The 134,774-nt window shown below is 39.2% G+C and overlaps 3 protein-coding genes across 12 annotated transcripts in view; 1 reads left to right on the forward strand and 2 right to left on the reverse strand.

Annotated features, from left to right (window-relative positions):
- Positions 1 to 2,040, forward strand: part of LOC139754062 (uncharacterized) — a 14,421-nt gene extending 12,381 nt beyond the window's left edge. For both annotated transcript variants that reach the window (XM_071671096.1, XM_071671097.1), the window contains 2 exons: positions 1 to 143; positions 567 to 2,040. The exon at positions 1 to 143 is cut by the window's left edge and continues 49 nt beyond it. In XM_071671096.1, the coding sequence (XP_071527197.1) occupies positions 1 to 143; positions 567 to 938 (515 nt within the window). In that variant the 3' untranslated portion in view covers positions 939 to 2,040. The remainder of the gene's footprint in view (positions 144 to 566) is intronic.
- Positions 2,041 to 7,990: 5,950 nt separating this feature from the next.
- Neos (nuclear receptor coactivator protein neosin) lies at positions 7,991 to 51,860 on the reverse strand. 4 transcript variants are annotated; one of them, XM_071671099.1, is made up of 10 exons: positions 51,721 to 51,857; positions 45,031 to 45,209; positions 34,492 to 34,581; positions 34,070 to 34,215; positions 30,963 to 31,073; positions 29,763 to 29,901; positions 22,131 to 22,310; positions 19,897 to 20,096; positions 17,420 to 17,668; positions 7,991 to 10,927 (listed from the first exon to the last, which is right to left on the reverse strand). In XM_071671099.1, the coding sequence occupies exons 2-10, from the start codon at positions 45,171 to 45,173 to the stop codon at positions 10,326 to 10,328; spliced, it is 1,860 nt and encodes a 619-aa protein (XP_071527200.1). In that variant the 5' UTR covers positions 45,174 to 45,209; positions 51,721 to 51,857; the 3' UTR covers positions 7,991 to 10,325. The 4 variants fall into 4 exon arrangements, with proteins under 4 accessions (XP_071527200.1, XP_071527199.1, XP_071527202.1 ...); XM_071671098.1 differs by having other exon boundaries at positions 22,131 to 22,397; positions 45,031 to 45,207; positions 51,721 to 51,739; XM_071671101.1 differs by lacking the exon at positions 45,031 to 45,209 and having other exon boundaries at positions 51,721 to 51,860.
- Positions 51,861 to 54,812: 2,952 nt separating this feature from the next.
- On the reverse strand, positions 54,813 to 118,695 carry Lpin (phosphatidate phosphatase LPIN). 6 transcript variants are annotated; one of them, XR_011713822.1, is made up of 18 exons: positions 118,622 to 118,695; positions 113,753 to 113,891; positions 110,048 to 110,155; positions 96,283 to 96,922; positions 95,906 to 96,108; positions 95,365 to 95,537; positions 94,837 to 95,063; positions 91,349 to 91,540; positions 82,589 to 82,733; positions 82,174 to 82,405; positions 81,219 to 81,401; positions 80,456 to 80,692; positions 78,005 to 78,281; positions 75,788 to 76,014; positions 73,674 to 73,777; positions 69,613 to 70,016; positions 66,206 to 66,403; positions 54,813 to 58,544 (listed from the first exon to the last, which is right to left on the reverse strand). XR_011713822.1 is itself a non-coding variant. In XM_071671108.1 (17 exons), the coding sequence occupies exons 3-16, from the start codon at positions 110,120 to 110,122 to the stop codon at positions 66,247 to 66,249; spliced, it is 3,030 nt and encodes a 1,009-aa protein (XP_071527209.1). In that variant the 5' UTR covers positions 110,123 to 110,155; positions 113,753 to 113,891; positions 118,622 to 118,695; the 3' UTR covers positions 54,813 to 58,544; positions 66,206 to 66,246. The 6 variants fall into 6 exon arrangements, 3 of the variants coding, with proteins under 3 accessions (XP_071527209.1, XP_071527208.1, XP_071527206.1); XM_071671108.1 differs by lacking the exon at positions 69,613 to 70,016 and having other exon boundaries at positions 95,365 to 95,495; XM_071671107.1 differs by lacking the exon at positions 69,613 to 70,016.
- Between the last annotated feature and the right edge of the window lie 16,079 nt (positions 118,696 to 134,774).

The raw sequence follows: 134,774 nt of genomic DNA on the forward strand, positions 1-134,774 counted from the left end.
TCCTGGGTTCCTTTAACCCATTCTTCCCGCTGGAGGAACCGCTGCTCAGGAACCTGCTGGAGATGCTGCCAGAGGATGCCCACATCCGCGCCACGGGACGGCTCCACCTCTCACTTACCAGGGCTTCCACACTCACGAACGAGGTACTCATTCAACGATCCATGTATAAATATGCATATTATACTTAAAGGAAAACTAATACAACAATAACAGGAACTGATTCACACGAACAATCCCAAATATGAAACATACATATACACATAACCATGCGTTAATGCCCTTTCCTCCTTCCCTTCATCTTATGAAAAAATTATAGTCACACCGACACTAATTCTTAAAAACAAAAGCCTTTTGAATGTCTGCATTTGTTACAGACATTAAGTTCTAGTTATTACTGTTGCCCCTTCGGAATAATCCCTAACCGACCGTTACAATATACACTATAGCAATTTTCATTGATCCTATGGCTTACAGTATCAGCGGTCTGTAGCATGATTAACATTAAATAGGCTTGGTGCTGATGGTGAAGGGGTCGAGTAACTAACATTGGCATCTTTCCAACCCAGGTGGTGAGCGAGTACAAAACTCGTGACGAACTGCTGAGGGCAGTGCTCTGCTGCTGCTTCCTGCCCGGCATATCGGGTTTCTCACTTCCCACCTTCCAGGGACGCAGGTACATTGACGGAGGAATGAGCAACAACATGCCGCTCAAGAGCCCCACCACCCTCAGCATCAATGCTTTCGCCGGCGAGTTTGACATTTGTCCCGTCAATGATGGCAAAAACTACGGCCCTACCTCAGCCTTCAACCAGACGCTGGAGATGTCGCCGGACAACCTCCGGAAGTTCTTCCTTGCTCTAGTACCCCCAGAGCCAGAAGACCTCGATGTCTACTACGACCAGGGTTACGCCGACACCTTGAAGTACATCTCTTCTTAAGATGCTGACGGCTTTAAGCACCACCCTCATGTATCCTGGATGAAGCTTTGCGAAAGTTTTGATTTGACAGACACCAAGCATTAAAGCATAACTGTTGGTATAGAAAAAAGTATACATAAAATAACTATTAATATAATTGAATAAAATTGTCCCGATATAAAATTTGAGTCGTATGAAAATATAATTACTGCTTATTCTAATCTCAGGCTTGTCTGGTGGAACTGATCACACTAGCTGAAGTAAAGCAATGTAAAAAAAAGATACGTTCTTTTGCATATTTATTTATTCTTGCTTCCAATATACATCACTTATAAGTATTATAAAGAAGGATGCTTCCAATATACGTCACTTATAAGTATTATAAAGAAGGATGCTTCCAATATACGTCACTTATAAGTATTATAAAGAAGGATCATGTGTTTCGGGATCAGGACAACTCATTTTCAAGCCTTTGCCCGAGATACTACAGGATTTACAACTGTACGGAACATTTTTTTGGGGGGTAAAGTGTGATACATGTCTGACTGATGCTGTTTAAGTTCTAGTTTACATATCTATATATATATATATATATATATATATATATAATTCGCACATTACTAATATCGTCGGCACACTTTTGATACTTAACCATGAGAGATGGTCGCTTGATATAATAGCCACTTTTAGGACACTCCTTCATAGTTGGTTAATACTGTAACACTTACTAGTGTTTACGTGAAAGCCTATGTAATACAATCGCTCTGCACTAAGGGTGAAGTATCCATACATCAATGAATTTTAATCACTTACTAGCTGCATAATCAAACTATTATGAGTACCATCCAAAAAGTCACCCTCCACTTTGCCCTTACGTTTAATGTGCAAGATTGAGGATAGCGTAACTATTTGATGGGCAACATAAATATAGGGAATATGCCACAAACTACCTTCCACAATGTTGGGTTTCCCACTAAGGATTGCCAGAGCCACTTTGCATCACGTCATAAAATTCTTCCACCCTTTACAAGCGGCTTGCATGTGTCCTTTGCTGCTTTGCAAATCTGCTAAAAGATATCAAAACCATTATAGGTCTTGCCTTAAATAAAGTTCTTGGTTGCCATTCTTTGTATCCTTCAACCTTTGAGAAACTGCGTCCAAGTTTTCATTTTACAAATGCACTAATAGTTATAATGGCGTGGCAGTATAACCTCATCTTGGCGTTTCCGAGGCCATTATATAATATATATATATATATATATATATATATATATATATCTGGTGCATGCTTTGAAGAATTTGAAAGTGAGAAATACTTAAAAGAAACCATTTCAACACACCCTCTTCTGATCTCTCAGCCTTTCTTTTTACTTTCAAACGTCCACCCTTTTATCAATTACTAGATCACATGACATACGGAAAGAACGAGCAAGGAGAGGTCGACAGAGGATGTACAAGTAAGAATTGTAAGGGACAAGGAGACAAAGGTTACCGCATTGGAGATAAAAGGATGGACTGAAAAACGATTTCCAAGTGATCAGGGGAAGGGCATGCACAGGATAAAAGTGAAATAGAACGTTGCGATACAGTGCCTGACGTGCTATCAATGGATTGAACCAGGATGTGTGAAGTAGCCACGGCAAACCATGGAGAGGTCTGTGGGGCCTAGGTGTGGACTGGGGTCTGTGGTTCCTATGTAATGCACATGACTGATATAGAATGGATTTCTTCAAATTTGGCCCATCTTCGTCTGTTCTTAGCACTCTTGCTAATGCGGAAAATGCTGATCGAATACAGAGAAAATACTGGAGAAACATAAAGATTTGTATGTGGGCGTCATGGATCTGCATAAATGTACACTTGGGTTGAGAGGGTTATTTAGTGGAAGATGTTATGAATATATAGTGTAGGAGGAAAGTTACAAGCAGTGAATTCTTTATCAAGGAAATGTAAGCAAAAATACAGAGAAGTGAGAATCGTTTTAGGTGAAAGCAGGTCTGCAACACAGTAGTGTGACGTCACCGTGATGTTTCAAGTTCACTGACAGGGTGTTGAGGAAGGTGAATGTGAGGGTCTTGAAGACAGTGGCGAGTCTGCAGTCTGTTAGCAAGGTAAGGGGTTCTGTCCCTCTATGCTAATGACATAACTCTGGCTGGGAAGTTCCAAGGATACACTACTTCCAATAACAGTGAAATATGGACCCCCTTTTGCAACAACCTAGTTAAAATGAATTTTCACATGCAGTGTAACCTTACAGAGACAGAGTACAATAATACCTATATATTATATTCATTATATATATATATATTATATATATATATATATATATATATATATATATATATATATATATATATATATATATATATATATATATATATATATTATCCCCGGGGATAGTGGATTAAGAATACCTCCCACGTATTCCCTGCGTGTCGTAGAAGGCGACTAAAAGGGGAGGGAGCGGGGGGGCTGGAAATCCTCTCCTCTCATTTATTTTTTTTTTTTAATTTTCCAAAAGAAGGAACAGAGTGGGGCCAGGTGAGGATATTCCAAAAAAGGTCCAGTCCTCTGTTCTTAACGCTACCTCGCTAAAGCGGGAAATGGCTGTTAAAAAAAAAGAAATATATATATATATATATATATATATATATATATATATATATATATATATATATATATATATATTCATTCATATTTATTTTTTGTCGCTGTCTCCCGCATTAGCGAGGTAGCGCAAGGAAACAGACGAAAGAATGGCCCAACCCACCCACATACACATGTATATACATACACGTCCACACACGCAAATATATATACCTATACATCTCAACGTATACATATATATACACACACACACATATAGATATATACACATGTACATAATTCATACTGTCTGCCTTTATTCATTCCCATCGCGATATGAAATAACAACCCCCTCCCCCTTCATGTGTGCGAGGTAGCGCTAGGAAAAGACAATAATGCACCGAAACCACAGCTCCCTTTAAACATCCAGGCCCCACAGAACTTTCCTTGGTTTACCCCAGATGCTTCACATGCCCTGGTTCAATCCATTGACAGCACGTTGACCCCGGTATACCACATTGTTCCAATTCACTCTATTCCTTGCACGCCTTTCACTCTCCTGCATGTTCAGGCCCCAATCACTCAAAATCTTTTTCACTCCATCTTTCCACCTCCAATTTGGTCTCCCACTTCTCCTCGTTCCCTCCACTTCTGACACATATATCCTCACGGTAAATCTTTCCTCACTCATTCTCTCCATGTGACCAAACCATTTCAAAACATCATCTGCTCTCTCAACCACACACTTTTTATTACTACACATCTCTCTTACCCTTACATTACTTACTAGATCAAACCACCTCACACCACATATTGTCCTCAAACATCTCATTTTCAGCAAATCCACCCTCCTCCACATAACTCTATCCATAGCCCATGCCGCGCAACCATATAACATTGTTGTTACCACTATTCCTTTAAACATACCCATTTTTGCTTTCCGAGATAATGCTTTCGACTTCCACACATTCTTCAATGCTCCCAGAATTTTCGCCCCCTCCCCCATCCTATGATTCACTTCCGCTTCCATGGCTCCTTCCGCTGCCAAATCCACTCCTAGATATCTAAAACACTTCACTTCCTCCAGTTTTTCTCCATTCAAACTTACCTCCCAATTGACTTGTTCCTGAACCCTACTGTACCTAATAACCTTGCTCTTATTCACATTTACTCTCAACTTTCTTCTTTCACACACTTTACCAAACTCAAGTCACCAGCTTCTGCAGTTTCTCACATGAATCAGCCACCAGCGATGTATCATCAGCAAACAACAACTGACTCACTTCCCAAGCTCTCTCATCCACAACAGACTGCATACTTGCCCCTCTTTCCAAAACTCTTGCATTTACCTCCCTAACAACCCCATCCATAAAGAAATTCATCAACCACGGAGACATCACACACCCCTGCCGCAAACCTATATACATATATATATATATATATATATATATATATATATATATATATATATATATATATATATATATATATATATAAGGCATGTGTACGTGTAGGAAGAGAGGAAAGTGATTGGTTCTCAGTGAATGTAGGTTTGCGGCAGGGGTGTGTGATGTCTCCATAGTTGTTTAATTTGTTTATGGATGGGGTTGTTAGGGAGGTGAATGCAAGAGTTTTGGAAAGAGGGGCAAGTATGAAGTCTGTTGGGGATGAGAGAGCTTGGGAAGTGAGTCAGTTGTTGTTCGCTGATGATACAGTGCTGGTGGCTGATTCATGTGAGAAACTGCAGAAGCTGGTGACTGAGTTTGGTAAAGTGTGTGAAAGAAGAAAGTTGAGAGTAAATGTGAATAAGAGCAAGGTTATTAGGTACAGTAGGGTTGAGGGTCAAGTCAATTGGTAGGTGAGTTTGAATGGAGAAAAACTGGAGGAAGTGAAGTGTTTTAGATATCTGGGAGTGGATCTGGCAGCGGATGGAACCATGGAAGCGGAAGTGGATCATAGGGTGGGGGAGGGGGCGAAAATTCTGGGAGCCTTGAAGAATGTGTGGAAGTCGAGAACATTATCTCGGAAAGCAAAAATGAGTATGTTTGAAGGAATAGTGGTTCCAACAATGTTGTATGGTTGCGAGGCGTGGGCTATGGATAGAGTTGTGCGCAGGAGGATGGATGTGCTGGAAATGAGATGTTTGAGGACAATGTGTGGTGTGAGGTGGTTTGATCGAGTAAGTAACGTAAGGGTAAGAGAGATGTGTGGAAATAAAAAGAGCGTGGTTGAGAGAGCAGAAGAGAGTGTTTTGAAATGGTTTGGGTACATGGAGAGAATGAGTGAAGAAAGATTGACCAAGAGGATATATGTGTCGGAGGTGGAGGGAACGAGGAGAAGAGGGAGACCAAATTGGAGGTGGAAAGATGGAGTGAAAAAGATTTTGTGTGATCGGGGCCTGAACATGCAGGAGGGTGAAAGGAGGGCAAGGAATAGAGTGAATTGGAGCGATGTGGTATACCGGGGTTGACGTGCTGTCAGTGGATTGAATCGGGGCATGTGAAGCGTCTGGGGTAAACCATGGAAAGCTGTGTAGGTATGTATATTTTGCGTGTGTGGACGTATGTATATACATGTGTATGGGGGTGGGTTGAGCCATTTCTTTCGTCTGTTTCCTTGCGCTACCTCGCAAACGCGGGAGACAGCGACAAAGCAAAAAAAAAAATATATATATATATATAAATATATATATATATATATATATATATATATATATATATATAGGACAATCGCATGTTTACCAAATGGCGTCCTAGCTTCGTCTCTTCGATGTATATCAACTGACTTATATTTCTCGTGTCTCCCCTGATGATGTGATTATTGCACGAAAGTGCACTTGGGAACTTATCTTGTTTCATTTTCCCTGTGGACTCATGGGAATAAATGTTTATATGTATATATATATATATATATATATATATATATATATATATATATATATATATATATAGGACAATCGCATGTTTACCAAATGGCGTCCTAGCTTCGTCTCTTCGATGTATATCAACTGACTTATATTTCTCGTGTCTCCCCTGATGATGTGATTATTGCACGAAAGTGCACTTGGGAACTTATCTTGTTTCATTTTCCCTGTGGACTCATGGGAATAAATGTTTATATGTATATATATATATATATATATATATATATATATATATATATATATATATATATATATAGATATATATATATATTTTTTTTTTTGTCTTCGTCTCCCGCGCCTGCGAGGTAGCGCAAGGAAACAGACGAAAGAAATGGCCCAACCCACCCCCACACACGTCCACACATGCAAACATACACACCCACACATCCCAACGTACACACACATATACACAATTCACATTGTCTGCCCCTACTCACCCCCATCGCCACCCCGCCACACACGGAATAACATCCCCCTCCCCCCTCATGTGCGTGAGGCAGCGCCAGGAAAAGACAACAAAGGCCCCATTCGCTCACACTCAATCTCCAGCTGTCATGTAATAATGCCCGAAACCACAGCTCCCTTTCCACATCCAGGCCCCACACAACTTTCCATGGTTTACCCCAGACGCTTCACATGCCCTGATTCAATCCATTGACAGCACATCCACCCCGGTATACCACATCGATCCAATTCACTCTATTCCTTGCCCGCCTTTCACCCTCCTGCACGTTCAGGCCCCGATCACTCAAAATCTTTTTCACTCCATCTTTCCACCTCCAATACAGTCTCCCACTTCTCCTCGTTCCCTCCACCTCCGACACATATATCCTCTTGGTCAATCTCTCCTCACTCATTCTCTCCATGTGACCAAACCATTTCAATACGCCCTCTTCTGCTCTCTCAACCACACTCTGCCCATGCATTCCCTACTTGTCACTGAAGGTGACTAAAAGGGGTATGAGTAGGAGGCTGGAAATCCTTCCTTCCTGTATTACTTTTCAAAAGAAGGAACAGAGCATGGAGCCAAGCAAAGAAATTTCTCTCTCAGGCTCAGTTGTCTATTCTTGATAATACCTTGCTCACACGGGAAATGACAAGCATGTATGAATATATATCATTAAACTTCCATCACCATTTCCTGCATTAAAGCCAGGAAACAGGCAAAGACCCATCCACTTATATACACATATGTACACACACATATTTAAAAATATATTATACTTGATCACCATTTCCTATGTAAGCAAGGTAGTGCCAGGAAACAAAAGACCCATCCACTCATATACACATACATATCAACATATATATAAACATATATACATACATACAAACACATGTACATGTGTACAGATTCACACTTACTTACCTCCATCCTTTCCCGGTGCCACCCTGCCCCATAGGAAACAGCATTGCCACCTCCTGCATCAGCGAGGTAGCGCCAGAAACAGTAGAAAGGCCACATCCGCTCACACATTCTCTAGCTGTCATGTGTAATGCACCAAAACCACAGCTCCCTATCCACATCCAGAGAAAGTCTTGTAGGATAAAAAAAACTCCAATACACTGCAGCATGATCTTTATTATGAAGGGGGGACCATGATAACTTTGGGACAGGTATAGGTTGACGTCTGGGCAGCTGGTGTGACTATCAACCTAGTAAACAGCCCAGGACACACCAACTACCCACCAACCTAAATGACAGGCAGTAAACAGCCATCTGCCCTGAACAGAAAATTGCTAGTGGTCGCCGCTTTCTTTCCGGAAAAAAGCGTTCCGGTTAGTACAGATACATTAACACGAACTCGGCCCTGTAATGTATAGCTGCAACGTTGTGGCAAGACATATCTACTTTTTTCTTTTTACTTTCATCTAGTATCCAAATGAGACTACCAATGCTGAAGAAACTGCAAATATGACTAATAGCAATGGCTAGCCCTTAGTATATGCAAGGAAAAGGATGCAAAAACAAATCCAGTTGTACAAAATTCTAATTAAGATGCCAAATAGTTGATAGCACCAACAAACGAAAATAAAAATTCTCAAGGGGGAAATGAATTGTACTTTAGAAAGAAATCGGTTTCATTTTTCACACGTCATACTCTTAACCTGTCCAAAATACATAAAACCCTAAAACACAGGTTTTATCATTTTGGTTTGTAAAATGTGCAAGAGCGATTTTCTGCACAGAAACAGGTATTACCTGTAGCCTTTCCCATGCTTCAAAACTGTAAAGGGTGTGGAGTACAAAACACAGGCACACTAAAAGAAAAGCTAATATACCAATCGTACTTTTGTACAGGTCTTCGATTTCACTAAATAACAACTCTTAAAATTCTACGAATTACCACAGGCCCTTAAAATGAACCTCGAGTTCAAAAAGTTTAACAGGAACAATGAAGCACAGGAAAAAGGATTGCAGAAACTGTTCCCAGAACCCTGCCTATGAAGCAGGAGAAACGTCAATACTGCTAAATAATAGCCTGTCAAGCTGCAATAAACAGTTGTCAACCCGCACTATCAAAAAAAGGAAAATGCTCGGAAATTTCGCTCGATGATTGCTGGGATTTGTTGGTTAAAGGGATCAATGGATTGGGCTGTAAATAAAAAAATGTCCATTAAATAAGCATGAAAAGCTCAGCAAGTTGGAAAGTTTGGATACGCGTTCAAAAAAGTTCGCATAACAAGGTCACTGCTGACATGCTATTCCTTGAAACACTGCATAGCTAACGCTATGCATGAGCAGAATCTTGGGGAAATCAGGCTGAAAATCACAGAGACCAGGCACATGGAATATCTCTTGAATTAGGTGGACAAATTAACAAACTGCCACGAAGAAAAGAATTGGCAAAATGTCATACTTCCTTTGCGCTGGCAGCTGCACATAAAAACTTCCAAGAATCATACACTACTCAAAAACGTTTTTCTTCTCTCCACAAATCTGACTCACTGCAATATGTCCCTCAACCGTAGATATGAATTTTGTCGTTCAAACAGCTTCATGATTCAACGAACAAAGTTAACGTGAATTACAGTGCAGCAAATATCATACAACATAAATATCTATTACAAGCATGAAAATGAAAGCACGTTTCGTGTAATTCCATAATACATTTCACCACGTCTGATGATAGTTTTCACCCCGCAAACATTCCCCTTAAAATTCACAAAGTTTGAACTGAAAGCTACAAATCATGAACCGCATTTAAAATGACTATGTACTAATTACTGAAACACAATGTATATTCCTGCTTCATAATTTAAGTGAAGGTAACATTACCATACCTTCAAGACAAAATCAAAACATGTGGGGAACATAAAGAAATCTTTTAACCAAGAATATTACAAAGAATGGACAATACTTAGATAATAAAAAATGCAGAGCTGTAACTAACAATAGTACACACGTGGGTTCGTTCCAAACCAATTTTACTTTAAATTGCTCTTTACAATGAAATGGAAATTGTTGGAGTCATAGTTCTTGCAAAATTAGCTTCCTAAGTAGACTGTCTTACCATCAGTAACAATAATACACTATGGCTTTATCTACTAGAATACAAGCTCCTTCAATTACTTTATTCTCATGTGAATTTTTTGTAAAGGCAAATACTTATATCTACATAATGCCATGAAAGTTCAAACTACATTACACATCCAAATAATATTGTAATTCATATTTCTCTTGAAGTACCCCTCATGGATTTTTGAAATGAATTCTGAATACAGTCTCTTCTTGACAATAATTTCTAGGCACCATTCTTTAATAAAAAAAAAAAAGTTGCAGTACTACAGTTGGTACTGCTTTCTTCGGAAAACTAATTCAATCCATTTTCCTAACCATTCAATGACAAAACAGCCACCAAAAATATTTCAAACACTACACAGCGAGATTCTAAAACTCACTGTTTCCACGGATTGTAAGCAGCAAAAAGCGTACTCTGACCCTGATGGGCAGACTGTGTTGGATTTATAGATGAAGTGGCAGCCTTGTTGGCACCTGCAGGCCAAGCAGGTTGTGGCACCATGCTAGGAGCTGGCACCCCTGAGGGAGGTGGCACACCAGTGGGTGAAGGTACACCTGAAGGGGCTGGTACGCCAGTTGGTACTCCTCCACTAGTACGACCTTTCATCAAATTGAGTATCCTCTCCTGCAGCTCCGACTGCTTGTTTCCAGAACTCCCAACACTTCCCTGTGTCATCATTGGAGCAGCCACAGGGGTAGCTGGTACCTGTGTAGCCATGCCATATGCACTATACACCCCACTCTGTACACCAGGCACACCACCATAAACAGGATAGGCACCAGACACAGCAGCTGCTGCAGCAGCTGCAGCAGCTGCTGCTGGAGGCTGAGGAACCACACTGACAGTACCAGGAGCAGCAGTGACTGTGCCTGCTGTTGAAGTACTCTGACTCACAGGTGTGTCACCCCCCACCACACTGTTGGTACCATAATTATACCCAGGGTAGGTAACTGCCATAGGTCGGCTTGCAGTAGCTCCTGGAAAACAAGGTATTCAAAACCAAAATCAGTTCCAAGAATATTCAGACAAATGCCTGACTATCAAACACCTTAAATTACTAATAATATGGGCACCTAAAAGACTTACCATATCTTTACATATGGAAACTTACATGACAAAGGAAAATCTTGGTTACAGAAAATACTAAAAAGGCAGAATATTTAGTCAATATGCCAAAGACTCAAACCTAAAGTAAAATGCTTTACAAGATAATAAATATGGAAAAATGGAACATTTGTAATCAGCATTTCAGAAGTCGTAAAAAAAAGTAAGCATGTTAACGAGAGGGATAAAGGAAGGAGAAAACAAAAGCAATATCAATGCATACAACAAAGTCATGCAAATTTTCTTCTGAAAGTAAAAGATGCTCTAACAAAAGGCAATCTACCGTAACTCATTCGAAATGTGCAGACAGAGTTCACCATTCTATCAAATACACAAAAACAGATGCTCAACTGAATATTAACCTTAACTTTTATCCACTAGCAACACGATGCAGTTACAATCACTCCCCAAATAATGAGGTACAGTACTGGTATGATAAGGTAACAAACAGGTCAGCAACAAACTAATATTTATGCAAAACCTATCAGTTTCATGACCAGGAAATACAATTCTTGTTATATAACGACTTAATGCTTTTCTTGGTAAACTTATGCAACAGCGATCAGGTTAAAAACAGCATAAGACCACAACCAAATACTTCAAAGCACCTGTGTACCCCTTGTCACCTTCAGTAATATAACAGCTAACTACTGCTTATCATTAACTAGGATCTGCCAAGATAACACCCTCTAAAGCAAAGTGAACACTAAAAACCATTAACAACGATTGAATGCCCTGTACCACAGAGAATTAGCCTATTCATGGATATGATTTTTTTCAAAGTACATAACATTCTCCTGTGTAAGTGAGACTGTGCATGCATCCACTACCTAACTGACATGTATAATGGATACAGATTTGTAAAATCAACTAACAACGTTTGGTTAAACACTTTAAGCACAGAGAGGAAAAAAATGTATTGCCGTATATGAGTTTGTTTAATACTCCTTGGTGTCATCATTCACTGGTATGACTACACTCACCATTTAGTTTTTCCATTACAAAACACAGGCAACAAAGGCCCTAAGACAGGCCACTTCATTACCACTATGTATATATACTCTATGAGCCAGTTATCCATTTTACTGACCCACCCTAAGGTTGGATGCACAGCTGGGCTGTTTACCTAACAACCTCAATTTGTGTTTGATAGTATAATATACTTCAAAATTTAGACAAATTACGCAGTCAACCCAAAATCAAACATAAAACAAAAGAATAAATGGAAATCCTGGCTGCATTCTGAAACTCATATTTCATTGAGCTCTTCACTATTTCTGTGTTCCATTCTCAGTTATATCAAGATTATCAAAGCCTCTGATAATTTTGAATACCAGCATCAAATCAACTCTCAACCTTCTCTTTTCTAAGCTAAGTAAATCTAAGTAATTTTGTAGGCTCTCATAGACCATGTTTATCAGTCCGCATATCATCTTGAGTATGAGCTCACCTTTGTTAGTATATTTGACATTTTCCATGTTTTTTTAATCAAATACATTTATCAATGTTCCATTATTTGTTACAATGCACACATTCTCATTCACACAAAACATATATGATACATATGCAAGCTAGTGGAATTACAAATACTATTCTTGTAAATTTGTCATGTTTTTCCAATTCTTATTAGCCCAAAGATACAAAATCTACATGTACAGCACCCTAGCATGCAGTACCACAAACTAGCTGTCATGTTAAGCTCCTTAACTCAGTGGGTACTTACAATACAATTCCTTGCAAATTTCAAAGCTAACTAGAGGAAAAAAATCTTGGAACACATTCTATATTATGAGCTGCATTTCTTCTGTAATCAAACATATAGTGAAGATGAAGAATAACAACCATAACTGCTAAATGACATCAATGCTTGCTAAAATGTGACTGGTACAGAGCATTCTTAACCTCATTTAATTTAATTTCAAAGTCAGCATGATCTTTCCATGAGAAAAGACATAAAATCAGTCTGGTTCCCACCACCATTACACCTAAACTGAGAGAACAAGGGATGTAGACCAACAAACTCAGGCACGGAACTGATAGCCAAGGAAGCAAAGTAGGCTGATTTCACAACACCAAAGTCCATAATAAACAGCTGAATCACATCCACACTGGAAAGCAAACTGGATAAGCATTGTCTCTACTGTAACTATACCTGTTATCAATATTTCAAATTACCAAAAATGGAAGAACTGAAAAGTCCACATCATGCTGCTTGAAAAATTCAATACCATATAAAGTGCATTCCCTCTACAGCAAAATGTTCATAATAAATAACAGATGGGAAAACTGAAAAGGGGACTGGAAAATAGCACTTACAACTAAGAGGTGCTGCAAAAGAAATCTTAATATTAATTTCACCTGAGCTCTGTGTCAAAATGCTAAAAACCCATTCATGAGTGGTACATACATTAAAAAAATACATTAAAAGAGTACCCAAATCAATGGTACACCAAAAGATACTTTCATGCCCAAAATATATAAATGGGTACATTCCAAGGACATAACTGAGAAGGAAAAGGCGGAAAAAAACAATAAATCAAAATGAAATAAAAGAATCTACAGTCAAGGGACATAATACAAAGCTGTATCAAACACTATTTTGAGAACCACAAGGTTAAATACACCAGAAAAAGCCCAATGCAATCAATCTCCATCTGCTAAATACATTCTTAGCAGTACAAGTGATTACTCTAACAACTCTGCCTGTCTAGAATATGTTAAGAGACAACTTAAAGGGAAATGGATAGCTTGGATCATCTAAGGGACAACTACTCACCACCCAATCCTTTTTAAGTAGATTAATGACAATAAACTTGAACTAAATCTGCAAATGAAACTCCATCCAGAATTACAACAAATATCATTATTTGGAAACTGTCAAACCATCTGTGTGTGTATCAATGTACATCCTGGTTCTTGCTTCCAACTTTAGCTGAGGATTAACAAAATGGAAATCTACAAATCTTACAAAAGGCATAATTCAGCAATGCTGGTGAACTAGTGTCTGAAACATATGCTGGTTTCAACTTAAAAGAGTGCATTTAAAGATTACTTCACAAAGTATGATACACAATATTGATTTTGCAAAGCATATAATAAGAAAACATAACATCTTCACTGAACATACAACTGTGTTAGAACAAGTGACTTAAATTCATTTTCTGACTGAGCTATGCCCGATAAATTGCATAAATTCTTTTCTTACTTCAGTCACTTGTTAAGCAAAGCTACTAACACATTCCCAGAATAAAACACAAACAAATTGTATCATTAACTTTATCTCTAAATTCAAGCCAAAGGTTGGTAAAGAATGCAATACAACCAATACAATCAATACAGCTGGTGACAAAAAGTCAAAGCATCATAATCAAACTCTGAAAAAATACATTAGAAGCCCAGGGTGTAAAAAGTATTACCAAGAAAGTTCATGAAGCCCCTCCCTGACATCGGGTTTCCTTTTGGAATCTTGACATACTACAGATAGAGGCACAGGGAGAAACTTATATTTCAGTAGAGAAAAATAAGAATAAACAAATATGTTCATAGGTGTTCCAACCGAGAGTGCTATGTGCACAAACACTGTAGTCACACTAATGCATTATACTTAAGCTTGTATCTCGTGAGCTTAGTATAAAGAAATAAATAGTCATTGTGATTATACTTCGATATAGTTTGACAATTACTATCGAAAAAACTAGCACACGGAACATTATCATAATTATTGCTGTCATGATACAACTCTAGGATCCCCACATCCAATCATTCCTGCAACTTTCTGTGACTGCATAACACAGTACCAGGGACAGGATGGTCTTCTTTGAAGTGACTTATTTCCATGACACTATTGTACTCTTCTTTTGTCAATAAAGATGATACAGCTTCACCAAAGATGAGACCTCATTCACAGAATAACCCCAAGGAAGCAGAGTCTGACAACACTGCCTGATACATCTACATGCAAATCAAAGGAACAATTCAACCCCTTGAAAATGAGTGACATGTCCTCTTGCAGGAACCTGTACATGATGGTACTGCAAGATCATATAGGTGAGAGCATTAATTAGTGGAAAATAAAGAAAGGGAGGGGGATCTGATAATCTAACTATACTTCCTGCTTCTTCCTTCCTTTCATACATATTTGCCACCTCCCCATGAGTGAGGCAGATGATAGTAATGCAAGATTGTAACAAAGGGAGGGCATCAATTTGTGGAAAATAAAAAAGGGGGGGGATCTGATAATCTAACTACTTCCTGCTGCTACCTTCCTTTCATACATATTTGCCACCTCCTCATGGGTGAGGTAGTGTAAAAAACAGGTGACCAAACCTTAGAGGATAAAAGAACCTCATTTGGCTCTTTCAACTGTTCTTCCTTTTGGAAAGTGATGCAGTAGGGGGAAGATTTCCAGCCCCCTGCTACTGCCCCTCATAGTCATCTTTTATGGCAAGCAGGAAACATTCATATCTGGTATTCCACATGTGATTGGCTCACTTGAGGTTGCTGGCTTTTGCACTCACCCACCTTTAACTTTTTGGATTAATGGTAAACAAGTTCTAACAGTCCAACATCTGCCAAATTATGTTCACTGTTATAAAAGCCCTATAGCACATCACTAATTAGCATGGAAAGTCCAAACACAAATGCCAGGGTTGTAACTTCTCCCCTTCACATACGATGTGGGTATATAACATACCAAAATATTTCCCCCCAATCAGTGCTAATCATAATGGCTTGTGACTTAAAGACCCTCTTCATACTTACAAAAAGCACCTTCCACGATAAACTTTTCAAAAGCCAACAAAACACAGATCCCATGGTAATTGCTGCCAATTGTTAAAATACAGATCCCACTGTAGCAGTCATTACAGGTTACCTATTCCTTAACACTGAGGACAGTATGATAAAATTAATTCTACATGTAGAATTCAAATTCAGAAATCTTGAACATTTTGGGGACGAATTAAATCATGACCAAGGACCTAACAAAGTTTTAGCATTTCGGTGAACTGGGGCCACGCCTTCCAACTTCAGTGTTTACAATGAATGGGAGAAATCATATATCAAAATTCATTTTCACTTAAATCTTTACAGTACAAGAGTAAAAGCAAATATCATAACCCATTTTGATTTTGCTATGCTAGTTAAAAGCTAGATAAATACTCAAAGACTTGCATACATGAGTGTGACTACACCACCACTCAACTTGGACAAAAACCTGCAATGAAAATATTCTAAACAAGCTTCATATAATGTTTTGGTATTGTATAGTACAGAAATACCATCTTGGCCATCCCCATGATGGGAGTTTCCGCAAGAAGTGTCAGAGATACAAACAGTACAGAAATATCAATTTATATGGATACCACAGATATTTCTTGAAACCTCAGCTACAGTGTCCACCAATCTGACCAAGCACAATTAAAATCCAAACCAAAGAAGGTACTCAGAATTCAAGTGGAACAAAAACCAAGATAGTTATGAGTTATGTTCAATATGTAAACTTTTTCTCATGAACCTTTAGAACAAAATCTAATGATTACATAACCTAAAATCTGAAGATATACATATCCAATGTGATCCACATCCATATCAGAATTTGAGCAAAAGATTTGGAAAGTGTGAGACCTTACTAAGCCATGATAAAATAACTTCTGGATTTGGCTAGCTTCTGATTGAATTCTTGATTCATCTTCAAAAGCTAAAACAACCTTTGGGGATAAAGAGCCAAACATTCTTATCAAACCTAACAAAAGCCTTTAAATTACAAAGTACCTTGTGATGAAAAACGAAATTTCAGGCAAACGCATGTGTGGACCTGTGGATGAGTAATTCAGTTTCATCTCCAAGGTAAACTTTGGGTAAGATACTAATGTATCTTTGAAGCATGACCCTTCCCTTAACAAATCACCCATCATGTTACTCTTTCAATATGACTGGGAACTAATACTTGTTTCAATAAATATGACTGTAAGAAGGACATCAAAAATAAAAGTGGCTGCTTAACCTCACTTACTGGTAATACGATTTCATTTATCTTTTCAAGTGCTTTACACAAGAAAATAGTGCAACAAACATGAACAGTTAGCCACAAATTCATCAACTCTGGGTACTAAAAATTCATTCCCAAAGAACTGAGATACAAAAGATGAGACGACTGAAAACTTAGCCGAAAACCTTCAGAATAAATGTCATAATGGTGTAAATGTGGTTCGTGTAGGTAATGATAAAGAGGCCCGTCCAGGAGAGAATGGCCAAAGACATCCCATCTCGTCAGAAAACATCCCGAAACGGCAAAACAAATAATGCCGTTATCCAAAAAAACATATAAACCTTACGAGTACAGCATGAGAGTATGGTTATCTCACCTGCAGCAGTCTCTCGCTTCTGCTCAATCTGATCATCCACCAGCAAGCTTTGACGATCCTTCAGGTACTTGATCAACTTGTCCAGGTCACCCATGGAGACAGGACGCATCTCGAGTAAATCAAGGAGCAAATTGTGAATATCTCGGGGCACTACCTCACGCATATTTCGCTGACGGGCTTTCTTCACATAGTCTCCAAAATTTTGTTCAATTAAACGCATAGCATCATCAACTGGCATGTTGCGGTGTTCTGTACAAAATGAAAGAATCCATTATGCATAGCATCAAACCTGCCCCTTAATCAAATTTTTCCCCAAGAATAATGGGGGAAAAAATCTTGCGCTCGGAAAAGGTAACAGCACCATGTTATACTTACCCGATCTATACCCTGGTTCAACCAATACCTGCAAAAAAAACCAAACTTAGGAGGTAACAAATGCTGAAATAGGTCAGTCCACAAATATACTTGAAAGACTTCAAGATCTGGGTGCGGCTAAGTGGTCACAACCAGTTTCAAAGAGATCAATACAGATTTTCGTGAACTGAGCAAACCTTTGAGGTAACTATATATATATACATACATATATATATATATATATATATATATATATATATATGTAATTACTGAAGTAATGATGAGGGGCTTGGAATACAGTGAATGCATTGGGCATATTACTAAGAGATGGGAACATAATGATGTGCACATTAAGCCACATAACAGGCCATCCTGATGTAAGAGGGAGTTGTAAGACTGTAAAAGTGTTAAAATTCTGCCTGTCCATAGCTGGAGACAATTTAATTTTCCCCAAATAGGTAGTAATATTTCTGTGCTCTTAATATGGTAGAATACAACAAGAGAACAAATACTCATTCCACATATAGAGAATAGTTTGAAAATTTATTACTCTTTATGAGAGAATACTAGATTACTTTTACAACTGTAAGTTGCTTTGTCACAATAACAAGCTCTACAGTTTCTCAAACATTAGTGTTCATCACCACTCAGAACCATGGAATGCAATTTGCTTTGCACTACTACTTCAAACTACCTCAATCAAGACAGTTAATCTCCACTGCTCAAAATATATAAAATCTGACATCTGTGAGCCTACTGACTGAACTTTAAAAAGGAGATTCAAGTATTCTGAAAGACAAGTTAATGGCAAAAATGGTTTAGCTCTAAGACCAATGCTTTCTAATGTTTCACATTCATTTAGTACTGATGTTCAAATATCTGCTACATGAAGAAACCCTTGAAAGAAATCTGTTCTCTCTCTCCCACCCCAAATTATAAATTATAATACAATAAATGGTTTCCCAGGTTTAAGAGGCAAATCTTACTGAACTATGGGAATACAAAGATATCTTTGATCAGAAAACAGCAGTCTAATATTACAATTCTTTAGCAGTGCCTATCTTAATATGCTATACTCATTCCCACTTATTTGGGATAAATTAAGTGCACACAGCCTGAGATCTCAATTCACCCAACATAAATCGCACACTGTAACGCAACAAGCTAAGCTAAACAAAAGCTTCCTAATCTTAGCACTTAGTTTTCCACTTTACACAGATGTTGATTAATCTAGCAAGACTAACGTCTATTTGTACCTCTAACCGTCACACACAAAACAATATAAAATAATTTCCTAACATCTACTTCTAAAATTATTATAAATCCTACACACATCACTCAATGATCATGTTCATCTCCTTTGCAAGCTATTTGTTCTTCCTGTAACTTTAGCCAAACTCACAACGAACATCAATCAAACTTTTGCCATACATTATACATAAAGTAATTTCAAAAGGTTTTTAACCATCCATATTCCAAACAATTATTCATATATCTTTGACTTCATTCATTGTAACACTTTCCTTGTCACAACAAACACATAAGCTGCCCATCTCCACTGTTTTCAATTCTTATCTATCTCAGCTGGGTCACGATTGGAGGGATAGAACAATCCTGCCCCAATCAATTCTAAAACAGTATCCCTCCTCGCTTTTGCTGTAAATCTTTCACCAAAGTGCCACGTCTTTTCGATCAACCTATCATCTGGCTGTGTTACACATAAACATCCTTGAAAGAAAATAATTCCATGAGTATTTCTGCTGACTGCTTCATGGTACATATCCTCCTTGCATTTTCACTCTGAAATTTCACTACCATTTCCCTGGAATGAATCAGCCACAGCCTTTTTTTCATGAACCATTACCAGAATAGAATATAATGATTAGTCTAAAAACTGTCCCATTTAGTCTATCTCTCTTTATGAAAAATACTGTTGTTATATCACTAAAATACATCCTTTGCTATGTAACTGTACTCATTCATCTAAAAAAAAAAAAAAAAAAAAAAAAAAAAAAAAAAAAAAATCACTCATTTGCAAGTACTTAGTAGTGCAGCCCATTACTGTCAAATGGTTGAAGAAATCCTGTTAGCTTGTCCATAGTATCAATATAATCTAGTCATACCTTGTGGGGCACCATGAAGAATGTTCAAGGTGAGGGACCGGTGACCCTCATTTTCAGCTGTAACAAAGATGGCGTACAGACATCGTCGTTGGCTGAGGTCACTCAACACCTGTGAAGGTGGAATGTCGGGTGGTGGGAATAACAGATCCACCATCATATTGAGTGACTTCAGTCGAGCCTCAACATTCTCAGCGTAAGCCCTGACAACGTAATAATGAACTCTAAATTATGGAAGAAAAAAAAAGTGTACTTATGACAGCACAAAAATCTACTCATTTTAAGATAAAATTCAAACAACCTCTACTTCAAACATACTTAAACTAAACAGTCAGCACCTTCAAAGATACATATGAAGTTGTTTCCTGGAATCTGGCAGGTCTCATCTAGAATTACCAATACAAAACAGGCCACAGCTTTCCCAGGTTTTCCCTTTCTGTGCAGATCCCGGTGTAGTACAGTTGGTATCTCAAGTTCAGCAGTGGGGTTACTACGGTAATAATACACAATACCTTTATTTTCCAAATTCCAAGAATTTTTTCTTCCTATATGAAATGCATCAGCCCCCACTCCCTAAAAAGTAAGAATACTGAGAATTATCTATCTAACTATATCACTGATCCTAGGTTCCCTTTAGGAACTCTTTAAGGGGGGAGTGGCAGCCCCAGCAAAGCAGTCCCCATAACGGGTAAACTCCATTGCACTGAAGAATTATCTTCATGCATAACAAAATATGCGAACAAAAGATGCATGTACTAATATTCATTTACCTGATCTTTTCTTCGCATAACAAAATATGCAAACAAATGATGCATATACTAATATTCATTTACCTGATCTTTTCTAGAATAATGCTACACAGTAGTAAGCCTTCTTGTCAAAAACAAGTATTTGCAAAATTCATGCTTGCTTATGCATATACTTCACATCTTTCAATATTTCATTTTCACCTGAGACCTGATAACTACCTAATATTCTTTCTACTTTACCATCCACTCACCATAGTTTTATTATAATGCAACAAAACCACAGCTCCCTATCCACATCCAGGCCCTACATACCTTTCCATGGTTTACCCCAAATGCATCACTATCTATCTATATCACTGATGCCTGTTTGAACTGGAACAGAGTATCCAAACTAAAGAACTCTAGTGCCGCTTAAAATTCTTTCACTCCTCCATCCTCCCACATACAATTTGGTCTCCCACTTCACTTTGTTCCCTTCACTTCTGACACATATATCACCTTTGTCAACCTTTCCTCACTCATTCTCTCCATATATCCAAACCATTTCAACACACCCACTTCTGCTCTTTTATATACATCCCTCTTCTTAAACTAAGCATTTCCAATCACCTGACATCTTTCAGCATAAAATGCCTTAAGATGTTGACTGTTCTTATTCTAAACACGAAGTGCCCCATGTCCCCTAACAATGCCCTTAACTGCCACATCCATTCTCATATACAGATCATCCATCACTAATACCTTATCCCTTGCATAAAACTGCTGACATACTCACACAGCTCCTCCTAAAACACTTGCCTCTATTTCTTAGTCCTCTCATTTCCAGGTGCATAAGTATCAATAATCACCCACCTCTTGTAATACATTTTCATTTTTACCCACATCAGTATGGGGCTCATTTCCTTCCAATCTTTCAAACATTCTCACAACTCCTTCGCCAGCTGTGCTATACTACCCTTTCCTCAGCTCTTGCCCTGACACCAACTCCTGTCTTTACTCTTTAGACATTCCCAAACTAATCTTCCCTTTCCATTAAAGCTGTTTCACTCATAGATAGAACATCAAGGTTCCTCTGCTCAAACGTAATACCTATCTCTTCGTTCTCATCTTGGTTACATTCGCCTGCAATCAAGCATCACACTATTAAGGGAGGAGGGTGAGTACTCCTTCCTTAATATGGTTTTTATGTACTATGACTTTACTGTAAAGAAATTTTAAGAAATGCTACAGTAAATTTTCAAAGCACGTGCTGCTGCTAACACTGCTGAAATCTTTAAAAACAAGAAAACTCACAAGCACATTTCTCTTAGCAACACTGCTCAATCAGCATGTGATCTCAACTTGAAATCTATCCAATGTGCCTTATGAACTTTCAAAATCAATAATGCATAAGGTGACTTTTTAACCATTGCACTTTATTTGGAAATGTGCCTACTCAACTTTCAAAACTTAAAATCCCACATTCAATATAAACAAAGACTTTCTAACCTTTGCATTTTATTTGGAACGACTATTTCCACATCATTCGGTCTGTTGGGGTCCAGTGGATCTACTGGTTCAGTGTAGGCTGGGTATGCAGCAGGTGGTGGTGGTGCTGGAGGCCGTCCATCTACTTCTGGTCCAGGAGGGCGAGGGTACGGTTCTTCATATCTTGGTGGGTAGTATCCTCTGTAATAATCATCATACATCTCCTCATACTGACCACGACCTCGAGCTTCACGCTCACGTTCACGATTGGGATCAACACCTCCATGTCTATTGAAAACATGAAATAATATCTTAGAAAAAAAAAAATAAACAAAAAATCCTTACTTATACTGAGATACACCTCACATTTCATGATTTTCATACACAGAAGCATAATGAAATGTTCAGGACCGTTTTCAGATCAGACACTATGATCCCAACACCAAAGATGGAGGCGAGAGGAGATTTTTTAAAAAAACACCGAGGTGTCTAGAAAAGACATCAGAATAAGAATACTACAAGTTCCTGACCCATACAAGGATCATAGACCTGATGAAAGTTCACCACAGGTGTGGAAAATGAGTACAGAAACACTGGATGAAACTTCTGAAATACTGTTAAAAGATGTCACTATGGAAAAGCAGAATCACAAGGTAAGGTTAAAAGGTAAACAACATACCTATCTACAAGAAACAAAACCAAGAACAGGCCCTAAGCTTGACTGGTCTTGCCAACAAGAGTGGTCTTTTCTAAAAAAGATAATTAATGAGCAATGGATGAATTTCTAAATAGGAGAAATTACCATTGTGAGAGACAGCAAAGTTTTAAAAGGTTATGTGTAACATACGTCATAGATTTCCACAAGAGAGAGCCCTGTCTTAGACAAAAGGTAAGGTTGGGTGGATTGTTTGTATCTAGACTGCCAGAAAGCATATGACAATGTACCACTTGGAAAGATGATCAAGATCTTAAGCTGGATCACTCAGGAGGAATAATGGAGGAAACTTCTTCATTAGACAAAAGATTAATCTTAGCGGAAGGGAACAAGGATGCATGCTGGAGGAGCCTTCTCCAAACGGGTCGAGATGAACAGTGGACCATTCTGGGACCACTACACTTCCTGACCTGAGTAAATGATTTGCCTGAAGGTACAGAATCCTATCCAAGTATGTTTGCAGATAATACAGAAGTCATGAGGGAAGTAAAAAGAAAGAAGGATTACTTCAGCTTACAAGGGGACTTCAAAAGACTCCAAAGGTGATCAAATACATGACTGATGAAAGTCAGGATAGGGAAAAGCAAAAGAAGGCCTCAATATGATTGTTATCTAAAAGAAAATATGATTAAATATTCTTTGTATGAGAGGGGACTTGGGAATCACCAATGTCTCTAACCTGTCAACAAAGTATCACATCAGAATAGTAATGGAGACAAACTATCTGCTGGCAAATGTTACCATAGCTTCCAAGTATTCATACGAGTTAATTTTAGAAAGCTGTTCATATCCTACATCAGGTCAGAAATAAATTGTTTTGCAGGTTAGTCACCACACTTTAAGAAGCACAACGAGCAAAGAGAGGAGGTCCACAGGAGAGCAACAAAAATGGTATCAGAATTATGGGAGCTGAGTTACAAGAAAAAGTTTAGATTTCTAAAACACATCACTAACATGGACTGTTAAACATTCTTTAAGATGTGTAGGAACAGGTAACCATGACACAACATGAAATGATTAAGCAAGAAGCTAATTAAAAAAGGTAACGAAGTACTTCAAATGTAAAGAAAGGTGGATAAGATTCATACAAACAGCATACATATATCTAATAAAATGTAACAGTAGTGAATGTTCCAGAGATAAAACCCCACGAGTACAAAACCCCCTTCCCATACAATTCAAGATGGCAACAACAACAATAATATTTTTCATCATACTTAATCGCCGTCTTCCGCTTTAGCTAGGTAGCACAAGGAAACATGAAAGAATGGCCCAATACACCCACATACACATGTATATACATAAATGACCACACACACACATATAAATACCTATACATTTCAATGTATACACACATATACATACACAGATATACACATATACATATTCATACTTGCTGCCTTCATCCATTCCGTCCCCACCCCACCACACATGAAATAGCACCCCCCACGAGGTACCGCTAGGAAAAGACAACAAAGGCCACATTCGTTCACACTCAGTCTCTAGCTGTCATGTGTAATGCACTGAAACCATAGCTTCCTTTCCACATCTAGGCCCAACAAAACTTTCCATGGTTTACCCCAGATTCTTCACATGCCCTGGTTCAATCCACTGACAGCATGTCAACCCCGGTATACCACATTCCAATTCACTCTATTCCTTGCACTCCTTTCACCCTCCTGTATGTTCAGGCCCCGATTGCTCAAAATCTTTTTCATTCCATCCTTCCACCTCCAATTTGGTCACCGGCTTTTCCTCGTTCCTTCTACCTCTAACACATATATCCTCTGTCAATCTTTCCTCACTCATTTTCTCCATGTGACCAAACCATTTCAACACACCCTCTTCTGCTCTCTAAACCATACTCTTTTAATAACCACACATCTCTCTTACCCTTTAATCAATTACTCAATCAAACCACCTCACATGACATATTGTCCTCAAACATTTCATAATAATAATAACAACAACAACAACAACAACAATAATAATAATAATAATAATAATAATAATAATAATAATAATAATAATAATAATAATCATAATAACAATAATAATAAGTACTACTACTAATATTGGGAAACACAAACTGATAGATATCACACATACATCCTATATACAATCTTCTCTATTTAGGTAACTTTTTTCTATGCCAAGTTTAGGAGGAAGAAACTAGTTACAACAAGGTCTTGCATAATAGTGTCAACCAGTGCAATTCATGTCAAACAATTACATATACACTACCATCTCATATAAACATTCAAAAACACATAACACTTCATGACCTAAACTTCCACATGATGGATGTAGTTGGTTTCCAGTGCTGTGAGATCCCATCTCCAATAAGTGAGAATCCAAAGGCAGGAAGGTAAGATACATTCAGTCAAGGTTTATGATAATTTCTCTCATGCTTGTTTATGGTTTCCTGTACATTTCTTTCCTTAAACATTTTGCCTCTTTCTTCCTTCTTCTGATCTTGATTACATTCACACATACATTCAGACATCCCAGCCTTTAAGGTTATATATATTTTTTCATACATGCTTGCCATTTTCCGCATGATCAAGGTAGCTACAAGAACAGATCACATAAGAGGGAAAAATTCCACATTTGGCTCCTCGCACTGTTCCTTTTTTTTTGAAAAGTATTACAAGTTGGGAGGATTTCCAGCTGCATGTTCCCACCCCTTAGTCACCTTTTATGCCACGCATGGAATATGTAAGCAGTGTTCTTTCTCCCCTATCATTATGATAGGGGAGAAATGGCAGGAAAAGAGGATGCTGTTTCCTGTGGGGCAGGGTGGTGCTAGGAGTGGATGAGGGCAAGCAAGTATGAATATTTACATGTGTGTATATATATATATATATATATATATATATATATATATCTTTCTTTTCTTTCATACTATTCGCCATTTCCCGCATTAGCGAGGTAGCGTTGAGAACAGAGGACTGGGCCATTGAGGGAATATCCTCACCTGGGCCCCTTCTCTGTTCCCTCTTTTGGAAAATTAAAAAAAAAAAAAAAAAAAAAAAAAAAAAAAAAAAGTGAGAGGGGAGGATTTCCAGCCCCCCGCTCCCTCCCCTTTTAGTCGCCTTCTACGACACGCAGGGAATACGTGGGAAGTATTCTTTCTCCCCTATCCCCAGGGATTATATATATATATATATATATATATATATATATATATGGCGAGGTGGCGATGGGAATGAATAAAGGCAGACAGTGTGAATTGTGTGCATGGGTATATATGTATGTGTCTGTGTGTGTATGTATGTGTACATTGAGATGTATAGGTATGTATATTTGCGTGTGTGGACGTGTGTGTATATACATGTGTATGGGGGTGGGTTGGGCCATTTCTTTCGTCTGTTTCCTTGCACTACCTTGTAAACGCGGGAGACAGCGACAAAGCAAAATAAATAAATTATTCTTTATTTTTTTATTATACTTTGTCGCTGTCTCCCGCATTTGCGAGGTAGCGCAAGGAAACAGACGAAAGAAATGGCCCAACCCCCCCCCCATACACATGTATATACATACGTCCACACACGCAAATATACATACCTACACAGCTTTCCATGGTTTACCCCAGACGCTTCACATGCCCTGCTTCAATCCATTGACAGCACGTCAACCCCGGTATACCACATCGCTCCAATTCACTCTATTCCTTGCCCTCCTTTCACCCTCCTGCATGTTCAGGCCCCGATCACACAAAATCTTTTTCACTCCATCTTTCCACCTCCAATTTGGTCTCCCTCTTCTCCTCGTTCCCTCCACCTCCGACACATATATCCTCTTGGTCAATCTTTCCTCACTCATTCTCTCCATGTGCCCAAACCACTTCAAAACACCCTCTTCTGCTCTCTCAACCACGCTCTTTTTATTTCCACACATCTCTCTTACCCTTACGTTACTCACTCGATCAAACCACCTCACACCACACATTGTCCTCAAACATCTCATTTCCAGCACATCCATCCTCCCTGCGCACAACTCTATCCATAGCCCACGCCTCGCAACCATACAACATTGTTGGAACCACTATTCCTTCAAACATACCCATTTTTGCTTTCCGAGATAATGTTCTCGACTTCCACACATTCTTCAGTAGTTTTGATGCACAAGACCGGGTTATAGTAATGGGTGATTTGAATGCAAAGGTGAGTAATGTGGCAGTTGAGGGAACAATTGGTGTACATGGGGTGTTCAATGTTGTAAATGGAAATGGGGAAGAACTTGTAGATTTATGTGCTGAAAAAGGACTGGTGATTGGGAATACCTGGTTTAAAAAGAGAGATATACATAAGTATATGTATGTACAGAGCATCAGATTGGGGAAGAGCAGTGTGGTTTCAGAAGTGGTAGAGGACGTGTGGATCAGGTGTTTCCTTTGAAGAATGTATGTGAGAAATACTTAGAAAAGCAAATGGATGTGTATGTAGCATTTATGGATCTGGAGAAGGCATATGATAAGACTTGATAGAGATGCTCTGTGGAGGGTACTAAGAACATATGGTGTGGGAGGCAAGTTGTTAGAAGCAGTGAAAAGTATTTATTGAGGATGTAAGGCATGTGTACGTGTAGGAAGAGAAGAAAGTGACTGGTTCTCAGTGAACACAGGAAAAGACAACAAAGGCCCCATTCGTTTACAATCAGTCTCTAGCTTTTATGTGATAAATGCCCGAAACCACAGCTCCCTTTCCACATCCAGGCCCCACACAACTTTCCATGGTTTACCCCAGGCGCTTCACTTGCCCTGATTCAATCCATTGACAGCACGTCCACCCCGGTATACCACATCGATCCAGTTCACTCTATTCCTTGCCTGCCTCTCACCCTCCTGCATGTTCAGGCCCCGATCACTCAAAATCTTTTTCACTCCATCTTTCCACCTCCAATTTGGTCTCCCACTTCTCCTTGTTCCCTCCACCTCCGACACATATATCCTCTCGGTCAATCTTTCCTCACTCATTCTCTCCACGTGCCCAAACCACATCAAAACACCCTCTTCTGCTCTCTCAACCATGCTCTTTTCATTTACACACATCTCTCTTACCCTTACATTACTTACTCGATCAAACCACCTCATACCACATATTGTCCTCAAACATTTCATTTCCAGCACATCCACCCTCCTCCGCACAACTCTATCCATAGCCCACGCCTCGCAACCATACAACATTGTTGGAACCACTATTCCTTCAAACATACCCATTTTTGCTTTACGAGATAATGTTCTTGACTTCCAAACATTCTTCAAGGCTCCCAGGATTTTTGCCCCCTCCCCCACCCTATGATTCACTTCCGCTTCCATGGTTCCATCCGCTGCCAGATTCACTCCCAGATATCATTAAAACACTTTAATTCCTCCAGTTTTGCTCCATTCAAACTTACCTCCCAATTGACTTGACCCTCAACCCTACTGTACCTAATAACCTTGCTCTTATTCACATTTACTCTTAACTTTCTTCTTTCACACACTTTACCAAACTCAGTCACCAGATTCTGCAGTTTCTCACATGAATCAGCCACCAGCGCTGTATCATCAGCGAACAACAACTGACTCACTTCCCAAGCTCTCTCATCCCCAACAGACTGCATACTTGCCCCTCTTTCCAAAACTCTTGCATTCAACTCCCTAACAACCCCATTCATAAACAAATTAAACAATCATGGAGACATCACACACCCCTGCCGCAAACCTACATTCACTGAGAACCAATCACTTTCCTCTCTTCCTACACGTACACATGGCTTACATCCTCGATAAAAACTTTTCACTGCTTCTAACAACTTGCCTCCCACACCATATATTCTTAGTACCTTCCACAGAGCATCTCTATCAACTCTATCATATGCCTTCTCCAGATCCATAAATGCTACATACAAATCCATTTGCTTTTCTAAGTATTTCTCACATACATTCTTCAGAGCAAACACCTGATCCACACATCCTCTACCACTTCTGAAACCACACTGCTCTTCCCCAATCTGATGCTATGTACATGCCTTCACCCTCTCAATCAATACCCTCCCATATAATTTACCAGAAATACTCAACAAACATATACCTCTGCAATTTGAGCACTCACTCTTATCCCCTTTGCCTTTGTACAATGGCACTATATTTATTTATCTATTATTTATTTTGCTTTGTCGCTGTCTCCCGCATTAGCGAGGTAGCAAGACAGGTACTATGTTTGAGGAAAGGAACCTGGATGTTCTAGCTCTAGGTGCAACAAAGCTCAAGGGCAAGGGGGAGTAATGGGTTGGGGATATCTCAAGGGTTATGTCACCTGTTAGCGAGGGGGAATGTTGAGGAAAGGGGTAACAATCACTTTTACTGATGTTGTTCTTGTAGGAAAGTGTGAAAGCATGTAAGAAATTACCTCTGGTGAAGTGGGTAGAAATAAAAGTGGATTTAGAGAGGTAGACAATTATCAGTTTAAGCAGATGAGATATCATAGACCCAGATTCACTAACAACAAAGAAAAACCGAAAAAGTACCCAAACTAAAGTAAATGTACTTTCCAGAGTAATGGGTGACCAAAAGTTCCCTTGTGAAGATGATGTTATCACTGAGATAATTCTAAGTTCCCTAGTTTCTAAGTTCCCTAGTAAAGATGATATCACCAAAGAAATTCTAATTACCTACACCATAAATGTATGAAAGTGGAGGAAAATAAGCAAGAGCTAGCTGTATGTGCATCAATGAGAACATAACATACGCACTCCATCCAGATGACTTTCAAAAATTTTGCCACAATAGCAGGTTAAGCCAAAACATATCATCTGTTAGACAAACTCACCATAGTGCAACTGCTACAAACCTGACACTCAACATCATAGAGGACACAAAAGCTCTTGCATAGAACCTCAGCAAACAAACACAAATTCTAGTTTTTCATACTAAACAAAGGAGGAAATCTTACGGAAAATAATCATTATAAAAGTTATTTTCTGCTCCCCGTCCTGGTGTGGGAGTTCTTTCTCTGCTACCAGCACGACGTCCTCGTCTTGGTCCAGTAGGACCAGGTGTAGGACCACCCCCAAATTTGGCTGGTTTCACATCTGAAAAATAAAAATACAAATAAATAAAAAAGGTACAGCATTTTATATTACCCAAACTTTAAAGCTCTAAAGCACTAAAAAATCAGAATAATATAACTAATACTTGTGAATTAAGAATCATTAAAACTATGTTGCAACACAAAATATTTGCAAACCACTTGAGTTGCCTAGCATGATTGTGGACCTTGTACTAATATAACCACAACAATTCCTTTTGCCAAACTCGTCTTCTAACTTGCATTTCCACTTGCTCTCCATCTGTCCTTTCAGAAGTTTTCAACTGTATCTAAATTTTTTCCAACCTTCACAATGTGATGTAGACTAACACAGTCTCAATTGTATACAACCAATTTCAAGCTCTATTTATATACATCCAATTTCTAGCTACCATATACACTACAAAAACCAATCTACCATCAACTATCAAGCCTTACAGAATGCTCCATACTTATCATGACTGCTTTATGCACCTCGATTCAGCCCATCAATAGCAACCCCCCAAAAACACTTTCTATACATCCCACTGCTCAATTCTTTCTTTCCAACATATACCTCTCACCCTTCTAAATGTCAAGCCCAAAGCCTTCCTTATCCAATCCTTCCATTGCCTCCTTAGTTTCACCCATCTCCCCTTTCTTGAGAAACTCAGCTGGAAATCCTTCCACTCCTAATACCTTATCAATAATCATCCTGCAAAGGTATTTCACTAACTCTCACTATTCACAACCAACCCAGCATTACTCTCACTCCACAACCAACATCATTCCCTCCTTAATTTAAAAGATAATTCTCTTCTAACAGCTACTTACACATTTCATCTTTCTTTGTGTTCCATCTTATTTAATGTATCCCATGTACCATTCTACATCTCACTTTCTCCAAACTTTTGTAGTAACACAAATGAAATTAAAAAATACAAATACCTAATATTCCACCTGTCTTTAAAATCATAGACATTTTGTTGCTTATATCACTTTCTCTACAATATGTACACTGAGTAACTATCACTCATTCACTAGCAAATTACTTCAGTATATCTTACACAAAAACATTGACCTTACCAACTCTATGCCCATTTATGTATGCTGCACCACCAGAATTTAAGCAAGCTGCTGCTTCCTCCTCACTTGCAAACTGCACAAAACCAAATTTGTTTCTAGTGATAGTTACCCCTGTTGAAAAAAAAAAAACAAGAAATCAAACATTGCACAATAGTCACACATTAGAAAAACAAAGATGATGCATCATTCTGATATGACTATGGGAAAAAAAAATTTACTCAATATCACACACCCTTCATTTTCTAACCATAACTCCAAAACAAGATTTGAATTTAAGCACACACAATACATTCAATCAAACATCTGGCAATAAAGGGCACTGAAATCAAAAATGCAATTTATCACATTAGCTTCCAGTCACAGCAGCATTCAAGTTCTCCATGAGGCAGACTGCATACATTGGGGGAGCATAAGGAAATAATGCTAAAAGTTGTCAGTAAACGTGAATAAAAGCAATGTTATAAAGTTTAGCACAGATGTGAGAGGGAGAAATTAGTACAGGTGTGAGTATGGAGAAAACTTAAAAATGAACTGATTTAGATACTTAGGAACTGACATAGAAGCAAAGGCAAGAGTCATAGGGTGGGTATAGGCCTGGAAACACTGAGGAAGGTATGGAAGAAAGATCATTATCTGAGAGGGAAAAGATGCCCGAATATGCAGCAGCTCAAGGTTGGGTGTTGATATAAGCGAACGAGGCCATTTTTCATCTGTTCCTGGGGCTATCTCACTAAGATAACAAGGAAACATGTATAAAATATATATTTATTTATTTATTTTGCTTTGTCGCTGTCTCCCGCGTTTGCGAGGTAGCACAAGGAAACAGACAAAAGAAATGGCCCAACCCACCCCCATACACATGTATATACATACACGTCTCCACACACAAATATACATGACCATACAACTCAATGTACACATATATATACACACACAAACATATACATATATACACATGCACACAATTCACACTGCCTGCCTTTATTCATTCCCATCACCACCTCGCCACACATGGAATAACATCCCCCTCCCCCTCATGTGTGCGAGGTAGCGCTAGGAAAAGACAACAAAGGCCCCATTCGTTCACACTCAGTCTCTAGCTGTCATGCAATAATGCCCGAAACCACAGCTCCCTTTCCACATCCAGGCCCAACACAACTTTCCATGGTTCACCCCAGATGCTTCAAATGCCCTGATCCAATCCATTGACAGCACGTCAACCCCGGTATACCACATCGATCCAGTTCACTCTATTCCTTGCCCGCCTTTCACCCTCCTGCATGTTCAGGCCCCGATCACTCAAAATCTTTTTCACTCCATCTTTCCACCTCCAATTTGGTCTCCCACATCTCCTCGTTCCCTCCACCTCCGACACATATATCCTCTTGGTCAATCTTTCATCACTCATTCTCTCCATGTGCCCAAACCATTTCAAAACGCCCTCTTCAGCTCTCTCAACCATGCTCTTCTTATTTCCACACATCTCTCTTACCCTTACATTACTTACTCGATCAAACCACCTCACACCACACATTGTCCTTAAACATCTCATTTCCAGCACATCCACCCTCCTCCGCACAACTCTATCCATAGTCCACGCCTCGCAACCATACAACATTGTTGGAACCACTATTCCTTCAAACATACCCATTTTTGCTTTCCGAGATAATGTTCTCGACTTCCACACACTCTTCAAGGCTCCCAGGATTTTCGCCCCCTCCCCCACCCTATGATTCACTTCCGCTTCCATGGTTCCATCCGCTGCCAGATTCACTCCCAGATATCATTAAAACACTTTACTTCCTCCAGTTTTTCTCCATTCAAACTTACCTCCCAATTGACTTGACCCTCAACCCTACTGTACCTAATAACCTTGCTCTTGTTCACATTTACTCTTAACTTTCTTCTTTCACACACTTTACCAAACTCAGTCACCAGATTCTGCAGTTTCTCACATGAATCAGCCACCAGCGCTGTATCATCAGGTAACAACAACAAACTCACTTCCCAAGCTCTCTCAACCCCAACAGACTGCATACTTGCCCCTCTTTCCAAAACTCTTGCATTCAACTCCCTAACAACCCCATTCATAAACAAATTAAACAACCATGGAGACATCACACACCCCTGCCTCAAACCTACATTCACTGAGAACCAATCACTTTCCTCTCTTCCTACACGTACACATGCCTTACATCCTCGATAAAAACTTTTCACTGCTCCTAACAACTTGCCTCCCACACCATATATTCTTAGTACCTTCCACAGAGCATCTCTATCAACTCTATCATATGCCTTCTCCAGATCCATAAATGCTACATACAAAGCCATTTGCTTTTCTAAAAATGCTACATACAAATCCATTTGCTTTTCTAAGCATTTCTCACATACATTCTTCAAAGCAAACACCTGATCCACACATCCTCTACCACTTCTGAAACCACACTGCTCTTCCCCAATCTGATGCTCTGTACATGCCTTCACCCTCTCAATCAATACCCTCCCATATAATTTACCAGGAATACTCAACAAACTTATACCTCTGTAATTTGAGCACTCACTCTTATCCCCTTTGCCTTTATACAAAGGCACTATGCACGCATTCCGCCAATCCTCAGGCACCTCACCATGAATCATACATACATTAAATAACCTTACCAAGCAGTCAACAATACAGTCACCCCCTTTTTTAATAAATTCCACTGCAATACCATCCAAACCTGCTGCCTTGCTGGCTTTCATCTTACGCAAATCTTTTACTACCTCTTCTCTGTTTACCAAATCATTTTCCCTATACTTTTTCATATTCATTCACCATTTCCTGTGTTAGTAAGGAAGTGTTAAAAACAGAACTGAGCCCTAGAGGAGAAAATCCTCACTTGGCACCCTTCTCAGTTCCTTCTTTTGAAAAAGTAAAAACTGGAGGGTAGAATTTCCAGGCCCTGGGAGTGGACTTAGCAGCAGATGGAACCATTTTCACTTGAGGAACAGAGAAGGAGGCCAAGTGAGGATTTTTCCTCTTTGAATCAGTCCTCTGTTCTTAATGCTACCTCGCTAATGCCGGATATAGTGAATATGCATATAATAAAAAAAATCTTCATCCTTACCAACTACTCTGCCATACTGAGAAAAATATTCTCTAAGCATCTCCTGGTTCATGGATGTAGTGATGCTTCCAACAAAGATTCGAGCATTGACTGTCTTTGGATCGGATGTCACATCTGCAGCTCTTCGAGGGGAAGCATTACGTCCTCTGTGAATTTAGTAAAAAAGGTATGTAACCATTTCATGTGCCAAACAATCAAGAATTTCAATATGACAACTACCTAACTGCCATGCTACTAGTGTGAACAAAGGGTAACTTTGTGAATCAAAGGCAAGAACAAGTAACACAAGTTCATGAAAATAGTGTAAAAAATTACATCAATAGCTGTTAACCATTAAATCTGAGTGACAAATCCTTTAAAAAAATTCATTGAACACCACAAAAATATCAATAAACAAATACTTGAATTCCTTTAGAGCTCACCTGCTTCTACTTCTACTACGACTCCGACTGCGAGAGCGTCGACGCTCACGAGGCTTTCGGGACATCATTGTGGCTGTATTCAATGAGGATCTGAAAATTCTTAATATCAGTACATAAAACTTAACCGTGAGTGCTCTCAAAATAGTAATACTACACTTTGCTTCTACAGTTTCCTCAAAAGATAATAATCACTACATTTCTTATCAACTTATGGCATGCTACCTTTCCTTCAGTTATCAGTTAATAATCATACCTAAGCCCCCATCCATGCCCCTTAAAGAACTATGCACCATATTTATCAAATACCCTTTTTACTTTTTCTAAGAACCAAGCAGAAACAGGCAAATTGTCCCAATCATGGCCACCTTCGCTGCAAAGAAAAACTGAGAGAAAAAGAATGAGATACATAAAAGCTCCAAAAGCACTCGCAGACCTAACACAAAGGTAAAAAGGTTAAAGAGTGTGGGAAAAACAATAAATGGAGTTGTGAGGGAAAAACAATAGAAGTTGATTTCCATAAATTCACTTCAAGGATAGGAGGTGGTTTCATGACAGTCAAGTCCTGTTTGGCCAGTTTCCACAGTGAAACTACAGGAAGCAATAGCCATGTGCAAGCTACAGATCCAAGCCATGGTGGAATGGACACATGTAGACACCATAATGAGATATGGAGAAAGGTTCTTAAAGGCCTTGGAAGGAAGAAGAGTGGAAGGTGAAGTAATGACAACCCATAAATTTTCAAACAGACTGATGAGACAGTGAACAGTGCAGATACTGGGGTTCAGCAACATAACATGAAACTAAGTAAAATTATACTTGCATAAAAAGATGTAAAGAAGTACCTTTATAATATGAGTGGGACATGAATGAAATATAATGACCAATGACATAGTTAATGCAGACAGCATACATCAATATAAGAACCTATTTATGTATAATATACTACAAACATGTATAACAAATATGTTTAAATAATATGAAAGATTGAACCTGAAAAACTGCACTGGAAAGTCTTTCACACAATGGCTCTTTCTTACAGATCCTTGGGTAATGAAGTATCTTAGTGTATTGCACTACCTAAAACAAAATTACATCAAAACATCACTTGAAAGATCACATAGATATAAACAAAACTGAAATAATATCAATCTCTCAGCACATCAAGTATTGCAGGGTGGGTGACACAGATGTCTGATACTTCCGTCGGCAGTGCATTCTTTGTTGCATTCATTTTGAATTCTTGAAGAATGCTGTCAAACACCATGATAATGGAAATATTTTTTTTGCTGTTGAAGAGAAGTCAAATGCATTTAATATAACTGGAAATTCATTCGCCTGCAGTCGAACAACATACCCAAAGGGTTTAACTGCATGCCAAGTGCTGCATTCATACACTTAGGCACTCCACCACAGCTAAACAAAGGTAAAAACAAAGGATTTATTTTTCATTTCTTCTTTCCTTTTCCACACATAAAGTATATTCAATCAATACTTTATTAAAGTATCTTTAATCAGTAAGAAAACAATGCATTTATAAGATTTCTTAAATGTGCCATAAACTTAAAACACTTCACAATGGCAAGATAAAGATTAATAAAGAATTAATTTTCTTTATTTTTCATACTTCTACATGCATATCTTTGTGTTTCTACAGATTTTCCTTGTTTTTGTGCATACAGTGGTAGTCAAATTTGCCATCAGCAGCAGTTTAATAGTTAAGGCATTTGAAAGTTTCAGAATAAATAAATCTTTTCACTTGTGTAGGTTGGCATGTTAACAGAGTACAAGAATACCTCATGTTTTTCACTGCGTTGCTTTTATCCCTGCATATGAAGGGTGGGTGGACAGCTGTTTCTGGATCTGTAGCATTATCACCACATTATACAGTTGCAAAAATGGCTTAACATTCTTTGCCACTGCACTAGGCCCCATCATTCAAACCACTCAACATCTAATCTCCAGGATTCAAATATAAATAAAAGGCTTACATCTGCTGCAAGCTTGAGTAACCTATAATCACAGATCCTTCACCCCCAAACAAACATAACAACAACAAAACATATACACAATAAAATGACCCAAACTCTAAACATCTATCCTCCTAACTCAGTCTTAAATGCCACCCTACCACTAATATACCCACATGAAACCATACTCCCCAGACATATACTAGCTTTACTTTCATGTTAAACTTGTGTCATTACCCATCTTTATATTACAAACATCAATTAATCATATCTCATGACCCCTCATGACCAATATCATCTTCCATTATGAATATACTAAACATTTTCATCTAAACAGTCCTAAACACCAGACATAAACACATCACCACCACACTCAACAAATAGTCCTGCCTTCTGGATGTGGTTGGCTTTCTAAGCGCAGCAGGAGTTTCACAGAAAATGTTCCTAGGGTAAGAAAGCAAGGTAAAGCTAATAGGACACCAACAGCTTTAACTTATACTACTGATGAGAGACGTGGTGACAACCGTAAGATGTGTAAAATGTTTATATTCAAACAACAGAGTACAACTTCAAGGGTGGGTGGGTGCTCTGTCTTAGACCATGGTCCTTTTCAGTGCATTACGCATGACAACTATTAGAGACCGAATGTGAATCAATGTGGTTCTTTATTTGTGTTTTCCTGGCACTACCTCGCTGAAGCTGGGAGTAGCAATGCTGTTTCCTGTGGGGTAGGGTAATGCCAGGAATGGATGAAGGCAAGCAAGCATGAATATGTACATGTGTATATATGTCCGTGTACGAGTATGTATACGTATGTATGAGTGTGGGCGTTTAGGTTTATATGAGTGTATATGAGTAGATGGGCCATTCTTCGTCTGTTTCCCAGAGCTACCTTGCTGACACGGGAAACGGCAATCATAATAATAATATTTTTTTTTTTTTTCGCTTTGTCGCTGTCTCCCGCGTTTGCGAGGTAGTGCAAGGAAACAGACGAAAGAAATGGCCCAACCCACCCCCATACACATGTATATACATACACGTCCACACACACAAATATACATACCTACACAGCTTTCCATGGTTTACCCGAGACGCTTCACATGCCCTGATTCAATCCACTGACAGCACATCAACCCCGGTATACCACACTGATCCAATTCACTCCATTCCTTACCCTCCTTTCACCCTCCTCCAAGTTCAGGCCCCGGTCACACAAAATCTTTTTCACTCCATCTTTCCACCTCCAATTTGGTCTCCCACTTCTCCTCGTTCCCTCCACCTCCGACATATATATCCTCTTGGTCAATCTTTCCTCACTCATTCTCTCCATGTACCCAAACCATTTCAAAACACCCTCTTCTGCTCTCTCAACCACGCTCTTTTTATTTCCACAGCGCTACCTCGCAAACGCGGGAGACCGAAAAAAAAAATATATATATATATTCTTTCTTTCTTTCATACTATTCGCCATTTCCCGCATTAGCGAGGTAGCGTTGAGAACAGAGGACTGGGCCCTTGAGGGAATATCCTCACCTGGGCCCCTTCTCTGTTCCCTCTTTTGGAAAATTAAAAAAAAAAAGTGAGAGGGGAGGATTTCCAGCCCCCCGCTCCCTCCCCTTTTAGTCGCCTTCTACGACACGCAGGGAATACGTGGGAAGTATTCTTTCTCCCCTATCCCCAGGGATATATAATAATAATAGTAATAATAATAATAATAATAATAATAATAATAATAATAATAATTCCTATTCTTTCTGTGCTCACACTTCCCGCATTAGCGAGGTACCAGCTGGAACTGAACCTTCAATGAAAGATCCTGGCTCTGCTCCTTTTTAAGAAAATAATAATACACAACGGGATGATTTCCAACACCCACTCATGCCCTCTTACTTGCCTTCTAAGACAAGCAGGAGATTGGAGGGTAGAATTCTTTCTCCCCTATCCTCAGGTATATATAAATACATAAATTCATAAATATATAAAAAATATTAATAATAATAATAATAATAATAATAATAATAATAATAATAATAAGAAGAAGAAGAAAAAGAATAATAATAATAATAATAATAATAATAATAAAAACAATAATGATAAAAACTAATAAAATTCAAAATACATCAAAAATAATAATAGTAATAATAATAGTAATAATGATAATAATATTAATAATAATAACTATCATAATAATAACAATAATTTCTACAGCCATCCCCTCAATGGGAGTTCCTAAAGGGAATAACCATCAATTTGAGAAGTATATAGATAAAGAAAAACAGACAACTGCTTTTCCCGCCTTAGCGAGGTAGCATCAGAAATAAATGAAAATGACCTCATTGCTCACAATAGTAATAATAATAATAATAATAATAATAATAATAATAATAATAATATTATGTGCTTGCCTTCCCTGCCTTAGGGGGAGGCACTAACAATCTTAACATCAAAAACAACAATAACAAAAATAATGACAAAAATAATGACAATATTTTTTCATTCCTTTTCACTATTACCCACAGTAGCTAGGGTTGCACCAAGAGCAGATGAAATGCGGTCAAAATTGTTCACATCCACTTCCTAGATGTCGTACACAAGGCAACGAAACCAGAGACCCCTAACCACAGCAAAGCCTAACACACAATTCTATGGTTTCTCCTGACCACTTCATATGCCCTGGTTCAGCCAATTCACAGCATATCAAGACCCCTGCATACAACATACTTTCAATTTTCTCAATCACATGGCAGCATCTCATCCTCCAACATGTTCAAGCACTGACAACTTAATGACTCTTTCACTCTGTCATTCCATCTCCTCACTCTTTCCCAGACGAGCTCCAAACAGATGACTACACTAATGGAGCAGCCACCAAAAAACAGCATCATACATCAAGCAAGATATATGATGAGTGGAGGAGTGGTGGATGAAATTGAAAAAACCTAGCAAACAAGCTGTGCAGCAAGTACAACAAGCTGGCCCAGCTATCATGCAAAAATCTCATCACAGGTACCAGTAGGTAGGTAGGTAAATACTTTTGCTCCCTCACCTCACTCATACTCTCCATAAATCCTAACCATTTCAGCACTCCCTGTTCAATTCTCTCAATCAAACTCTGCTAACTACTACACCCATCTCTTACACTGTCTTTCCTTACAAAATCAATCCTCCTTACACCATATGTTCTCATGCACTTCAGTTTCAACACATATAATCTCTTCCACTGTTCTGCATTTAGGGCCTAAGACTCAAAACCATACAACCACAATCAGGACTATTATACCAATAAACATACCTATCTTTGCCTCAAAGACAGTGACCTCTCCTTTCATAAACTCAGGTCAATACACCCAGGACCTTTGCCCCCTTACCCACCACAAGGCTAACTACAGCTCCCATAATAATAATAATAATAATAATAATAATAATAATAATAATAATAATAATAATAATATATTGAATATATCAAAAGTTTACAAGTCAACAATGGATAGACTTTCTTGAAACTGACTTTCCTTTAATCATTAGCATTAGTGCAGCAAGGTAAAGTATTGTTCCCTTCCACTCCACCCCTCCAACCGACAAATACTGTTGTCTCCATTCTTCTCCTCCTCTTTAACATGAAACATCTTAACTAAGGGGATGAGCAAGTTGGCCAGGATTTACACCTTCTATACACCCTCCTATATTATCACTGTCATAAAATTTCAATTCACCTGTCTAACACTAAATTACACAAACCAGAAGAGTGAAGTACACTACCACTTCAACTTCTGACATTTTTGTCGCTGTCTCCCGCGTTTGCGAGGTAGCGCAAGGAAACAGACGAAAGAAATGGCCCAACCCACCCCCATACACATGCCTTGATTCAATCCACTGACAGCACGTCAACCCCGGTATACCACATCGCTCCAATTCACTCTATTCTTTGCCCTCCTTTCACCCTCCTGCATGTTCAGGCCCCGATCACACAAAATCTTTTTCACTCCATCTTTCCACCTCCAATTTGGTCTCCCTCTTCTCCTCGTTCCCTCCACCTCCGACACATATATCCTCTTGGTCAATCTTTCCTCACTCATTCTCTCCATGTGACCAAACCATTTCAAAACACCCTCTTCTGCTCTCTCAACCACGCTCTTTTTATTTCCACACATCTCTCTTACCCTTACGTTACTTACTCGATCAAACCACCTCACACCACACATTGTCCTCAAACATCTCATTTCCAGCACATCCATCCTCCTGCGCGCAACTCTATCCATAGTCCACGCCTCGCAACCATACAACATTGTTGGAACCACTATTCCTTCAAACATACCCATTTTTGCTTTCCGAGATAATGTTCTCGACTTCCACACATTCTTCAAGGCTCCCAGAATTTTCGCCCCCTCCCCCACCCTATGATCCACTTCCACTTCCATGGTTCCATCCGCTGCCAGATCCACTCCCAGATATCTAAAACACTTCACTTCCTCCAGTTTTTCTCCATTCAAACTCACCTCCCATGGGATTGACTTGACCCTCAACCCTACTGTACCTAATAACCTTGCTCTTATTCACATTTACTCTTAACTTTCTTCTTTCACACACTTTACCAAACTCAGTCACCAGCTTCTGCAGTTTCTCACATGAATCAGCCACCAGCGCTGTATCATCAGCGAACAACAACTGACTCACTTCCCAAGCTCTCTCATCCCCAACAGACTTCATACTTCCCCCTCTTTCCAAAACTCTTGCATTTACCTCCCTAACAACCCCATCCATAAACAAATTAAACAACCATGGAGACATCACACACCCCTGCCGCAAACCTACATTCACTGAGAACCAATCACTTTCCTCTCTTCCTACACGTACACATGCCTTACATCCTCGATAAAAACTTTTCACTGCTTCTAACAACTTTCCTCCCACACCATATATTCTTAATACCTTCCACAGAGCATCTCTATCAACTCTATCATATGCCTTCTCCAGATCCATAAATGCTACATACAAATCCATTTGCTTTTCTATATATATATATATATATATATATATATATATATATATATATATATATATCCTTTGTTATCCCTGGGGATAGGGGAGAAAGAATACTTCCCATGTATTCCCTGCGTGTCGTACAAGGCGACTAAAAGGGGAGGGAGCGGGGAGCTGGAAATCCTCCAGTCTCGTTTTTCATTTTCCAAAAGAAGGAACAGAGAAGAGAGAGGATATTCCCTCAAAGGCTCAGTCCTCTGTTCTTAACGCTACCTCGCTAATGCAAAAAATGACGAATAGTATAAAAAAAATATATATATCCTTTGTATCATCTTCAGGGTTGAAAAGAAAGCCAGATAACCTTCCTATGATATCCTGGTAAGACATTTGCACTTTTGTGAATTTCATATCACTCCATCAATCAAAGCCTCAACAACAGTATAAATGGGTCTTGTACATAAAATGTCTACCAATACAACAAAAGCTCAATATAGTTAATAAACTTGAAAAAGAAAAAGCAGCAAAGATGTTCACTGCTTACTCCAAGCCCAATTATGTTTCAGTGGAAAACTAAATACAAGAATAATCTGTTGATAAGGCACAATGAAGAGAAATCCAAAACCCCTATCAGTTAATGTGGTGGCTCTTAAAAGCATAACAGCAATTAACATAAATCTATGTTGCTTTGGGAGGGGAGGGGAAAGGGGGAACAAGTACTACTACTGATGTATCACAAAATTAGTTACAGTACATAGCTAGGGGTTTGGTCCTACACAACGTTAAACAGGACTTACATGTTGCAAAGCAGGTGATTTACACAAAAGCATAGTCTATCCCGGCTAACATGGTAATCAAAACATCCTGGATAAGCCAAAAATCAGCATAATGTTTTGTAATCTTGTGGTTAAAAATCATTATCTGGTACTCACCACACGTGTGTATTGATACTGTTCAGTCATCAAGAGTTCCAAAAGCTGCTAACTGTGTGGTATATGTACTCCCTCTCCAAGAATTTATCCCATTTGATTGTGAACAAGTTTTCCATATCTCTTAAAATCTTTAGTTCCATTGGTAAAGATTCTCCCATTACTGGCAAAAATGAGCAAATATTGAAATATAAAATATTTCATGGGTCTCAAACAACCACAACCATTTACATCCAACATGTCATACACATTTAAACCTTGGCAAAAAGCAAGTCATTCAAATCTTCAAATACCCACACGGGTTAAACCAAAGATATAGCAAACACCCTGTGCATCATATTTTCATTTCATTTAGCTCTGCTGAGCTTGGGAAACTGATTCCTCCAATACTGTATATCAATAACTGTCTTCCTGAGCTCCTAATATGTCCATTTACGACAACTGGCAGTAATCATCACCCAAGCCCCACAAAATCTTGCTCATTCATGGTGTGTAGCTAGTCAGAAACCAGATGAGAGTGTGTGCTACATCTTCATGCCACATAGACATTTCCGTAACTAGTTTAAAGGAATGTTCTGGGGGGTCAGTTAAGAGATATGGGTAACGTAAAGTATCTACAATATTCATGTCACTAGTGGGGAAGCCACAAATTCCTTTGAATCACAGTTGAAAAAATTAAGAATGTGCATAGTCCATTACCAATAATCACAAATCCTAAATATCTCGTAGGGTTCATGGTACAGGTTCACCATCGAATTTTTGGCAACTGATGGTTCGGCACCTCCTTTAGTCTGGACAAAACTACGTGAGAGAACTTGTAATTACCGCGGCCACCAGACTAGTTTACTGGGTGGCCACAGATGGTGTTGTGTGTAATGCGCGCTTATTTACATTCTTTACACTGCACTTTTTGGTGGTGATACCGCAATTCTGTGAGATTCTTAGCTTACTTTGCTTATCTTTAACACTAGCTATGGCTTCTAAGACATACGAGAGTGTCAGTCGGGGTGTCAAACATAAACACCAGTCCATAGCAATCTAACATAAAGTACAACTATTGAAAAAATGGACCGTGGTGTTTTGGTGCATAAGCTGTGTGATATCTACAGCTTTGGTTCAACTGTTTATGATATAAAGAAGCAAAGGGAGAAAATATTGAAATTCTATGCACACAGCGATTCCAAGAGGCAAATGCCGATTAGGAAAACTATGAAAGAAGGTAAGAGTACTGAGCACAATCGAGTGATGGATGGTTTCGGCAGTCGGAGTGATGGTGTGGACTTGTCAGGTAGCATGATAGTGGACCAGGGTAAATTGTTCCATAAAGAACTTAAATTACAACATGAGCGTGACTATAGTGAAGGATGGCTTCAAAGATTCAAGAAGCATCATGGAATTTCCATGAATAAAGTGTGCGGAGAAAAGCGGTCTGCAAACCATGAAGGAGCTGCTGAGTATGTGGACGAATTTGCAAAACTCATTGCTGAAAAGCACCTCAGTCCTGAGCAGGTGTATGATGCAGACAAAACTGCATTATTCTGGCGATGCACACCAAAGAAAACACTAACAACATAAGATGAAGAAGACCCCACAGGATTCAAACAATCTAAGGACAGACTTACCATCTTAGGGTGCTCAAACATTTAATTTAATCTAAATTTCTAGCAGGCCAAGGTATATACTTTAGACACATGGGAGATGTATAATTAGTGGGTTAGAGGTGTACTGATGAATTATTATTACATGACCACAGTTGGTCCAGCAAAATGGTTACTCTAGCAAGGCTTTGGAAACGAGACAGAAAATCGGTGGTGTACCAGTACCATATTTTAAGTTCAAACTACCTCAGGTATGCATCCTCTATCTTCTCTATTTCCATAAGTAACTGGGATTCCCAAAGTTGTTTTCCTCAATACCATCACTGTACTTATTTTCTTGTCAACACTTCCAGTATCTCTGGTTTCGTGATAAGCAAAGAAGTCCAATGTCAGGGAAATACTAAACTTCATTATGGGCTATAAATCTTCATTCTTAAGACCAAAAAGAACTGAATTTAACAAAGAAAAGCCAAAGAATCAGCATGTCCCATGCTCACTAGCTGTGACCAAACTGTTCCAAGCCAGTCACACATGAATTGGATCTAAAGTCAGTGCTAACAAAAAGCACAATGTGTGCAGATCATAAAAAAGGAAATACCAATATCTGATCATAATAAAAATACTGCTTCAAAGCGTAGATTACTTTTCCTTTAAATACCATATCATTCCATATTTTTTGCTTCAGCATCATTGAAGCATCCAATGATCTCGATGCCAATCGGTTAATGGCATATCATATATCATATATGCAAAGTTCAGATAAAACATTTTTCTGTAAACTGAACAACCCTACTCACATACAGCCCAAACCTTTGAAAATCTAATTTGGCGACATTATCAAAGCATTTTTATCTCATGGGCAATCATTTCATTAATCAGGACACTAATTCATAAGTCGTGGCCATAGGTAACAATACAATGAAACAAAGCAGAGCCAATTCAAACAGCAGTGTCGAGCATGATACAATATACACATAACGACAGGATAATACATTGATTTGTATGATACATTATGCAGGGTACTGATGAATAAATTTCTCACAAGCAGATTTGAACATTAATACAGACCTGTTGTCAAGCTGATTAGGTTGATTGTTCCAAAGTGGAGGGGCCTGTTGTGTGATGGATCTTAGAGACTGGGAAGTTCTCATGTGTGGGACACGCATTGGTCCCACACCTCTTGATCCAAAACTGTTGCCTACAATTTCCATCGATAAGTTTGAGAAGGCTAGTTGGTTGTTGATTCTCTTGAATACAAAGAGGATAAAATATTTTTATTTTATTCAGATAAAAGATATTTCACTGTTTACATATACGCTGGGTGTGAGCGAGATGAGTAGGTGCAATCAGTCTGCACATACTTAGCCGTGAGCATGGGATATGGTACAGTTTTGGTAGCACAAACTAATAGGAATAGATAATAAAACTGATAATATACCAGAGTAATATTTTCAATAACTATCAGTTGAAAAGTTTTAGGTTCGATACCGCAGAATACACTCCCTTAAAATATGACATCCAGATGAATGTTCAGGAAATGCTATTTCCAGCATACTAACTAATTTTAATCTTTGATATTCCTCAAATATGCTTCTCAAGTAACTCTTTCTTTTTACAATTTCACAAATCAAAATGACTTCTGCATACATACATGTATGAGCTTTTTGTAGCATTTGTATACTATCAGAGAACAAAAACTGAGGTAAATTCAATTGAAAACTGATATATCTAGCACTAAGGGACTCAGCAGAATCAAAACTAGTTGTACCTTCTACACACGAATAAACAATATCAACTGCAAATATCAGGACATCTAATCATCATAAAGTAGATCCCCTCCTAAGGCATAAATGAAGCATGAAGGTGCTTCTCAGGTGATCTTAACAAAATCCATGAGGTTTTCAAACTTCTTAATGTCATTAACAAAAGCCATGAGAAAAGTGAGCTACGTTTTCAAACTTCTAATGGTCGTTATCAAAAGCCATGAGAAAAGTGGGCTTTGTTTTCACATTTCTTTAAGGTAGCTATCTCATCAAACCAGTGGTCTATAGGGCACACTTACAATAATGAAGTTTAAGCAGAATGTAGAGAAAAAATAAAATATTTTCAAATTTACACAGTTTAACATTTTACAAGCACAGCCGAGTAACTGTGTGAGTGTGTGTGTGTGTGTGTTGGTAGCATGTGAGGTAGTGCCAGGAACAGGTGAAAGCCACATCCACTCACAACCATTCTCTGTTATGTGTACTGCACCAAAACCACAGCTACCTATTCATGCCAAGGTCCAAGAGACCTTTCCATGGTTTACCCTGGACTCTCCACATGCCCTGGTTAAATCCAGTAAAAGCAAAAGCGGGGTGGCAGCAGGAATGAATGAATGCAGCAAGTATGAATATATACATGTATATATATGTATATGTCTGTGTATGTATACATTGAAATGTATAGGTATGTATATGTGCGTGTGTGGGCATTTATGTATATTGTATGTGGGTCAGTTGGGACATTCTTTAGTCCGTTTCCTTGCGCTACCTCGCCAACGAGGGAGACGGTGATTAAGTATAATAAAATGGCGTCCTAGCTTCGTCTCTTTGATGTATATCAACTGACTTATATTTCTCTCGTGTCTCCCCTGATGATGCGATTATTACGAAAGTGCACTTGGGAACTTATCGTGTTTCATTTTCCCAGTGGACTCATATGAATATATATATATATATATATATATATATATATATATATATATATATATATATATATATATATATATCTTTTCTTTCAAACTATTCGCCATTTCCCGCATTAGCGAGGTAGCATTAAGAACAGAGGACTGGGCCTTTGAGGGAATACCCTCACCTGGCCCAATTCTCTGTTCCTTCTTTTGGAAAATTAAAAAAAAAAAAGAGGGGAGGATTTCCAGCCCCCCGCTCCCTCCCCTTTTAGTTGCCTTCTACGACACGCAGGGAATACGTGAGAAGTATTCTTTCTCCCCTATCCCCAGGAAAAAAAAAATAAAATATATATATATATATATATATATATATATATATATATATATATATAAATATATAATACATGTGTGCATGTGTGTGTTTGGTATGTGTGTGTATGTGTTTGGTATGTGTGTGTGTGTGTTTGGTATGTGTGTGTGTGTGTTTGGTATGTGTGTGTGTGTGTGGTATGTGTGTGTGTGTGTGTGTGTGTGTGTGTGTGTGTGTGTGTGTGTGTGTGTGTGTGTGTGTGTGTGTGTGTGCTGTTTCTGCAATTGAAGAATGCATATCTAGGAGCACCCAGCTGTGTTGGACCAAAGATGGTCCACATTCAACCAATGTTCCCATGTTTCAACCATCAAGGGACCTCGCCCAACACTGGTATTCCTGCCCCAATGGAGACAACCTTTCCCTGTTCCTATGCAGGGCACGGCCTCAAGCTGTTCCTGGCTACTGCACCAGACCATAGGTCATACCAAAACATTTTTCGCAACCTGGAGAAAAAGTTCTAGGTCATACCAAAACATTTTTCGCAACCTGGAGAAAAAGTTCTAATCACCCAATTGCTAATGCAAATCAGGGATATTAAACCACATCCTTTACCGCCAGTGTATATCAGCCCAAAGTGCCAAATGCCCAACCCCAAAAGGTGCTATCTCAACAGATGCTCCAATCACTATTATCAGTACTACCTCTGCTCCAACTACACTTAGTGGTAATACATCCAGTACACATCAGTCATCCATTAAAGGCTCCTCTCAGCACTAGACATGATGAAACCACTATGACAGTAAACCTAAAATCCCCTATCCCCAGCACAAAAGGCTGTCTCGCTCTTCACAAACAAACGCTACTCCCCCAAAGAAGCCAGTGACTACATAACCATACAGCAACTCAATGCCAATTTTGATGGTTGGAAATTAAAACTTAATCTGACATTTAGGAATGAGCAAACTCATTTTCTATATGTACAACTTTCACCATACTTTGAATCATTCAGTAAATAAGAGTGCTAAAAATTGTGTCCAGGAACTACCACTGTATCCCCTTCACTATCACAATAAAAAAAATCACAACATACAAAATCAATGAAGTAGCCATGCTATGTCCAACTTTTCCAAAAGATTTTTTGGCACAATTCTTTTTTTTAGATAGGGAAGGTGATTCGACGAACTGTACAGTTACCGAGTTATCAATAAAGATAAGCCGAGATCAACAGCACCCATATCAAGCAGGTACCTGAACTTACTGTCCTGTCCCATCACCACAATCTAACAGCTCCTGCAGTGCTCATGAAATTAGTCGTAGCCATCAAGCAAGACCACAAGTCAAGTGGCAGAAACATTTTGCGGTCACACACCAACTTTATGCAGTCTAAGGTTATATACCAAATCTATACAGTCTAATGTTTAGGATCCTAAACAAAAGCTGCTTGTGTGTGTGTGTGTGGGTGGGGGGGGGTTGCAAACAGCAATTCAGTTCGTTGTCTGCTTACATTTTGGGGATGCTGGTGGAGTGTTCAATCAATGCTATGGCCTGTGCTATTCTAAAAATTTGGATAAACCTCAGCTAATAAGTTGGTGTGAGAGTTTTCATTGGTTCTGTATTTTTTTCAATGCGTTTCTCTTTTACATAAATTCAATCCACATCTTCCCTGATCTTCATACTCCTTACTGTCACATTCAACACCAAATATTTAAAAAATAACCAAATCAAACTCTGCCTCTTTAGTTCTCATTTGTAAATGCACAACCAATGCAAAACAAAATCACACAATATTCAAACCTAAGAGTAATGCAGAGCTAAACCGAACAATTATCATCAGTGATAATCGGGAGTTTTAAAGGTCTGGGAAAAAATGTGCGTGTACATTGATGTAAAACTAAATGAAGCATATATATATATATATATATATATATATTTTTTTTTTTTTTTATACTTTGTCGCTGTCTCCCGCGTTTGCGAGGTAGCGCAAGGAAACAGACGAAAGAAATGGCCCAACCCCCCCCCATACACATGTACATACACACGTCCACACACGCAAATATACATACCTACACAGCCTTCCATGGTTTACCCCAGACGCTTCACATGCCTTGATTCAATCCACTGACAGCACGTCAACCCCTGTATACCACATCGCTCCAATTCACTCTATTCCTTGCCCTCCTTTCACCCTCCTGCATGTTCAGGCCCCGATCACACAAAATCCTTTTCACTCCATCTTTCCACCTCCAATTTGGTCTCCCTCTTCTCCTCGTTCCCTCCACCTCCGACACATATATCCTCTTGGTCAATCTTTCCTCACTCATTCTCTCCATGTGCCCAAACCATTTCAAAACACCCTCTTCTGCTCTCTCAACCACGCTCTTTTTATTTCCACACATCTCTCTTACCCTTACGTTACTTACTCGATCAAACCACCTCACACCACACATTGTCCTCAAACATCTCATTTCCAGCACATCCATCCTCCTGCGCACAACTCTATCCATAGCCCACGCCTCGCAACCATACAACATTGTTGGAACTACTATTCCTTCAAACATACCCATTTTTGCTTTCCGGGATAATGTTCTCGACTTCCACACATTTTTCAAGGCTCCCAAAATTTTCGCCCCCTCCCCCACCCTATGATCCACTTCCGCTTCCATGGTTCCATCCGCTGACAGATCCACTCCCAGATATCTAAAACACTTCACTTCCTCCAGCCTCTCACCATTCAAACTCACCTCCCAATTGACTTGACCCTCAACCCTACTGTACCTAATAACCTTGCTCTTATTGACATTTACTCTTAACTTTCTTCTTCCACACACTTTACCAAACTCCGTCACCAGCTTCTGCAGTTTCTCACATGAATCCGCTATATATATATATATATATATATATATATATATATATATATATATATATATATATATATACTACTTAGCAACAAAGATTTATCTTATTTTTCAATAATAGTTTCAGTATTACGACAAAAACATACCAGACACCAGCATGCTTTTAATGTGCCATCCATCAACAGCCCAAAAAGTGTAAACACACAGACAGTTGATGATGCCACATTCCAACCTACCTACATATAGCCATTGCAAGGGGTTCTCAGCAGTTCACCACAATAACGTTTAGTATATTTCTAGTGCAAATTTCAACTGCTAAGGATATTTGGGAAAGGCTTTTCATGCGTATCAATTTCTACAAGTGCATTACCTACTTTCCATTAATCCTCTCACTTTCCTTGGTCATTTCCCTGCCCACAGTGAAATTATCACAAAAACAATACTCCAAATCACAATGTGCAGCCTAGTTTCAAGTTACTACAAATACAGCATACTATCGCTGCAACATTAATGTTATTCAAAATGATTCAAGCGATACTCATGAAATTCATGTCAATAATATCCTGTTCACCTAAACCACACAACCAAGTTTGTCTTTGCCTACACCTTAATTAATGGGTCAACTCACAGATCAAGGTAATTATGCCCAAAAGTAAGGTGCTATGTCATACTCATTTGGCTACAATACAATTTGCGTTCTCCATGACCACTGAAAACAGCTTAAATACCAAACGACACAGAAATCCTGGCAGAAGGCAGAAATCGGCGAAATATATCGATAATCGTATGGTACATATAATCTACTACCAGATATATTAATAATGACAACATGCAGCTTTTCAGAATGTACTCTTGAAAATCTTATTGGGCGATCATGCAGAATTCACCTCTACAGAATTACCGATAGTTCGGTAGCAATTAGATACACTACTACTTGATTTTGTCGAGTTGCATAAACTAAGCAACTGACCAAGTTGTTAGATTTAACCTCGAAAACACCAAGTCTTTCTCAACAAAGGGTGGTAAACAAATATTTTCACAAAAACAGCCGTTGATACAGGTGTGCACTGTAGTCAGCACATAACACACAAACCTCGAAACAAATTCAAGAAAATAATTACGCAACATTCATACAGAGGAGCATTAAACTATAAATTTCAATAGTTGAGCAAGTCTTATATAGCAATAGAGACATGCATTCCAACAATCTTCAATTTCGGTGTTAAAGTATACCATAACAATGGTACATTCTTGGTAGGATCTACTGATTCAAGTTGGCCTCAGCAAATATCATTCCCAAACAAAGGACAAAGATATACTCTACAGGTTTCCCATATATTAATCTTACACATGCATCGTGAAGTATCACGAGTTTTTCTAGGTTAAACGTATCGATTTGTCACAAATTACTTGGCTTCCCGCCACCTGGCTGCCATTTTGTTTGCTACCAGATATATCCTTCCCTGTTCCCCCACCCGTTTCCTTTCTGCAACCTACCCTAAGCATACAGCCAACGACGACAGTGATTCATATCAAATCATAAAACTGCAACGTTGAAATACTACATGCAGCACGTGGGACTGAGTTGCCACTACATGCTATCGAGGTTCATCACACGCTGTCGCAACCTCTGCAACAGTTAAAACTTCCTACGAAACTGACCCAAGTAGCAGCTCCTTACGACTTGCTTCCGTCTTATTCTCCGACCACTTTATTCATCAAAGTCCCGCATCCATAAACCGAACATGTGTGAGCGCAATTCAACCCTATCCGGGTTGACAGCGCCTAAAATTCTCAAGATATCTCCCAACAGACGCCGGGTCCGCCCTCAACACCACCCGCCACCATTAGACAAAACGCTTAGATTCTCCCCGTCTGCTGGGAAACCTACACCTCAACAGCTCTCTGATAATTAAACCTACCTGTTGGCAACAAGAAGATATGTCCTTTAACGATGAGGTTCAATTAAAACAGAGTAAAATAATTTCCGATACACGTAAGCGGATACTGGGGTCAGCGACGCAATGCTACCGCGCAGCCACAACTGCGCACCCACGCGCCATAACTTGCTTACTTCTCCCAGTATTATCAACGATGTTATGATTTAATGCACTAGTAGCGATTGACACACCAGTTCGAATGAAAAGATTATTCTATAATAATGTCTTTTTGGATTTAGTTTAGCAGGAAACAGTTCATCTCAATAATATGTGTTGAGTGGAACTGTCTTGTCTTACGTGTATCTAGGAATAAAAAGACTGTGGGCATCAATCTTTTCGAAATACTTTCAAGTCTAAAAGATTATTGTATTTTGGTTGAAAAGACTATACATACATTAGATTTTTTTTTATCTTGGACACTTGTAAGAATGAATTTGTTGAAGACTCCTCAGACTAATGGGAGTTCCCCCCATTCTTCCCACCAAAAGTAGCAAGTACGTCAATTACAGAACGAAAAATCAAAAGTTAGTTTTATCAGCCTTATTCTATAGTTACAAATCTAACCTTCCTTATAGACGTTCAACTGCGTTAACTTCAGTCGCGTTTCAGTAAATACATGAAGATTTGGTATGACACGTAAAGGGTACCCATAGATGTTTACGCATTTTAGCAACTATGTATGCTCACCTTAACATTCTCTCACTTGTCATAAATAGACCCCAACATATCCTACTTATTGTACTTAAATAACGACTTCCAATTGGCAGTTTGAAATAGCTTATTCTTGTCTGGTCCAGTATTCGAAATCAAGGTATACGTATTGAGGGGGGAATGACCTCTCTAGATCTACACACTAGACTAACAGTGTTATCCAATGGAACCCAGAATGGATCCTGTTTAAGCTTCAAACAATTGATTACTCATATCAAACGTGTTTTCTACATACGAGAATTTAAAGGTTTACTTCATAAAAGAGGTGCAGCAAGTTAAAGATTGCTCCTGCAATCTTTAAATTCACTTCAAAAATTAGCGTTAGAACTTATTTATCGGGTTAGATTTTCCCCATTTTAGGAAATCGTGTAGAAAAAATCATACTTTTCAGAAGCTAATCGCCTAGTGGAATAGGAGGCTTAACATTTAAGTGACAGTGCATGATGTTGCGACCAAAGCTAGCAAGGTTTCCCATGAAAAGTAACTGTAGTTCACAAGCGAAACATTGAAGACAGTGGCAACAGCCTTCTTCACTGCCATTGTGAAAGATCTAAATTAATCATTCATTGTTGCCCAACTGAGCATTATTCTGAGGCTGGATTGATCAGATTCGTAGATTAACTGCCATATTTTTGCTTTATCATACTGACCATTTGGGATATGCCTAAGTGCATATACCCTACATATCAAGAAGTCATTCACCCATGAATTTTTTTTACCTTGCTCATATGATCTTTTGCTGGTCTTTATCGTCGCAAATTCCAATTGATTTTATAAAATACAAATCTAGTGTTACCAAGGAAAAACCACATTGCCATAAACTTTGCACATTCATATTTCATCTATGCGTCGTTTAGTATCACTTACCTGAAGAACGAGGACAATAATGATAATTTCGACAAAATAAGAAACATTCACTTGGGGAATTATGTAGTGAGGAATTGAAAAGTGGTTCGAGTTAGAGTGGAAGTCTTCGTTAACTTCATCAGAAGGAATGTTTGTAATTAATATCACATATGGTAATGTCTAGAGGTCACAACCCTACCAAAGCCAGAACATACTTAACCGAATCTGTGAAGTCGCTTATAACTTTTATTGGTTGCTACATAAATCTTTAATTTCACATTCAATACTTGCACGTCATATATTAGCACTATTCACCACAAATATTTAAGAATATCAAATGACACATTCAATTCACTTGTCAAATTAATGGAAAATTTGCCAAATCTAATGAACCCTCTAACAAATTGTTGGATTGACCTAAACTATTTCAAGGACTATACTTACCTCTTAACACTTATTATAACTCATCACCCCATGAAACAGTCAGCATGTCTGCTTCCCCTGGTAATTGCTTGTAAGCCTTCGGATCATTTCCATATAGTTATTAAAATTTCCATAGTTTGTAGAATTTGGTACACTATGTACACATTTCCCTCTTAAAAAGATGAACAAGTGATGTAAATGGGGCTAGGACTGGATGGGCAAAGATAGATTATCATATTTTTTTTTTTTTTTTTTTTTTTTTTTTTTTTTTTTTTTATACTTTGTCGCTGTCTCCCGCGTTTGCGAGGTAGCGCAAGGAAACAGACGAAAGAAATGGCCCAACCCCCCCCCCCATACACATGTACATACACACGTCCAGACACGCAAATATACATACCTACACAGCTTTCCATGGTTTACCCCAGACGCTTCACATGCCTTGCTTCAATCCACTGACAGCACGTCAACCCCTGTATACCACATGACTCCAATTCACTCTATTTCTTGCCCTCCTTTCACCCTCCTGCATGTTCAGGCCCCGATCACACAAAATCTTTTTCACTCCATCTTTCCACCTCCAATTTGGTCTCCCTCTTCTCCTCGTTCCCTCCACCTCCGACACATATATCCTCTTGGTCAATCTCTCCTCACTCATTCTCTCCATGTGCCCAAACCATTTCAAAACACCCTCTTCTGCTCTCTCGACCACGCTCTTTTTATTTCCACACATCTCTCTTACCCTTACGTTACTTACTCGATCAAACCACCTCACCCCACACATTGTCCTCAAACATCTCATTTCCAGCACATCCATCCTCCTTTTACATATTACATTACTTAAAAAAAAATTGTATTAATGTATGTTCACTATGCTGTATTTTGGACATTCTATTCACATTGTTGTGTAGAAGACCAAGAAATCTTCAGAAACATAACCCCATAATCCCACTGAACCCTGACAAAATGGGTTTCAGGGTCATGATTCTACTATTTTCTGGGTATACATGTCTTACATGAAGCAGTGATTGGGTGATAATTTTCCAAATGCAATTTTTCTTTCTAAAAACACTACAACTTTGGTCAAATGAAAGATATTTCTAAGTTTCACAATTTATTTATATGAGCGCATTATCACAAGATGGCAAATAAAATAAGCACATAGAGCAAAGACATTTTGTTTAGTCTTTTCTTCAAAGCACTGTCACTACACAATTACTTTTAATGTAACACGGACATGTGAGGATTTTAAAGTACTGAAATGCAAAAGTAGTGATGCTAAATAGTCTAAAGGAAAATGCAGTGAATGGAGCCAGAGGCATGACTATCTACAGTAGTATGAAATATTACTCTCTGAAATTAGAGGAAGTTGCATTTGTCTTTTCTGCCAATCTACAGCTGACACAACTATAGGATACCAAGTTCACTTATGGAGGAAGTAGTGTTCCTTTGTCACATGTCATTCTAGTTCATAAAAAACAGAACAACATGTATATTTGTAATCCTAACATTTACACCATTATCTATGGAGGCAATACCATGGCAGTTTCAATGATGCTAAATACATGATAGTGAGTTTCAAGAAAATGTCTCACATGCAGCCTCTCAACACAATGTGTTTGATGTTGTAAAAGACAATGCTTTCAAATGAAAAGATAAATGAACTAGCATCTGTCACTTTCACATAATTTTACCTTTCTGAATCCAATATACATACAGATATATATCAAACTTTTATCATCATTTTACTACAAAACTGTCTATCTTTAATTACAGAGATAGTCCAAGCCTGTAGATCTACTCACATGAGCTTGAAATATTATGCCATCACTAAGCACAGGTAAAGCATAATACTGCTATACTTTTGGTGATGTGGAACAAGGAACGTTACACTGAACACTTGAGTGGGATGACCAATCTATGCAAATAATCATACTATGAAATGAAAGAAATGTGCAGATAAAAAAAATCATACATTAATAAGAAATAAAATGCATTTACACACTTTCAACATTTGAGTATTAGTTCCCTTACAGGATTCATATGAATGAAAATAAAAGAATGTCACAAGTCTGACACTCCTAAATAAGTTATTTCTGTGGCATTATAAAGACAATTACAAAACATTCATCTCATAACTGCCTCACTTATACAATTAGGTAAAACTTATGAGTATAAATGCCATTCATTTAAATACACATTTATAATGAAAATTTCAGAGAAATGCAGACATCCCTCTGTTTTAACATCCCATGTAATAAATAGTAAGGAACCCAAAGATACTTCTACTTACAAGTTCCACTTCTGGTAGTGCTGACAGAGAAAGAAAGACACCTGGTCTTTAGAGCATGCATGGATGAAATCTCGAAGGTTTTATCAACAAAAGCCATAAAGTACTAACTAGCATAACTTAACCTAATGCCTGATACAAGCAAAAACTTTTGTATAAAAGATGCACACAAAAACATATGCAAAAAAAATTCCACAATGAAAAGAATCAAAGATACCACTTGTGGAGTTGGTCTGGGTACAGCACACATTCAATGTATGTTTAAATTACGAATTTCCTGGGCTATTCAAAACTATTTCAGGAAGAACATGAATGAACAGTTTTGGGAAAAATGTTAACAGCATAAAAAAAATATTTCCAAGCTCACTATAAATTATCACATATCATGGAGACCATTTCTGGCAAAGTTTAGAAATTAATCAAACTCTATTCATGTCACTTAAGTAACATTTCTCAAGGACCAATGTACCATTTGAATTTCTGATTATGGCACAAACTAAACATTCATTATAATACATCTCTTTCATCCTCACTTTTGAACAGACCAGTACAATTTCCATCTTTCCATGCGGGCAACTTTTAGAAAATAACTGAATACTGCACACATCATGAAATTCCCATCTTCAGTTAAGGGTAATTATTCTCTATAAATGAAGGTATTCTCAAGTCAAATACTTAAACTTTACATAACACTAACATTTCTGTTCTTTTAATATATATGAAATTTGGAAAAAATGCTTATCATGACATTTATGTAAACATTTATGATTAATCAAAAAGTTGCACAAATGATGAAATTAATTCTCTTGAACATTTACACTTATGGTCATCTGGCCTGAGAACTTCTATTACTTATAATACTAACATTTACTAGTTAAAAAAGATATACAAATAAATATCATTTCCTGGATACAAATAACATTTTGAAAAGTGATGCTACCATACTCAGACTTATTTGGTATCCAAGTGAACAAAAATCCAAACAATCCATAAAATGGTCACTATGGCTTGCTCAATTTAAGCATTAGTTATTCAGAACGTATCACCAAGTAACATGTCAAGTTAGTTACAGCACCTTGGTGGAAGTGTTCAATAGATCACAGTTGACAGCACTACATGGATCCTATCACACATGACCAACTATTACTCCCAAGGAACACTCTAGTCACCTCTGACTATAAGAATCACAGATGATGTACATACAGTATAACCAAAGCCAAATTCCTGTTCATGAACTTTCCCTAACTTTGGATGTTTGAATAGTAATCATTTTTTTAGCTGTCAAATCCAAATAATACTTAAAAAAAAATTGATATGCATTAAAAAAGAGCACATTATAGCTACAGAGGCAATAAATTTGACTACCTGATACAAAGAGTTTAATACTATTAGTGAAAAACTTAAATGCAACATTGATGTGGACAAGACAAAACACATAACTGTACAAAAAATAAATATATTATATATATAATGGAAAATCCCTGAATAATGTACACAGAAATGATATGCAAATTCTAAACTTAACTCTAGTTTACCAAAAATAACTTAACAAATACTGATTCCTAAGACTGTACTAAAAACAGTCATTCTGAACCAAAAAAAAAGCTGGTTCTTAAATAATTGATAACTCATCTTTGCAGCTAATGGCAAATCAACTTTCCAGTTCCAAACTATGATAAGTTATGAACTCAAAACTCTAAAGGTAATTCACCAGCCTGTTTACTGTATGAAGAGTAGCTTTTTCAGTGAGGAGAAAAATTTTGCTTGCACCACCTAGATCTGAATGAGCCAAGGGCACATAACACACATATGTAAATAGATACTTCTCCTCAGAGGGCCAGACAATATCAGTGTCCAGTCCCCTACATTAATCCTTAGTAGAAAAGCCTATATTTGGTGTTAATTCAGTCTACCACAAGCTATTGCAGTACTCAAATCTTTTCAGACTTCTCAAGTCCATTACATAGTGTTTTACTCACATCATGAAAAAGAGGCTTATCTCCTTCCTTCAGCAACTTTATCAAACTGTCATATACTTCTTTGTTTGTGAATTAAGCCTAAAAATGTTCACTGTGGCTCATATCTATAGTCCTCCTCAGAGTTCAGTACCTTAATAGAATAATGACTATTGTTCAAAACACTCTGTCAGGTCACGTTAACTTAATATCAGTCCCTGAGGTGTGCAGCTCCTTTACTTGGGATGTGCCATCAATTCAAATGACTTCAGTTACTGTATGTATCCATTTATCGTTTACTTCTTACTATGCACCAGAGACAACTGTTAACCTCCAATTAAAAAAAAAAATCACTATGAAAAATCATAGACATAGCAACACATACTATTGTCCTAAGAGAAACTAGTAAATACTACATGCAAAAATCAATCTAAGCAATTTTAGGATAATCTACAATAAAATATATCCATTGTCTTTTGAAGATCTTCGCTATCAAAGTGAATCCATTCTTCAGGCATAAACAGGCTTCATTTCTATGGAATGTTCAAGGCAATGCCAACTTCTGAGGCCTGTAACCTGTGTGTCTGAAAAATATATATTTCATTACAGTCATGTCCAGTTGAGGGTAGGTTAATGTTGTACGTCAGGATAAAAATAATTTATCCATCATGAAACACAGGTATTAAAAAAGACGTACACATATCAAATTTCAAAAGCACTTTCAACAGCATATATCATTGTCATTCACTTATTCTATTATACTTCTCTTAGACCAATCAATTATAGTCATTCATCCTGCATGACATTATCATCCTAACAGACTCATCCATGTAACTTTCTGATGACTTATTCATACTATATGACCTTCTAATATCTTTATTTACCCTTCAAATGTAAACTATTCTATATCCAGGCCCCACAAAACTTCCCATGGTTTACCTCAGATGCTTCACATGCCCTGGTTCAATATCATCTATTAGACTTAACCACCATCTCCTCCGTTAGTGAGATAGTGCAAGGAAACTGACAAGGAATGGCCCAACCCACCTACATACACACGTATATACATAAACGCCCATACACGCACATATACATTTCACTGTACAGAGCATCAGATTGGGGAAGAGCAGTGTGGTTTCAGAAGTGGTAGAGGATGTGTGGATCAGGTGTTTGCTTTGAAGAATGTATGTGAGAAATACTTAGAAAAGCAAATGGATTTGTATGTAGCATTTATGGATCTGGAGAAGGCATATGATAGAGTTGATAGAGATGCTCTGTGGAAGGTATTAAGAATATGGAGTGGGAGGCAAGTTGTTAGAAGCAGTGATAAGTTTTTATCGAGGATGTGAGGCATGTGTGCGTGTAGGAAGAGAGGAAAGTGATTGGTTCTCAGTGAATGTAGGTTTGCGGCAGGGGTGTGTGATGTCTCCATGGTTGTTTAATTTGTTCATGGATGGGGTTGTTAGGGAGGTGAATGCAAGTTTTGGAAAGAGGAGCAAGTATGAAGTCTGTTGTGGATGAGAGAGCTTGGGTCAGTTGTTGTTTGCTGATGACACAGCGCTGGTGGCTGATTCATGTGAGAAACTGCAGAAGCTGGTGACTGAGTTTGGTAAAGTGTGTGAAAGAAGAAAGTTGAGAGTACAGGTGAATAAGAGCAAGGTTTTTAGGTACAGTAGGGTTGAGGGTCAAGTCAATTGGGAGGTGAGTTTGAATGGAGAAAAACTGGAGGAAGTGAAGTGTTTTAGATATCTGGGAGTGGACTTGGCAGCAGATGGAACCATGGAAGCGGAAGTGAACCATAGGGTGGGGGAGGGGGCGAAAATTCTGGGAGCCTTGAAGAATGTGTGGAAGTCAAGAACATTATCTCGGAAAGCAAAAATGGCTATGTTTGAAGGAATAGTGGTTCCAACAATGTTGTATGGTTGCAAGGCGTGGGATATGGATAGAGTTGTGCGCAGGAGGGTGGATGTGCTGGAAATGAGATGTTTGGGGACAATATGTGGTGTGCAGTGGTTTCATTGAGTAAGTAATAATAGGGTAAGAGAGAGAGTGTGGTTGAGAAAGCAGAAGAGGGTGTTTTGAAATGGTTTGGTCACATGGAGAGAATGAATGAGGAAAGATTGACAAAGAGGATATATGTGTCAGAGGTGGAGGGAACGAGGAGAAGTGGAAGACCAAATTGGAGGTGGAAAGATGGAGTGAAAAAGATTTTGAATGATTGGGGCCTGAACATGCAGGAGGGTGAAAGGCGTTCAAAGAATAGAGTGAATTGGAATGATGTGGTATACCGGGGTCGACGTGCTGTCAATGGATTGAACCAGGGCATGTGAAGCGTCTGGGGTAAACCATGGAAAGTTCTGTGGGGCCTGGATGTGGAAAGGGAGCTGTGGTTTCGGTGCATTATTACATGACAGCTAAAGACTGAGTGTGAACAAATGGGGCCTTTGTTGTCTTTTCCTAGCGCTACCTCACACACATTTGGGGGGAGGGGGTTGTTATTTCATGTGTGGCGAGGTGGGGATGGGAATGAATAAAGGCAGACAGTATGAATTATGTACATGTGTATATATGTATATGTCTGTGTGTGTATATATATGTATACACTGAGATGTATAGGTATGTATATTTGCGTGGGTGGTCGTGTATGTATATACATGTGTATGTGGGTGGGTTGGGCCATTCTTTCGTCTGTTTCCTTGCGCTACCTCGCTAGCACCAGAATCTGACAAAAAAGCTGTCATGTGAAAAATATATATTTCTAAGCATTATGATCTACACAACATGGTTTTCACACATATACACTGGTGTTGGGACAAATATTCGAAGTTAGCAAATTACACGCACTAATTTTTTTTTCAAACTACCCAGAGCTTTCAGCATACTTTCATTTTTTCTCACTGGCAAGACTTTACTCTTGACTTTATTTTTCTACTACAATCCTAACTGAAATGTACTTCCAAATACCTATACTATCCATAACTTCCAATTCTAACCCATTTCATTTCCACATGAGGGCTGGTGGATGGTTATGAAGTGGTTTAGGTGTAAGAAAGTTAGTGCTGTTGCACAGAATTGGGTACTTAGCATAGCAAAGTGGGATCTATCTACATCTCTGATATATGTTCCTTCTGGGGAGGACTCCCTCAAGGGGGTGGCCGTGGCAAGAGAGCCACCATAACTGGCAAACTCCAAAGCCACTTCTTAGCCTTTTGTGCCTTACCCTTGACAGGCCACAGGCAGAGGGTAACTCTAACAGTGTTTCCTGAAGCATATCATAAAGTGGCATCAACCTAGAAATATCTTTTTGTTTAGGTAATAAATGTTTATGGTTGCTCAGCAACTAAGGTTTGTTATGAGTGCTCGTTTTATGTTACTTCAAATTAGTTTTTAAATGCTCCATCTACAGCAAATAATCATGGTGATATCACAAACCTTTAACGTATTCCCAAATTTACTTCAAATCACTTACCACCACTTACTACTGCAATTGCAGTAACTCAATCACAAAAGCTCAGTGAAGCACTCAAATGTTTTCCTTCCATACTCTCTAACCAAAACTTTCTGGTGAACTTTCCATTTATTTTATCATACTCATGTATCCTTTCCTACACAGGAAAGTATATTATTTTTACTGTTTCTTTCTCAGTGAATTTCTTTCCAAAAATCAATGTCTGTCATACCTTTACTTTGGGGCTGACTGACTTAAATTTGGAAGGCATGTCCCATGGTTCAATATGTATTTGACATATTTTCAAATTTCATTTGATTCAGGAGCTTTCAGGATTTTTATCAAATTTTTTGGTAAAGTGTGTGAAAGAAGAAAGTTATGAGTAAATGTGAATAAGAGCACGGTTATTAGGTACAGTAGGGTTGAGTGTCAAGTCAATTGGGAGGTAAGTTTGAATGGAGAAAAACTGGAGGAAGTAAAGTGTTTTAGATATCTGGGAGTGGATCTGGCAGCGGATGGAACCATGGAAGCGGAAGTGAATCATAGGGTGGGGGAGGGGGCGAAAATCCTGGGAGCCTTGAAGAATGTGTGGAAGTCGAGAACATTATCTCGGAAAGCAAAAATGGGTATGTTTGAAGGAATAGTGGTTCCAACAATGCTGTATGGTTGCGAGGCATGGGCTATGGATAGAGTTGTGCGCAGGAGGATGGATGTGCTGGAAATGAGATGTTTGAGGACAATGTGTGGTGTGAGGTGGTTTGATCGAGTAAGTAATGTAAGGGTAAGAGAGATGTGTGGAAATAAAAAGAGCGTGGTTGAGAGAGCAGAAGAGGGTGTTTTGAAATGGTTTGGGCACATGGAGAGAATGAGTGAGGAAAGATTGACCAAGAGGATATATGTGTCGGTGGTGGAGGGAACGAGGAGAAGTGGGAGACCAATTGGAGGTGGAAAGATGGAGTGAAAAAGATTTTGTGTGATCGGGGCCTGAACATGCAGGAGGGTGAAAGGACGGCAAGGAATAGAGTGAATTGGAGCGATGTGGTATACAGGGGTTGACGTGCTGTCAGTGGATTGAATCAAGGCATGTGAAGCGTCTGGGGTAAACCATGGAAAGCTGTGTAGGTATGTATATTTGCATGTGTGGACGTGTGTATGTACATGTGTATGGGGGGGGGGGGCCATTTCTTTCGTCTGTTTCCTTGCGCTACCTCGCAAATGCGGGAGACAGCGACAAAGTATAAAAAAAAAAAAAAAAAAAAAAAAAAAAAAAATATATATATATATAAATATATAAATAAAGGCAAAACAATCCAAAAACGTATTTCTCTGGCTACTGATGAAACATCGCAGACATAAACCTTTTCACAAGTCTACAGGACAAATCTGTGATATAAGCTATTTTTATCATTCTGTATGAGGTCAAAATTCACTAGACGACACAACAATCTCTTTTTTAAAATAACCTACATTATGCATCTTTTGCGCAATCCATCACTGATTTCCTAAATACATCCCATTCCTCCCCCACTCCCCTTACTTCCATTGTTCTCACCTTTTTCCATTCTGTACACAGTCTCTCCTGGTACTTCCCCACACAGGTCTCCTTCCCAAGCTCACTTACTCTCACCACCTTCTTCACCCCAACATTCACTCCTCTTTTCTGAAAACCCATACTAATCTTCACCTTAGCCTCCACAAGATAATGATCAGACATCCCTCCAGTTGCACCTCTCAGCACATTAACATCCAAAAGTCTCTCTTTCGCACGCCTGTCAATTAACACGTAATCCAATAACGCTCTCTGGCCATCTCTCCTACTTACATAAGTATACTTATGTATATCTCGCTTTTTAAACCAGGTATTCCCAATCATCAATCCTTTTCAGCACATAAATCTACAAGCTCTTCACCATTTCCATTTACAACACTGAACACCCCATGCATACCAATTATTCCCTCAACTGCCACATTACTCACCTTTGCATTCAAATCACCCATCACTATAACCCGGTGGCATGAGAAGAGTGGGAGGTGGGCTGTTTAGAAAGGGTAGTGAGTGGTGGGATGAAGAAGTAAGAGTATTAGTGAAAGAGAAGAGAGAGGCATTTGGACGATTTTTGCAGGGAAAAAATGCAATTGAGTGGGAGAAGTATAAAAGAAAGAGACAGGAGGTCAAGAGAAAGGTGCAAGAGGTGAAAAAAAGGGCAAATGAGAGTTGGGGTGAGAGACTATCAGTAAATTTTAGGGAGAATAAAAAGATGTTCTGGAAGGAGGTAAATAGGGTGCGTAAGACAAGGGAGCAAATGGGAACTTCAGTGAAGGGCGTAAATGGGGAGGTGATAACAAGTAGTGGTGATGTGAGAAGGAGATGGAATGAGTATTTTGAAGGTTTGTTGAATGTGTCTGATGACAGAGTGGCAGATATAGGGTGTTTTGGTCGAGGTGGTGTGCAAAGTGAGAGGGTTAGGGAAAATGATTTGGTAAACAGAGAAGAGGTAGTAAAAGCTTTGCGAAAGATGAAAGCCGGCAAGGCAGCAGGTTTGGATGGTATCGCAGTGGAATTTATTAAAAAAGGGGGTGACTGTATTGTTGACTGGTTGGTAAGGTTATTTAATGTATGTATGACTCATGGTGAGGTGCCTGAGGATTGGCGGAATGCGTGCATAGTGCCATTGTACAAAGGCAAAGGGGATAAGAGTGAGTGCTCAAATTACAGAGGTATAAGTTTGTTGAGTATTCCTGGTAAATTATATGGGAGGGTATTGATTGAGAGGGTGAAGGCATGTACAGAGCATCAGATTGGGGAAGAGCAGTGCGGTTTCAGAAGTGGTAGAGGATGTGTGGATCAGGTGTTTGCTTTGAAGAATGTATGTGAGAAATACTTAGAAAAGCAAATGGATTTGTATGTAGCATTTATGGATCTGGAGAAGGCATATGATAGAGTTGATAGAGATGCTCTGTGGAAGGTATTAAGAATATATGGTGTGGGAGGCAAGTTGTTAGAAGCAGTGAAAAGTTTTTATCGAGGATGTAAGGCATGTGTACGTGTAGGAAGAGAGGAAAGTGATTGGTTCTCAGTGAATGTAGGTTTGCGGCAGGGGTGTGTGATGTCTCCATGGTTGTTTAATTTGTTTATGGATGGGGTTGTTAGGGAGGTAAATGCAAGAGTCCTGGAAAGAGGGGCAAGTATGAAGTCTGTTGGGGATGAGAGAGCTTGGGAAGTGAGTCAGTTGTTGTTCGCTGATGATACAGCGCTGGTGGCTGATTCATGTGAGAAACTGCAGAAGCTGGTGACTGAGTTTGGTAAAGTGTGTGGAAGAAGAAAGTTAAGAGTAAATGTGAATAAGAGCAAGGTTATTAGGTACAGTAGGGTTGAGGGTCAAGTCAATTGGGAGGTGAGTTTGAATGGAGAAAAACTGGAGGAAGTGAAGTGTTTTAGATATCTGGGAGTGGATCTGGCAGCGGATGGAACCATGGAAGCGGAAGTGGATCATAGGGTGGGGGAGGGGGCGAAAATTTTGGGAGCCTTGAAAAATGTGTGGAAGTCGAGAACATTATCTCGGAAAGCAAAAATGGGTATGTTTGAGGGAATGGTGGTTCCAACAATGTTGTATGGTTGCGAGGCGTGGGCTATGGATAGAGTTGTGCGCAGGAGGATGGATGTGCTGGAAATGAGATGTTTGAGGACAATGTGTGGTGTGAGGTGGTTTGATCGAGTAAGTAACGTAAGGGTAAGAGAGATGTGTGGAAATAAAAAGAGCGTGGTTGAGAGAGCAGAAGAGGGTGTTTTGAAATGGTTTGGGCACATGGAGAGAATGAGTGAGGAAAGATTGACCAAGAGGATATATGTGTCGGAGGTGGAGGGAACGAGGAGAAGAGGGAGACCAAATTGGAGGTGGAAAGATGGAGTGAAAAAGATTTTGTGTGATCGGGGCCTGAACATGCAGGAGGGTGAAAGGAGGGCAAGGAATAGAGTGAATTGGAGCGATGTGGTATACAGGGGTTGACGTGCTGTCAGTGGATTGAATCAAGGCATGTGAAGCGTCTGGGGTAAACCATGGAAAGCTGTGTAGGTATGTATATTTGCGTGTGTGGACGTGTGTATGTACATGTGTATGGGGGGGGGGGGGTTGGGCCATTTCTTTCGTCTGGTTCCTTGCGCTACCTCGCAAACGCGGGAGACAGCGACAAAGTATAAAAAAAAAAAAAAAAAAAAAAAAAAAAAAAAAAACATTATGCATACGCTAAATTTGTGTTCTCAATAATTCTGACCACATTTCAGCCAATATTCATAAAATCTGGTAATCCCTAAAATGGAATATGGTTTTTATGAGGCAAGATCCACCAGTGATATCCTTTCCTTTGTTACATATGTCAAAACGCCTATCTGAGAGACTCAGGAAAATCTTGTCATATCCACTAATGTCATGAAAGCTATTGATAAAGTCTATCACTGAGTCCAAGCTCCCCACTCTCCTCTTTTGGCTTCCCTTCTTCACTCTGTTTTATCACTTTCCTATTTTTCTAATTTCTGTCTATTTCTATACTTTTTCTTATCTTCTCTCCCTATCAACAACAGTTTCCTATGCTTTTCCTCCCTTCAATCAATGACTTCTTTCTTCAACTCATAATCTTATCTACATTTACACTCCTTTCAGATCTGCTTCATCCTCTATTGTATGATATATGTCTAAGTCAAGCACTATCAGCATTTCACACAACTTATAGTTCTGGAGCGATTATTTTCTGATCATGCAAATTCAAATAGTTGTTGCTGTTCTGTAAAATCAAACTTACCAATAATTACTTAAAATTAATAGACTAAAGCTTCTAGGAAGTTATTTTCCTCGTTCTTGAGCAAGCACAGCTTCTATTTCATCTGATACATCTGGCATGGGGGGTCGCCAGTACTGGAGAGAGGAGTATTCTCCTAGAGTTTCTTGGTGTGCCACTGGGGGGAACATGTGGTTGGAAATGTCACTAAGGTTTGAGTACCTGTCAAGAAAAAGGATGAAAGGAATTTTAGAGCAAATCCCAAATAGAAGTACAACTATCAGTCTATTAAAAAAAAAAAAATCAAAGTCACAAATAATGAAGCAGCATGAAGCCAAAAATTTTACAATAAGGACAGTTTTTATTGTTCTAATCAACAATTATGCATCAACCACTCATATCTTGTTTCATTTACCTGTAAAACACTATAAACCTATAACTTATGTTCATTTTTGTCCACGATACTGCCAAAGGTTGTCCATGATTTTTGTTTTTCATAACTTAAAACACTATATATTCATCCATACACAAAATGATATTGTTAAAATTGCTAAAATGGGTGACAGAAGTCACACAAAAATGATATGGGTCAGTATCTTCAGGCAAATAAGGCTTTCTTATGTTCAGTACAGTATGAATTGTGTTAATGTAAATCTCCAACAACAATACTTCATTACTTCATCATGGATGACACTGTATAGTGTGTTATAATGTACCAGATACTAACTACTCACAAAATCATATCAACCATCTACGCTACAAATATTTTGATACATGTTCTTGAAACTGCCATAAAAGAATAAATCTTTTACTTTCCAAGTTTCAAGGGGAAATACATAGTATAACAGTGGTTTTCAACCTTGTTCATTCAGTGGCAAAACTGTAAATTTGTTTCAACTTTATGTCACAGAACTCAGGAGCTTATCATGGAACGTCACTGAAAAGCTGAAAAGGCTACTAATTCAAGAATGAGCTCTTCTCCTGAGAAGCCAGACCTGTTCACTGAAAATGTATTACAAGTAAAACATAAAAAAAAATCATGTGAACAGATCAGGAAGTACTTCTACAGTTCAGATCTTACTAAAATAAACATCATTACATTTACTTCCGAGCATTTAAGAGCAGCATAGCCTCATATTTCAAGCAACCAAGAGAACTACATGTGCAAACTGTAAGCATCACCTGGTTCATTAGGGACTCCACACAAGTCATCATCATCAAAGAATAACAGGAGAAAAAAAGTCAGAAGACATCCACAAAAAAGATAATCAAACATGACAGGTCTACTATGCCACTCTGACTAACCAAAGTTAGAAACAATTATGACTAAAAATACAAACAAAGGTAAAGGAGACAGTGCACAATCCATCCACAATGATGATGCCTCCAGGAAAATGATATGGACAGAGCAGCAAATCATGTTATATATTATACCCTTACTTTAATCCATGTTTGGAAACTGACCCCTTTGTGATTCCTTATTTTTTTTACAAAGTGGCTGAGAACCTTAGAACAATCATAACTCACTTCTATTTTCCAATATAAATCATATCATATGATACAACTTTAAACACTTTGAAAATAAGCCTTTTTGCCCTTTTTTCAGGCATGGTAAGGACCAGAAATCCCTGAATTGAACTTGGCCCATACTATAAGTCTCATTGAAGGAAAATAAGTTTGAGGAATCTAAAGTTAAAGCACAGAAAGCAATTGATTGGAGACAACATATGAAAACAACATTGCCAAAACATTATTTAAATGCAAAATTTTTGTAGCTGCATAAAAATTTGTGACAACTCAAAGAGTTTGCAAATTACTCAGGGACATGTTAAGAGATAACAGGAGCAACTCAGGACATCACTTGACACTATCTATGTGGATGAGTTGCATTACATCACAGCTGGCTGTAAATTATTACAATGGTGATAACTGCATTCTTTTGAGAAGACTTTTCAAATATCAAACATTTAGCTTGAAACGTTAGTCCTGTGTTCTACTAAATGGCTAGCTTTATATCCAAAGGCTGAGAGAATACCACGAGGTGTGGGCAAGAGAAGGGCTGGCTTCTAAAAATTTATTTGATGAAAAATTTGTGTTAGACCAGAATGTAAAGTCTAATGTGATCACTATTAGTATGGTAGGTGGAGAACGTTTTACACTAGCGTTGAACTGTTTCTTAATCTTGTAAATATGTACCATACCATGTCTTTACTCCTCTGCATGTATGCACACACACGCGGCCAAATATATGCCTCACTGTGCAATTCCAATACTGTACACCAAATCCTTGTCCAATGTGCATTTCCACAATGCTCATCAATTTACATGCATTGAAATAAATGCAACACTTACTTCACTGGCACAAAAAAATCTAATTATCCAAAGGTTTGAATTTGCACACTGGGCATACGAATGCTGGACCCATGTGTACAAATTATCAATTACTGTTATTCCTATTCATTATATCATTCTCATTTATATAATTATCATAAAAATATCATTACTTTTATTCTTATTACTTTATCAAAATCCCATTAAGTTATGACATAAGCTGACAAAATTGTGATTTCAGTCAAGCTTCATGGAAGCATGAAAGTAGAAAATCAACAATTTCAGCATGCATGTATTTTACATTAACATTTTCTTGTTTTATCATGTTTAGTTCAACTATATGTACAAGCATTCATTCTCAGGTTTTTAAAAATAATTTCCCCTCTTATATTCCATGCCAGGTTCCCCTATTCCCATTCATCCCAAAACAACCTTTTTCAGAAATATAAGCCTCATGTTGGAAAACAATTTGTTGTATTCAAGAGTAAACTAGCAGCCATATATCAACAATTAAGCTATCACTTGTGATGCATAAGCATTATAAGCCCAGTTACGGTAAGACACAAAATGCATTGGTGATTAGCACAAAGTAGGTTAATACCTTTCTCCAATCCCATATCATATGATGTCATGCTTATGGCAAGTTAGCCGTTAGTGTAGACTTACTTTGGAAAAGATTCAGTAAATATCGCAATATTACTCAGATTTGTTGCCAAACTTTATCCTATCATTTTAAGAAAATATTTACTGCTCATACAACATGTAGTTAATATCTAAATACTACCCTACTTAGAAATCACAATATCTAAATCTAAGGCAACAACTGAGGAAAAAAAAATAAATAAAAAATAAAAAAGCACCCCAGAAAAGGGTTGTTATAACAGCTTTACGGGCTGAGTAAATACCTAAAAAGGATCAAGTAGCTGTAAGTGAGTTCAGCAAAACATGGTTAAGGCTTTCATTAGGTTAGAAGACAACAGTGGAAAGGTATAAACATGACAAGCTAGTCTGGAAATCTTGTAAATTGATGCTAGGATAGTTAGGGCAAGCGCATGAAGTACTGCGTGAGTACTACGATGCATGACACATCAGTCGCTTACCCATTTGATCAAGGTCTATAACAGATGTACGCCCTTACTTGGACTTGGTTACAGGAATCTTTCTTTACCTGAACCATAATCAGGCTTTGGAATTCATCTCCCACCACCTTTAGGTCCCTTTTTTTATTGAATTCAGTGATGCATTCATTAATCTTCTCACTTCATCATTTGAGATCATTTGATTTTTGCCATCCCTTACTGTGTTTCTTCAGTCAAGTGATACTGACTCTAAACCTGGTGTATAACCCACCCAGTCACTGTCCATGCTATCAGTGGGAATATCACTGCCACTAGTATCTTCAGAGTCACAATCACTGTATACTAAATCAATAAGATTTTGAGGAACCATTGTTTTTTCAATAGGAGGGAAAGTTTCATCAACTACTGTGCTTTGTCGTATGTAACTGAAAAGACAAACACCAACAAGTTAACACCATTATAAAAAGTGTTACATGCATTTTGTCTTATCGTATAACAAAAAGATATAAAATTTCTAACATCACGGAAATTATTGCTTTAACTCTTTCTGTAAGAATCTTCAATGGAAGATGTGGGCATTGAAATGCAATTTCTTACAAATTGAATATTTCTTAAAAATCAACGAAACTTTAGTTATCATTGCTGAAGTACGACAAGCCTTCATCAAAATACTTATGCACAAAAGTACATTTAATTTTGAAAGCAAACAATATGAAAGTTACCTATAATCATCATATTAATTACAAAAACTCAGGGTCATTCTTATGTGAATCCTGTAGCTTTGAGGCTGCACTCCATACAAGAGCAGGGAAATGATGGATTCCTTTAGTGCAAGAAGTTCCTTTATGAGTCTGCACTAATTTTTTCATCCAATGATAACAGTACAACCTTGCCAAAGGTGACTTTTCACTTGCAGGTGGAGTCTGGCAACAATAAGCTACACAGTATGTAAATTAACCAATAAGTAATTTAGGACAAATTCTCAAGCGAGTAAACCCTAAAAAACTAAACTATCTTGGACACCTATCTTCCATCCTAAAAAAAAAAAGTGACAAACCAGAATCTGAATAAGAATTACATATTAAATAAGGCTTGTATTTTATATTAAAGAGCTCACCAAGAAAATGTGAAGTTGTAGAATATGTAAAAAGAAAAATCAATGATCATTACTCCAATCTTTAGGGGCATCACTTCCTCTAGCCAAACAAAGGATATGGAAACATTACAATACTTAGTAGTTGTCTCTAGATGCTACATGATCATCTTGGAATGAGCCTCAAATATCGTGCTTTTAAACAAAAACTTTAGACATAACTTCTATTATCACTATCAACTCTTCCCAAATTCCATGTGGTCAATCACATATTTACATCCTTTCAGTCCAAAAAAAACCCATCCTTAACCCATGTCTGGTGTATCACATGAAACAAATTTTCATAACATAAAAAGGAAACCTTACATTTCACTTTGCTCAACTAGTTGATTCAACAAGCCCAAAACCTTTTTAGTTACACCAACATGAAAAGTCCTCCCAGCACATCCAGTCCAAAAGCATTTCATGAGATCTTCACTTAATTTAGCTCTGGATCTCATCAAATCTCTTCCATCAACTATCAGTAACTTCAACGACCTATTTCTTTCTCATGTATCTTCAACTTTACAACTAAATATTTTCTTAACCTTTTACTGGTTAAGAAAATATATAGCTGGACTGATACAAGGAAGCTGGTGCAGCAGTACATTTATTTTGCCTTAAATGTGATTGATGAACTAGATGATTCCATGATCTGATACCTTATTAAGATTCTGTTCATATTATTAGCATAAGACATTCAACAAACCTTTAATTATGCAAGAAGAAACTGATTCTTCAGAGAAAGCACAATCAAAATGACTTTATAGAATCAGCATTGAATACTACCATCAACTACTTGCAGCAGTTTTCTCTTAATCCTTAGAAACTTACTATGCTTGTGACATGATCCCAGAACTTTAGGAAAGTGTCTGTGATAAAATGGAGTTAGGAACTTGGCATTTACAACAACTAATGCAGTGATGAACAGATACTCAAATAGCAATAGAATTTCTTTTCTTCACTGAATCAAAACATTCCTATCCACCTGAGGTATTCAAGAATTCATCACAAGAATGATAAAGGGAAGTTTTAAAAGCCTAAATCTAAAAGTCAAGACTAAAATTTATATGATTAATTGAATTCCAATTCTTTCCTTTTAAGTTAATCCTCTAAAAACAGTTTGAAACTATTCTTCTAAGCAATTTTCTCAGGGATAGAATTTCTTTTCTTCACTGAATCAAAACATTCCTATCCACCTGAGGTATTCAAGAATTCATCACAAGAATGATAAAGGGAAGTTTTAAAAGCCTAAATCTAAAAGTCAAGACTAAAATTTATATGATTAATTGAATTCCAATTCTTTCCTTTTAAGTTAATCCTCTAAAAACAGTTTGAAACTATTCTTCTAAGCAATTTTCTCAGGGACAGAAATTTATCAATATATAAATTTTCAAAAGTATGAGAAATCACTGCCTCATAATTAAAGTTTCTGATGGGACCTTTGCAATTTTTTCTATATGACAACTAGGGGCCCTGAACTCTTTAAAACCTTGAAAAGAAAAATATGAGAAAGCATTTTAAAGCAAGGCCAAGTTCCTGCCTTTTGATTCAACGCCTTCATAAGGTAAATGCCTATGGCACTAAAGGAGGACCAAAAAAAATTCAAAGGAAGATAAAATTCTTTCAAATAGAAAACTATAACAATCATCAATACCTGATATATAGAGGCATAAATAGACGACAATAAGATACTTCCAACATAAGACAAAAATTTATATTACAATTATAAATCTTTTTAGAATTATCAAATATATGACTGTCCTAACCCAGCTTCCTTTTTCTGAAGTTGAGCTACGAATACTTGAAGAAGCCTTTCCCTTTTTCTAACGCCCCTTTCAATAAATTCTTGAAGTAAGGATGCAAAATGCATAACTTCTTCTATCTTTGACAGATGACTTATGTAGAAGCAGCAGTGATATCATGAATTATAACTGCAAGCTTTCAGCACGTTTCTCCACATAAACTCAGTATGCAGAGCCTGAGCAGCTCATGCTTTCCAGACAAATCTGCACTTCCTATTCTTAATCCATGAATTTCTTTTGAGCATTAACTAGCCATTATGCTAACTCTAACCCTTTCATCATATGATGATGACAGTGATATACTGAATCAAAATACTTTTGCTTAAAGAACCTATAAGATGGGATTCTCTCTTTCTTTTATGTTAGCTGAGATAGCATGGGCAGCTGAGGCCCTAATCATGGCCATCCCATTAACACAGACATATACATATATACACATGTACATATTCATACTTGTTTGCCTTCATCCATTCCTAGTGCCACCACACCCCACAGGAAACAGCATGGCTACCCCATACTTCAGTGAGGAAGCACCAAGAAAACAGACAAAAAAGGGCCACATTCGTTCATAGTCTGTAGCTGTCATGTGGAATGCACCAACGCCACGGCTCTCTATACACATCCAAGCCCCATAGTCCTTTCCATGGTTTACTCAAGACATTTCACATGCCCTGGTTCAATCCACTGACAGCACGTTGACCCAGGTATAGCACATCATTCCAATTCACTCTGTTCCTTGCATCCCTCTCACCATCCAGTATGTTCAGGCCCTAATCGCTCAAAATTTTTTTCACTCCATCCTTCCACCTCCAATTTGGTCTCCTGCTTCTCCTTGTTCCCTCCACCTCTGACATATCCCATTTCACCGAACAACCCCTAGGGGTGGATGAACAGCTGGGTTAACTCTGGACTGACTGCTGCAACCAAGATCTGAACCTATATGCTCGACCCTGGGCGACCCATGAATGCATCACAGTCAGGAATGCTAACTGCTCTTACACAGTGATCCCTCAAAATGCTTTTCTACAATTCCAGAAACAAAACTATGAGAACATTTTCTATATAAAAAACAAACTTCCAGATGGTTATGTATTGCAGAACAATAACAGTTTCAGTAATTTGAGAAACAGTTTTACAATACTTACGAAGACTGGAATGTCTGTGTTAGCTCATGCTTCAATTCACCACGATGGTTGATGGTGAATATTCGAGAGATTGGGATCCCAACGGCCCGATAAGCCCAAACATCCTGGAAGAGACCAATCTAGTAAGGCTTCATACTAAAGCTAAATGTAGCTATTTTCTCACAGTTTCAGTTACCTACACCTTCCCTACAAAACCTGAGTACTAAAACTATACTCATCTTAATTTTGTTAACTACTAAAGTTTCATCTTCACTTACACATCATGCTAAAAATCTACATCTTTTTTTCATTTTTCATACCTGATCGCCACTTCCCACATTAGTTAAGTAGCATCAGGAACTGATGAAAAATTGCTACATTTGTGCATATACATTCCCTAGCTGTAATGTATAATGCACCAAAACCATAGCTCCTACCTACAACTAGGCCCCCTTAGACCTTTCCATGGTTTACCTCAGCCACTTCACATGCCCTGGTTCAGTCCACTTACAGAAAAAGGGAAGATAAAAATCAGTTATATTAATACTTTTCCACCTTATCCTAACTTAAAGATGAATTCCACTATGTTGATTCAACACCTAATTCTAACCCAGATAAGGATAATCTCATCAATTCTAATTACAGACTAACATGATTTGGCTGTCATTCAATAGAAAAAGCTCTTCAGGATATAAAACTTGAATCAATCTTTGAACAAGTGCTGTAGACCATTAAAAAAGGAACTTCAACTATGATCAAAATCCAACTTGAATGAACAAAACTACTGATCAGAAACGATCTCACTCACATATGGTGGGAATAAGCCTTGGTAGACTGCATTCTGAGCCTCGTTGTACAATAATGTGGCTAAATCTGGGAAAAGTGCCAAGGCTCCATTATTTGGGTTTGTTTGGACAAAAGATTACACAAAAGTTAGGGAAAACTTATACAAAAGTGACCTTTCCCAGCTCCAGCAAATACAAATTAGTAGTTCATAATTAAAACACTGTGAACTAAAGTCTGTCAAAATACAACTAACAAACACTTAGTAACAACCCATCTTTCTGCCATAACTGCTTTGTAGCTGTCAGAAAACTTTTGCTCAGGCCTAGTAGCTAATAGGTAGAGGAAAGATGTATCTCTGCTTAGGTCTATTTGAATCTAATTTGATTCTCTGCAAGCTCAAAATTTATTTTTCAAACCTGACATCATGTTGAAGACAAAAGAGCTTCCAAATAAAAAACATATGAATACCTATGTTCAAATTCTAACTCAATTCTCTGAAATTGTAGAGGTTATGTTCAAATTCTAACTCAATTCTCTGAAATTGTAGAGGTTATGTTCAAATTCTAACTCAATTCTCTGAAATTGTAGAGGCTATCTCGATTATTAACTAGATAAAGTCTTTCTATATGAAAATGACTGTTAGTGCACATATATTCAGTTCCCCCCCTCTGAATAAGCTTCTGCTTTTGAACGAAGTCCATTACGACTTATAGTAAGAAATTATCAGAAATGGTTCTGAATGTTCATACTAATGTACAATCAAATGTGGTGATACCGGACTCCTCCTGTAAGAGCTCACACCACTAATGAAAAGTCACCTCTGGCATGCCTGTATCACTGAGAGTACAGTCTCATCCAAGAACTTTTATTTCCAAGGGAATTGATCATTTCCCTACTAATGGAGACAGTGCAGCCTTGGATCTCCTGGAAAGAGTATCCTGGAACAACTCAAAGAACCATTCAAGAAAAGGGTATTGGGGAAGTTATAAATAACTAAATACACAGAGAGGTAAAATTTTGCACCATTTCAAATAATATATTTCCATAGAGCTCTATGATACAACTTTCTCATCTTACAACCCATGAGAACTGGGTTATATCTCAGAATCAAGCATATCTGATAAAATATTGGTCACTTCAGTTAGCATACTGGTCAATACTTTGGCAACAAGTATGCTAACCAGTATCATTCATTTCAAAGATGGCATAATAAAAGTATCTCCAACAAATTTTCTCCAAGCCATTAAGAGGTACCTAAATCTAATTACTTCTAATCTATCTATCATACATAAACTGGAAAAAAAGCAAAAAATTAGAGGAAGGCAAAATTTGAATCTTTTTGTTCTTACATTGATTTTATTTCCATATCCAGAATAAAATGGATTTTTGTCAGAAGGATATAAGGCTTGAATATCTCTCAAGCACGATATCTTGAACTCTTCTGGTTTCTTCTCAATGACTTCCCGGTGGAAGGCTTGTATTAAAGAGGTTGGATTCAATAGTAAAGGCCCATCAGGTAATGAAAGATCACCCTGTTTGATGGATCTAAGGTAGTCACGAGTAATACGTGCTTGCCCTGTAAAGACAATTGTGTGTTTTTAGTAATATACAGAAATTAAGCAGGCAAAAATTCTTTATCATTTTATTCAATTATCTATAATTCCATTAAGTGGTGTGAGGTGGTTTGATCGAGTAAGTAATAATAGGGTAAGAGAGATGTGTGGTAATAAAAAGTGTGTGGTTGAGAGAGCAGAGGAGGGTGTTTTGAAATGGTTTGGTCACATGGAGAGAATGAGTGAGGAAAGACTGACAAAGAGGATGTATGTGTCAGAGGTGGAGGGAACGACGAGAAGTGGGAGACCAAATTGGAGGTGGAGGGATGGAGTGAAAAAGATTTTGAGTGATCAGGGCCTGAACATGCGGGAGGGTGAGGGGCGTGCAGGGAATACAGTGAATTGGAACAGTGTGGTATACCGGGGTCGACGTGCTGTCAATGCATTGAACCAAGGAAGGTGAAGCTTCTGGGGTAAACCATGGAAAGTTCTGTGGGGCCTGGATGTGGAAAGGGAGCTGTGGTTTCGGTGCATTATCACATGACAGCTAGAGACTGAGTGTGAACGAATGGGGCCTTTGTTGTCTTTTCATAGCGCTACCAAGCACACATGAGGGGGGGAGGGGGTTGTTATTTCATGTGTGGCGAGGTGGCGATGGGAATGAATAAAGGCAGACAGTATGAATTATGTACATGTGTATATATGTATATGTCTGTGTGTATATATATGTATACGTTGAGATGTATAGGTGTGTATATTTGCGTGTGGACGTGTATGTATATACATGTGTATGTGGGTGGGTTGAGCCATTCTTTGGTCTGTTTCCTTGTGCTACCTCACTAATGCGGGAGACAGCGACAAAGCAAAATAAAATAAATAAATAATGATTCCATTCCTATCTATAAACTGTGAACAAAGTGTACACAGCTTCATTTATTTGTGTAAAATCTACCATGATTCTCTAGTCTATTCCACATCACTATGACAGTAAAAGAAATGCTTACCCTAATCATTATTGTAAATGCTTTTCTACAGAATTGTAATATATGTAGAATCTGCATATCTACAAATTGTTCAAGCTTAAAGAGTACCTCTCATAAATTCTAATGAAATATTTGGCAGTTTGTTCAGGTTACTGCCTGTGAATCAATTGCAAATTGTGTGATCCCTAAAAGTATATTGTGTGGTCCCTAAAAGTATATGGGAGTGATCAGCTGCTAAAACTCAAATCAAGGAGTGATTTAACAAAAATACACCAGTCTAATGTTAAACTGTCCTCAAAACTAACAGTCACCAGTATGGCTGATACTAGGCAAGAATCAAGTCTGACAGCAAACTGCTACCTCAACAAATGTGAACATAAAATACTTAAAAGGAGCAGGTTAAAAGTCACTCTAAGCCTGTGTGTGTCTTAATATAAGGATAAAAAAAAATCTGATTTTTTTTTCATTCCAATTTACATAAGAGTGGATCAAGAAAATTTAAGCATGCAACTTCAGTTGGTGCTGATTCAGCAGATACTGAGTCCCCAATCACACAAGCTGACAAAAGGGTAGACTTGCTAACCTGCTATAATTGATGCATGATACATAGAACAAGCCATTCATTAAGTCAAGTTGGAGGTCAAAAATATCATAAAGCTTTCCCTAATAATTCTTAGTGGCATAATTTTTTGTTTTCAATAATAATACCTATCAACATCTATCTTATATATGTATATGAGAATAATTCTTCCGTATCGGACTAAAAATCACTGAAGTAATTCCAAATTGTGACATACTACCTAAATAGGAATGGAGTTAAAAGGTTACAGTGTTTAAGGTAAAGTCTGTACAAATGGCCTTCAAGACTAAAAAACCCAATTCATCCCATGGAGACAGTAATGGAGCTGATGATTAGGGCAAAGTAACGTTCTCAACAGATCCCTTCATCTGAGTGTCTCCTATAGTGACAGCATTACTAGACATAAAGTTAGATCTAGGAGTCTACAGTATAATATAGAAAGCTGCTTACCTATAGCTCTAGCTGAGAGGTACAGAAAATGATAGCCATTATTCATGATCTTTGTGAAGAGCTGAGCAACACCACTTTGAGCCCAGTCCTTGCCCAAAATTGGCAAGAGATGACCCAGCACATCAGACTTTGTGATCGTGCCATCAATGTCTGACACAACAATCTTATCATCATAATGCCACAAAAAAATATGGCACTTGCATCGAGTGGTTCCCTGGTAGGCTGTTGTTACTGAGAAGAGTGCTTCATTGCTTCCTTCACGTAGATTGAGTTTACCCTAATAAATAGAATTCCAACAAATTAGCTTAAATAGTTCCTCTTCTTTGAAATGCTGTCTTACTTAAACTGAAAGCAAAGAACAATTACAAAACACCAAGTTCACAATATCTTTCTCAATTATATGGGAACAGCAAATCCTACAGTGTCTTAAGTGTGGGTATGCAAAACAAAAATCTGCAAGTAGCTGCTAAACTTTGCTAATCATTCTAATCTTTCTATGTAACTCCTACATGATATATTTATCTATGCCATTTCTCACACAACGAACTTCAGTCTTCCAGTAAATGCTCCTTACAGAATTAAGTAGCATTCTTCCTGCACCTTCCACAAGGCAACTCTGTCAACCTTATCATATATGCTTTATCGAGGTCACCACTCCTAATGAAAATTCTTAAAAACAAATACCTGGCCCACAAATCATGTAGGAAGGAAGGTGAGTGATTCTAGGTGAAATTGGGCCTGCATTCATAATGAGTGACAGCACCGTGGTTAATGTTAATGCATGGGGTCATGAGAGAGAGAGAGAGAGAGAGAGAGAGAGAGAGAGAGAGAGAGAGAGAGAGAGAGAGAGAGAGAGAGAGAGAGAGAGAGATGCTGCCTGTTGATTACACAGCTCTTGTTGCAGACTAGACAGGAATTCCAAAAGCTTGTCTGGGTGCTGGAGAGTGTATATAATGAGGGAGATGAAAATCAACATGAAAACATTTACAGTAATGAGCTGTAGTATGGAGGTGAGGCAGGACAGTTTGAGCATGAGACTGAAGAAGGAGCACATGGAGGAACTAGACTGTTTTGGTTATCTGGAGTGGTCATAGCAGGGTATGGAACAAAGTGGGCAGAAGCGAGTCAAATTGTGGGAGAGGGGGGCTAACGTCCTGGATGCATTAAGGGTAAGGATGGATGTATTTAAAGGAACTGTCAACCTCAAAGTGCTTTATGGATGCGAGTCTTGGGCGCTGAATACAAAAGAGAGGAAAATGGCTAAAAAGCTGGAAATGAAGAGCCTAAGATTTATAGGTGATGTGTGGTGGGATGATTGTGCATGGAATGACAGTGTAAGAGCGAGGTGTGGTCTCAAGCAAAGCCTGATTGAGAGATGACAGGGACATACTAAAATGATTTGATCATGAAGATGAAAAGCAAAGACTGACTGATTAAAAGGATCTGTGTCAGGAGGTGACAGAATCATTAAGCATGAAAAGCAAAGAATATTTCTCAAACATTCATGGTGGAATCACAATTTTCAGAATCTCAAACACTATGTCATTGCTATTTTGACATCTATTCTTATCTCAAGGTCGCATTTTCTGGGTCATATAAAATCTAAAAGACTGACTAGCTGGAACACACTCTTAGAAATTCAGAAATTCAAATACTAAACATCCATCAAAACACTAAGTTAATTGTGTACTCCTTATCTTAACAACTCTTCCTATCATGATAGTGTTTCCATGGGCAAATACAGTATAAAGATTGAGAAGGCAAAACATAATTTCAGAAATTCAAACATACTACACATGCAAAGTGAAATTAAAATACTTCCAATAAAAATCCACCTCAGCATGCTCTGCACTCAATTCTCTCTCATCTAAATGCTTATATAATCAACCAAAATCCTTTGAAAAAACATAAAAAGCTCATTCCCTAATTCACTTTAGCAACTCATATTTGCTATTACCCTCTACCCCATCATCACAACACTGATAAAGCATATTTTCACTGCAACAAATTGACATGCACTAAACAACCAACCCCCTTACACAATATTAAAATCCATCCCATCATGTTACCCTTTTCTGTATGTGTTTTGGACATCATCTGTTCATCTTTTTACCATCAAAAACATACAACTTAAATTTCACACAGCCATCACATCCAAGATGCAACTTACATAATGAACATCTATCCTTCAACCATCCCATATTCACTACACAGACACACACACAATATCACCACACTCCTTGACCTGTCCTCCCAGCTGGTGGATCATCAGTGCATTTGGACCAAGTGCTATTTCTTCATAATTCTTTTCATTGTTCACACCTCCCAACTATTAACTTCTTAAGAAAACATAAATGAAATGTATAACATTGTTTGTATAGGAAATATCTATTTTGGAATAGCAACAACATGGGTATGAACATTTTTCTGTCAAATTAGCTATAAACTTACTATCTGTACAGATGACAGCCTTAAACTCTTCTTATACCGCTCTCCATGGAATTGTTTCTCCTTTCCTTCCTCTAGATCTTCTGACTCTGAAGAATCTGTTGCAGCCCTGCGACTTAGATGTCCTTTTTTCGTTGGCGTCCCTGGTAAGCTTGTTTGTGTCTCTGCCACAGTTACTTCTATGAGGTTGGGATCAGGAATGCTTGCAACCATTTCTGTTGTTATGCATGCAGTTCCTTGCTAAAAGTACAGGAAGAAAGGTGATAAATAAACAAACAGCAAACTCTGATGGTAAAACAAAATGAATCTGGGATGAAAAAGGGAATGGATTGACTGACTTCAAATGCTTCAGGCACAACACAAATGCCTAAAGATTAGAAAATCTTGGGAGATACAGAGTAATTAAGGATTCAAAATTGGAATCTGAAATTGGCAGATATAAATGAAAAGTGAATAAAAGAAATAACAAGATGGTCAGAGGAATGTGCTGGATGAAGGAAAAACACTAACAAACTCTAAGTTAGAAACTTCTGCTGACAGCAGTTACAATATAATCATGAGATCTATGCTTCACCTTGCATCAAATTTTTGGCTGCAATACTAAATTCATGCATGTACCTCACCAACAAGGATGGTAATTCCATCTTAATAAAGATAGTAATCAAATTTTACACAAATGTTGAGATCTTGCTTCACAAAATCAAAACTTTCTCTTAAAACTAAATACTATAATTGTCATTTTAAGTAACAATCAATAAATTCCTACCTCTGTATTACCCTGACATGACACCATCTTCTCAGAGCCAATCTTCACATTTTTGCTATTCTCAATTTCTTCAGTCTGGTTATTCCGTCTCCATGAAGAAAACCAAGAGTAGCCCTTTGATTGTGAGCGTTTTCTGATTTCCTTCTTGGGCATGTGTTCTTTGATGAAATCATCAGCTAATTTCTGGAGATTAAAACAACACGTTCTCTTCAACTCACAATATCACGGAGTGCTTTTGGATGTATGATATGGGTATACTACCATCATAAAAGTTCAATGCTTTTACTGAATAGAGCAGACCAGCAATCATGACTGATTTACTAAAATGAAAGTTTGGGAAGGGAAGGAGGATTATAACGATGCATGTGAAATATGCCTAAACTCATTCTTAAAGCAGAAAGTCTCAAAGTTTTAACAGGAATTTCAAAAGAGTGACAAATAAGGTGAAAGTATATATAAAAACCAGGGAATGTGATGCAACCAAAATCTTGGAACTGTCTGTGGAGTTTGGCTGTGGATGTAGGTTAATTATACGTGACAGATGTTACGCTGTGGATTTTGGTTAATTATACATGACAGTTAAAGAGTGAATGAGGTCAAATAAGGCCACTGTTCTTGTATCAAACACCACATTGCCAAGTTGAAAGAAGTAACTGTGCATTAGAAAAATATATAATGCTTCTTCCTTCTCAGTGAGGTACCATCAGGAAGACATAAACAATGGCCTCATTTGTAAACATCAATTCTGTTGCTGTCATGTGCAGCACATTGAAACCAGTGCCTACCATCAATGACTATTTATGTTTTATCCTTTCCATAAGAGCAAAAGCACCTACAGTAGTTGTATGATGCTGGACTCTGACCATTTGCTTTAATATCCAACTACAGGTACTTAACCATCAAATTCTTCCCTCATAATTTTCATATCTATATTTCACAAATACTGCTTAAATACCTGTGGGACTGGTCGCTGGAACAGCACAAGCGAGAGAATCTGCGGAGCAGCAGCATTCCAGTTCAGGTACTTGCCCCCAAACCTTATCACAAGGTCGGGATTGTCTAAGATTTGTGGATTCTCACAGAAGTCATCATAGGTTACAAGGTTCTGAAGGAAAAGGCTCTCAGGGAAATCCCCCTCGTATTCATGAAGGCGTCCACAAAGTGAAAAGGCAATGTCATGGTAGCCCCTATAATCAAGCCAAATGAGAATATCAATTAATTTTCAAACTATTTAAAATCATTTAATCAAAGAAAGTTACTTCCAAGTCATGGCTCATACTATACATCACACCATCATTGACAGATGCTTCAGATTCTCGTATCAGTGATGCTTGCGAATATCATTCACAGAAAGAGAAAGATAAACTTACTTATAATCAAAAATAGGATGCCTGAAGTCTTCAAAATCTGAGTCACTACAAATTTTAGGACCACCAATTGCTCCTTCAACGCTGTGTGGTGACTGGGGAAGTGATGGCCCATTGCCGGATTCTGCATCCTCATCCTTTACACCACCTATGGACATGGGAAAAAATTAAGTAAAATTCTTAGTTAACTAAAATAACAAACTTCTACTTCCTGATGCATGAAACGATACAAACATTCTAATTAAGTGATCAAAAACTGCATTCTGTTATCAATCACCATATTTCACATGGATTAAACAAAATTTTCAGGTGGTACTGCATTAGTGTATCATTCCATGAGCATGTGTTTGTTTTGACAGTTTCGCTGTCAACAGGCTTTTAAAAATGGATTTAAAAGGTCTGCATCCCACAGAACAAATATTGGTCACAAAAAGCCAACTGCAAACCACTGAAACTGCTAATGGCATGTAATACCTTTAAGTGTAGGCTGACATATAAAATCTGCTTTGGATTCATCTTTCAACTAAAGGTCAAACTGCAATATTACTAAGTCTTAGGAAAAACATTATTCAGCATTAGATAGCAATTCAAACTACTGGTCATAATTTTTTTTTTTCTTCTTTTTTTTTTTTGCTTTGTCGCTGTCTCCCGCGTTTGCGAGGTAGCGCAAGGAAACAGACGAAAGAAATGGCCCAACCCACCCCCATACACATGCCTTGATTCAATCCACTGACAGCACGTCAACCCCGGTATACCACATCGCTCCAATTCACTCTATTCCTTGCCCTCCTTTCACCCTCCTGCATGTTCAGGCGCCGATCACACAAAATCTTTTTCACTCCACTTTCCACCTCCAATTTGGTCTCCCTCTTCTCCTCGTTCCCTCCACCTCCGACACATATATCCTCTTGGTCAATCTTTCCTCACTAATTCTCTCCATGTGACCAAACCATTTCAAAACACCCTCTTCTGCTCTCTCAACCACGCTCTTTTTATTTCCACACATCTCTCTTACCCTTACGTTACTTACTCGATCAAACCACCTCACACCACACATTGTCCTCAAACATCTCATTTCCAGCACATCCATCCTCCTGCGCACAACTCTATGTCCACGCCTCGCAACCATACAACATTGTTGGAACCACTATTCCTTCAAACATACCCATTTTTGCTTTCCGAGATAATGTTCTCGACTTCCACACATTCTTCAAGGCTCCCAGAATTTTCGCCCCCTCCCCCACCCTATGATCCACTTCCGCTTCCATGGTTCCATCCGCTGCCAGATCCACTCCCAGATATCTAAAACACTTCACTTCCTCCAGTTTTTCTCCATTCAAACTCACCTCCCAATTGAATTGACCCTCAACCCTACTGTACCTAATAACCTTGCTCTTATTCACATTTACTCTTAACTTTCTTCTTTCACACACTTTACCAAACTCAGTCACCAGCTTCTGCAGTTTCTAACATGAATCAGCCACCAGCGCTGTATCATCAGCGAACAACAACTGACTCACTTCCCAAGCTCTCTCATCCCCAACAGACTTCATACTTGCCCCTCTTTCCAAAACTCTTGCATTCACCTCCCTAACAACCCCATACATAAACAAATTAAACAACCATGGAGACATCACACACCCCTGCCGCATATGCATAATAATTTTTTTTTTTTTTTTGCTTTGTCGCTGTCTCCCGCGTTTGCGAGGTAGCGCAAGGAAACAGACGAAAGAAATGGCACAACCCACCCCCATACACATGTATATACATACGTCCACACACGCAAATATACATACCTACACAGCTTTCCATGGTTTACCCCAGACGCTTCACATGCCCCAATTCAATCCACTGACAGCACGTCAACCCCGGTATATCACATCGCTCAAATTCACTCTATTCCTTGCCCTCCTTTCACCCTCCTGCATGTTCAGGCCCCGATCACACAAAATCTTCACTCCATCTTTCCACCTCCAATTTGGTCTCCCTCTTCTCCTCGTTCCCTCCACCTCCGACACATATATCCTCTTGGTCAATCTTTCTCTCCATGTGCCCAAACCATTTTAAAACACCCTCTTCTGCTCTCTCAACCACACTCTTTTTATTTCCACACATCTCTCTTACCCTTACGTTACTCGATCAAACCACCTCACACCACACATTGTCCTCAAACATCTCATTTCCAGCACATCCATCCTCCTGAGCACAACTCTATCCATAGCCCACACCTCGCAACCATACAACATTGTTGGAACCACTATTCCTTCAAACATACCCATTTTTGCTTTCCGAGATAATGTTCTCGACTTCCACACATTCTTCAAGGCCCCCAGAATTTTCACCCCCTCCCCCACCCTATGATCCACTTCCGCTTCCATGGTTCCATCCGCTGCCAGATCCACTCCCAGATATCTAAAACACTTCACTTCCTCCAGTTTTTCTCTATTCACTCACCTCCCAATTGACTTGACCCTCAACCCTACTGTACCTAATAACCTTGCTCTTATTCACATTTACTCTTAACTTTCTTCTTTCACACACTTTACCAAACTCAGTCACCAGCTTCTGCAGTTTCTCACATGAATCAGCCACCAGCGCTGTATCATCAGCGAACAACAACTGACTCACTTCCCAAGCTCTCTCATCCCCAACAGACTTCATACCTGCCCCTCTTTCCAAAACTCTTGCATTCACCTCCCTAACAACCCCATCCATAAACAAATTAAACAACCATGGAGACATCACACACCCCTGCCGCAAACCTACATTCACTAAGAACCAATCACTTTCCTCTCTTCCTACACGTACACATTATATTTTTTTTTTTTATTTTTTTTTTTTTTTTGCTGCTCCCGCGTTTGCGAGGTAGCGAAAAGGAAACAACGAAAGAAAGGGCCCCAAAACCCCAAACCCCCATACACATGTATATACATACGTCCACACCCCAAAATATACATACCTACACAGCTTTCCAGGGTTTTACCCCAGACGCTTCACATCCCCCAATTAAATCCACTGACAGAAACGTAAAACCCCGGGTTTATACCCATCGCCCCAAATTCACTCAAATTCCTTGCCCCCCTTTTTCACCCTCCTGCATGTTCAGGCCCCGATCACACAAAATTTTTTCCACCCCAATCTTTCCACCTCCCAATTTTTGGTCCCCTCTTCTCCTCGATCAAACCACCTCACACCACACATTGTCCTCAAACATCTCATTTCCAGCACATCCATCCTCCTGCGCACAACTCTATGTCCACGCCTCGCAACCATACAACATTGTTGGAACCACTATTCCTTCAAACATACCCATTTTTGCTTTCCGAGATAATGTTCTCGACTTCCACACATTCTTCAAGGCTCCCAGAATTTTCGCCCCCTCCCCCACCCTATGATCCACTTCCGCTTCCATGGTTCCATCCGCTGCCAGATCCACTCCCAGATATCTAAAACACTTCACTTCCTCCAGTTTTTCTCCATTCAAACTCACCTCCCAATTGAATTGACCCTCAACCCTACTGTACCTAATAACCTTGCTCTTATTCACATTTACTCTTAACTTTCTTCTTTCACACACTTTACCAAACTCAGTCACCAGCTTCTGCAGTTTCTCACATGAATCAGCCACCAGCGCTGTATCATCAGCGAACAACAACTGACTCACTTCCCAAGCTCTCTCATCCCCAACAGACTTCATACTTGCCCCTCTTTCCAAAACTCTTGCATTCACCTCCCTAACAACCCCATACATAAACAAATTAAACAACCATGGAGACATCACACACCCCTGCCGCATATGCATAATAATAATTTTTTTTTTTTTTTGCTTTGTCGCTGTCTCCCGCGTTTGCGAGGTAGCGCAAGGAAACAGACGAAAGAAATGGCACAACCCACCCCCATACACATGTATATACATACGTCCACACACGCAAATATACATACCTACACAGCTTTCCATGGTTTACCCCAGACGCTTCACATGCCCCAATTCAATCCACTGACAGCACGTCAACCCCGGTATATCACATCGCTCCAATTCACTCTATTCCTTGCCCTCCTTTCACCCTCCTGCATGTTCAGGCCCCGATCACACAAAATCTTTTTCACTCCATCTTTCCACCTCCAATTTGGTCTCCCTCTTCTCCTCGTTCCCTCCACCTCCGACACATATATCCTCTTGGTCAATCTTTCTCTCCATGTGCCCAAACCATTTTAAAACACCCTCTTCTGCTCTCTCAACCACGCTCTTTTTATTTCCACACATCTCTCTTACCCTTATGTTACTCGATCAAACCACCTCACACCACACATTGTCCTCAAACATCTCATTTCCAGCACATCCATCCTCCTGCGCACAACTCTATCCATAGCCCACACCTCGCAACCATACAACATTGTTGGAACCACTATTCCTTCAAACATACCCATTTTTGCTTTCCGAGATAATGTTCTCGACTTCCACACATTCTTCAAGGCTCCCAGAATTTTCACCCCCTCCCCCACCCTATGATCCACTTCCGCTTCCATGATTCCATCCGCTGCCAGATCCACTCCCAGATATCTAAAACACTTCACTTCCTCCAGTTTTTCTCTATTCACTCACCTCCCAATTGACTTGACCCTCAACCCTACTGTACCTAATAACCTTGCTCTTATTCACATTTACTCTTAACTTTCTTCTTTCACACACTTTACTAAACTCAGTCACCAGCTTTTGCAGTTTCTCACATGAATCAGCCACCAGCGCTGTATCATCAGCGAACAACAACTGACTCACTTCCCAAGCTCTCTCATCCCCAACAGACTTCATACTTGCCCCTCTTTCCAAAACTCTTGCATTCACCTCCCTAACAACCCCATCCATAAACAAATTAAACAACCATGGAGACATCACACACCCCTGCCGCAAACCTACATTCACTGAGAACCAATCACTTTCCTCTCTTCCTACACGTACACATGCCTTACATCCTCGATAAAAACTTTTCACTGCTTCTAACAACTTGCCTCCCACACCATATATTCTTAATACCTTCCACAGAGCATCTCTATCAACTCTATCATATGCCTTCTCCAGATCCATAAATGCTACATACAAATCCATTTGCTTTTCTAAGTATTTCTAAGTAATAATAATTATGCATATTTATGATTTGGCTCAATCTTCAAACATGAATTTAGGAATGATGAAAAGAGTAATCTAAAACAAGATCATAAAACTAACAAATTAAGGAATAATGCAGATTGGAAAGTAGGGGTGAGCCCTTGTTTAAAAAAATATACAAATGAGTGACAGCTTTATCTTAAAAAAAAATCTGATACTGCTCAAAATTATTTTCTAAAGCTAATGACCTGATACTATAAAGATGTACCAAAAACATGAACACATACATTTTTTTTTATTTCATTATACTTTATCGCTGTCTCCCGCGTTAGTAAGGTAGCACAAGGAAACAGACGAAAGAATGGCCCAACCCACCCACATACACATGTATATACATACACATCCACACACGCACACATACATACCTATACATCTTAACGTAAACATATACATACACACACACATATACATATATACACATGTACATAATTCATAATGTCTGCCCTTATTCATTCCCGTCACCATCCCGCCACACATGAAATAAGAATCCCCCCCCCCATGTGCACGAGGTAGCACAAGGAAAAGACAACAAAGGCCACAATCGTTCACACTCAGTCTCTAGCTGTCATATATTTTCTTCTTTTCTTTTAAACTATTCGCCATTTCCCGCGTTAGCGAGGTAGCGCTAAGAACAGAGGACTGGGCCATTTTTGGAATATCCTCACCTGGCCCCCTCTGTTCCTTCTTTTTGGAAAATTAAAAAAAAAACGAGAGGGGAGGATTTCCAGCCCCCCGCTCCCTCCCCTTTTAGTCACCTTTTACGACACGCAGGGAATACGTGGGAAGTATTCTTAATCCCCTATCCCCAGGGATAAGCTGTCACATATATATATATATATATATATATATATATATATATATATATATATATATATATATATATATATATTTTTTTTTTGCTTTGTCGCTGTCTCCCGCGTTTGCGAGGTAGCGCAAGGAAACAGACTGAAAGAAATGGCCCAACCCACCCCCATACACATGTATATACATACGTCCACACACGCAAATATACATACCTACACAGCTTTCCATGGTTTACCCCAGACGCTTCACATGCCCCGATTCAATCCACTGACAGCACGTCAACCCCGGTATACCACATCGCTCCAATTCACTCTATTCCTTGCCCTCCTCTCACCCTCCTGCATGTTCAGGCCCCGATCACACAAAATCTCTTTCACTCCATCTTTCCACCTCCAATTTGGTCTCCCTCTTCTCCTCGTTCCCTCCACCTCCGACACATATATCCTCTTGGTCAATCTTTCCTCACTCATTCTCTCCATGTGACCAAACCATTTCAAAACACCCTCTTCTGCTCTCTCAACCACGCTCTTTTTATTTCCACACATCTCTCTTACCCTTACGTTACTTACTCGATCAAACCACCTCACACCACACATTGTCCTCAAACCTCTCATTTCCAGCACATCCATCCTCCTGCGCGCGACTCTATCCATAGTCCACGCCTCGCAACCATACAACATTGTTGGAACCACTATTCCTCAAGTATAACATAACATTATAAATAAAATGACATATAACAACCTAGTGATGAACTGCTTCTGTGTTGTGCACTATTTAGTCTATTCTGCTCTGCTGCCAAACTAATGCTGCATACTAGGAGTACTACCCAGCAGAGAAAGTGAAATGTAAGGTATTTCTGAAAGTATTTTTGTCACAAACAAATATCATTACTAAAAGCTTTCATCACTAATATCTCTTACTCCGTAAAGCTTTTACAGCTTCACAAGTCATAACGCAATGACATGGTGCAGATCTCATACAGGCCTTTTTGGCATTCTCGCACACACTGACCAGTGCATGGAAAATATCTAGGCCATAGCATCTGGTGACAATGCATGGGCAAGCATTAAAAGTTGTATATTTCACCTCAAGGAAAAGGTATAAGATTCAAGAATTTTGTTTGTATACATGTCAGCTGCAGTGGGACCAGAGGTGTTTCAGGTTATGATTTTTTTTCGGACATTGGAATATTTGCATATACATAATATGATATCTTGGGGATGGGGCCCAAGCCTAAACACAAAATCCACTTATACATAGCCTAAGGTAATTTATACAATATATCCAATAATTTTGTGCATGAAACAAAGCTTGTGTAGCACTGAACCATCAGAGAGCTAAGGTGTCACAACCTCAGCTGCCTGTGGACAATCTGTGGTTGTTTGGCAACACCTTCATTCCTGAATGAATCTATATGCTACTGATAAGCGATCATTTTCTGACCACTTATTCACATACAAGTACTCAATAGTAAATAAATATGAAATACCAGTAACACAATGAAAAATAGTGTGTTTAAGGTAAATAAGCAGCACAGCAACATCAGCAGAATACCCGTATCAGCTTATAAACAATAACAACAAATAACTGCAGGTTTTCAGTTTCCACCTATGACACTGTATTTTGATTAAATGGTTACTGTATACAGTAATTCATTTTCTAGGTTTTATTTGAGATATAACGAATAAGCATTTAATTTACAATAGTCACAGGCAGCTGTAAATGTTATGAAAACTAACTGTTGGCAAATTTTCAACACAAAACTGCTGCTAGTCATGTTATGCTTAAACATGGCATTTTTGGTGGTGATGAAATTCAGATTTCACATAAAAATAAAGTTTTGCACTTCGGAAAAAAAAAACCATCTCTGCTTACAAAAGAGGATAAATACAGCAACAAATACTAGAACTACATATGGCCAGAGAAACTTGAGGGGAGGGGACATCACTGTTGAAATCATCATGAAAAGGAACATCATAAGAAATTGAGGGATCAGGAAGCGGCTTCTCTAGGGATGAGGAGGCATTCTGCTAGCCTGCTTTTTTAAACATTTCTTCCAGAGTCATTAACAATGGTTTTTGTCTTAGAAGGCTCTCTGTGATTTTATAAACTGACATGATTTCTTGTTCTGTTATGAATGCATGCTGTTCTAGTCCTTCAATAAGCCCATCACACATTTTCACCGTGTCGTCTATAGGCAACTTTTCTGCAGTGTTAAAGAGTCATTTTCATCTTTATCATCATGATCATCTTGATTCAGGACCAATTCAGCTATTTCACTGTTACTCACAGGGGTATCTCTTTTTGACATTTTAACAACATCTTTGTGCCAGAGAGCAGAATATAAGCAAAAAACATGAGTAATGCATGTAGCTCTGGTGGTGATGATGGTTTGTAACAAACTCGAGCCAATAAAGTGTCAGAGCCCAGCATGGGCAAGTGAGGTCAGGTGTGGAATTTTCCACTTGTAGTGTCATGTCACTGCTCAAAAAGTTTTGGATATTGGAGCATTTCAGATTAGGAATGCTCAACCTGTACTTAAGTGCCATGAGGAGGTACATGTCAGGGGTTAAGTAAACAAAGGAAAATAATGTCATAGGACAAAACAAAGCCTACAAACAAGTAATACTGAATAACTCACTCTGGTATACTTCTTTATCAGGGGACAACTTGGAAACAATCATTCAAAATACAAGCATCCATTTGCACAAACAGGTTTCATCACTGCTGCACTTAACATAATTCATAATCCAAATAAAAAATCTTAATGCTTTATTATCATTCTCCATTCCTACCAGATGAATAGCTGTTGTAGGCCCGCTTTTCTGGAACCTTGAAGTTGCGAGGAAAATACAGAGCAGCCACCTCAGGATCAAGTTCCTCCAAGTTGAGATCATCAAGGTAAATGCCTTCACTCTCTGGATTATGCCGAGCCTTCTTGGTGGCCCGCATGAAGCTAAACATACTGCCCAACACAGATCGCTCATCTAGGGGAAACAAGCCCACATATACCACTAAATGTTACACAGAAAAACAACCATTATAAAACGAAAAATACAAATACATCCCAAACATAAAGTGCTACAGCTGTACTACCCCACCATAACATTAACATTCTACACTACTAGATGAAAAACAAATATTAAGACATGCTTCTAAAAGACACATTCCTGAACTCAAAAATAAGGGCAATTACTTTCCCTTTCTTTACTCTTTACTGCCGCTATTAATTTTGTCTTTGTCATTCCATATGTCCTCATTTCCCCTTTCACCCTTGATTATTCATGTTGAGACAATCCTTAATCAAAATCTTGTTCCTTCATGCAAGAAGCAACCATTCTTTTTTAAATGACAACCAAATCAACATGCAGGGTGCATTAGCATATTTTCCATGCATGTTAGTCAGTCACCGAAATTTGAAGGTGGGGAGACTGTTGTCAACATAAATGAACTATGAAATGAAGTTAGCCTACCTAACAGTTTTAAATCCACAATAACTCAAACAATCTCTCATGAGGAAGTAGCTCTAAGGCTTTATGCAACACAATACACAAACTAATTTCTGAAGTCCTCAAAACATAAAACTGATTTAGCAACAAGTTGGCCTGCATCATACATAAACATGTACATAGACACTTCTGTTTGCATTGCTAACATTATTCTGAGCAAGACACACAGCCTATGGTTCAAGTCAAATCCCATGGCTCCAACCAAACCATTCCCTCCCGGGTATCAAAAACATACCACTTCCTCCAAGTTCTCTCCATTCAAACTCGTATTCCAAACACCCTCTCTCTCTCCACTGCTTCCCCAAATAACCTTTCTTTCATTCATATATGTTCTTGTCTTTCCCCTTTCAAACACAGCAAAAGTCACTATACTAGCTGAACTCTAAAGTCACTTCTTAGCCTTTTGTGCCTCACCTTTAACAGGCACTGGCAGAGGGCACCTAGGTGTAGTACTCAAGCATAGTACTCTCAGAGGATCCTACCTAAGTTCCTACCAACTACTTCTACCTAATGTGTCTTCCTGATGTTCTTGCCTAATTTTCCAACCTACTACTTCAACCCAATGCTCCAACCTACTACTTTTCCCTAATGCTCCTGTCTAATGTTCTTATCTACTACTATCTATTGCTTTCTCATACATCAATTTCTAAAAGTTGGCACTGAAGGAGCCAAGTGAGGGGTGCTCATCCTCCTCTGAGGGATTATGCTGGGGTGTCTGCATGTGTATCCATGTAACCAGGATGAGAAGAAGGAAGAGATAGGCATTATGTCTGAGGAGAGGAACCTTGAAGATAGCTCTGAATACAATAAAGCTCAAAGAAAAGTGAGAAAAACAATCTGGGAATGTCTCAGGAGTAAAGTCTGAGGTAAGTGAGAGGTAAGGCAGGGGAAGCATTTCTACTGAAGAACAAGAGGGAATGTGCAAGAGAAACGGTGAGCCCCAGACTTATGTGGGTAAAAAAGTGAGCAGATTAAGAGAAGTAGATGATTAATAGTGCTTATGCACCTGGAAATGAGAGAAATAACGAAGAGTAGTGAGTGTTTTGGGAGGAGCTGAGCGACTGTGTCAGCAATTTTGATGCGAGGGATCAAGTCTTTGTGTTGGGTGATTTGAATACAACAGTGGATAATGTAGCAATCAAGGGTATAATTGTGGGGCATGGGTTACCCAATGTCGTGAAGGAAAATGGCAAACAATTTGGGGAGCTGTGAGCTGAGAAAGGACTGGTGACTGAGAATACCTGGTATAAAAAAATTAAGGCAAATGGTAAGTAGGCATTACTGAATCATATACTAATTCATAAGTGTGCAAAAGAGAGACTCTTACATGTAAATGTGCAGAAAGGGTTAGCTAATGGTATGTCTGATTATTAATTGGTGGATGCGAGGGTGCTGGTTTTCAGAGCCTTTACGAAAAGAAAAATTATGCGAGTGGGAAGAGGGACATAAATGTGAGCTACGAAAAGAGGCTTATACAAAGAAATATCAAGATCAAAAGAGACTATTGTAGAATGGCTAAAGATTTTCAAGGAAATGAATTGGTGAAAAACTAGTGCAAACTGCTGCAATCATAGGTCTATCCCTTCTAACTGTTACTATCAATTCATTACAAATATAAGATACCACTTTTGCTTTTTAAAATGCAGTTCCACATATAATGGATATCAGTACAATAATGCTTTCATCAATGTTATATAAAATATCAAAAGCATTTCTCCATCATTCATAAAAATCTCCTGGTGCACATAAATCTGAAAATTCTCTAAGCCAAATACGTAAATCTAATATGGTAACACTCAAGATGTATTCACACATGAAAAATCTCAAGATTAATAACCTAACTGAAGGTCATCTACTGTTTGTAATACTGTAATTACCTAATACTGAACATCTAACTAAAATTTTTCTCCCAATTCACTTATATAAAAGACAGCCGAGAGGGGAAAGTTATCTAAATATATTCTATCACCCTATCAATTATCAACTCCATTCTCAATTCCCTGGGACTGATCACATACACAAAAGCTCTCAGATTATGCATGCATATAATAAACTCATGTTCAGTGTGTTAAATAAAAACATGCACCTCCATGTTTATGTCTGTGATTTTTACATTTTCACTGCACACACAACTGAACCACCCATTGCAACATGTCTCCATATCTATACTTGTTCAACCGCTAATATCTGTGACCTTGATCTCTGATGCCACTAAGATCCTGAATCAAAATTTGGCAGTTAACTTCATATTTCAACATCTTTGAAGTGATAATTATTCATGTTAGTATCTTTGCATATGTTTTTCTAGGATGATATTTCCGGTATTTTGGAGGAAATACAATGCATACCATCCAGCTCAGAGCACTGTAAATCACAAACATGTGGAGATGGTATATACCCAGGCATTCTTTACTACAAAAAAGAGATGGTATATGTACCCGGTTGCTCTTTACTACAAAAAAGAGAAAATATGATTCAACAGAGACATCAGGACATCTACATTAACAAACTTAAGATGCGCTAAAATTACATGGATTCCATATGAAAAACAAAGGAACCAAAATAACCCAGTTAAAAATGTTGCAAAAAATAACAGATCCCAAGAGGAGAATCTTTCTAAAACACTGATAAACCTTTAGATACAATCTCTTTCATACTCTTTAGTAGACAGTAACAGTCACAATACAACTTTAGTGTAACTAATCACAAACCCTTTTGTCCTTACCATAATACACCACATAAGTATCAGAAACACACATTACCTTCCTCTTTACCTGTCTTTCCAAGTTTTTCATTATCAGCCTTTGCGGCAGGGGAATCTGATTTTGAGTTAACTGTCCGTGTAGGGGTTTTAGGGGGTGGTGTGGGTAGTTCTCCCCACATCCAGTACCACTTGTTCTCATCAGTTTGAGATGATCCATCAGCAAAATCAGCTCGCTGTCTCTCTACCTCGTACTCAGTGTCAGATTTGATTGGAGTTGGTGGTCTAGATGTTGAAGGGCTATGTAAGAAAAAAAAAAAAAGTGACAACACTTCCAAATAAGAGGCACTTGCACTACATATATATACATACATATACATGTACATATTCATACTTGCTTGCCTTCATCCATACCTGGTGACACCCCACCCCACAGAAAAAAGCATTGCTACCTTGTGCTTCAGTAAGGTAGCACCAGAAAAAAAAGGGGGCCCACATTCATTCACACTCGGTCTCTAGCTGTCGTGTAATGCATTGAAACCACAGCTCCCTATCCAATTCTTTTAAATGGCAAATGTGAATTCAGTTTAAGTACACCAACCTTGGGGGAGGGCTAATATCAGTGTCACTGAAGGGGTGGAAATCAGGTCCCATTGATCGCGAAAGTGCACCACTCCACTCATCCACAACTTCGTCTCGGGATTTTTCGCGCAGCAACGGCATCGAAGTGGACTGCGCCATGTTAGTGATGGGAGAAGACGAGCTTGGACCAGACTGACAGAAAATTGAAATAATTCTACTATTTATATACTTGAGATACAAGCTACTACTTGGGAAAACTCTGATCCGAAGACAAAATCATATGGTTGAAACGTAATCTTACCTTTAACTAAATAAAAAATATTTTGAGAGAATTCTTGAACTAAGGAGACAAATCCTTTGATATGAGGCTCACAACAAATTTCTCAAATCAAATAAATCTGAAATACATAAAAACAGGCCTCCTCAAAGAAAAGTTGATGCCAGTTTAGGATCACATCCCACTTACATCAGAAAAAAAAGCAACCAATATAGAAATTATATGATACAACCTGAGACTAGATATCAAAGGCTATGGGTAGTCAACAATATAATTCTCTCACCTTATCAGTTGACTCAATATCATCCATTGTAAAAATGCCTTCTTGGTTTGCCACTCCAGACAATGCAGTACCAGGCAATACCGCATTAAGGTCAGCTACTTCACTTGTGGTTGAAGTATCACTTGACTGACTACCTGAACTCTTTGGCCGTTGTTTCTTGCCATTACAGCGCTTCTTACGTTTACGGCGGTTGCTCTTATTTGCTGCAAATGAGAGATTAAGAAAAACAATTCAATAAGAACGATACTTACACTTCAGAGTAAATATTCAGCACAAAATGCCCATTTTTCAATGTTTGAAACTTCCTCAAAATACTCCTCAATGCAATGTAGCACTTCATATACAGTACCACTTTAAAGCTTTACTTGTACACTCACCTTTCACAGTTTCTTCTCCATCTGTTTTACTTTCCTGACCCTCAGCTAGTACATTGTTATGCTTGAAACCAGTGAAACCAGATACTTCTGTACCAAGTGATCTTGAGGAAGACCCTTTCAACAAGGCAATGTCCCCAGCCTTCTTGGGAACTTCATGAAGTACAGACACACTATCCTCAGTCTGAGTCTGGCAGTCCCTCTGCTCCCTTTTCCCTTCACACTTCCTTACTCTCTGAATTACACCTATTTCAGAATTTTCATTTCCATGTTGGTCATTTGATAGTGGTGTGGTAACTTCTTCACTTTCAAGTGTGTCAGATTGTAGTGTTGATTCTGACGTTTCTTCATCTCCAGGTACAATAGTTTCATTTGATGCTGTATCATCTTTAGCATTACTCTTTGGTAAACAGGTTGAAGAGGAAACAGATTCATCAACTCCAGAATCATCTAATTTTGATTCCTCATCTTCAGCTTTTGTTCTCTCAAGCTTTTCTTGTAGAACAGAGGGCGGGAGAGGGGATGTTCCAAGCAGCAGGCTTACTTCTTCTCCATCTTCCAATTCTTCAACAAAGAATGCCTCTCCTGTTTCCCCTAACTTCATATGAATATCTACAGGTTCCCCATTAATCTCAATATCAACCTGTAAAAGAAAATGTCATCCTTTTATATCATATAAGTCTGTCTGATGTCATCAAGTCCTTCCTGTATTATCAAAAACCTTTACCTCATTTTACTTTTCAATACACTGGATTGCTTAACATTAAAATCTATCTTACTACTACTCCTAACAAAATATTGTATCATTAGCACCCTTATGAAACTGAATAAAACTTTTTTATCCACAGGAACCAGTCATGGATAGGTCATCAAAGATTCTTCCAATACAATTCCACTTCAATGTGCCCCACACTCAATTCTATGCAACAGCACAAGATACGTCCCACCGAAACTACTCCATAACACACTACAAACCCTAAAGCATAAATAAAAAACTTACCACTGCTTCACACATCACTAACCTCTACTCAAAGGTTCCTGACCCTCAACCTCTACTCACAGGTTCCCCACCCTCAACATATATAGCATTGACAAAACACATACACAATGAAATAATCTGACAAGCACTTAACAAGCAACCTCCCAACCATGTCAAACTACAACCTACTACACATACACCTATCAGACACCAAATTCCCCAGACAAACACAATTCACACTCCCATTTATGTTCTTGATATCATCCGTCACTACAAACATAATTTCAATATAGCGCAAGAAGCTTCATACCCATGATAGTACTACCATACTGACATCGAGCACTTACTACTCAACTGCCCCACCATCCTCTGCACACAGAAACGTTTACAAATAACAACTCTTTAAGACATATGGTTCCCACCACTGGACATGGCCAGCCTCCTGAAAGCTGCTGGAGCCTCTTAAATATATATGGGACTCTAGGGGCAGAAACTAAGTAAGTCTTAGGATATGTTGTATCCATGTTCGTAGAACCGGAGTAATAAGTAATGTCCCAAACGTATGTGGGAGAGTGACAAATGTATATCTGGAGAGCATGGTCTCATAGGTGTATGCCTAATGCGAAGGTGTCTACATCCGACTTGAAATGATGGTTGTCAAAGCTTGACGGTTCATTTCTATGTAGATGTGTCCTGTCAGTGTTGTCTTTGTTAGAGTTGGGGGATCTGTGAGTAGAGGCTGTTGATGTTTGAGGCAGTGGTAAGCTTTATATTTCTATTTGGTGGGTGGTGATTAGCTATGGAGTGATTTGGATACGTTGATTGTTGCACAGGACCGAGTCCTTAGTATGTTTCTAGTGGGGTTTCATTCTGTAAGCATTCAGTGCTTGCGGTTTCCAAGCAACAATTGATTATTCCGTGTACTCTAGCTTGTGTGGTCTGCAGTTCTGTCATATCTGCTTTCAGGAGGGTGGATATCTAGGCAGGCGAGGCATTGTTTAAGATGGAGCAGACAAGCAGTTTATAAAGGATGCTAAAGGATTAATTTTCTAATTCAAATCTAATACTAATAAGCAGTTTGAAGGCAATAGTTCGTGTTGCTTTTTTGTAGATGTTTTTGATGTAAGAAATGAAAGTCAGTGTGTCGTATGTCAAACTAGGCAAGCCGATGTTCTATTAAGTGGCAATGATTGTCCATACAATGGGACTAGATAGTGGAAGTTGGATTAGTTTCATTCTGGACTAAAAACTGCTACTCTAAACTTTTGAGGTGATTCAAACATCCTAATTGTTATTATTCAATTGCGTAATGCGCATGGATGTTTTCCTACTGTAGTGCGTGGATGCTGTCATGCGTTTTGGTTCGCTGGAGGCAATACGAGGTCATGCAAGAAGTAACTGAAGAGGGCTGAAAAATATCATCAGAGCCTATTAAGGATAATATGCGTGTGGTAGTTATACTAATAGATTACGCACATAGCAAAAAGACTAATGAAGTCGAAAAATCTTAAATGAAAAAGATTTATGTAAACCCAACGTGAAATGAATACCAGAGAAAGAATAACGAGTAAAGGTAAACAATAAGTGCCGACAGACCGACAATTAAAGCATTTAAAAACATTTCATTAGCACAGATTTCGATGCTCTTTTATGGTGATAACTTTTTGGGAGAATGCTTCGTTCTTGGGTTCTGGCCAAAAGCAGCTTTTGGCGTTTTATCTTCCTTAACCAATCTAATCTCACTCACCAAACCAAAGTCAATCGGTGTACACAACACTATTTAAATCACTGTCCCTTAATTTCCCAAAGAATTTAAAAACAATATCAGTAATCGTTGTACTAATGAAAACTGAAAGACCATTGGCCTAACCAAATGGCCGTTCGTAACGTGAATTTTACTTCGAACTCATTGCCGCACATCAGTACACTCATGCAACGTCGCTGACTGGACGAGTAAATCTATCAGTTGGCCTCTCACCATCCGACGGGATGGTGTGTAACAACCTCCTTTTAAGAACCCTCTGTAAGAACGCATTACAAATAGCAAAGGACGGACATTCACCCCCCCAAAAAAAAAAAAAAAAAAATTAAAAATAATGTCATTCAGCATACAAAATAGAAGTCTGAAATGTCCCTTCGTTCCCCAGCACTCATACAATTTTAGCCACAATTAGTAAAAACCCAGTGCTCCTACCTTCATTAATATATATATATATATATATATATATATATATATATATATAAGTGACATGAATAAAGTGAGGCAATATTTCCAAGTGAAAAATACTTATTCATAGTTTAATATCGACTTTTAAAACATATATAACAACTAGAGCTCTATCTTACTTAATAAAACGTTTAAAAATACAGTAACTCGATACCTCATTTTTCAGTTTTAGTTAGTGGATTGGTTGCCGTAGGACAAGGGGGATATCCAGTATTTACATATCGCTCTTCTCCTGACCCGTGTAAAGAGAAATGCTGCGGACATGAGTAGTATTGTCATAGGTGTGATTCCATATTGCTGAGAAAGGCAGTTTGGCATGCCTTTCCTACTTATAATAAGCCTAGAGTTCAAAACTCGCATTCACAACCACCTTGAGCGATCAGAACAAAGGGGACTGCCTACACGCTAAACTGCTTTTCTCAGATATACAGAATTAAGTGCACAACAATGACCACCCAATGTTGGTAGCGTGCTTCTCTGTCCTGGCCAGTAGCTCATCCAACAGCACTGGTGTCCCTCCTGCCCTACAGGAACAACATCAGTTTTCTACAGATTTTATTAGATTTTGAGTAGAACTGACAAATTGTTTTCAATGTATTTTAACGTTGATATCTAAATGAGAATTGTGGGACTTCAGCCCTAAGAAATACTGCCTCAGTTTATTCATGTCACGTTTAATGTATTTTTGGTACGGTAGGATTCTTGGCCATTATCAACTCTGCTTAACATTCTTTTTTTTTTTTTTTATTAATTTCATGCTGGGCTATTATGATAAACTTATTCAAGTAACATTTTTCGACTTCACTAGACAATGCTTTATACAGGAACTCATAATGTGGTTTTAAAAGTATACCTATAATCACTCAAGGACCCTAGTACAAGCCCAAGGTTGCGTAACACATGTTTTCTCGCAAATCAAAATTCAATTTTAAGTAACATCTTAACAGTCCACCATGTAACATGCTACTCGTTACGTAATCATCACCGGCTACAACGGCTGTACAATTTGGTCACTACAGATAAGATTACGTCAGGTATACTTACTAATGTCCGTGAGGGATTTCCTTGCTAAGTGTCAAGGAGACATGGTAAATCAACCCTATGATAGTTTAACGTCTATTTCAAACATCAAAGTTTCAAGTGACATTACTATAATATGGTAGGATTCTCACAGCAAGTGACCTGCCAGTTTAAGAATACTGAAACTAACTCTTCCCTAAAACCCCAGGGGTGACTGGATGCAGGTGGGAACTTCCCTACGAGGGATCACATGGGCGGTGCCTGACAGTGGAAGGGGTGGGGGGGAAGAGGGGCGAGTGTGCGGGCAACTGTAGCCGCCTGTCTTCATTTCTTACCAACACTACCGACATTTCTGCTGATTCTGGTTCGCTAATGCCCAGCACTAAACCTACTTCAACCAGCCACTGCTGGAAATTCTATCGCCAAACCCATTTTTATAAGAGCTTTTCTGCTTTTCATGATAAACTGTGTGGTGGTTTTAACCTACTCGATACGGTACATTTACCAATGAGCAACTCCCTTTGTGTGTGTGTGTGTGTGTGTGTGTGGGGGGGGGGGGGGGGACCTGTTCCTGTACACAGCCTCGCAACCTAGTTTAGGAGAGGTTAGGTCGTTTTAGCTGTTGTATTAATGTTGGAAACGTCGAATGCGGTGCACAATTGGTATCATAAAGTGACAAGCAAGTAAATACCGTGTTACTGGCAAATCTTGTTCAGTAGTGACTGGTTAGAAAGCAATCATACTATACTACCATAAAAAAAAAGCAGGAACCAAGCCAATCTGCTCGCTTGTTCACACACACACAAACAATGGATGTACTACCATTTCAAACAACAAACACCCTGTGAATGCTTACAAACATACATTAGTTACATTTTAGTGCTGTACGTTAAAAACATAACTTCAAAAGTTAGGACCCCACGAGTTTATACGCAAAACTTCCTCCCCATACCGTACAAGTAATTTTCACACACGCAAACCTTGAAAATATTATAGAAGCTCACTTCACCGTCACTGAACAGGGTTTGACCACCATGTATGCCGTATACCGTCTTTAACAACAATTATTTATTTCAATCTCCAGGAAGACGAGCACTGTGTTCATCTAGAATATGAATTCCATGAAGATTGTACTCTATTCAATTTGCTCTCTATGAACTACCATTAAAAGCATGGAGACACAAAACGTAGAATTTATCCCACTTTCCCCTCCGTTCACAACAATAACATTTCATTTTCAAGTGCTACAGCATGTTCCAAGTTCATCCACTGAGAAAGAAATGGAACAGGTAATCACTTACTTGAATTGATGAGTGAAGGTAATTAATTGAATGAAACTACCATAAGAAGCTGAAGCCAGTTTTCATCGGTATTATCAAACGTCATTCATAAACATTAAATAATTCGAAGCAGCGTACAGCCCAGTCAGTTTCACACTATATGATTATTTCTTTATACAATGCATCAACACCATAAAAGTAGTTGCAGGAATTTTTCTACATCCTAAACTCTACTTGGACCAGATACTTCAGGATCTACAATTTATCTCCCACATTTCTATATATTTTTTCTGAAATACAGAACATTTTCATAATATGGTAAACGTTCTATGGTACTTAATATAGGTATTCGTAAAGCTAACAGTATGGTATGATCAAATTCCCATAAGACATGCCAGAAGAAAAACAACATCGAAGCAAACAACTAACTGTTTTCGTATACATACATTATAAAATGAAAAATACTACACACACAATTACATCTGACAATATACAACTACAAATTAGTATCTTTTCAATGAAAGTAAAAATCGCTTGCATGTCCCTACCAGGAGGTGAAGGCTAACCCGATACCAATATCACCATAACACCACGTCCCTCACAAGCCATACATCTACCACCGCAAAATACCTCCTAAATCCGCTTATCCTAAAACCGACACTCCAAAGCGCTGGTTGCATTTATTTCTACTGCGTTAACATCCGCTTGCATGAGGTCATTCAAGCCAACTTTCTGCTTAGGGTGACGGATGCGACACGTGCAAAACATGATCCAATCCACACCATCTCGGATAAGAAAAAATAATCAAGGCTAAAGACAATTCCACAGCGATCCTCGCGGAAAGGATGTATCATTAACTTTCAATCTTCGTAACTATGTTGGTTTTTACATTCCTCGCTGAGCTTTACGACCATCTTTCTTTCAAATCTCAAGACTTATCAGAATATCAACTTTTAAATAAATGTGGAATAGTAGCAATCTCAAGGAATACAATTTTCCCCATATTCAACTGGATAATTATTTCGTATGATTGGAATATATATATATGATCTTTCAATCAAGACCCAAGTAACCAGTAGCTATGGTGCATAATACTGGCAGTTGAGTCCAACTTCGGTCCCAGCCAACTTCCGGTTTGGTTTCAAAAATACATGTACGGCTGGTTCACCGGTCATTAGATAACCACTTGTCAATGCTATTTATGGTTCGGAACTCCCGTCGCCGAGCTGTGTCTTTTGGTGGTGTAACGCAGAATTCGCGAAAAACATATACGGTAGCTTCAACCGCTTAAACAACGTAAATCCAGATGTACGTGCATATAATTCATCAAAATCTAATGAAGTCACTAGCTCCAGCCGGCATGAAGACGTGAGGTGTTGCAAGGTATGATGGAGTGGGCGTTGGTAGAACCAACACCTTCAACTCCATTAAGTAATCTAGGGTGTGTTGATAACCGATAAATACAAAACCCACTCAGAGATCACCAGCAATAGTGACGTTCCTCGCCCAGCTGTCAAACCTATGCCACGCCACCGCCACCTGGTAACCATGACTCCGCCGCAGTTGCCATGTACTCCAAAGAGGAGAGGGTGAATGTGTGGTCATCATAAACATGACCCTCAAGGACCAAAGGCTTTGTCTGCTTTACCATGTCTCTACACTGAGACCATAACACTGTGACACGGTATTCACAATAAAAGCTTTAATACAGCTCAGCTACGTGACATAACTGGTTAACTTTTAGAAGTTGTGTGGACTGCATCAACCTCTTTTACCCCTTGACACTCAACGCTTTCGTATCATAGATGTGATATATTCAAACTAGTACCACGGTGATCAGGTATTCAAGAAATATCTTGATGACACCACTATTAGAAAAAAAGTGACACTTTCTTAATCTTAAGAACATACTAATGCACTGATGATGTAACCCAAATATATTTCACTCCACCCTCCCAGAAAACGAAAGCAGAGAAACGTTCAGTGCACAGCGGGTAAGGTCTGCTGCATGAGCCAGACACCAACATTGTGGTGATGTTGGATGGTCCAACGCGTACATGACGTCATGGGGAAAGGCGGGAACGCCAGGTTAACGCTTTCCGCACATCACTGACATTTCCCGTGCGCCACTTTACCACGTACTAATTGCATAAAGGAATATATTGCGTTGGCTGAATTTTGAAACGAACGAACATATGTAATATGGACGTCAGATGGTACAAAATCACTTATATAACTTTCATGTGAGGGACAGGTGAGTTTGCGTAATGTAACGGCCTGTATTCGAAATCCAATTTGACTACGGTTTCCATTGATCAATCAAGGTGTGGTACAAGTCTCTGTCCATAAATCATACTGCTAGACAAACAAAGATAGAGACGAGAAATCGTATGAGTCAAACTTTACTCATCAGCCTGGCAGCGGAGATACTACTCTGTACGACAACATAAGCGGGTGGGAGACTAGATACTCATATGGAAGTTGCTTCTCAAATATTAGTTATAATTTTGTAGTTTCAAAAGCAAAACGAGCCAAGTAAGTCTTGGATACATCAATACCTGCTGGATAGAGAATAAACCCATTAATCCAAAGAAGAAAATTTTTAAAAGCAAAGGTTCCACTTACATACCAAATGTCATCAGACTTTCTTCCTAAAGTTAAAATCAAAACTGTTGTTTTAGGCAGAAAACCTGTCTGTGATATACGATGACAACATACACAATAACGAAGGTCAAACCCTACCTCCAGCATGTTTGCTAAATCTTACGGGCAGTAAACCTAAGGTGGAAGCAGAAAGAATTTCCATTCATATTCTTCATATTTAGCTCAAACATGTTCCCCCTCAATTACTTTCGGAAAAAAATACTAAAATGGCAGGAAAAGAAACACCAGAGTCGTTACATTTAACGCAATCGAGAATATCACGTATAAGTGTGTCATAGCGCAAAAATAAGTGCTGACCTGGCACCTGTTTTCACTCCTAAGTCCGGGACTGCACGGAGTGCTTGTCTTCACTTTAAATGGATGAATGACAACAACGAGATACCCTTCACTGGTGTGATGTATGAGTAGATTTCATGAACAATTCACAGCGAGTTCTAGAGAAGGTAGCTACACGTTTAACTCCGCGGAATAATAATAGAAGACTACTGCTTCATGTTGAATTATGTATCGTGCAGGGAAGTAACTTTCACAGCCGGATGATGCGACTAGTTCGATCTGGCAAATGTGGAAGCGTCACAAGGGCTTAAGACGCATCATCCAAAAGTTGAGATGATCTATTTTTCTTTAAACAAAAAATTACTTTTACTTTAATTCATCAAGTAGTGTTTCCCGATCAGTCTACTATACGCAGATATATAGCTTGGGGGATACCGTAATGTTTGGGCTGAACATAGGTCGGTAGGGGAAACTACAATACAAATATAAAATATAATGTGTTAACTGTGTTCAACGATCCGTAAATATTTTCATGACTCGCTAGACAAATTATTTTCGACCTGACCTGTTCACTGCTACCGGATGCAACCATGGGAGGAAGCGGTAATCCTGGAGTCTTCAAACCCTTTTGAAGTCACAGATTCCCCTGTCCCTCAAGAAATACCTCACGGATCCTCATCGAGGTTTGCACAGAACCCAGTTTGAAAACCCCAAAGGGAAAGTAACACTGTTGGTTGACATCCTTTAAAGTGCCACACATAAGGATATTTAATCAGGCCGTTGTTGTTCTTTAGTTTCAGATAGCATACAAAAGATTCCAGCATAACAGGTGTATACTACTTCTAGAATCGTCAGGAACATTTCAACCATCATATTCCATAGACCTACTACAGACAATCTCCCTGTCCAGACAACGTCGTTTCATCCCTTCCTGGCGTGTAATGAGATACACACTAATCAGTTAACGCCATTCTCATCTCAGATAAAAAAAAAGAAAAATAATGGTAAAAAAAAACAAGAATATTAAGTGATGCAGTTTAATGCTACATGAAAAAAGAAAAAATGTGGGTTAATCAGTAATATATATATATATATATATATATATATATATATATATATATATATATATATATATATATATATATAATATTACTGATGGCAACACTCCAAGGCTCATCATGGCTCACATCTCACCACCCAACAAACCACGATAGCTGCGAGTGGAAGTCACTTCGATATCACGCTTAGTCAAGCTTGCAGGTCTAATATGAGACGAAAATACGCCACGACGACTGAGACGGAAAATGAAGTAAATAATGAAATTGAAGAAAAGGAACTCCAGCCGATATTTCATTATTCGTAATCAGCAATATCGTGTACCGCTTACAGTACCTCACCTCTGTATTCACGATTGTAATCATACCTCACCTCTGTATTCACGATTGTTATCATACTTTACCTCTGTATTCACAATTGTAATTATGATAACGAGCAAGCACTACTTATTTAACAGCCCGACCGAGTGATGTTTCACAGTATTATCAGCCAAACTTCAAATCATTCGCCGATGAGTCACCTCTGACGTCATTTCCGTTCTAGGGCGCTATTGTCCGCCACCGGTTCCTCATGACCAATTGTCTGCAAAGGGAAACTTTACACATAATTCATTTTCAGTCCAGAGGAATGGCTACACGGAATAGAGGTTTATCCATTCCCGTAACCTAATCATCCACTTACCAGCAGATACCATTATGTTTTACGAAGGCGGCAAAATTGGCAACGAGATAACGACTAAATTTGATATTCATAGCGAACAACGTTGGAGAATTCATTACAAACATATACAAAACCTCCAGAAATCGAGCGATAACCGCTGCCGCTGGAACCACAATGAATCACGCCGCTAGCCCTTGAGCCAATCACAGGATGACCAGGATATCCCGCACTCACAAGGGCACCTCGCTACTGTGCATGTCTGCCAACTGCATCACCTAGTCTAGCGTATAATACAGGCCTTTTATCTCCTAATGAGCTGTAACTTAGAATTTCCGTTGATATCCACTGGCCACGGCTTTCGACAGAGCGTTGTAAAAAGCCGGCTTCTTAATACATGTTGTATCTAGTTACAACGGTCTCTATGTCTCATTTTCGTTACGTAGGAAATGTTAATGATGATAATAATAAAACAAAACATTTCAAACATACAACACACAATTATGCATAACAGGTTGTTGTGATAATGTATTACAATATGTGAATCATCCAGTTTTATCCCGCTCAAACGAATGATTATGAAACACGTCTGATGTAACTCTTGCTAATCTACTTCTACAGTCTAACTGACGTACTATTTACGGTCACTGATAAGGGAAACTAACCTTACGATAAATCCACTTCATATGGAAATAATTTAAGCGTAGATAATAGTATATGATCACTTAAAAAACACACACATTTAACAGGAATATCCATTATTAATCTTGATCACCGGAGAACACAAATAAGTACTTTTAAGGGAATATCGTTTAACACAGAACTCAACCGACTCCAAGCCGTTACGAAGCTAGCCCCCTGGCGGCGGATTCTGCTGCTGCAGCTGGTCGTATACATACACTTTAAGGACTGTGGGGGAACAAATCCCGTCCTGATCAATACCACACCACACCACCTACCTGACTGACGGCGCTTGGCAACATGCGTCACGTGACCACAATCACGCTCACTGTACAAATAGTCTGCAGCCACAAATTGGGGGCATAATTTTGATGGTCAGTAAAGCGTTAGCTATCAAACTAATGGAAATTATACTATCATAAAGCTTTACCTCCAGTATACGGTCGTCACCTGGGCAGAGAAATAACGGCTGGGCGCTCATGAGAAGCCCCAATGGCGTGATGCCCACGCTTAGGTGGTGGCAACAGGAGAAATGCCCACGCTTAGATGGTGGCAGCAGGAGAAATGCCCACGCTTAGGTGGTGGCAGCAGGAGAAAGTAGTTTTGTCGGGTACTCTTTCACATTATAAATAACAGATAATGCCTTGCTGACCATCAAGACCGTGCAGTAATCTACTGATTCAAACCTTTCCCACAGTTTGGCACCCACGCTCCTGCCAGGGGAGCAGTGTCCACATGGCACCTAAGGATGCCAAGAAAGGTAGTTTGTTGGCACACAAGCCTGCAGGCCAATGCCACGGGAGGTAAAGGCTGCTCATTACACAGAGGCACCATCTATACCCTGACATTCATAAATGTAGATTCCACGTGCTACTTTCTGTAATCACTTTTCCAATACTGCAACTTGTATCCCATCACGTACCGACTTGTATTTCCCTATCATGAGCGTAAAAATACATATAAAAAGAGAATAACGAACATTTTCCCAACAGGCGAAAAAAAAGTTGGCTTGTAAACAAAACCACTACGCGTTTCCCCCAACTCGCTGCCCAATGTACACGTGGCAGTGAGCACTGCTGCCAACACTGGCAGGTTCAACCGAGGGGGAAACTTCAACAGCAATGACAACTGCCAAGTAGTTACCCAATACTCTAATCCGGGGTGAGAGAGAGAGAGAGAGAGAGAGAGAGAGAGAGAGAGAGAGAGAGAGAGAGAGAGAGAGAGAGAGACTTGCACGAGATTTTTGCCCAAAGACAGGGCTGACGAGTCCAGCTTACCGCAGTAAAATAAAGAGTTACGAGTAACGAATCGTGGAGTTACGCGCTGTCGTGTTGTGTGTGTGATGGAGACCGTGCGTACGTGTAATGAAAGCCAGCAGCCCACGTGCGGGTGAGGCAGAAATAAAAGATAGCTTCGAGGGCCAAAGAAGTGATAGATAAAGCCTCTAAGTGCTGGTACACCACGCCCGTCACTAACCCTCCACGAGAGTCTTAGGAATATATATATATATATATATATATATATATATATTAGGCAAATTCTGAAGTGCGAATGCTCTCCTTCCATCGCCGTAACCTACCACCGTAGTAACGCGTAGTGAACACTCTCCCTCCACGCAACAATCACCGGCAGGCTCTTCACACCAGAAAACCACGGCGACCGCAATGGACAGGTGGGTACAAGCCCGTACGTTTTTCATCCGGTGACGCCACCATAGTATCAACATAGGGTGAGTGAGTCCACCCTAAATTCCTGTCCCTAACCCTCTCAAGTTCCCACCCACTACAGAGAGCTGTGACGCACCAAACCTTGGATACGGCTTGCAACACTATGACCCCACACCTATTGCCACACATACCTAACCTCTTCGATTCGTAAGCCTTTAAAGCTTTCCTTCCTTTAGTATCCAAATACTCTTACACATATTGATCTAGTTATGATCAAACATTACCTATGAGTCAATTTACAGATGCTTTCTCGCTCATACAAACTAAAGCGTAACCGAAGTCTTAAGATGCGTGCACGATTTCGCTCAAATCACGTCCGCACACTGGTCGACGCTTGTGTTCATAACGTACGCTATACAAGAGGAGCCTGGTAACAGCTGGACCTAGCAACAGCCTCTACCCTGCCCACAAACAAGGCGAGTAATGTACACACCAAACGGGTTGTGGTTCCCAGGATGCTAGGCTAGCCTGGCGACGTCCCCTCTCCCAGGTGGTCAGGCCCCGGGAGCGATCCAACGTCCCAGGTGACACATCATCCACTATAAAAATAAAAGGGTTCTGATGCTGGCCCTGACAGCAGGCAGGGGGAGGAGGGAAGCTGGGAAGAGACTCGCTGCCTGACAAAGGATCCCACCAGACAAGCCAAGTCCCATCTGCTGCGTTCGTCAGGGAACATACATGACCTTATTTTAAGTTAAACACACACACACACATAGTTTTACTTTTTCAAACTAGGATACAAGTCTAAAATAAGGACAACCTAGGAACCAAATGCCCAATCATAAGCCGTATGGCTAGGACGCCCGAGTCAACGTATAAGGCGCAAAAGCGGGGCACGCGGCAGCCCCCCAGGAACAGTCTTACGAACACCCTGTGCACCGGGTATACAAACTAACTACGTCTGACGTCGGATGGGAAGTCCTGGAGGGCATCGAACTCTGCCCCTTCTTGAGGGGCAAAACTGACTAAACCACCAGGTTAAACCAATGACAAAGACACCCAATAAGGTACGGTTCAGCACGCCTAGCTGGTTACCCTCCATGTAACATACATAGACACACACGGTCAATCCTTCATTTTCCAGCAACTTGTCATTCTAAACACAGCCATACCTCTGAAGACCCACCTCCCCCCCCCCCCAAACACCGCATCCCATTCAACAAAACGGAAACAAGAAACCTACACCTCGGGAGGTACTTACCACCTTTTTCCCGGCTCCTAAGCACGCCCATCTTGCCGAAGCGGACGTGAAACGGGGAGCTGAGGAAGGTGCCATCCTCCTGCCGCACCACGACCACGTCGATGGCACCTGGCGAGGACGGAGAGGGAGAGAGAGAGAGCAGGCACGTTAGAGGCAGCACTATTAGGCCCACCGCCATGGTGAGAACACACACACACACACCACCAGTACAAGGAAGAGGGGAAAATGGCAACCTTAGGTTTATCATAATATACAAAATGTGATTCTTAATGCATCAAACACTGTTAAATTGATGGCTAATAAGTTATTAAACAATAAAACCATGCTAAGGCAGCCATAAACCCCTTCCTCACTCAACATCTTACCCAAATTTAAAGCCAGCCTTTTTGAAACAAAGAAATGAAATGGAGACGGGTGTGACGAAGGGATGAGCTTGGCTTGGGTTGGAGGGAGGAAGGGAGGGGCGTGGTGAGCAAGTCTAGACAGGCTGGGCGGCCTGCCTGCCGGCCGGCCGGTCAGAGCCCAACACCCGGCTACACGATCATGCTAGGCTCAGCAGTTAACAATCAATACGGTGCAGAAGGCCGGCCTCCGGGAAGACCCCCACCACACTGGGCAACAAGTTATGTCACTAGAGAAGGTGCCAAGGAGTAAGACCCATAACCGCTGTGCAGGAGGGCTATTATGATAACACTACAAGGACGGGGTGGTGATAGTGAAGATATGGGAAAGAGAGTGCACCACGTGGTGCCCATGATAACCCGGGGAAGAGCTATATATATAAATGGTGGTGGTATTACTGCTGACGGTATGGGAACAAATAAGGTAGTTCTGTACATGTGGGGTAATGTAAATATGACTTCACATTGGGAAGGACTTTTCTACTTAGGGACATGGGATGGGAAGGAAGTGCAACAGATAAGGGAAAGATGATCTCCAGGTGATGGGATAAAAGGGTCGTGTTGTTAGCATGGGAGACAAAATGTAAACATAATAAGGATGATATGGGACATAAATGGAATATGGAGGTGAGTGTGCTGTATACATGGAGAAGGTGAGTATGCCGTCTGCATGCGGGAAGTGTGCCATACATATATATATATATATATATGGGAAGGCAAATGTGACGTATACATGGGAAGATGAGTGTGCATAAACATGGGGAGTGTGCCATACATATATATATGGGAAGGCAAATGTGACGTATACATGGGAAGATGAGTGTGCCATAAACATGGGGAGGTATGACTCGTACACATAGGGAGGTTAGGGAGTCCTGTAGGCATGGAAGGATGGCTTTTAAAAATAATCATTAACATCTTGGGTCACAATTGTAGCTATGGATGTATTTGCTGCAAATAATACAACAGCCTCAAGACATGATAATATTCATGTGAAATGGACCGTTTTCGTGGTCAAACCTAAGTCAGAACAACTATAAGCCAGATTAACCTCTTGAGTACGACGATAGGACCCTTGGGTTTACTGACTTGGCCTTTGACCTGGCCTTTTAAGAATCAGGTCAAAGGCCAGGTCGTCATACTTAATGGTCGTACCGCGTGCCTAGGGTGTTAACAAAAGCGGGATAAATGACACCAGATTACTTTAAATCTTCTTAATAGGAATTTATGTCCATAGTGTATACAGGAAAGTTAAACCGTAAAAAGCGGTGCATACAGGACACAAGTAGAACGTGCAGTAAACTTACAAGTATATCACTCATGCGTATATGACATATAGTATAATAAGCATGACGACCAAAGATTAATGGACTGGGCTGGACTATAATTATACTTCCAACAGGCAGATTTGAAGATAATGACCCACCTGGGTGCCCTAAGTTATTTTGATATAGAAATAAATTTAGAATGTAAAACACATGACTGACAACTAAGCAGAATATAGATCTCATTCGCAGTTAACAAGTCTCTATCTCTATTTCTCTAAACGAGAAAACTGTAGGTAAATCATATGAACAATGCATAAAACAAAACCTGAACGATACATATACGTTCTCAACTGTAACTACTGGACGGAAAACACAAAAGTTCACAGGCAAATATCTTCAAAACAGAACACCAAACCTGGGCTAACCTAGCTACTGCAACACAAGAGTTTTACAAAAATGAACATCAAGTAAAGTGACTGACTACCTGCCCGTACAACTAACCATCCTCACTTATGTTCCACATTTTCCTTGCCGCAAATCTTAAGGTCCTGATCCGGTTACTGGATTAACCCCTCCTGTGCTGAAGACTCGCTTTACTAACCAATCTCGGCCACAACCCTTCAGACATAAGGCTGGCACGACAGGGCACTGACCACACAAAATACACAATGGTTACTAATACACGGAGTCACTACAGAGCCATAAGGTTAAAAACCTATCAAACTTATCAAAGCCAAGCTTAAATCTCCTAAACAATACATCAATGTCAAAAACAATGATTACATATTCAAAAATCACGTCACGAATTAGCTGCTAACATATATAAAAACCGTCCAGCCAACTAAAATTCAAAAGCATGTGATATATTGATCAATATGTGATTTACGGTTTAAGAGCATAAACCGTGGACTGAGTCTGTCATGACATATTTCCAAATGATCTAATACATTTTAAGCGTTTGAGTTCCAAACCCCGTAATGACGTTTACTTTACCTATGACAAAAGTAATTCGGCCAATCATCATCCCAGCAATGATTCCAATCCTGAACCACTATAACATCATCCTAACAGTCAAAAGTCGAGCTGTACAGAGTCGTTGGACAGTGCGTCCAATGCCAGTACCCAGGCACTGGTTTCACCTTGGTAGTTCCATCTCACTATCATACTCCACATCCTTTAAATCATATATATATATATATATATATATATATATATATATATATATATATATATATATATATATATATATATATAATCAAAAATAATAGTAATAGCATACCGTCCAGAACCTATATAAGCCTTGTTTAAAAAAAAGTCCAGAGCCTATGGCATACTTGAGATACTCAAATCCAGAATATGACAATATCTTAAATCAGATTAAAGTCTTTATCACTAATCTTGACCATTAACAACGTAAACTCAACTTCATAATCATTACAATATCAGTTTCGACTTAGTCCACAGCATATACCAACACATTTCAAGTCCAAGCTCTCTATAGCATCACCCAAACCAACGTAACAAATCCAGAAATCATACCATACTCAACCATGTTCAAAAATTCCATTGCCCTGGCCAATGATAAGATACTATATTACAATCATTATCTTCGACTACACAAACCAAACAGTTTAGTAATTTAGAGACTGTGGATGAATATCTAATAAACTGTAACTGTTTAGCAAAGCTACGGTGAATACGTAGCTCGGCCTAACTGGCTAAACTTATTGCAAGACATTACCCAATTCATTTTTAATACTGTCGTACGGAAAGCACAGCATTCTCTTGATTTATTACAAGTCCAGAACCCTTACAAACATCATGTCACTACCATACTTAAGAACATATACAACACCACTACACGTCCTCACTAAGTTATAATAAAAATCGCGATTTTCAAAATAATCTTTCATCCAACATATACTAATCTACCCAGTATTATACCAACCCTAAACCTGTAAAATCATTTTAAACTCTCTCAAGCCCTACTCCTACATCTTCACGGCCAACCATAAGAAAAAAAAAATATATCTCACCTGTTAAAGTAGCAGCGTTGATCTCATTGTAGAAATCCTTGAAGTTGGATATGAACTTGCCGATGTAGTTCATGCTCTTCTAGACTATAGTTAATGCAGAGGGGAGCTAGGCCCCAGTCACTTCGAAATGTGTAGTAAACTGTCACAGGGAGATGGAGAAGCGCGTAAGTGTACATAACATCATTAATAAATTGCAATAAATTCACCTACACATCAGGTGCATTTTGTTTTTCAATAACAATGATAAATGTTTCAATAACATTATATAAGGATAAGTGATCGCTTATCCGGATAAACGCAGGGCAATTTACATTCTTAAGTATATATATTCACCAAAAATCTACGCAATATGAAAAGAGAACATAGAAATTTTCCCTCTACAATATAAGCTCACTTCTAGTCACACCTTATCAGCTCCTGTGATCGGAGACATACCTACTGACCCTGTCTGACATTGGTTCCTTTAATTACAGCACTTAATTCTTTACAATATTCGCGATTATCACGTGGGATCATAATCTAGCCTTATGATTAAATAACTGTTTAATGTAAAGGATATCGATACATGGGCTTTTATAACATCAGAATCTCTGTCGAACACAACCAAGAAGTTCCCACACAGAAATACAATTTTCTTTTCAAGAACGTTTTCTAGTAGGGACGATGAAATACGTTAAAAACTTCGTTTGAGTACGTGATGAACACAGGAATTTACGAGCATTTTGACTCACTTACATAATCTGAAGGTTCATGTCCTTGATGCGTTACCTAACGGATTAGCTTTGCGACACGTAAAAGGCTAAAACAACTTTCCTTTATGGTCAAAGACTCCAGTCGGATAGAAGTCCCCATCATAGGATTCCCAATCGATTAAATAAAATATGGAAGCCGTGTGGACCAGTCGTTTGGCTAACGTGAAAGATGCCATGTACAGTACAGTTGTACGGCAGTACACTAGGGTTGCCCTTGAGTAAATAACTTGTGATTCATCACCTATCATTTACTGATGTCATAAGTACATTTTTTTATATTCATTCAAAACAACTGTATGCATTCCTTTGATACGGGTGACTTCAAATTTGTGTGAAACTTCAATTAGTCTGACACTAAAGCATCCATACTGGATAATCCTGAAATAGTACGGTTGTTTCATAAGGAAATGTACAGGTGTGCAGAGCGATGTTAGTAGACCAGTAAAGCGACAGGTGTTCGACCATGGTCGCGCATGAATACCCCCCCCCCCTACTTAATGGTTCTGTTTCCTAAATAAACTCCAGCCGTCCCTACTATTTACTGGGGTCAGATGTACGGAAAATCATTCCACTTCATAAATAGTTTATTCAACAGTACAAACTTTATTGTATCCTATTTTTCTTTCGTTACTGCTTATTCTGCAAAGTATTAGTCCTCTTGAACAATAGAATGTTTAAAGATCTAACCCATTACACTAGTCTCTATGAACGTTCTGATTAAAATAAATCAGAAGTCCCCAGAATCGTGTACCATGATCAGGTATCATGTTGCTCAATGGCTGGGAATCGGTCGGTCTGCAGGACCCCTGGCACACGGTTGGTAAAGCACTTACCTCATAATAACTTTGTTCCCTTCTCGAATCACCTCTTTAAAAAAGCTTAACTTTGTTCCCCTCTCGAAGCACCTCTTTAAAATGCTAACTTCATAAGTCGGTTTTGGTGATATCAGATTCGGGTTACTTCTGATTCTTTAATATGAACAGCAATCTAAAAAAAAAAAAAAAAAAAAAAAAAAAAAAAGGTTGTGTAGTACTAATTCTCTATAAAAGTTTAAGATTCGGTCGACCATTCAGCGGCAGTAGGCATGCACAAACATTTCTCAATGAAGTTCCCTGCGATTCGATTAACTATAACGGGTTGCAGTCTCAGTTATCCTTAACACCAGAACTTCGAAGGTCTTAGGATTCTTCGGTTCGAGGATGAAGATTGACGTTGATGGCCTTAATGACCCTTAACATTTATTTGATGGGCCTAAAGCCCAGTCAACCAATTATGCAACTGATTAAGTAATAGTGTTGGGAGATATAAATGCATTAGTTTAAAATGTAACTGCGAGGTTTGGTGTAAACAATGCAAGTGAAAATGAACAGCTTGTCAAATTGTGCCGAAAAAGGACTGATGACAGAATATACGAGTATGTTTGAGTGGCGTTAAGAGTGAATGGGCATTATTGGATTACATACCAAAACTGATAAGAGTGCAATGCCGAGACTGTTGTGATGTCTGGTCACCTTTTGGTGAAGAGAGGGGGAAAGTTTGTAGTGTCTCCAGGAAACGAGGTAATGACATGGGTCCAGGTGAGTCAGTGAGCCTGGAAGAAGCTGGTGTTGTGTGAAGATACTACGAATAACTTGGAAAGATGAGAGTAGTGAACACATTTGGGCTACAGTGAGGGGAGTAAATGTGATAGTAGCATCAGGCAAAGGTGATGAGATGGCATGACTATTCTGAAGAGGACTGCCGAATGTTAGATGATTGGGTGGCAAATGTGGTGTGTATGGGACGTTGGGTTATGCAGAAGAAAATTCTGGCGAATGGCATGACGAAAAGAGAAGAGGGTGGTGAATGCTTAGTGTACGATGAAGTGTGACAAAGCACCTGGAGTGGATGAGATTTCAAGTAAATTTCTTAAGGGAGCAAGTGTTATCGATTAGGGAGTTACAATATTCAGAGTACGTATGGCTCAAGACGAATTAAGACATTTTTTTTAAAAACGTTTGTATGGTTCAAGGTGAATTAACACAGCTAAATATTTTTTTTCGAAAGCATGTCTCAGACTTTTAATACGATCAATATCCCAACGGACACCAAATGAACAAAGTTGGTTATCAAAGCTTCACACCTATCCAAAAGGATACAGCATGGCTTACAATAAAATTCTAACATATTACTGAAAGCACCCAGAATTCTACATATCCCTTAAAGCCTATATAGTGATTCAGAATTAATATTCATGCCTATGTTCGCTTAGTAGGAAAGGGAGATAAAACAACTAGAGCTATCTCCTCTAGGCCTAAGAGCAATGAAATCATATCCAAAGTACGGAGAACAAACAATCCCCCCCCCCCCCCAACCTTCCCAACAACTCACAGGAGGGAGAGAGAGCATTACAAACTATTCACCCAGACCCAGATGGTTTTGGGCAGTCAAGTAAACATGAACTGACACCAAAATATACTTAACTCATATGAAAAAAAGTGAAACAAAGCAATGACAAAAGTATATGGATCCTTCACCACAATTTTCAGTACTACTCCGAGGTAAACAAAGTTTACTCCACAACACTTTAGTTTGCCCCGTTAATGTCATTCACGAATTCTTTCATTGATCATTTCTACTTGTAGGCACGAGAAACTTAGGGCTTTTCATGAACTATAAAACACCGTTAGCCCGCAACAGCAGTACTCGGAGTGACGCCTACTTTCGTACCTACTTAGAAGCCAAACAGTAAGGATTAAGTTCGACAATTCCCGTGTTCTTACGTCGACTTAACGATGTTATATATAAAATAACAAGTGGCTAGTGGCCAAGGTGAACCAATGGGTCGCTCCACCAAAAAAGATGACCTAACAGTCTCACAGATACAGACGCGACAGGTTTTTACCATTTAAAATAAACCTCCAGTTTTTACGGTAATAACGTTAACACATGCATTACCTCTGGGGATCTTTTTTTCCCTTTTAACTATCATTACTGTTCTAGTGCTTTACTGACAATATATGTGTAGGCATATTTAACAGCGATGGGAAAACTGGAAACCACTTTTCCATGTTTTCTATCTTATGCCGTTTTATACTTATTGAAGCCTTTTTTCAAACTTCTGACTTGTCTTCGTCACAAAAAGCATATGTTTATTACAATCATCACCATGGCTTAATAATGGACAGACACTAGCATTTACCAATCAATGAAGTAGCGCAAACATCCAAATACATCACATGTTATTTAGCTATTAAACTTCGCCTGTTCCTCATATCGTCCATTAAACCTTGTAAATTAAAAAAAGCTAATTCAATCTTAGCGCTAGTGCGACTATAACATATAAAAACAATCTTTTAATCTACGGATACACAATTAAAGTTTTATGATAATGGCTATGATTCGAACTGAATTCTTTGTTTCGACTCAACTGGTTGAGTTTTAAGCTGTAATTAATGCATATTCAATGACTAAGTCACATATTTACAATATATATATAAACCACGTGCAATGACAGCAATCCCAAAGTGTTTTATGCATGTTCCTTGCATGATCAATGATGCAACCCGAGTTTCAGGTTTTCCTACCCACAGGGGTTTCTTTGATAACTATGCTTTTAAAGCAGGTCCCTCGTTGATGATCCTTGACAAGAAAACCTTGAAAGGTTAACTTTACTGTCCGCATGGCACATGAAATGAATCATCGTGACCACACCTTAAATCTACCGGTAACTCGGTTTAAGGGGACGAGAAATCAATACATTGGCACACGAGCATTTCTCACTTTCTGATTCGCCTTTGCAAAGTCTGACAAACACGTTTCAATTTCATGACCATTACAAATGTTTATAGTATGCACTACACCAATACTGGCTTACTGCACAAAACCCTTTGTATTTAAGAGAGTATAATGAATGATTTTCCAAACGTTAGTCCTCGGGAAAATCCTGCATGCCTGGCAACTGGACATCAGCTGGGACCAGACCACTGACAAAGTTCCGCGCTGTCAGACAAAGACTGAGACTTTAGACGCGACACGAAGACACTATGCATTTAACTGCCACATTTTTTCGTTTCATATGACACAAAGGACCTTCCTCCACTGTACAAAGTCAAAAAACACGCACAAAATCACTCACAATTACAAAAACAGTACTTTCAACGAAGAGGTCCAAAACGTGAGTGCTCGCTTCTTCGATCTACCCGACGCACTGCGCTAACCTGTGCTCGATGAGTGGCCCCCCGCTACAGCTAGGAGTTGCCAGTTAGGTATCATAATATGTATACGATTCAATATACTTGCAGGAGTATCATGAGGTGAATATTCATTTATATGTAAATTCCAGGTAAGTAATTCTGATGCAAACAAATTCAGTAGGTCATTATGACTGATTAATGTATCAAATGTTCTTTTATCTAATAATATCGCCATTACTCGGAGTATCTTGCGCCCACTTTTAACCCCCAAAATTTGTATTGCAGCCTGTGGTATCATGTATTTGTAAGTAGATAAAGTCACATAGCCTTGATCATTGTCAAAATTACCGTAGAGTCTTCCAGCACAGTAGCCATCCTTCAAATGTGCTGCAACTGAGAAAGAGGAAAAGTCAGTGACACTTTATGGATCGATTGATGGTGTGGCCCACCAGACTTCGAATAAAAATACTGAATTCAGTTAATAACAACTTTCCCTACTTTTAAGTTCACGAACACCTTCCGATCAAAATGATATTCTCTGTCAATACATCAAGTGTACGTTGTTATTGTTAAGTAGTCCAGATAAAGGCACAATGCTTTCGTAACATAACCCTCCCCACATGGAGGACATTGCGGTTGACACCGATACACTTTACACCCACTAGGGTCTTGTGTTGCTGATACTGCTTCGTTTATAAGGCGAACAATGAAACTTATTTCGGCATAAATCCATGAACCTAGGAATGCACAAACTTCTCACGGTAATAAGACTATAAAACCTAGGTGACGTCAACCTAATCAATAGGGCGGGTTTCGTCCGTCGTGTCACCATTCCTAGATGGTGAATTCCCAACAGAACTATTCAGTATCATACTAATCACCATAAACATTTTTCAGTACATTTCCGTAACATCTATGAATTTCCCTGGATTTTGCGTTAATAGCTTCTTGTGTTTCCTTTGCGTAAGTATGTAAAATCTAGGAAATGTAGTGACTATGAGTTCTATTTTTTTCGAGAATATGGATTTTCTGCAGGTTATATAATATATAGCTGGAGCATTTTGGCATGGTTTTGGTGAGGGTGAGAATCAACCGCAGACTTTGGCCATGACGATATTGGGTATTACGCTGTACTCATTTTCTTTTCTACTCTGCAGCCTGCCGTGCTGCCGCTAAAGAAAGTCAATGTGAGAATGAAAATTCTCAGACAAAAATTCAACCAGCGAGAAATAATTGAAACCAACTACATTCGACAATTGTGTTGAAATATAGCTTTACTTTTCATTGATATTTACTAGATAGATGATTAAGATATAACATTAAGTTCATGCACTTCCACATGTATGCGCACATACATTCATTTACGAACTATAATACAAACGTTATGTTGAAAGAAATTTGATCTTAGATGTAAATTGGCGCCTACTTTTAATTCTCTTATGATTTACTTCTCCGTTTCTGATTTTCTTTATCACTTTCATTGTCACGCTTCCTCTCGATGCGGCAGTAAAGCAGTTTGCATGAAGCAGGACAATTCAGACATATCAAAGACAAGGTCTTACCTGCTGACGGAAAGTGACTTGTCTGAAAGACGATAGTAAATTAGATTACTTATATAGGTCAATGTTCCTACTATCATTCCAACATATGTCGTAAACTTCTTATTTTTCACGATTAATCACTGATATCTCAACAGGAGATATGTAGTATGATATATAACGTCATGATTCATTCATTGGAACAAACGTTTACCAATGACACATTGCCAGTCCTACCGTCCGACCCAAAGCCACACATTTCCTGGAGCAGCTGGTGAGTGTACTACGAACACTGCCATCTTACACAGTACTATTGAATTGTAGTTCACCTTAACGATAACATTATAGACTTAAAATTAGGAGGAAACTGATAATCTGTACAATCATCTCTTGGAAGTATTAAACGAAGACGTTATGAATGTAAATGACTGTTGAGTTCCAGTGAGTCAAAAGCAGTAATTGGAAACCGTATAGGGCGATGGTGCGAGGCATCGTACGAGGCCAGACCGGCCACCTCCTCTGTCGATGCCAAATATCTTGATAAATTTTTCCCTTTATAAAATTTGAAGAAGCGCCGTCTTCCCTATTCTACATGAAATAACAGTGCATTTATTCCCTTGACTATCTCATAGATCAAACACTGAAATCAAGAGGAGGTCTACCTTTTTTTTCTCTCATCGTTCCGCATTGCGCCATAAGCAAGCAAACCTTAAATTAGCGGGGTAAAAAATTACCCTTACCTGTTCATTTCGAAAATGGGACGCTCTCGGGAGGTGTGTGGCAAATGCATTTAGCTCAAAGTCAGGGTTGTTGTGCCCAAGGATGCCTAAGATATTTGTAACATAATCTGTATTTTCTTGGGGAGTTACTTCCTGCAAATTAATAGTTTTACAATGAATTAATCCACGACACTAAGATGAAATTCTTAACGTAGAACAGGTCCTATATGCTGGCTGAGGCCGATCGGGAAGTTGGAGGACCTGTATATTGATCAGGCACCAGAGGTTCATGACGTCATGGACGTACAGTGGGGAGTGGGGAGGGTGTGGGGGCGGGACCGGTAGAGTTTGGGCACCAGTAAGCTAGCCAACCAGCTCACCAGTATGGTCCTGGCACCGGTAAGTCAGCACTTGGGCCGGATATCCTGGGGGTCGGAGACTTTTCTGACCTGGTTTTACCCTCTTCTACCAGTTTACTAACACTCGCTCTTATGTACTTACTCGCTAGATTTCTCTACATCTGGTAAAATTTTCATTAGTTTCCCCTCAATGAAAGTTCCGTTTTCCTTTCTGCAGTACTACACTGTCTCCCTGTACAAAGATTAGGAATCTAGGTTATTCATTGCTGTCCTCCAGCAGATAACACAGTCGCAGATCATCATGTCTTCTATCAGCTGTCTTTTCCATATACTGTCCTCCACCTGATGGTCTTCTGTTATTTGTCTTCCCCATGTATAGCTACCCACCTTCATGTATTGCCATGAACCCTCCTTGTACTCCTAGGTACCTCCAGGTATTGCTGTTATAGTCAGTGAATCAAGGCTGATTCCTGGCCAGTCTGCGGTCTCCAGTCAGTTCGATGTCGTCCGTAGCTGGTAAATACAGTCCCTCGTCCGTCCGTCCACGTCAAACAAAGGTCCACAGCATCCGCAACTGTCGTCTACAGCCGCACGTTTATACTTAACCTCGAAGCTACGCAACTAAACCTATCAAAGCCACGCATATGAACGCACTCTTCAAAGCAAGCACTTAAACTTACCTCCTTTCGGCAGAGAGAGAGAGAGAGAGAGAGAGAGAGAGAGAGAGAGAGAGAGAGAGAGAGTACAACTTGACCGAGCGGGAAACTTGAATTGGGTACTTACTACAGTACCTGAGCAGATAAGTAAGATCTGCTGCAGCCGAACAATCAGCGCAGGATAACGCAGGAGTTGTATCAGACCACCAATCAACTTGTCAGCGACGGTAGTGACGTAATATCGAGCGAATCAGCCCATCAGTGACGTCATGACTTTATTGAATAAACCAATACACGTGTCAGCGACATCAGTGCCAGGCACTAAGCCAATCAGCGAATTTAGTGACGTCTGTGAAGTCATAAGCCGACCAATCAGTATGTCAGCGACACAGTGTCAGACAAATCAGCGCATCAGTGACATCAGAAAGATCCTCAGCCAACCAATCAGCCTGTTTATGACGTAGTGAAGCAGCATTGGGCAAATCAGTCCATCACGGATATGATGAATGATGTGAGAGTTGTACCAAGCCACAAATCAGCTTATCAGTGACGTAGCGTCAGGCCAATCAGAACGCGGCTGACGTCAGAGAAATAATGGGCTAACCAATCAGCAACGAGGCAATGCATTGTGTGACAAAACATCTTACGAGGCGTATATTACTTTCCCGACCTGGAGGACTTTAATCCTAACCCAAATGGATTTAAGAAATAAATGGCTCATTAAGCAATAACATGGAAAGCCTAGAAAAAACTATGAAGCTAGTAAATAATAATAATAATAACGATAATAATAATAATAATAATAGTAATAATAAAACAACTGGTTGACCAAGGCCCAGTTAGGAAAGACTTTTTATAACACACGCTTTAGTAATTACGAATCCTCATCTGAGGTAACATCTGGGCTATCCGGAGGTGAGGCACAGTGTGTCAGAACCAGAATCAGGCACTACATTCTGGGCTAGACGCAAAGTCCTGCAAAAGGAAGAAGAAAAAAAAAAAGATCAGCCGGGAAGAACGAAAATGTCAACAATGCCACGTACGTCTGTCTGACTGTAAGAAGGGCCGTAACAAAATGTCAACACACTTCAGGCTACTGGCGGACGGAAAGCACCGGGGCTAAGGACAAACTTCCCCTGACCCTCGAGTGTCCTGGACTAGGAATAAAAAGAAAAACTGAACGTGATTTACCAACTGAAAAGAGTTTTTCCCCCATGTGACGCCACCCGCGGCTATCCTGCCACCCCTTTCGGCACGTAACTCCCCCGTACTGTAGGTCACGGAGAGAGAGAGAGAGAGAGAGAGAGAGAGAGAGAGTCTGGCGAGGTAAAATACCGAGTCAATGTAGCACTCAAAGTTGATGTGTGTCCCGGCGTAGTATAGGCTGCAACTCAAGGTCATATTGGACAATATTGGAGTACATGTCTTCAGCCACTATCTCCGCCGCTACTGTTGCCAGGAGGGTGTGGGCTATCACAACGTGAGTACCACCGGTGATTATATACCGCCAGTTGGCCTCGAGGAGCCTTCAGTATCGCCATACTCAAGTACCGTACTTGGCCAAGTGGCGTCCTTACCTCCAGCCAAAAGGCCCGTCCCTAGCGGTCGGGTTGGTACGTTATCTTATGACGGTTGTCCGTAAAGATGGGGTAAGGAGGGTGTCTGTCCAGTGCGTGTATTCTGTCTTCGAGACGGGTGCAGACTCTCAGTCGTGCTGCTATGCCCGTAACAGTCATTGGTGTAGACTGTCAATAAGGTTTCCTATGATAGTTACAGTTCCTGACATAGTCATTCAGGTTGTACTGACAGGCATCAGTCACGGCCACAGACTGTTAACAAGTCCACAGTTACTGGCTTGGCCAGTCACAGACTTCATCAGCGGCAGACGTTCCTTACTTCTGCAAGCATACAAAGCCACCTCCAGCATTCAACTCTACTTTCAGTCCTCTCTCTCTCTCTCTCTCTCTCTCTCTCTCTCTCTCTCTCTCTCTCTCTCTCTCCACTACCTCCGGTTCCTCAAGATCCTCTCCAGACAACTCCACCTCTGTTTCTCAACTTCCTGTTGTCGCTCGAGTGCCACTTATATATCATCGCCACCACCACTCCATCGACCAGGTCCTCCTCATCGCTCTTCACTTCCGCCCAGACACATGAAGCAAGTGAAAAAAAGACGAGGATCTTGTGTTCGCCCAGGTCGACTATGGTCAGTTATCAACAATTATAGAGCAATTTCCTCCTTGACCCCCTCGTGCACGACGGTACAGCTCTTGATCACGACTAGACGACTCTTGAACACGACGGTGCGACAATTTTAGCACGACGAAAAGGCTCTTGATGACCATACGACAACACACACACACACACACACACACACACACACACACACACGTATCTCAAAATACAAAAGCAGGCAAGAAAACAATGACTGAGAAAATTCATTAATCAACACATCTCATTTTCAAGTAGATCCTTTAGACTTATAATTAGAGCTCTCCACATGGTGTAATCTGAACGCATTCCATATTTATTTCACTAGTCAATCTCATGTTTGAAGAGTCCTTGACATTCCCTCAGACCACACGGTATCTATACTGATAAAATACACACACACAAAAACTTACTGTCCTCTGATATCCGACTGAATCTAGAACTCATTTTGGAAGAACGGTTCCTCTCGTCGGAATTATTACTTCTCCCTTAACTCACCATCGATCGGAATTTAAGATACAAATCCTCATTATTATTTGACAAGGGATGGAAGATGTTTCGTCTCTGTGAGGGTGTTTACCGAAAGGATAGATCCAGCTGCAACACGCACAGATAAGGCCCACTTGCGGTACACCCGACCGCTCGGGGAATCCGTAAACAATACTGATTTCCCAGCAACGTGATGGTTGCCTTATCGAGGTTCCCTTGACCCTGGGGCCAGCTGCGTAGCCTTGAGGGAAGCAATAATAATAATAATAATAATAATAATAATAATAATAATAATAATAATAATTCATACCTAATTCTCCTCCCGCAGGAACAAATTAACAATGGTATTATTTACACATAACCGCTCTATAGCTGTCATGTTTGCTCTAACTGAAACTAGTCTACCGTCAATAGCTTCATTATCTCTCCCATATACCATAATAATAATAATAATAATAATAATAATAATAATAATAATAATAATAATGATAATAATAATAATCAAAAGTAATCAGTGAAAAGTACGATGAGGCATCCTGACAACATTATTCACCAACACGACATTTCAGAAAACGATCCTCATTGGTCCATCTTCTATCGTATAGTAACTCCTACTGGTCGACATGTTTCCCAACGGACGCGACCAACGGAATTTATTCCTGAAGATTTGTGGTACACCTGTGTCACGGTGAGACGTCTGGGTTGATGGATTTCTTGAGGGGACATGAGGGCAAGTGAAAACATGCGCAAGGATTTTTAGTATATATCGATATTATATTGGTCAGTTATCAGGATGTGAGAGAAATTTGCTTCTCGGTGCAAGGGTTACAGCCGTGGATCAGATGAGATCCGATGTTCTAGAGTGGCAGGGCTTGATGACGGTGCGGACAATTTAGTCGGACGGAAAAGGGCGGTGATGGACCAGTGGACTAAACGACAGACATTGACAGGTGATCTCAAGTTAATACAGGGCAGAAAACCTGGTGCTGGATTCATTGAGGCGCATGCTCATGTGCTAAGTTAGTCTGGGACTTTGATGAGAGTTGATGGTGTGATTGGAACGCTCCGTATTTGTTTCACTAGTATGATGTTGAAAGTCCTTGGAGTCTAGCACGTATCTATACTGATAAAACAACTGGAAAGAATGTCTTTGTACTGTCTCTGATCCGAGCGGCTAGAACCATTTTGGAAGGACGGTTCTAGGTCGGGAATATTACGTGGCGATAATTCCATGCGATCGGAATTAAGTGCAAATCTCATAAATTATTTGACAAGGCAATGAAGGTTTGTTTGGGAGGGTTTCCAAAATTGTATCAGGTTGCGAGCGAGGCATGGAAGGCTTGCGGGAGACCGACGCTCGGGAATCGAAAATATGGATTACTAGTGGTGGATGGTTTGCTTATCGAGTTACCCTAACGTGGGGCAGAGTGCTGCTGAGAAAAGATAATAATAGAAGAATAAAAGGATTTAATATAAGTGTTTGCACCTATTTACCGCAGGAACAAATTAACAAGGTATATTTACCAAACGTCTATAGTGTCATGTTTGGTCAACAGAAAGAGTAACCAATAGCTGGCAAATCTTCATATAAAAAATATATATATGTAATGAGATAAAATCAAGGTAAATGAATGATGAAAATAAGTCAATTGAGGATGTGAATAAGGTGAGGATCTGTCATATTATCAACATCTGAACGCATTTCGGGTAACCTCATTGGTACCACTTATGTATAGTAATCCTATGGTCGTGATGTTCCAACGCCCACAACTGGTAATTGTCGGAGTTGTTGGTACCTCTGTTGTCACTTGGGACGTCGGATTGAGCGGCGACATGAGGGAAACAGCTGTAAGCAAAAAAAAAGCGCTAACAAGGATATTTTTAATATATTATATTTTATGAGAATAAATATATATATATATATATATATATATATATATATATTGTATCGCTATATATATTTAGTGGTCGCAGACATTCCTATGGCTGGTATGACCAATCGCTTTATACTCATTCGTTTTTTCTTTAGTCTATATCTTCTGTCATCTCTGCTAGATAAAAACCTCGCACATGAAAATAACCATACAGCCTGATAATCACCTATGCATTGTTTCAATGCCTGTAAGTGTTCACGTGAAACATGATTTCTTCGTTTTCGTTCTAAATTTGCACACTTGACACCATCGTACTCCCTTCCCACCATCTTCACACGCTACCTACTTCAGGAGTATATGACTAATTACCCAGGAATTCTACCTCGCAAATACTTTGATTCTCAGCCCTGAACAACTGTAGCGGTGTGATCAATTAGCTCCTCCAAGCCCTTATGAAGGTCGGATCAAAAGCCTGGGGGTCGTGTCGTCACGTTCAAGGGTCGTATCTTCACATCAATATGGTCGTAATAAAGGATCGTGTCGAGGTGCCAGAGAGGTTAAAGAACATATCAAAACCGGCAACTTGTTCCATAACACTTGGCTTCTGACATTTTGCTCCGACATTTGCCCTTTGATCTGTGGCTTTTGGGCGAGTCTGTCCCGGACGGGGCTGAACATCGTGAGATATCCGGCGAAGTGATCGATTCATTTGGTTACATTTGCTATAGCTCGTTTGATTATCTTATTTCTTAATCTACCAGTTTGTAGGGATTCTATTTTTCATCATTTTTGTTATGCCATCTTTTTTTTTTTATATACCCTCTTTCTCTAGGCAGACTGCCGGAATACCGTGGCATTTATTCTTATCGGATATTGCCCCAGTAAGTGATTAATCTCGCATCCAGACACTAAATTACTCCCAGGGTTCTTCTATTACTGCCGGAGTCCACAGTCTATATGATTTTTTGAGGGGGTACGTCTGAGGAGGAGCCGTCGCTTGGGTTGGTTGGTGGAGTACTGCCCTACACGGGGGAGGCGACTTTTTACAACAATGGTACTGGTAAATTCCCTCTTATTCCTGCTCGTCATAGTCTCCTTTTCTTTTTTCCTTACCTGCAGAGACTTTATTGCTTTTTATCAGAATTTAATTAAAATTAGCATATAATGTCATTACAACTCGTCTTATTTGTTTTATTATATATATATATATATATATATATATATATATATATATATATATATATATATATATATATATATATATATTCTGTACTGTGAGCACGTCGCCCACCTTACACCTGGGACTGGAGAACGACAATTACCTCAGCAGTTCAACTCGACTATTTCTATCCGGCGCGCAAGATGAGTTTCCCAGAGGCCCGGCTGTCGTGGGTCCTCTGTCACGGTGCACACCCATCGTCCAATGGACACGGCGCCGTGCGTGTCTTTCCTGCTGTACGTGTCCCCCAGCAGACATGTGTCCCATCCGTCATCCGCCGCGTGCCCCCTCCACCCAGCACGTGTCCTCTCCACCCGGCACGTGGTGTCATGCAGCATACATGCACGTGACCTTCGTCCGCCGTGCAAACACTAGGGTACACGTCCCTCTGCTGGCACGTCTCGCCTCACCACCAGGTACGTGTCCTTCATGGTACAAATGCGGGGCCCGAGGGGTACGTGTACCTTGCTAGATAATGTTCCCGATGGTACTGTTGTCCACTGGTTCATGGCAGCGCCACGGGCGGGGCTCTTCCTCCGAACTGCTCTCCCTAAACACAAACGAACGTACATAGGTAAATACCCGTTTGAATAGTACGAGGGAGGGACGAAGAGCTCAACACACGTGGGGGGGGGGGGGTGTTCCCATCTCTTGAACTCTACCATCAAGCAGACTTTTGAACGCTCGTGCAGTGTCCATATTCACCATAACCTTTCTTAAGCCATTCCAACCCTCACACCACACCAATATACGACACTAGTACTTGTGTGTGTGTGTGTGTGTGTGTGAGAGAGAGAGAGAGAGAGAGAGAGAGAGAGAGAGAGAGAGAGAGAGAGAGAGAGAGAGAGAGAGAGAGAGAGAGAGAGAGAGAGAGAGAGAGAGTTTATTTACCTGTTTGTCCCCACGAGTACTGAGCAGCACCAGTAACACCCCGTCCTTCAGAAGTGCGCAGGAACCATGTCCTTGACTGAGTGAGTTGGTTTTGGCGGTCAGTCTTGTTTTGAAAACATTCAGAGGCCTTACACAAACTGCAACCAGATTTAATAAGCTCCAAGTGCAGTCATTCTATAACAATATTTCGTAACATCTCACAGTTTCGTTTTCAAATTGCCACTTATGCGTCCAAGTCCCCTTAACACCAGCTTTAAAATCCCTATCCACATCACATAGTGTGTTGAGACATTGCATAAGTAATAAGATCTTGTTTCACTTATAGTCTTGAGAAAGTATAGTATCTTGAATGTCTTCACGCACCCCATGTTGGACCTGCCAACCTATGCATCATCCAAGTTAAACTTGTCTTTATATTTATCTAAAGGTGTATGTGTGTAACTGCTTACTGATGTACTAAGGGACCCTATCTCTTAATCACACACATCGAACACTACAGTGGCTGTCAAGCTCCCTTCCCCGGCTCAAGTTGGTCTTTTCAATTCCCTTCCTCACAGTCACGTGGGTAGCATTCAGTCGACACACACGCACTCTCCCCATCTCTTGATTCCACCGGCAAATTTGTAAACAGACTTTCTACTTCGTAAAATGCGAGTTGTGCTTCAGAGCGAGTACTCCAAACTATGCCAACAGACTTGCTGTTAGACTTGAGAGAGTACTGGGCAGGGATGTACGGAGATGCGACCTCATTAAACGACTCTGGCCAATTAATATGTGCACGTAGTCACTTGTGAGGTGACTGGCCGGATTGGATAGCATGGCCTCATGCGTGCTAACATTACCAGAGGTGAAGATTCTCCTCTGCTGGCCCGCAGCTGCGTTGGCTGCTTGTGATGACACTGTTGACTTAAATCGTCAGTTTCTGTTCCATTCCACGTAATCGCTTTCCATTTCGTGGTGTCAGTTAAGATCGTGTTGGATTCTCCTATATGCATCACTACACACACGAGATAGATGTTCGACTTTTCAGTTCGTTATCAGTTCCTTTGTATCTCTTGTGTGAGGAGATTACTAGAAACTACGACGTTAGTTTTGTGGTTTCTATACGAAGGTGTTGTTTTTTTGTAGATCTAGACTTGATGTGACTTTCCCTTGTTCACACGGTCGATGTCTTGAGTCATGTAGTAATTCCGGTTCAGGTTCGCTCTTAGTTTTATTACACATAGATTGGAGATGAGAGTTAAGTCTCAGATTTATAAATGTGTTCAGAGGAAAGTTGGTGTCTTTGTGTTGGACTGGCTGTGGCTCTGGGCTGCCTTGCCCGGGACTCGAATACGGGTCCATCAGACTGAAGTGTCGCAACGCTAGCTGCTACACCACGAACGGTGTATGATTAGTATTAGTTTGTTACGGGTAGGGAGTTTTACATTCTTGTTGCCACGTCTCTTAAGATTGTATAAAGGTCCTATGTTTATACTCCTATGTCTGTACACACACACACCTAAGTCTAAGCCAAGTATCCATTTATCAATTAGCCCTAAAGGAAGGATGAATAGCTGGGACTGGCTGCAGGCCGGCTGCCAAGACCAAGATTCGAACCCATGCGGGACCGTGTGTGTGTGTGTGTGTGTGTGTGTGATTTAAAATACTGTCCACCTCCCACACCCCGGAAATGGCGCAAAAGAGATCAACAAACTTATCTAATCGCATTATCGCTGACAACACAGTGTTCCCATCCGTCTAGCTCCACTATCCTGTCTCTACCTGCTTAAAGTAGAAAAGTACATGCGAAAGTAACAGAACAAATGAGCTGATGGTCTTAACCAATGTTGTCTGCTGGGGAACAGACTGTACTTAGAAAGGACACAACAGAAGACCTGATGGTATGTGACGAAGTTATCTGCTGGGTGATGGTAACAGTATCCTTAAATTCCTAATATATATATGTGTGTGTGTGTATATATATATATATATATATATATATATATATATATATATATATATGCTGATAACCTCGTATAGGGAATCATCTCGGCTGTTACCAATGGTCTCGTCAGATGATCCTAGGAAGTATAGAATGTTTCGAATACCTTCCTTAATACCAGAAACTTCTCTTTGGTTCTCAGGTGTTCCTTCCTTCATCCACCCGAACATATAGGGTGTTCCTTCTTTTATCTAACACAACAGGTGATGCTTCTTTCAATCCGTGCAAACATCTCGGGTGTTCCTTCTCTCATTAAACAGAACATATCACGCATTTTGCGATGCAAACGTGAAGAAAACCCTACGACACACATATCTCTTCCCTAGTATTATTTAGGGGTAAGAGAAAAGATCTGCTTTTCCCCAACGATGAACACTGGCAACACTGCGCGCCAGTTGACTTGCCATGCGCGCTTCTCATGCGCAATGGGGCACACATGAAGAGCGACGCATCACTTAATCGTCAGCGTTAAACACAGATCTCATGAACCAAACTTTCACCCACAGGGCACCTGGCCACTTCATGCGACGCAAGTTTTTGTTCAGCAAGTCTTTAGCTTTCTAATGACAAGTCTGTTGCTTTCTTAAATGTTCTTAGCTTTATCATCATTTTTTCAGCGAGTTTTGTTCAGTGTTATTAGCCTTATCAGTATGTTACCATGCCCTTTAGCTTTCTTGGCATGTCTTTTCAAGATATTCTTTGAAGTTCAATGCCTGATCATTAAATTCTTGGGATGAAATTTTTTTTATATCTAACAAAGTTAGGCGTTCGACTTTGTTGTGGCAAGGAGGGCTAGGTTAGGACCTGAGCTTACAGGGTGAAGTTCCTGAGGCTTTCTGATCCGCTGGGATGAGCGGCGGGTAGCGATGTGTGGAGGTCTGGCCCTTGATGCTGAGGGCTGGCAATGTGTTGGGGTCGGTATAGCCCTTGAATATGAGGGCTGGCAATATGTGTGTTCGTTCAGCGTCGATCCTCAAGAATGCTCTGGCAGAAGACTTGGCGTGTTGACTATGAGAATATTTAAACACCAGATTCTCCACAGTTAAGCGCGAGGAAAGTAGAGTGCATCGTGCATCCATTTTGATAACTACAGTAAATGGAGCACATTCTTTTACCCTACCGTATACTTAAACCACGTAAGCACGACAGATATAATGGTGTGGCTTGATCCTTAAAGTCCAGGGAAAAAAAAAAAAAAAACAGCATGGCTATCATACCCTAGGGCTGTGCCGTCGTATTCAAGGGGTTAATATCTATGTATGGCTGTTGGTCACCATTTTTTTTCCCCCAGAGAGAGAGAGAGAGAGAGAGAGAGAGAGAGAGAGAGAGAGAGAGAGAGAGAGAGACTCCCGACGATATATATACACCTATACCTACAAAATTTAATCCGTGAGCACTGTGCACATCCTTCGAACCAAGCCCAACACATTACCTCAAATTCCCCCTGCCTTACGTGCATTAAAAGAGAAAAATCAATACACGTGCTATACAGACGAACGATACGATCAAGTCATTACCTTCCACATCAGCCATGCCTCGCGATGAAATCTTTTCGCAGGTGCTAAAAGGTAAGTACTCTGTCATATATATATATATATATATATATATATATATATATATATATATATATATATATATATAAGACGCACCACGTACAGCGTAGCTGAGCAGTACCGCTGCCAGAGTACATGCTGGTGTGTGTGACTGGGAGGATGACAGTCCCACCTTTGTGGCTGTGGGTTGGGCAAGGGATGTACCATGAGTAAGGCCATGACAGCAGGAGAGTGCCTGTCGCTAAGTGCGCTTATGCGTGATAGACTGCGCTTATGAGGGTGTGTATGTGTGATCACTACTGGCGCTTACTGTTTGTGGGAGAGAGTTTCACATATGCGTCCTCCCGTCTCTTCACTCTCTACATATGAAATGTCTTTACCCCTACGCGTACACACACACACACACACACACACACACACACACACACACACACAAAATTTCTAAATCATATTAAGATTTTTGGGAAAAATTCCTTTCAAATGAATATTCATATTTGAATTACGAAAAAGTGGAAAAGTATAACCGAAGTCTCACCATTGCCTTGACCACTTTACGGCACACAACTTGACGCGTCAATACATCCAATGAAATGTGACTAATCTTATCAAAGACAAGATTACCAGAGAGTAGGTCATCTATGTATTTCCATTCTCTTAACAGAGACGGCCTTCATATATATATATATATATATATATATATATATATATATATATATATATATATATATATATATATATATATATACACACATATATAAATTTTCATTTTTTTTTTTTATACTTTGTCGAATACACTCTCCATATACTGAAATTTAAATGTCTAAAAGACGGCTTAAAAAGTGACCGTGATCTTGCATATGCCAGACTTGCTCTAAAGCAGATATAATTTGACCATGAACTCGATCGCAAAGCCATGATGTACGCATCAAATTAGAGTTCTCATCATAATGAGTACAGCACACCCGTGTGTGTGTGTGTGTGTGTGTGTGTGTGTGCTGAACCAGTCGTAATGTGGAAAAACCACTGTATTGGAAGGTCACATTCAGGAAGCCACGTTTTCTCAAAACACCAACATATTAATACCAGTTTCATTAATGGTGCAATATCGTTATTAATGAGATAAGAATGCTTAAATGAAAAAAAATAGAAAAGTAATACGAGACGGAAAACAAAAATCGAAACTGCTAATAAGGATGCTTTATGACGATTCTTGAAACTTTAGTTTCCATCTGTTCACTCGTTATATACATAACGAGACAAGGATCTGATTCACGCAACATGAAACTTCACATCGAGAGGAAGACAGCACGTCACAGGCCACCCAGTGATGTATAAAAATATGAAGTTCTTAGTTGCGCCACGAATGTCGTGTTGTGTAAACCATAGAAAAGGACGATCAGCTCTTTCCAGGTGTTTCCCGTTACGTAATGCTGATATGGATGATCTACGTATTTGCAAGACCTGACAATATTGACGAGGCGAGAAGTTCGGCTTGGTAAGCTTACCACCTTTCCGCCAGGGATAATGTTCTTCCTGCCGCCGACCCGCCCACCCTCACACTGGGCCACGGCCGTGCACACACCAAGCCGTCCAAAAAAAAAAAAAACAAGACGTACACAAATCACATACACGCCAATACACATGTAGTACAACAAACACCTACACAAACACATCAACATTTACTCCCTTTTAAGTCATATGCTACAGGCGTGTACACCCACATCAAGACTTGTATACCCAAACACTTTCATTAGCAAAGATCACGCTACACCATGACAGACGCCCACTCACCCACATTTATAAAACCTTCATGATTTACGGCACCAAGTACCCACGTTCTCTGATGTAAGGTTAGAGTAGGAAACACGTGCGTAATGACTTATTTGTTCTGTACGTGGAGTGAGTTTGACAAACTTGCGGGGCTCCATCATTTTAACATTCTTTTTTCATCATACAGCTACTTCAATTTCTGTGCGGTTTGTGTGTGTGTTAGTGTGTCGCCCAAATGAAGACAATCTACGAAGAGCATCGAGCATCTAAAGGAGTTAATGACAAAGCGGATATAGGTAACTCGACTGTAGAGAGAGAGAGAGAGAGAGAGAGAGAGAGAAGAGAGAGAGAGAGAGAGAGAGAGAGAGAGAGAGAGAGAGAGAGAGAGAGAGAGAGAGAGAGAGAGAGAGAGAGAGAATCTTAATCACAAGAAACATTCTTCTTTGTTGCACCCATAGCCTTGCGAGTTCGGCGGTGTGGGGTGGGGCTCCGCGTTGAGTGGGTGGATAAGGTGTTGAGTCACGAGGAAGCACATGCTGAATCACATCGTTGGCTACCAGTACCCTCCACTTGCTTCCATCAGGAATCTTCTGTTACCGTTTTCTTTTGAACAGTTTAACCATAGATTATTTCCTGTTTGAAAGTTTTTTTTTATTACTATTTGTTTTCTGAGCACTCGTGATATATATATATATATATATATATATATATATATATATATATATATATATATATATATATATATGTATATATATATATATATATATATATATATATATATATATATATATATATATATATATATATATATGTATATATATATATATATATATAT

Source organism: Panulirus ornatus, chromosome 16 (genome assembly GCF_036320965.1).
Source record: "Panulirus ornatus isolate Po-2019 chromosome 16, ASM3632096v1, whole genome shotgun sequence".
Lineage (NCBI taxonomy): Eukaryota > Metazoa > Arthropoda > Malacostraca > Decapoda > Palinuridae > Panulirus > Panulirus ornatus.

Excerpts from the sequence above, each read along its gene's own strand:
- Lpin (XM_071671105.1), bottom strand. The coding sequence starts at position 103,335 with ATGGTTACCAGGTGGCGGTGGCGTGGCATAGGTTTGACAGCTGGGCGA. Across the intron at positions 96,109-96,282 it reads TGGAGAAGAAACTGTGAAAG|CAAATAAGAGCAACCGCCGT; the intron begins GTGAGTGTACAA and ends TCTCATTTGCAG. Across the intron at positions 80,693-81,218 it reads CATGTCAGGGTAATACAGAG|CAAGGAACTGCATGCATAAC; the intron begins GTAGGAATTTAT and ends CTGTACTTTTAG.
- Neos (XM_071671098.1), bottom strand. The coding sequence starts at position 45,173 with ATGGAAATTGTAGGCAACAGTTTTGGATCAAGAGGTGTGGGACCAATG. Across the intron at positions 29,902-30,962 it reads CATAAATGGGCATAGAGTTG|ATGTGAAACCAGCCAAATTT; the intron begins GTAAGGTCAATG and ends TTTATTTTTCAG. Across the intron at positions 22,398-29,762 it reads TTTTATAATGATTATTTTCC|ACATGGAGGTGTTGATCCCA; the intron begins GTAAGATTTCCT and ends TGTTTTCAATAG.